The sequence below is a fragment of the Oncorhynchus kisutch genome, linkage group LG6 (genome assembly GCF_002021735.2).
Source record: "Oncorhynchus kisutch isolate 150728-3 linkage group LG6, Okis_V2, whole genome shotgun sequence".
Lineage (NCBI taxonomy): Eukaryota > Metazoa > Chordata > Actinopteri > Salmoniformes > Salmonidae > Oncorhynchus > Oncorhynchus kisutch.
The window spans coordinates 73655937-73777832 of NC_034179.2; the positions used below are offsets into that span (position 1 = coordinate 73655937).

The 121896-nt window shown below is 44.1% G+C and overlaps 5 protein-coding genes across 46 annotated transcripts; 2 read left to right on the forward strand and 3 right to left on the reverse strand.

Moving 5' to 3' along the window:
• Window positions 1-2798: 2798 nt before the first annotated feature.
• On the reverse strand, window positions 2799-46830 carry LOC109897308 (dedicator of cytokinesis protein 7-like). 9 transcript variants are annotated; one of them, XM_031827434.1, is made up of 46 exons: window positions 46658-46830; window positions 43827-43911; window positions 42741-42916; window positions 42335-42403; window positions 41843-42182; window positions 35651-35736; window positions 35382-35448; window positions 35020-35169; window positions 31782-31868; window positions 31375-31531; window positions 31012-31142; window positions 29820-29913; window positions 29513-29675; window positions 25424-25541; window positions 24392-24462; window positions 24064-24202; window positions 23747-23848; window positions 23575-23661; window positions 23211-23442; window positions 22796-22960; window positions 22396-22571; window positions 20818-20919; window positions 20117-20203; window positions 19470-19565; window positions 19080-19220; window positions 18754-18867; window positions 18097-18267; window positions 17802-17941; window positions 17534-17703; window positions 16923-17071; window positions 16318-16500; window positions 15474-15600; window positions 15295-15376; window positions 14899-15130; window positions 14567-14719; window positions 13931-14190; window positions 13297-13489; window positions 13062-13205; window positions 12720-12866; window positions 6644-6769; window positions 6398-6487; window positions 5992-6228; window positions 5665-5808; window positions 5485-5591; window positions 5156-5335; window positions 2799-4265 (listed from the first exon to the last, which is right to left on the reverse strand). In XM_031827434.1, exons 1-46 carry the CDS (start codon window positions 46705-46707, stop codon window positions 4223-4225), a joined length of 6363 nt encoding a protein of 2120 aa, XP_031683294.1. In that variant the 5' UTR covers window positions 46708-46830; the 3' UTR covers window positions 2799-4222. The 9 variants fall into 9 exon arrangements, with proteins under 9 accessions (XP_031683294.1, XP_031683302.1, XP_031683303.1 ...); XM_031827435.1 differs by having other exon boundaries at window positions 2875-4265; window positions 31788-31868; XM_031827442.1 differs by lacking the exon at window positions 20818-20919 and having other exon boundaries at window positions 31788-31868.
• On the forward strand, window positions 27004-29047 carry LOC116374461 (uncharacterized). Its single transcript, XM_031827445.1, has 4 exons — window positions 27004-27544; window positions 28211-28360; window positions 28470-28580; window positions 28691-29047. The coding sequence occupies exons 1-4, from the start codon at window positions 27239-27241 to the stop codon at window positions 28730-28732; spliced, it is 609 nt and encodes a 202-aa protein (XP_031683305.1). The 5' UTR covers window positions 27004-27238; the 3' UTR covers window positions 28733-29047.
• Window positions 46831-59367: 12537 nt separating the features above from the next.
• LOC109891980 (ELAV-like protein 3) lies at window positions 59368-79748 on the forward strand. Of its 33 annotated transcripts, none has more exons than XM_031827456.1 (8): window positions 59371-59849; window positions 67148-67385; window positions 67539-67642; window positions 69975-70128; window positions 72305-72530; window positions 72684-72737; window positions 73142-73180; window positions 74067-79748. In XM_031827456.1, exons 1-8 carry the CDS (start codon window positions 59832-59834, stop codon window positions 74392-74394), a joined length of 1161 nt encoding a protein of 386 aa, XP_031683316.1. In that variant the 5' UTR covers window positions 59371-59831; the 3' UTR covers window positions 74395-79748. The 33 variants fall into 33 exon arrangements, with proteins under 33 accessions (XP_031683336.1, XP_031683330.1, XP_031683316.1 ...); XM_031827450.1 differs by having other exon boundaries at window positions 59376-59849; window positions 67145-67385; XM_031827447.1 differs by having other exon boundaries at window positions 59379-59849; window positions 67145-67385; window positions 74046-79748.
• On the reverse strand, window positions 78221-87377 carry LOC109891979 (glucosidase 2 subunit beta). The gene is made up of 18 exons (XM_031827446.1): window positions 87289-87377; window positions 86767-86916; window positions 86448-86564; window positions 86226-86321; window positions 86058-86115; window positions 85800-85917; window positions 85471-85600; window positions 85060-85144; window positions 84881-84959; window positions 82975-83058; window positions 82630-82791; window positions 82433-82523; window positions 82158-82227; window positions 81863-81952; window positions 81645-81719; window positions 81433-81532; window positions 81022-81184; window positions 78221-80177 (listed from the first exon to the last, which is right to left on the reverse strand). Exons 2-17 carry the CDS (start codon window positions 86864-86866, stop codon window positions 81038-81040), a joined length of 1602 nt encoding a protein of 533 aa, XP_031683306.1. The 5' UTR covers window positions 86867-86916; window positions 87289-87377; the 3' UTR covers window positions 78221-80177; window positions 81022-81037.
• Window positions 87378-87469: 92 nt separating this feature from the next.
• Window positions 87470-118743, reverse strand: LOC109891978 (cAMP-specific 3',5'-cyclic phosphodiesterase 4C). Of its 2 annotated transcripts, XM_031827484.1 has the most exons (14): window positions 118527-118743; window positions 117895-117931; window positions 117638-117708; window positions 115306-115355; window positions 114775-114887; window positions 97573-97666; window positions 95969-96141; window positions 94212-94310; window positions 93911-94075; window positions 93653-93752; window positions 93240-93394; window positions 92970-93092; window positions 92659-92841; window positions 90131-92448 (listed from the first exon to the last, which is right to left on the reverse strand). In XM_031827484.1, the coding sequence occupies exons 1-14, from the start codon at window positions 118688-118690 to the stop codon at window positions 91918-91920; spliced, it is 2058 nt and encodes a 685-aa protein (XP_031683344.1). In that variant the 5' UTR covers window positions 118691-118743; the 3' UTR covers window positions 90131-91917. The 2 variants fall into 2 exon arrangements, with proteins under 2 accessions (XP_031683345.1, XP_031683344.1); XM_031827485.1 differs by lacking the exons at window positions 114775-114887; window positions 115306-115355; window positions 117638-117708; window positions 117895-117931; window positions 118527-118743 and adding an exon at window positions 106036-107835 and having other exon boundaries at window positions 87470-92448.
• Between the last annotated feature and the right edge of the window lie 3153 nt (window positions 118744-121896).

Sequence of the window (121896 nt, forward strand, 5' to 3'; positions counted from 1 at the left end):
TGAAGTGGTACTGTATAGCGTGTTACACATCAATAACTACATCCATACGATTGGCGTTTACTTTGGCAGATAAACATCATGGCTACAATGTCAGGCACACCGGCACAGGATATTAATTGCACGATGAAAAATAACAGAAAAGGGGGCATAGTCCGGCTTGAGCCAACATCAGGTTCAAATTGAGATCTGAGGGGTCTGCTCGGCATCGTCTGGCCAAGAATAAGGTTGGTTCATGTCTGCAAAGATGCGTCCTGAGAGCCAGATGACAATACCCGTTCAGTTGCTCCAGGATAATCCATCCACAGCCTATTCATAATCCATTCGAAATGGACCGTTACATCTCTTCTCAAAGTGTTTTAATAAAGCAATAATATGCCATATGTCGATACACATAAACATGAGATACCCATCTGCATTAATAACACAATATACTACAGGCCTATAGCCTATCAATTAATAAACGAAGGTGTTTACATCATTTAGTTGGTTAAATATTTCCCCTGCTGGCTGAATCCAGTCCAGGGACTCATATTCCCAGGGCAGTGAAACCATGTGTCTGAATGATTAACCCTCTCAAGGGTATATACAGTACAGTGCATTCGGAAAGTACTCAAACCCCTTGACAGCCTTATTCTAAAATGGATCAAATCAAATTCCTAATTAATCAACACTCAATAACAAAGCAAAAACAGGATTAGAAATGTTTGCAAATGTATTTCAAATAAAAAACTGAAAAACCTTATTTACATTGATATTCAGACCCTTTGCTATGAGCTCAGCTGCATCCTGTTTCCATTGATCATCCTTGAGATGTTTCTACAACTTGGAGTCCACCTGTGGTAAATTCAATTGATTGGACATTATTTGGAAAGGCACACACACTCTGTCTATTTACAGTTGAAGTCGGAAGTTTACATACATCTTATGCAAATACATTTAAACTCAGTTTCACAATTCCTGACATTTAATACTAGTAAAGATTCCCTGTTTTAGGTCAGTTAGGATCACCACTTTATTTTAAGAATGTGAAATGTCAGAATAATAGTAAAGAGAATGATTTATTTCAGCTTTTACTTCTTTCATCACATTCCCAGTGGGTCAGAAGTTTACATGCACTCAATTCGTATTTGGTAGCATTGCTTTTAAATGGTTTTACTTGGGTCAAATGTTTCGGGTAGCCTTCCACAAGCTTCCCACAATAAGTTTGGAAAATTTTGGCCCATTCCTCCTGACAGACCTGGTGTAACCGAGTCAGGTTTGTCGGCCTCCTTTCTTCGCACACGCTCTTTTAGTTTTGCCCACACATTTTCTATAGGATTGAGGTCAGGGCTTTGTGACGGCCTCTCCAATACTTTGATGTCCTTAAGTCATTTTGCCACAACTTTGGAAGTATGCTTGGGGTCATTGTCCATTTGGAAGACTGATGTCTTGAGATTTGCTTCAATATATCCACATAATGTTCCATCCTCATGATGCCTTCTATTTTGTGAAGTGCACCCCCACAACATGATGATGCCAGCCCGTGCTTCAAAGTTGGGATGGTGTTCTTCGGCTTGCAAGCCTCCCCCTTTCTCCTCCAAACATAACGATGGTCATTATGACCAAACTGATCTATTTTTGTTTCATCAGACCAGAGGACATTTCTACAAAAAGTACAATCTTTGTCCCCATGTGCAGTTGTAAACCGTAGTCTGGCGCTTCTTCCTTGCTTTGGGGCCTTTCAGATTATGTCGATATTGGACTATAGTGGATATAGATACTTTTGTACCGGTTTCCACCGGCATCTTCACAAGATCCTTTGCTGTTGTTCTGGGATTGATTAGCCCTTTTCGCACCAAAGTACGTTCATCTCTAGGAGACAGAATTACGGCTGCGTGGTCCCATGGTGTTTATACCTGCGTACTATTGTTTGTACAGATGAACGTGGTACCTTCAGGCATTTGGAAATGCCTGAAGGTACCAAGGATAAGGATAAACCAGACTTGTGGAGGTCTACATTTTCCCCCCCTGAGGTATTGTCTGATTTCTTTTGATTTTCCCATGATGTCAAGCAAAGAGGCACTGGGTTTGAAGGTAGGCATTGAAATACACCCACAGGTACACCTCCAATTGACTTAAATGATGACAATTAGTCCACCAGAAGCATCTAAAGCCATGACATACATTTCTGGAATTTTCCAAGTTGTTTAAGGGCACAGTCAACTTAGTGTATGTCAACTTCTGACCCACTGGAATTGTGATTACTTGTGTCATGCACAAAGTAGATGTCCTAACCGACTTGCCAAAACTTTGTTAACAAGAAAAGTAAAGGTCCCACAGTTGACAGTACTTGTCAGAGCAAAATCCAAGTCATGAGGTCAAAGGAATTGTCCGTAGAGCTCCGAGAGAGGATTGTGTCGAGGCACAGATCTGCGGAAGGGTACAAAAATGTCCGCAGCATTGAAGGTCCCCAAGAACACAGTGATCTCCATCATTCTTAAATGGAAGAAGTTTGTAACCACCAAGGCAAAACTGAGCAATCGGGGGAGAAGGGCCTTGGTCGGGGAGGTTATCAAGAACCCAATGGTCACTCTGACAGAGCTCCAGAGTTACCCTGTGGAGATGGAAGAACCTTCCAGAAGGACAACCATCTCTGCAGCAACGCTCCCCATCCAAATTGACAGAGCTTGATAGGATCTGCATAGAAGAATGGGAGAAACTCCCCAAATACAGGTGTGCCAAGCTTATACCGTCATACCCAAGAAGACTCAAGACTGTGATTGCTGTTGTATATTAATCAGCACTGAAAAAGCATACTGTTAATATTGAAATAACATTTTAATACAGAGCAGTACAAAAAAAAAGTGAATAAATAAAAAAGGAGTAGTTCTTTTCCTGACCGATAAAAATGCAGTTTTAGACAAGCCTCGTGAAAATACAATAAACAGAGGAAATACAGTAGTTACAGACGTTGGTACGTAGGTGCGGCAGTGTGAATACAGTATAGTGCAATACAATAAAGGAGACACAGTCCAATACAGTAGTTAAAAAAAACTACATTACATGTTTCCACCAACCACAGGGTTGAAGATTCATTCCAGAACATGTGAAGTGTTTGTCAGCACAGAGTGAGAGAGGGAGAGGGGGGGAGAGAGTGAATGTCACTGCCTGTCTGGCAGTGCTTACCATGTGAACATCAGTGATGCGACAGTGTTTTTGGTCAGTGCAGGAAAAATAACATTTCACAGTGTCAGAGACCATTTGTAAGGCTCCCTCTCTTCCCAAAGCCACATCTCTCCAACCTACAATGTGTCCATTGTATGTTCATCTAGAGCAGATGGGCCTCTAATGATCAAAATGTCATACTTCTTCATAATGAATTCCTGTCCTGATACAGGGTGTATGAAAGAGAGAAGTCAGGAGTGAAAGAATGTCAGTTATTTGGTATGAGGATCGTTGGTTACAGAACGACTTCCCTGGGAACATTTAATGACTACGTCTGGCAGCAACTGGTCCCCCACCAAAATAATCACACACAAATTCACTAAGGCCACGAAACACAGGGAACAGGCCTGCTCAACCACATAGTGTAACCACCCAGGCCCGTCCACAGCAAACATGACACATACACAAGCAAATGGAAAGAAGCCTATATCCTGTGCAGTCGGGGCAAGACACACACTCAAACACAAACGCCCAAGTGCACACATTCAAACGCGGCCCAAAACAAACACACAATTAGGGAAGCGCCCAGGAGCGGTTTTGGATTCTCCAGTTCAGGAAAAGCTACAATTAAACGGAGATGAACAGTGAGGGAGTGGCATCATTCTGGCTCCTCCTCAATGCAGAGAGACTCCTCCTGAAAGCTGGTCTATGTAAATGCCCAGGAGAAAGAGAGAGATGGTCCAAATGACTGTTTACAGTGCAGATAAACTTCCAGTATAAACAGAGGGAGCTTTTCCTATAAGAGTGTGAGAGACAGAGAGAATGGGGGGAGGTAGAGCAGAGCAGGAGAGGACGACAAGAAATGAGTGAGTGAGGCGGGAGAGAGATGGTATGGCCTGACACTGGGGGGGGGGGGGGGGGGGGTTGGAATAACAAGCTAGAGAGATGGAGAAGGATGGTGTGAGTGTTGAGGATAGACTGTTGGTGTGTGAAGGGGGTGGGGGAGACAGACCAGTTGAAATCAAAAGTATGTCTCAAGCTCTCGGTTTCTTCTCTGTTGACGAGGTCTGCTGTGCTTTCAACAGTCCCCCCTGCGGAGACTGGACCTACTGAAGGAATTTCTTTGAAGACATAAAAAGATCAAAAGACAGATTAAAATGCTGCTATCTGGATGAGGGTTTTGCAATGTGTGGATGAAGGAGCCTCTTAATTGCTGGTTTGGTGTCTGTCATTTTGTGTTCTGGCAGGTGTGGCTGTGCTGTATCTGGCTGTGATTAGAAATCCTCCAGCCCTCCCATAAGACACGCAGCTGGCTCCAAAAACACCCAGTCAGAAACCAAACAACAATGGTTTACAAAACAGATCTGCTGAGATGATTGAAGCAGCAGCTGCATTGTGTGTGGATGAAGGGGTCCTACTAGTGGCACTCAGTGGGGCGTGATGCATGTTTGTGTGACTACGCGTATGTAAAGTATCGAGTTTCTACGGTGTTTTTCAAAGCAGAGGCTGGCAGTGGGGTGTTCAAATGGATTAGCTCACAGCGTGTGTGTTTGCATCTGTGTGTGTGTTAGACGGTGTCCAGTTACTATTGTGTAGGCTGTAGATGTCAGTGCTCTGTAGAGTTGGATGCGCTCATATTGTGTCTGTGTGTGTGTGTGTGGTATGTCTGTGTATTATGAGTGTGTGTGTCCATGCATGTTCATAAGTGTGGGAATACAGTTTCTTGTACATAGACATGGAATCACTGGTCACTTTAATAATGTTAACATAATGCTTTACTCATTTCATATGTATATACTGGATTCTATTCTACTGGGTTTTAGTCAATGCCACTCTGACATTGCTCGTCCTAATATTTACATATGTATTAATTCCATTCTATTACTTTTAGATTTGTATGTATTGTTAAGATACTACTGCACTGTTGGAGCTAGAAACACAAGCATTTCGCTACACCAGCAATAACATCTACGAAATATGTGCACGTGACCAATAAGATTTGATTTGTAACCTTTGTGTAGCAGACTGAAGTCCTGCAGCCGGCAGTGTCCTGTAGAGCTGGGGGATCTTGCGGGTGATGAGAGGTCCCAGAGACTCTTTCAGCTTATTGTAGTTCCTCTCCATTTCCTTGTGGTACTCTTTCTGGTCTGGACCAATCAGAGTCTTGTTCTTCCTCAGGGCATCCTCACACCTGCAGGTGAGGAATGCACACACAGACACACACGCGCGCACGCACACGCACGGGGAGTCAAAGTCTGTTCACTGGGTTATTGAAATGTGTGTGTGTGCATGCGTGTCAGACTGTAGAGTCCATGTACAGACTTTGTAAGGTGTCATCACCTCTTAGTGAAGTCTTTAAAGCAGAGGCGTAGTTTGTTGTGATGACGGTACAGCTTGGGGTCATCAGGAATATCAGAGAGAAAGACCTGGGCCACCTCCAGAGGGCCCTGAGCGCGAGAGACAGTTACGTACACGATCCAGCATGTCAAACACACAAAGGGATATTAAACAACACAGTACCTGGTTGACAGTGGTGCCCACGGAGCCCTGCAGCACCATCTGCAGCATCTTGGCGTCGGCAGGCTCCTGGTGGGTAGCGAAGGCCAGCTCCTGGGTCTTCTTCTGCATGTCCTCTATAGCCACCTCCATGGGCACCAGGATGATCTGGAGAGAAGAGGGGACAGCGACATGATCATGAGCACTGCCTCACTGCTAGTGGATTAAGCTACTGTTATGGACTGTAAAGCTCTATGAGCACCTGGAAAAACACTGCTAAATATAAATCATTTCACTGTTCACAGTGCTCACCATGTTTCACACTAGTCATACATGGATACAGTGACCCACCTCCTCTTTGTGGATGACGTTGATGCGTGTCTTGATGTAGGGGAAAGCGTGGGATGTGGTGAGGATGGACTTGCGTTTGTACTGCTCGTGCAGGTCCCCATGGGCGCGCCCATCCAGTGTGAAGGGGGTGCAGTACATGAAGGTGCGCAGGTTGTAGTTCTTGTCGAAGTAGGTGATCCTCTCCTTCAGCTCGTAGGTGTCGAAGAAGGGCTCCACATAGGTGATCTGGAGGTAGGCCTGACAGACATAGATATAAAACACATATATAAGCACTGGAGGTAGGACTGAGAGCCACGCAGATATACGACACATAGATCAGTACTAAGGGTCATTCCTCACATCCCCAAGTAAAAACTAAAACACAAACCTTCAGTAATTTCTCGTTCTGAGACTTTGGGCCTTTTACCTTATTGGGGTCCAGCTTGTTCTTGTCCACATGGTTGGAGTCCTTGATAATCTCCACCACATCATCTCCAAACCGCTCAGCATAGAACTCCTGAACCAGATGAGAGAGTCATTCAAAAAGACTGGTATCAGCTTATAACACACAACTCTGCAATGATCCAGTGAGTTTCAGAAAGGATCACTGATGTCTTTGGATGCTATATAAATGATTATTAACATCCTCCTCGTTATTCTCCTCTGACCGTACCTCTAGTCTGTATGAGATCTCAGCCAGCTTGGTGATAGAGGGCTCCTTGTACACAAACTCCTGCTCATCCAGGTCCCCAAAGCGACAGCCGTAGAAGCCCACCCGGAAGTAGGTCCCAAACATCCTCTACACACTATAGGAGGGGGGCATGAAAGACAGAGAGAGGGGGGAGAGGGAAGAACAGGAAAACAGAATACAGAGATTACTTTCAGAGTCACTTAGTCGAAGTTGTCCTAAATGTACATGTTACGTTGGTCTAAGTTGTCCTAAATTTACATGTTACTTTGGTCTAAGTTGTCCTAAATTGACATGTTACGTTGGTCTAAGTTGTCCTAAATTGACATGTTACAACCAGGGCTCTAAAGTGCCACCACACGCAACAACATATTTTGCAGTGCGACTTGGCATTTTAATTTGGGACTGTCTTCGTAAAGTATTCAGACCGCTTGACTTTTTCCACATTTTGTTACATTACAGCCTTATTCTATAATGTATATTACATTTTCTTGTTCCCTTCATAAATCTACATACAATACCCCATAATGACAAAGCAAAAAAGGGTTTTAGAAATTGTTGCTAAATTATTAAAAGTAAAAATTTGGAAATATGATATTTACATAAGTATTCAGACCCTTTACTCAGTACTTTGTTGAAGCACGTTTGGCAGTGTTTACAGCCTTGAGACTTGTTGTGTATGACGGTACAAGCTTGGCACAGCTGTATTAGGGGAGTTTCTCCCATTCTTCTCTGCAGATCCTCTCAAGCTCTGTCAGTTTGGATGGGGAGTGTCGCAGCACAGTTATTTTCAGGTCTCTCCAGAGATGTTCGATCAGGATCAAGTCTGGGCTCTGGCTGGGCCACTCAAGGACATTGAGACTTGTCCCAAAGCCACTCCTGCATTGTCTTGGTTGTGTGGTTATGGTCGTGGCCTGTTTAACGGTGAACCTTCACCCCAGTCTAAGAGAATCTTGTTTCTCATGGTCTGAGAGTCTTCAGGTGCCCTTCTGCAAACTCCAAGCAGGCGGTCATATGGATTTTTACTGAGGAGTGGCTTCCATCTGGCCACTCTACAATAAAGTGGCGTGCTGCAGAGATGGGAGGACCATCCAGAAGGTCAACCATCTCCACAGAGGAACTCTGGAGCTCTGTTAGAGTGACCATCGGGTTCTAGGTCGCCTCCCTGACCAAGGCCCTTCTCCCCCTAATGCTCAGTTTGGCAGGGCAGCCAGCTCTAAGAAGAGTATTGGTGGTTCCAAACTTCTTCTATTTAAGAATGATGGAGGCCACAGTGTTCTTGGGGACCTTCAATGCTGCAGAACTGTTTTGGTACCCTTCCCCAGATCTGTGCCTCGACACAATCCTCTCTCGGAGCTCTACAGAAAATTCCTTCGACCTCTTGGCTTGATTTTTGTTCTGACATGCACTGTCAACTGTGGGACCTTATATAGACAGGTGTGTGCCTTTCCAAATCATGTCCAATCAATTGAATTTACCAGAGGTGGACTCCAATCAAGTTGTAGAAACATCAAGGATGATCAATAGAAACAGGATGCATCTGAGCTCAATTTCAAGTCTCATAGCAAAGGGTTTGAATACTTATGTGAATAAGGCATCTGTTTTGGATTTTGTATAAATTAGCAAACATAAAAAATAACTGTTTTTGCTTTGTCATTATGGGGTATTGTGTGTAGATTTCAGGGGGGGGGGGGGGTATTTATTTAATCCATTTTAGAATAAGGCTGTAACTTAACAAAATGTGGAAAACGTGAAGGGGTCTGAATACTTTCTGAAGGAAGTGTATTATTATTATTTTTTAAATCAGATCATTTTTTAAATAATAATTTTTGTAATGACAAGGCTTTGCTGTACCATTGTTCCCAAGCACATATTCATTAGCATCATGCTTGCACCACTAATACAGCGACAACTGCTTGTTTCTAACCCATATCACTGAGATGTCTTGCATGTTCTCATCAAACTTGATACTCTTACAGAGACAGTGTACAATTTTCAATGCAATGCATCTCAGTCGGAAAAGTGCTTTTACACAATGTAGAAACCTAATATTCCACAAATGACTTTTTAAATTCAATGAGAAGTATTTGTATGAAAAAAACTATAATAATTATAATAATAAACACATATTTAAAGGGTTACATATTCATTTCTAGGGCACAACATGTGCTTCAGAAGTAGACAGAATTCATATAGTCTCTCAATACATTTTTTTTAATTAAAAAATAAATAATTTTAAAATCATATTTTCTGCTGCTCCTACATTTTTTTAAGTTGGGAACATCAGTGCTACCAATGACATGTTTTAAACGTAGAGCCCTAGTTAAAACATTGAAACCATATGCTACCACAGCAACCAGTAAATACGCCCCAGAGAGTTGGAACCAGTCAATCTTGTGCAACTGTTTTACACAACTATGTATTGGTTAAGTGTGTGAAAGTGTGAATGCAATACTGTGGTTTGAATAAGTGTCGGGGAGAGTTTTATAACATTTCACTTACCAGTTAGGAAACATCATCCAGAAAGGACAGGAAAGGCAGGGAATCCACGGGAAAGAGAAATAAAATATTCTTTAAATGCATTTATAAATTGGCTGGTTTGAGCCCTGAATGCTGATTGGCTGACAGCCGTGGTATATCAGACCGAATACCATGGGTATGAAAAAACATTTATCTTTACTGCTTTAATTACGTTGGTAACTTGATTATAATAGCAATAAGGCATCTCCGAGTTTGTGGTATATGGCCAATATACCACGGCTAAGGGCTGTACCAAGGCACTCTGCTTTGCATTGCGCATAAGAACAGCCCTTAGCCATGGTACAGTTGAAGTCGGAAGTTTACATACACTTAGGTTGGAGTCATGAAAACTCATTTTTCAACCACTCCACAAATTTTTTGTTAACAAATTATAGTTTTGGCAAGTCGGTTAGGACATCTACTTTGTGCATGACACAACAATTGTTTACAAACCGATTATTTCACTTACAATTCACTGTATCACAATTCCAGTGGGTTAAAAGTTTGCATACAGTCGTGGCCAAAAGTTTTGAGAATGACAAATATTAATTTCCACAAAGTTTGCTGCTTCAGTGTCTTTAGATATTTTTGTCAGATGTTACTATGGAATACTGAACTATAATTACAAGCATTTCATAAGTGGCTTTTATTTATTTCATTCAGCAGGCTTTTATTGACAATTACATGAAGTTGATGCAAAGAGTCAATATTTGCAGTGTTGATGCTTCTTTTTCAAGACCTCTGCAATCCACCCTGGCATGCTGTCAATTAACTTCTGGGCCACATCCTGACTGATGACAGCCCATTCTTGCATAATCAATGCTTGGAGTCTGTCACAATTTGTGGGTTATTGTTTGTCCACCCGCCTCCTGACGATTGACCACAGGTTCTCAATGGGATTAAAGTCTGGGGAGTTTCCTGGCCATGGACCCAAAATATCGATGTTTTGTTCCCTGAGCCTCTTAGTTATCACTTTTGCCTTATGGCAAGGTGCTCCATCATGCTGGAAAAGGCGTTGTTCGTCACCAAACTGTTCCTGGATGGTTGGGAGAAGTTGCTCACGGAGGATGTGTTGGTACCATTCTTAATTCATGGCTGTGTTCTTCGGCAAAATTGTGAGTGAGCCCACACCCTTGGCTGAGAAGCAACCCCACACATGAATGGTCTCAGGATGCTTTACTGTTGGCATGACACAGGACTGATGGTAGCGCTCCCCTTGTCTTCCCCCGGACAAGCTTTTTTCCAGATGCCCCAAACAATCGGAAAGGTGATTCATCAGAGAAAATGACTTTACCCCAGTCCTCAGCAGTCCAATTCCTGTACCTTTTGCAGAATATCAGTCTGTCCCTGATGTTTTTCCTGGAGAGAAGTGGCTTCTTTGCTGCCCTTCTTGACACCAGGCCATTCTCCAAAAGTCTTCGCCTCACTGTGCGTGCAGATGCACTCACACCTGCATGCTGCCATTCCTGAGCAAGCTCTGTACTGGTGGTGCCCCGATCCCGCAGCTGAATCAACTTTAGGAGACGGTCCTGCCGCTTGCTGGACTTCCTTGGGTGCCCTGAAGCCTTCTTTACAACAATTAAACCACTCTCCTTGAAGTTCTTGATGATCCGATAAATGGTTGATTTAGGTGCAATCTTACTGGCAGCAATATCCTTGCCTGTGAAGCCCTTTTTGTGCAAAGCAATGACGACGGCACGTGTTTCCTTGCAGGTAACCATGGTTGACAGCACCACCCTCCTTTTGAAGCTTCCAGTCTGTTATTCAAACTCAATCAGCATGACAGAGTGATCTCCAGCCTTGTCCTAGTCAACACTCACACCCGTGTTAACGAGAGAATCACTGACATGATGTCAGCTGGTCCTTTTGTGGCAGGGCTGAATGCAGTATAAATGTTTTTGGGGGGATTCAGTTAATTTGCATGGAAAAGAGGGACTTTGCAATGAATTGCAATTAATCTGATCACTCTTCATAACATATTGGAGTATATGCAAATTGCCATCATACAAACTGAGGCAGCAGACTTTGTGAAAATTAATACTTTATGTCATTCTCAAAACTTTTGGCCACGACTGTACACTAAGTTGACTGTGCCTTTAAACAGCTTGGAAAATTCCAGAAAATTCCATCATGGCTTTAGAAGCTTCTGATATGCTAATTTACATAATTTGAGTCAATAGGAGGTCTACCTGACGATATATTTCAAGGCCTACCTTCAACATAAGTGCCTCTTTGCTTGACATTATGGGAAAATCAGCCAAGACCTCAGATATTTAGACCTCCACAAGTCTGGTTCATCCTGGGAGAAATTTCCAAACGCCTGAAGGTACCACGTTCATCTGTACAAACAATAGTACGCAAGTATAAACACCATGGGACCACGCATCCGTCATACCGCTCAGGAAGGAGATGCTTTCTGTCTCCTAGAGATTAAAGTACATTGGAGCGAAAAGTGCTAATCAATCCGAGAACAACAACAAAGGACCGTGGGAAGATTCTGGAGGAAACAGGTGCAAAAGTATCTATATCCACAGTAAAACATGTCCTATATCGACATAACCTGAAAGGCCACTCAGCAAGGAAGAAACCACTGCTCCAAAACCGCCATAAAAAAGCCAGACTACAGTTTGCAACTGCACATGAGGACAAAGATCGTACTTTTTGGAGAAATGTCCTTTGGTCTGATGAAACAAAAACAGAACTGTTTGGCCATAATGACCATTGTTATGTTTGGAGGAAAAAGGGGGAGGCTTGCAAGCTGAAGAACACCATCCCAACCGTGAAGCACGGGGGTGGCAGCATCATGTTGTGGGGGTGCTTTGCTGCAGGAGGGACTGGTGCACTTCACAAAATAGAAGACATCATGAGGAGGGAACATTATGTGGATATATTGAAGCAACATCTCAAGACATCAGTGAGGAAGTTAAAGCTTGGTCGCAAATGGGTCTTCCAAATGGACAATGACCCCAAGCATACTTCCAACGTTGTGGCAAAATGGCTTAAGGACAACAAAGTCAAGGTATTGGAGTGGCCATCACAAAGCCCTGACCTCAATCCCATAGAACATTTGTTGGATGAACTGAAGAAGTGTGTGTGAGCAAGGAGTCCTAGGAAACCTGACTCAGTTGCACCAGCTCTGTCAGGAGGAATGGGCCGAAATTCACCCAACTTATTGTGGGAAGCTTGTGGAAGTTAAAGGCAAAGCTCCCAAATAATAATTGAATGTATGTAAACTTATGACTCACTGAGAATGTGATGAAATAAATAAAAGCTGAAATGAATCACTCGCTCTACTTCTGACATTTCACATTCTTAAAATAAAGTGGTGATCCTAACTGACTGAAAACAGGGAATGTTTACTCGGATTACATGTCAGGAATTGTGAAAAACTGAGTTAAAATGTATTTGACTAAGGTGTCTGTAAACTTCCCACTTCAACTGTACATCGACCATATTCCACACCCCTGCGTGCCTTATTGCTTAAATAAACTCAATGTCCGTTAAGTTACACAAACAAACAGCATATTTAAATTGACTTTACCTCCCATCCAGAACTCTGGTTGTAGATTTTGTTAAAGGTGTCCTGCAACTTTCCATGGACAGTAGCCAGCTTCTTGAAGTCTCTGTTGGCCTCGTGGACCGGGAGTAGGATCTTATACACCTCGTTGATGGCCTCATACATGGAAGCCTGCCGGGGAGATACAGTATGAAACAGTGAGAAGTCTACCTACAGCATACTACAATTCATATATACATGACCAAAACCTGGTTCTCTCAATGTGAACATATAGCGCTGACTATTTACTAGGTGGTAAGGCAAGATTCAAAAGTTATTCATCACGTATTTAAGGACATCTCAATGTAAAGAAAATCTGAGTAATACCATGTGGAAGGAGGTTGCAGCTTGCTCCAGCAACCCCACCAGCCCCAACTCGCTGAAGTACTTCCCCGCACAGATACCCTCCTCCTCCGGGGACAGGATGTCATCAGACACCGCTGACTCCTCCAGAACATTAGACGAGATGTGCTACAGCAGGTAAGGGACATAGCAGTCAGGAAAAGACTCAGCTAAGGTTTTGAGGTATACTATAATGGACAGGAAAACACACACTCCTGACCTGGAAGGTGACACAGCCAATGGGCAGGTAGCGGCAGTCCTCCAGCATGTTGAGGTACTCTGCCACCAGGGCAGCGCTGTGCACCAGGCAGTGGGCTGCCTCCGCGTGGTTCCCTCTCTCCGAGTGCTTCCCCGCCATGTTCTGCAGCCACGTCAGGCGCAGGTCAGGGGAGTTCTGGTAGCCCTTAGCAATCCTGGGGGGGGGGGGGGGGGGGGGAGAAAGGAGGTGGGGAGGGAGAAAGGAGGTGGGGAGGGAGAAAGACAGAAAAATCAAGGCGGTACATAGCTAATGCAATCCAAGCCGAGGCGGCAGGTAGCCTAGTGGTTAGAGCGCTGGGCCAGTAACCCGAAAGGTTGCTGGATCAAATCCCTGAGCTGACAAGGTAAAAATCTGTCGTTCTGCCCCTGAGCAAGGCAGTTAACCCACTGTTCCCTGGGCGACGTAGATGTCGATTAAGGCAGCCCCCCCGCACCTCTCTGATTCAGAGGGATTGGGTTAAATGCGGAAGACACATTTCAGTTGAAGGCATTGGTATCCCCCTTTCACAATGGATTTCTCTTACTCAGTTTGTGGATGTGAATGTGTTTGAGAGAAAGTGGTTGTGCCGATGAGACAGCTGTTGTATGTGTAATACCTGTACATGAGATCAATGAGCATCTCAGGGTCCTGCTGGTGCTCCTTCATCTTGACTGTGTCAGTCAGAATCATGTGCAGATTGAAGACCAGATCCTGGACCTGTTCTGGGAACGGGGAGTCCCGTAGCTCCAAGTCCTCCTCTGCGTAGGTCAGGATGGTTTTTAGGGAACGTCGGAGGTGCTCCTCGTTGAAGTTCTGAGATGTCCCCACCAGGGAGGACAGGGACATGGTGACCTGCATCTTCACCCGGGCAAAGTTCTACACCAGAGAGAAGATGAGTCAATACTCAAGACTACAGAAGGGATGTGACCAATACAGAATTCCACAACATGTCAGTTGATGGTGTTGAGACTGAACTGGAACCATCTTTATTTCTATTCTTATTGTTGTTGCATTGTTGACAGGTGAACCTGCAAGTAAGCATTTCATTATAACGTAATACACCACGAGTATCCTGTGCACAGGACAAATACACTGGATTTGATTTGTATTATTGTGGTTAGATCTTAGCCTGGAAATCTAAACTGAATTCACGCTTCATTTCACTATTGTTTCACTTCAAAACAGGTAAACGGAGTGTGAATGCAGTTTGTCTTTCCAGGCTATGACGAGCTTCTGTATGAGTGAGACTCACGTTGCCAATCTCAAAGTTCTGCCTCATCAGCAGGTAGAGGGAGGCGGAGGCTTGACTCCGGACAGAGCCCACACTGCTGCTGCAGTGGCGGAGCAGACGCAGACACAGGTCAGCACACAGCTCTGTGTCCTCCTCAAACAGCATCTCTGGGAACTACACACACAGGACACACACTTAATCCACACACACACAAAGACATGTAACACACACACAGACACACACACACACACAGACACACACACACACACACACACACACACACACACACGCACACACACACACACACACACACACACACACACACACACACACACACACACACACACACACACCTTGAAGACCAGTCCCCTCTGTGTAGTGAAACAGTGCTGCAGGAAGAGGGCACTCTGACTCCCTGCCATGCTGTGGAGGAGGACTCTCAACACCCCGCCCAAAACACTCTCCTTCAGCTCTGACACCAGCACCGTCTTCACTATGATCTCCAGCGTGTCCAGGACGACCAGAGAGGCTTCAGTGGCCAGGTTTCCATCCACCACGGACTCCTGCTCCGTCTCCGCCTTAGTTCTGCAACGAAACAGGGTTTACAATCACTCAAGACACACACAAATCCGTACAAACTTCACTATACAATGTGCCTACACAAATACTGAACACAGACCGTTGATGACAAGTTCTATCGAGTCATTGGTCTACCTCGGCATTAATCTGTGCATATGGCGGGGACCTACTTGTCGACTCGGTCGGTGTTCTGTCTCCAGTGAGTGACGTTCTTCCTCCATCTGACATTCTCATTACCATATGGACTCCGCTCTGAACAAAAACAAAGCATACGGACACTTGTAACAACCACAAAGGAATATTGCATGTAGAAAATCTCAAACCATGATGCCCCATCTGGTGCTGGTACCTCTGCAGCGACGGACCATCTCCTGTCGGGCTCCGATGGTTCCCAGTATGGCCTCCTCTAGACGAGCCTTCATGTCCTGAGACTTCTTAAATGTCAGGCTGTTGATACGCTCCAGAGCCTTCTTCCCCTGGGACAACCAATCAGAGATGGAACAGTCAGAACAGTTATAATAGGAGGTATTCAGGTCTCAGAGTCCAACAGGGGTAACATGTGAAGGATGAGAGGTGCAGCAGGTCTGATCAGCGAGGGGGGACAGAAGTGGTGCCTACCTTGTACTCGAAGCAGGACACCGAGAGGTGCAGCAGGTCTGATCAGCGAGGGGGGACAGAAGTGGTGCCTACCTTGTACTCGAAGCAGGACACCGAGAGGTGCAGCAGGTCTGATCAGTGAGGGGGGACAGAAGTGGTGCCTACCTTGTACTCGAAGCAGGACACCGAGAGGTGCAGCAGGTCTGATCAGCGAGGGGGGACAGAAGTGGTGCCTACCTTGTACTCGAAGCAGGACACCGAGAGGTGCAGCAGGTCTGATCAGTGAGGGGGGACAGAAGTGGTGCCTACCTTGTACTCGAAGCAGGACACCGAGAGGTGCAGCAGGTCTGATCAGTGAGGGGGGACAGAAGTGGTGCCTACCTTGTACTCGAAGCAGGACACTGAGAGGTGCAGCAGGTCTGATCAGTGAGGGGGGACAGAAGTGGTGCCTACCTTGTACTCGAAGCAGGACACCGAGAGGTGCAGCAGGTCTGATCAGTGAGAGGGGACAGAAGTGGTGCCTACCTTGTACTGGAAGCAGGACACCGAGAGGTACAGCGGTCTGATCAGTGAGAGGGGACAGAAGTGGTGCCTACCTTGTACTCGAAGCAGGACACCGAGAGGTGCAGCAGGTCTAGCAGCTTGTTGATCTGCAGCACAGAGAGGTCTGACACCCAGCTCTCCAGCAGCGCAGCGTCTGCGTTCTTCAGGACCCACAGGAAAGACACCAGCAGAGTCCTACTGCACTCTGCCGACAGAGAGCTGCACTGACGACCAGCCTGGGAGAGATTAACACCTACATTAGGGCTAGGAGTTTTCCCCGATGTCACGTTCCAAACTGTGTCACGTGCCAAACTGTGTCACGTGCCAAACTGTGTCACATTCCAAACTGTGTGGATGAGAAAGAGTGTCAGAGGAGCTCATGAGCAGTAAGCCATCTACAGGTAGTGAGGGGTAGTTCAGTATGGAGGCTGTCATTAGAAGGCATGCTGTACCCCCTCTGGTGTTGTGGATTTGCCCCATGCTGGTACTGTACCTTAGTGTGGAAGTGTACTACAAAGGATCTCAATAACAGAGGGAGGGGGATAATAAGTTCAATCGTTACCAGGGTTACTGGATTAATAAAAATGCCTGAGATATGAAAGCCTGAGGCAGTAAGCTCCACACAGCAGAGGGGGGCTGATGGGTTCTCATTACTCACCACCGTGGGCATGGTGAAGTTGGGGGATTTGGCATGCGGCAGCGGGGAGCCAGCGATCGCCATGGCGACAGACTGACTGATGGTTCCGTTGTCTGGGTCCCCATCGTCTTGCATAGCGGGGGCGTGGCGGCCCCGGGCTTGAGAAGCGTCTGACAAGCACAGGAACAAAGCATACTGCTGATTCTATCAACCTACGCCGGAATAACTAGCTAGCATGAAATCTCCCACCTCCAATCAGGGTTTAAACACAACGCCACATGGTCAGAGAAGAGGAAGATGATACTGGTTAACCTACAGCAGGGGTAGGCAACTAGATTAGGCCGTAGGACGATTTTTGTCGGAGCGCATGGTTGGGGGGCCAGAACATAATTATAATAATTTGTACACTGCAAATTGACCATAACTAAGCCCCAAAACAGATTGTTTTTGAGAATAACAATAATTTCATTGAGACATCTCTCTTTTTATTTGTGGGAATACTTGGGAACAGACTTCCTAAACGAATTCCTGGTGATTTAACAGTCTTTCAGTACAACCCCAAAAGACTTGCTGGCTGTTTTTGGCACGTGGTCAATCTGTTGCTGACCCCTGACCTACAGTGTCCTCCTCACCTGTGAAGTCATGAAGCTGGGGCAGGGTGTCCATGACGATGGGGATGAGGGGCAGGTAGAGCTGGGCGATGTGGGCTCGCACCTGGGGGTCCGTGTAGCGAGGGTCCGCGTCGTGACTGCACATCAGAGAGTGGACTGCACTGATGGCCTTCTTATGCAGGAAAAACACCCTGGGGGAGACTGAATGAGTCAGTACATGCCGTGTGTGTCTAGTTGTGTGTGTGTGTGTGTGTGTGTGTGTGAGCTTGTGTGTGTGAAGCCTCCTCACCCCTCCCCATCAGGCTCCAGGATAAGGGATAGTTCAGTCAGCAGCAGGCCAGACAGGAAGTGTTGCTGTCTGAAGGGGACGGAGAGCTCAAACATACTAGCCACACCCTGGTCCTGGTGCATACTGGAGAACGCTGAACCCTGAGAGAAGGAGGGAGATGGATGGATGGTGGGAGGAGAGAGGAAGGACTTTCTAGCAAGAGTATTACTACAGATTGTCAGCAGATGACAAAGTTGGCCCTTGGTCAAGATCATTGTGTTGCCTAGAAATTAATTGAGCCTCCAGGTGGAGTTACCTGGGAGGTGGTGGAGGAGGTGGAGGGGGAGGGCGAGGCGGGTGGGCTGAGGGTGGAGCAGGGTAGGTTGAGGGTGACATAGTGCTCATGGCTGCACACGATGCGGGTGAAGTCCATTCTCAGAGCAGTCAGAGAGCTGGGGTTCTGGGCTGTGTGGAACTTGTTGGCAATCTGACACACAGAGAGAGAGAGAGAGAGAGAGAGAGAGAGCGAGAGCGAGAGACAGAGAGAGAGAGCGAGAGCGAGAGACAGAGCGAGAGAGAGAGACAGAGAGAGAGAGAGAGAGACAGAGAGAGAGAGAGAGAGAGACAGAGAGAGAGAGAGAGAGACAGAGACAGAGACAGAGACAGAGAGAGAGAGAGAGAGAGAGAGAGAGATATTGTTCAGATGTGTAAGACAACGTATTCAGAGACTGGTTGCTGTAAAAGCAAATGATGTCATGTGTGTTTGTCATTTGTGATGACTCCGTTGATGACTGACAGTGGGTGTAAATACTGGCTTTAGCGGCAGAATAGTGACACTGTCTGTATGCATGTTCGTACGTGCCTGTTTGTAGTAGAACCAGACACTCAGTGTCTGAGAGTGGGTGAGTGGGTGTCTGTGTTTATCGTTGGAGCAGATGACAGAACCTGTGTGTGTGTGTGTGTGTGTGTGTACCTGTTTGTAGTAGGAGCGGATGAGGTTGAAGACGAAGCCACGGTCCATGAGAGACAGCAGGTCATTCAGGAAGAAGGCCAGACTGCTGTTCAACCTCTCCACAAGCTCCAAATCCTGAGAGAGAGACAGGGAAGGAGGGAGAGAAAGGGAGGGAGGAGAACAAGAGGGAGCAAGAGAGAGAGGAGGGAGAGAAAGTCAGTGATTAGAGAATATGGGAAGGGTTAAGAGGACACAGAAGGTATACTATGTATTCCCTAAAAAAAGGAAACGTGACTCCTATGTTCTGCAATTCCGTTCTAATGGCCCTTGGGTTGTGGCCACTGTACCTTGTGGTATCGCCCTGCTACATCAGCACTGATAGCCCCCACTAGAGCAGCGATGTCATCCACAAAGCGGTCTGGGAAGCGCTGGCGTCTGGGAAGGTCTATCCGGGAGGACAGGAACAGGTGGTGGGACATACTCTTCGTCTGGGAGAGGAGGAGAGGGAGGGAGGAAAAGAGGGATCACGGATTGGATCTAATTCTTCAAATGAACACTGGCTATAAAACATCATATTCCTTCACGCTTTTCCCTAAATGAGAAATTTGACCAACTGTCTCTTGATTTTGGGAAATCCATTAACGGCCTGTGTGATGAGGACGGGTGAGTAAGATCAAGATCTCATGAACGATGCCATGCAAGACAACAGTCATCATCCTCATCATTCAGATACGTACCATGAGCTGGAAGAAGAACCAGGCCTGTTGCAGTGCTGCCTCCCTCACTGTGCTGGTGCTCACCACCCACTGTAGTGCCAGCTCCTCATGGAGCAGCTACACCAGGAAGTGAACAGGGTCAGAGAGAAACACCCAGGCAGAGTGCAGTACACCACGGTTAGCAACACGGAGGCTAACGCAGGAAAAGCTAGCTAAAATACCCAGGTAAAAATACTGAGCTAACACTAGTACCATACAATCGCTCATAAAAAGGTAGGGCTGCCTGTCTGCTAACAAACACACAGTGAGAAAAGCTACTACTGCGCTAACAACAGGATTATTGTAGAACACTAACGTGATGAATCCTGTAGGTAGCATTAGAGGAACATGAGACTCTAGACAAGTCTTATAATGTAGGCTTATTCTGGGAGATCCCAGATAACGAACTTCAGTCATACATGGCTTTGATGACTGTGTCAAGATTCAAAAGCTAATGCATTAAACAATTACTTATCTCTCACACACACACACACACACACACACACACACTTACAGTATGAACTGATAAGCATCTGTGTGTGTGTGCTACACATACTGACAAACACAGAATGGATGAGGATGGACAAGGATGTTAATATCGTGTTTTAGACAATGTATGACAACGGTACCTTCTTGGCAATCTGTCTTGTTGGAGCTGAACAGAAGGTGGCGCTGTCTACAAAGGCAGACATGCGATTGCAGCCACGATCACTTGCCTGACAGAGTAGTGGAGCGATGGAAACACAGTGATGAAGACAAAGAGCAGGAGTCAGCAAGGTGGAAAAAGATGAATGAAAAATACAAGAAATGTGATGGATGGCTAGAGGACTTCCTGGACTCAACTGACTGCTTGGATAGAACTGACGTTAGTGCCAGTGACGTTCAGATGTTCCATGCGGTTGATAGGATGAAATGTGATCCTAGTGAAAAGCATCATTGTGAATAACGAGGCTGAGTCGAGCTTAGCCAAGGAGGGCGAAAAGGAATAGACCAATGACAGACAGACAGCTGACAGAACGGGCCGTAGACAAACACACAGCGCAGCAGCCACATAGGAGTGGAGGAGGGAAGGGCAAGCGAGGAGGGTGTTGTTGGGTACGGGGTGAACATGGGGTTGGTTCTGGAGGACAAAACATGACAGAATGTTCAGATAGAAATGTATCGGGTAGAACAGACGTCATTGGCTCGTGTAGAATAGGGAATCACGTCCGCTCTAGTCGATATACTTCTCTCTGCAACGTTCTGAACAATTCTCGTTACTGAATGAACCGGCACCCATGGTGGAGGGGTAGGTAGGTAGTTGAAGGTAGGGAAGGAGGGTTGTTGGCACCTGCTTGAGCTCACAGGTGAAGTTGGGGTTCCGGCGTAGCACAGCTCTGGAGCCCCCGGGGGCATAAGCAGAGTTTACCCAGGAGTGGGAGCGGTCTATCCCCTAGAACATCATATCACATCAGCCACCACACCGACACACAGGCAGCCACAGGGCATGGGGGAGAGAGGGAGCGAAGGAAGGTTAGGGAGGGGTGGAGACAAGGGTCAAATTAGAGGGAGGAGAAGGAAGGAAGGAAGAGAGGGAGAGAGAGAGGAGGGGAATAGCGAGGGATAGAACACAGAGTGACAGACAGACATAGGCACACAAGATTGCATAATTGACAACAGCGGTGGAATCAACCAACCATTGGCACAGACAGGCAGGAATCACAGGCATGCACATCAAGATACGACACTGGAGGGTCACGACAGCAGGACGAGGGGAGTCTGATTGTTTAGTCACAGGAAACACGTCGGACAGACATTCAGCGTACATTTAAACAGCCAGAATGCCATTTAACCCCAATTTGAGAAAGTGTCTGTTTAGACTGGAAGAGGCAGCAACACTATCATAAGCACACAGATAACATATTCAGGAGTTCGTCACATAGTGCCTTTACTTCCCCAACTAGAGGAGAAACAGAACAGGTTGTATTTACAATGGCTAGACAGGACAGAGCAGGTTGTATTTACAATACCTAGACAGGACAGAGCAGGTTGTATTTACAGTACCTAGACAGGACAGAGCAGGTTGTATTTACAGTACCTAGACAGGACAGAGCAGGTTGTATTTACAGTACCTAGACAGGACAGGTTGTATTTAGAGTACCTAGACAGGACAGGGGACAGAACAAGTTGTATTTACAGTACCTAGACAGGATAGGTTATATTTACAGTACCTAGACAGGACAGAACAGGTTGTATTTACAGTACCTAGACAGGACAGGTTGTATTTAGAGTGCCTAGACAGGACAGGGGACAGAACAAGTTGTATTTACAGTACCTAGACAGGATAGGTTATATTTACAGAACCTAGACAGGACAGAACAGGTTGTATTTACAGTACCTAGACAGGACAGAGGACAGATCAGGTTGTATTTACAGTACCTAGACAGGACAGAGAACAGAACAGGTTGTATTTACAGTACCTAGACAAGACAGAGAACAGAACAGGTTGCATTTACAGTACCTAGACAGGACAGAGAACAGGTTGTATTTACAGTACCTAGACAGGACAGAGAACAGGTTATATTTACAGTACCTAGACAGGACAGAGAACAGAACAGGTTGTATTTACAGTACCTAGACAGGAAAGAGAACAGGTTATATTTACAGTACCTAGACAGGACAGAGAACAGGTTCTATTTACAGTACCTAGACAGGACAGAGAACAGAACAGGTTGTATTTACAGTACCTAGACAGGACAGAGAACAGGTTGTATTTACAGTACCTAGACAGGACAGAGAACAGAACAGGTTGTATTTACAGTACCTAGACAGGAAAGAGGCCATGTCTAAGATAGCTGTATTACCGGAGAGGAGCCAACGAGAGAACTCAATTCAATACCATTTGATTTGTATTGGAGGTAGAACTGACCTTGCTGGCAATGATCCTCTGCACCTCCTCGTCAGGTGAAGTGGGGGTGCTGGCCAGGTCAGGGTTGGAGTTACTGATGCTCTTGGAGCGGGCCAGGTGAAGGGTGCTGGGGCGGGCCGTTGCCCTGGACAATGTGGCATACTGGATGGGCAGCTCGTAGGCCGGGGTGGCACCCCCTGGGTCAGGGAGAAGAGGAGGGCACTGATACCAAAAGACACACTTATGTTCATTTTAGTAGTTGAGTGAGAATTCTCCAACCACAAGGTTAAATTAATGACACCCAAGCACATCAGAGACATGGATAGATTAAAATACCCTTCCTTGAAAGCATTGGGATTACATCATTACAGCTGGTGTGGAGATATAGTGAATCTTCAGTGCCTGCTGTTCCATTCCTCACCAGTAGGGGGCATGGCAGGCTCAGCAGTGGGCAGGTGGAAGCAGTAGTGGATGTAGGAGGCCAGCAGGTTGTTCCTGCCATGCTGGTCCTGGTTCCCCTCCAGGTTCTTATGGATCTGGTTGACCAGCAGGGACATGGCCTCGAACGCTGCACGGCCCAGGTTCACTGAGAGATGGGAATGGAGAAAAAGAGGCAGAGATCACACCTGGGTTTGCACTTTTGGGACTGTTCCATTTATTCCATTGTACAAGGCAAGCTCAATCGAGCGTAGACGTAAATGATTTGAAAATATATCCTAGATCCTAGAATATTTGACCAGGAGTGTTTCTGCGGGAGAGATGAGGATCATGAAAGGGCCATGAGGGATGAGTCAATCTAAGATGGCCACCCTCTGTAAAGTCGCCAAGCCACTCACCGATCTGTCCTGCGATGACGGGCGGGTGGACGATGAGCAGGATGAGTTTGGAGAGCAGCTGGTGGAGGAAGCGGACGCAGGTGTCGAGTAGCGCCCCCCGCAGGCCGGTCATGCTGTCCTTCAGCTCACCCTCCACATTGGCCTCACTGATGATACAGTCCTTCAGACGGAACGGGAACGAGTACTCCTCCAGGACGTAACACAGGGTGAAAAACTTATCCAGGTGGGGGTCCTAAGAGACAAAGTCACATTGGGGGGACGGGACGGGGGTATTCATTTAATTTACAATCCCATTGACTAGAGGATTAGAGAAAGTGAGGTAAAGAGAGAAGTGAGAGAGAAAGAGAGAGAGAAAGAGAGTTACCTGAGTGTGAACTGAGGAGGCAGCTGTCACCTCCACATTGAACACCTGCTTGTGATTATCCACCCACTTCATGCCTGGAAGCTGCACCTGCAATACACACACATTACCTACATCAAAACTCAGCCACACACAGACCAAGCATACAAAAGCATGCATGTGCTCACACACTTACGTCAGGGGTGAGGACGGAGTAGCTGGGTGGTGGTTTCTCCACAGAGACGGGCAGACTGAAGGAACCGGTCCGTAGGCGGCCATGTTGCATCAGAGGAATCCACTGTGGACACAGACAGTTTAATGCCCATTATTACATCACTCATAAATAAAAGACACAGCCAAACACTGATGACACTCCCAGTGTTTCAAAGGCATAAATATTAGTAGCTTGTAACTGAGGTATGTAATGGGTAGGGAGGCACCCTAACTTGGGTCCATAGTTTTCCCTGGCCAGGTAAGTGGAAAAACCTCCGGGTCCTCGAGAAGTGTACTCACGGTGTATCCCACAGGGGTCTCCAGGGGTGTGTTCTGTTTGGGCTGACAGCTGATGTGGTAGAAGGTGAACAGGAGGTGGTGGTTGTCTGTCAGGTTGGCTGGAATCTTCATCTTCACCTCCTCATAGAACTCTGGGGACCTGAGGGGAGAGAGAGAGAGATAGGTGAGAGAGGGAAGGGGAGGAGGAGGGAAGGGGAGGAGGAAAGAGACAGAATGAGAGGATGAGTGTGGAAGAGAGAGAGATAGGTGAGAGAGGGAAGGGGAGGAGGAAAGAGAGAAAGAGAGGATGAGTGTAACAGGAAAGGTGTGGAAGGGAACGGGCTCTTACTTGTCATGGTAGATGACGGGTGAATAAGTCTCTGTGAAGAACTCAGCACAGCTGGATTTCCCAAAGATCACCTATTATGATGAGAGGAGACAGTTTTTATTGGATCTATGCCCATGTACAAAACATCCCCCCGTACCACCTTTTGCCCTCAGAGCATTCTTGATACACAAGGGAAACTGTAGAGTGTAAAACAAAAAACAGCAGCGTTGCAGTTCTTAACACACTCAAACCGGTGCCTGGCACCTACTACCTACCTCTGACTGGCACATATACACAATCCATGTCTCAAGGCCTAAAAATCCTTCTTTAAACCTGTCTCCTCCCCTCCATCAACACTGTGGATTTCACAATTGACATCAATAAGGGATCATAGCTTTCACCTGGTCAGTCTGTCATGGCCTAATGTTTTGTAACTCTGTATGTCCATATTTATCAGAATCCTTTCAGAACTGTTATGTAAATAACATGTCATACTAAATTAGATGTAACCTACGGTTCTTTAGCATTACAGTTGGAAGTCTTTAAAATTAGGTAATTTATAATTAGCTGGTTTCTAAACATCATTAATTGAATTTGACCGTTTTTTATTTTTTTACATCTTATGGACTGGGAATATGTCCAATAGTTGTTTAGAAGTCTCCACAGGGCTCCTTCAATGGATTAGGACATTGTTGCCAGGGTCCCAGATTAGATTAGGGTGTGTCCTAAAGGCTCCAATCGGATTAAGAATCCACTGCACTGAGACTGAACAACACCACAGCTTTCAGACAGGAAGTTAATTATGTAGTAAAATCCCTCCTTCAGTTTGTTTTAACCATTTAAAAAAAACAGGAACTAGGGTTACCTACCCCCAATTCAGTTAAACACACTGGACATTCTTGTAGAGTGACCTACTCGTGGGGCACATCATATTTCACAGCATCAGGCTTTTCTGTGTGAGGGACACCATTGTCCTGAGAGCACGGTGTTACAAATCTGAAGAGGTTTCCTGTTTAGCGATTGGTGGACTGGTGAAGCAGGCCAATCACTCACCGGCATGGCCAGACTGGGGTCCTCTCCTGCCATGAACTGCACCTTGACAGCAATGTTCCTGACTGAGCCCTGCCGACTGCTGAAGTTCAGGCTCTGGGGGTAGATATACAGCAGGTTCCTAGAAGTGGAGAGGAGGAGGACAAGATGAGGGAGAAGAAAGAAATGGCAGTGAATTTGAATTCCATAATACAACCCGGAAGGTATAGAGGGGTCATTACACTCTAGATTCAGCTCAGCTAACCTACACGCTGCGGCTACCTGCCAACATATCCTCCCTACTAACTAACGCACGGACCACAGGGAGCATGCATGGTCAAATCAATTATATCTGGCATGTGACTACTTACCACATTTCTGGAACAAAAACAGAATTTCTAACAAAAATTAGAGGATAGTATTAGGTAATCGCCGCAGATTTATAACAAATCAAAGATAAATCTTAACAAATACGCCTATAAAAAGTGATAAGGATTGGGAAAGAGAAACCATGTGAGACCTAGCAGGGTGTGAGTGACCTTCAACTCCTGTCCAAGTCAAACATGTGAAAGAACATCCGAGCATACCAGTATATTCCAATCCAAAATATAATTTGTTTATCAAGAACATTGCTAATCTATCTAGTATCCACACACTCACAAACAACACAGAGCAGTGGGACATATTGCCATGGTCTGATGGTCAGCCCAATATAATACTGTGCCCGGTTGCATAAAACATCTTAAGTGTTTCTCTTAAGGATTTACGTTACGGAATAATGTTCCCTTAGCTAAGATAATTGCTGAACGGTGTTGCAAAGCCCCTCAAACGTTTCCCATAGGTAAGGGCATACTTAAGGGTACTTAAGGGGTTTTACGGTAGTTTGAAGGCATGTGTGGAAGAAAAATTCTGGTTACCATGGAGACGACCTGATTTACTGACTGAAGGTCTTGTCAAAGAGCATTTATTTAGGGAGATTGCAAAATATAACTTATACATTCAAGACAGGAGAAACAAATGAAACACATTTATTTTAGTTACCTTTTTCTCAACTTGTTTCTATTACTTTCTAAAACATCAAGCTAACTTAAAGAGTAGGTAGCTAACTAGCCAGCTGGCTTTGTAGCCATTGATTGTGCACCTTCCATTGTTTAGCTAAGTAGCTAGCTAGCTGGTTGAGGTTTTCCTTTTGCAACCAGAGCAGAGGAAAACATTCACCTTCACAAATGCTGTTTACATTGATATCCATACTGAATGAAGCACTTGAGGGACCTCATGGGCACCATTAACTTTTTCACTTAATTTAAGAGAGAAATTCACCTTAAAATGTTTTGTGAATCGGACTTAAAAGTTAAACTTCAGATGTTTTATGCAACCAGGCCCTGGTCCATATCTACCAGGACAAACAGAGACTCAGTTGATGTTAATGTAGGTCATGTGTATTTGACACCTGGAGGCCTGACAGAGTTACTCCAGAGGTTGGGATGAATGCCAAGGTCAGCCTGACTAAGGCCACAGAGCTGATCTCTGATTGGACCATGACTGAGCTAATGTTTCACAGTCATTTTGAACACCCAATATAAAAGAGCCGGATCATTACTGATATCCGATGTGAGACTAAAAAGATACTACAGACCTGAGGCACTTATACATACAGCTGAGAAAATGAACCCAGGGAAACGTTTTGACAACTGAGGATCAACAACAGCCTTAACAAAGCTTTAAGACAAACAGGCATAGGAAGGGGCACTGGGCGATTCTCACGAGATATCAAGTCGATGGTCTCTCTGAAGAGATAAATAAATAATCTCTCTATATAGCCTCTTTCCTCAGGTCAGGATGAGGGCCACACTACTCTGCCTGCTGTGTATGGCCATGTGTTTAACAGGGATCCCAGCCAGCCCCGTCCGGAAGGCCCAGAAGAACAACCAGGCTGCCCCCATTGATGACATGAACGTGCTGATGTACGGCGTGCTGCAGTTCAGCGAGACCCTGCACCACGTCTACGAGAGCACCGATGCCAAGTTCGCTCGGATCGAGAGGTCGCTGAGGAGACATGAGGAGAGGCTGGAGAGGCTGGGCCAGGAGGCAGGCCAGGCCGCAGAGAAGGACAGACAGATGAGACAGGTGCTAGGACAGATACAGGTGAGGAAACATACTCGTCCTGCTCTGACGAAGGTCTACTGTGAACGGAAACCTGCCAATTAAATGACTGAAATGTGCATAGATCTAAGTGTGCAGAGGCTTTTTATTCAGTAGAATTTGGATCTTGCACCTTAGCTACTCTGTCAGGTGTACAGTAGATGTATCTATTTACTGGAGAAAACATACCCAGTCAGATACGTCAAACTAACTCTGACAGTGTCATCAATTGGTAGAGGCGTTTTGAGAGGGTTAAGCATCTAAAATTATGATCAATTTGTGGATTTCACTCCACAGAGCGACAGGTCAGACAGAGATAACCCTGCTTTGCCAACAATCTGAAATCCCAGTCAGTCAGATAAGCTCTATTCCTCTGGGCTCCAACAGGGAGAGAGAACAGCTGAACAGACACCATTGGCTATTTGGCTGAATGGGCCAATAACTGCCATGAACCTGAGCACTCAACTATCTGGCTAGCTATTCAACATAAACACAGAGCCATGTACATATTCATTTTGTTTACTCAATATAGATCCTAATGTTCTGAGAACAGAAGGAGGGTGAGAATGGCATTGGCCAGCCAGTGTATATTGAGGCCAAGGCAGTTTGAGCAGCTGGTCTAAGATCAGTGGGAGGGAGAGGATTTAAAGCCAGATGCTCTTTTCCAAGGGCCAGATGGCTGGGCTGCAGTCAAAGGCTGAGGAGGCCAAAGGCAAGGTTGCCCGAGTGGAGCAGGAAGAGGGAGAGCTTAGGACCACGGTGATCAACCTGGAGACATACCTTCAGAACTACCCCGCCAACAGCATACAGGAATTAAAGGTAAGGTACACTTCTCAATCACTCACAGATTATGCCAAACAATCCAATGCCAACACACTCAATATGTTCTATTCCATTCATAAATTCAGATGTGCGTGTGTGTTTTCAGGATAGGGCATTAAAACACTCCAGTGTTCTGGAGGGCCTGCTAACATGGACACAGTTCCAAAAACAGAGCATTGAGAGTCAGAACCAACAGTTGACCAAGCTACAGAAACTGGTGGGTATAATAGCTGAACATAGTTTGACATTTTTTAAATAGAATCTGCCCATGATTGATGTAGTGATGGACGCCGTGTTTGACGAAGTTTGCTTTGCTTTTTATTTCAGAGTGAAGCCAGGAGACAGCCAGTCCTTCGTCACATCACCTGATGGTTCCACTGAATCTCAACACCAGCTACTGTAGCTACTGAAACTACACTCCATGACTTTACCCTGGTGCTTAAGTACCCTGTCTACTCATACAAGCATAATTCACACAGAACAAATACTCCCACCCAATAAACTGAATTACAATAACATTACATATTTATACCACTGTATTATACTTCTGAATACTTTTAATTGTGTTCAACACATGCCCTTTTTTATATGTACATGTTCTTTATTTTAATTCTAATTCATTCTTTACTGCTGTCATTTTGTATATTTTGTGTGCAAATAAAAATCTGAAAATATCATTTCTGAGCTGTGGTATGTGTGATCTATGACAGTGTATAAGAGTCTACTGATCTGCAGGTGGTGTGAGGGGTGTAGACTGACCTGTAGGTGATATAAGCAGTGTAGACTGACCTGTAGATTATATAAGTGGTGTAGACTGACCTGTAGGTGGCGTGAGGGGTGTAGACTGACCTGTAGGTGGTGTGAGGGGTATAGACTGACCTGTAGGTGGTGTGAGGGGTATAGACTGACCTGTAGGTTGTGTGAGGCGTGCAGACTAACCTGTAGGTGGTGTGAGGGGTGTAGACTGACCTGTAGGTGGTGTGAGGGGTATAGACTGACCTGTAGGTGGTGTGAGGGGTATAGACTGACCTGTAGGTGGTGTGAGGGGTATAGACTGACCTGTAGGTGGTGTGAGGCATGTAGACTGACCTGTAGGTGGTGTGAGGGGTGTAGACTGACCTGTCGGTGATTTAAGTGGTATAGACTGACCTATAGGTGGTGTGAGGGGAGTAGACGTAGCGGGCAGGGAACTCCAGCACCTCCTTGGTGGGGCGCACCCTCAGGTCAGGGTAGGGCTTGACATGGAGCAGCTCAGGAGACAGGCAGTAGTGAGGAGAGTCTGGGGCAGGAGAGATGTCTATCTTCAGCTGGGCTAGGGACAGAAGGAGCAAGAAGAGAGAAAAACAAGGTTACACTAGTAAACCTAAAATATATTCTCTATTCAGCCTATAGAATTTGTGCAGGTGACTATATATAAACATATATGTGTGTGCTGAGGAGGTACTGTAGTAGGTACCTGTGACAGGTCTCAGTCTGCGTAGGACAGAGGACGGTCTGCGCATGTCTGCCAGAAACTTGTAGAGGTCTTCATCACTCAGCCTGTCCCCCTCCTACAGATACAAAGATCATAGTATATTGGCACACAGACACAAACCACACAGACAGGTTACAGTGCCTATAACAAGTATTCAAACCCCTTGGATTTCTTCATATTTTTCTTGTTACAAAGTGGGATTTTTTATTTATATTCTATTATGTCAGAGATCTACAGAAATACTCTGCAATGTCAAAGTGGAAGATAAAATCGTATAAAATATAAATTATGAAAAATATATGTTGATTAAAATCAGTATTCACCTTTCTGAGTCAATACATTCAAAACACCTTTGGCAGCCATTACAGATATGAGACTTACCCATGAAGACTCACAAGAGCTTTGCCCATCTGGATTGTGCAATATTTGCACATGATTCTTTTCCAATTTCTTCAAACTCAAAAATTCAAAACTTCAAATGTTGATCTTTGTGATAGCACTTTTTTCACATCTTGCCATACACATTCTAGGAGATTTAAAGGGACAGTGCAACATTTTGGCAAGCAAGCCATTAAACTCTGCTTTAAAATCACAATTGGCCTCATGGTGCAAACCCTGAGTGGTTTCCTTCATCTCCAGCAACTCAGTTAGGAAGGATGCCTGTATCTTTGTAGTAACTGGGTGTATTGATACACCATCCAAAGTGTAATTAACAACTTCACCATGCTCAAAGGGATATTCAGTGTCCGGTTTAGTTTTTTTACCCATCTTTCTTTGCGAGGTATTGGAAATGCTCCTTGGTCTTTGTGGTTGAATCTGTGCTTGAAATTCACTACGTGACTAAGGGACCTTACATATCATTGTATGTGTGGGGTACAGAGATGAGGTAGTCAGTCAAAAATCATGATAACCCCTATTACTGCACACAGAGTGAGTCCATGCTACTTATTATGTGATTTATTAAGCACATTTGTACTCCTGAAGTTGTTTAGGCTTGCCATAACGAAAGGGTGAATACTTACATAACCAAGACATTTTATTCATTTGTATTACTTTGTAAACATTTCAATACCACTTTGTAAAGCAACTAAATGTTTTAAGAAATCCAGGAGGGGTGAATACTTATGATAGGCACTGTACACCTGGGTAGCAAACACACAACATTCTGACTGACCTGTTTGAAGAAGTTGGTGACTGTGAGAGTGGCTGGACGGAAGGTGGCAAAGTTACACATGTCCTCTCCCACACTCATCCGCTCAAACCCTTTCTTCTTTCTCTCGTTCCATGTTCCATGGCCTTTCCGCTCTGACAAAAAGACAAGTCATCCGTTTAGACATTCAATAACAATTATTATTATGAAATTATTGTTACATCCACAATTCAACAAGTGTCTGAGTGTGACTGATGTAAGGAATTCCAACGTGTATTTCCATGTGTATATGAAGAGAGAATCTGTGTGTGTGTGTGTCTGTGTGCCTGACATCCTAACTGTGATTAAACCAGGGGGTGTTTGGTAGAGGTCAGAGGTCATAAGTACCAGAGTCAGAGTCGGGGTCGGAGCGCTCCAGCCCCCCCACACTGCTGACGATGTTGACCAGGTGGATGGCCGTCCAGGCGAAGGGCATCCTGTACCTCCCCAGCCTGCTACACGACGTCTCCGCCTGAAGACGCAGCTTCTCCAGCTTCTCCTTGTGCTAAACAGAGAGAGACTTGAGAAAGGCCTTGAGAAAAGGCCTCTGCAAGGTGATACTGTAGTAACGTTTTAGAGTTTGTTGGACATTGATCTACAGAATAGCGAATTGCAAATATTGCAGTTGTCGGACTAAGCCGAATTGAGAAATGCTGATGGCTACCCAGCTGGACAGAGTCCCATGTGCATGACCCCATACAGGCATGTACACAGGCAAAGAAAAGACCAATAGAATATAGATACTATCAACTTACTGTTACCTTTGATGAGTCCGACTCTTTCATGACCATGTAGGGTTCACAGGATTCCCCTATGTCTCCCTGCTGAAGGACTTTCTCCAGCTGAAACACACACACACACACACACACACACACACACACACACACACGTGTGTAACGGTGTACATTGCTGACCTGACCATTATTTGCACTTGGTGCACACATGGTGCATGCACACACATTTCTAAAGCAATATATGAACTGCAAATATTGGATGCATCTTCAGAATAACTCATGTCACATTCACTAGGTAAAGACAAATAGGTCGTTGCACTTCACTGTCACCTGTGGCAAAGCTTACAGAACTTTATCTAAAGTAAATAAGTGATATAATGCAGCCATGATAAGGTATTGCAAAGTCACTTGGCATGAATCTTCCTGGTGGCTGAAGGATATTCCACTGATTTGTCTGGGATGGTCTGCTCAAATACAGTTTACACAGCAAACTGGCCAGTGTTACCTTGTATTGATTGTCCTGTGTTACATAAGAACCCCAGTGTTGGTGTTAATAGCCAGTGTTGGTGTTAATAGCCAGTGTTGGTGTTAATAGCCAGTGTTGGTGTTAATAGCCAGTGTTGGTGTTAATAGCCAGTGTTGGTGTTAATAGCCAGTGTTGGTGTTAATAGCCAGTGTTGGTGTTAATAGCCAGTGTTGGTGTTAATAGCCAGTGTTGGTGTTAATAGCCAGTGTTGGTGTTAATAGCCAGTGTTGGTGTTAATAGCCAGTGTTCTATTTCAGGTAGATTTAAAAAATAAATAATAATAAATAAATAAATATTTGATTAATTATTCTTATGCTACACAAAGATAACATACATTTTTCTAAACTAATCCAATCTGTTAGTTGGACTTATTGCACCCGTTACTGAAATGATTGTTCCAGTTTAGATGGTTTAGGTAGTCTCGCATCTTAGTCCTCCTGACCATGGCAGTCATTCTGAATGCAGGTTGTGGGTGAAAATATTTCAACATTTTGGATATCTCCACTCTAGCTTGATTCCAATGGAAATGACACCAGTTTGCAAGCCAGCATAATTAGAATTAGCAAATAAAACTCAAAGAATAAAAAGGAAAGTTTTCCATCTTTCTAAGTCTGAGGGGGGTTTAAACCTTCCAGACTTGGAATTGCGTCAACTCACCACACAAGTCTTCTTATTGCGACATAGAGTTAAATGCACTACAGAGGAACAATGGGTACATATTGAAGATGTGCATGCTTATCCCCAGAATCTTTTTACATGTCTATTTTCAAAGGATAAAACTGAGAACATTAAAAAGCAGCAATACATAGATTTTTGGGCAACCCGACCTAATTCACGTGGATATGTCATTCTCATTGAAAGCAACTCTAAGAAGCGGTAGATCTGTTCTATGTGCGCTATTTCTATGCTGACTCTTCTTAAGTTTTATTTTTGTGTCTTTTTTACTTTCGGTTTTGTCCACCAGCTTCAAACAGCTGAAAATACAATACATTTCACAGTGGTTTAGATGGTACAATGACTCGCTACACTACACTTGTTTGTTTTGCCATATTTGAGTCAGAAACTGATATTAATATGATAGGTAAGATATAGAAACCTTAAAGAGAGCCTATCTAAAATATAACTGATATTGGCACAAGACGGAGGTAATGTTGGAACATAACTAAATTACAGTTCATGAAAATGTATGCTTAATCCAGTATAAACTAATGTCTAGAATGTCTTATACAAGAGATAAAATTCACTCATTTTACAGTATAACGGCAGAGAAATTTCTTAATTTTACAACGGGTAGGTCTAATCCTGAATGCTGATTGGTTAAAACCGCATTCCAGCTGGTGTCTATTCCACAAGTTGCCTCCGGCTAAATCTATGACATTGAAATACCTTTATACTCTGTTCTATCTGACTGCGCAATCCACTGTCTCCTCAGCCCAGCCAGGCAACTTATAAACTTGACCTCCAATATAAAAATCATCTAGACATGATCTCATTTATCTTTTAGACCGACATTTAGATTTCAACTGCAGAGATTTGTATAAACCTTGCTGTCTGTGTCTCCGACATTTGCAACATTGTTTTAATATTCAAATTCAATCTCCTGCTGTCCCATAGTAATAAACGAGTAGGGACGAGACAGGCAGCGTTTCTATGCAAGTCAAAATCATGAATCAGCTGGCATCATTTTATTTCTAACAATTTTTTGTTGTTGAAAAAAGGTCAAATGGAAGGACAGCTAATTTGCAGTCTTTCCAACTTCAGTTTGAAGTGATTGTGTTACTGTAGCTGTGTTGTTGGCTATCTCCTCTGAACAACAGTGTCCTGACGAGTGAGCGCATGTTCTATGCCAGGCGAATTCACACATCATCAGCTCATTGTTATGGATGCATCTAAATAAATGGCCACTAGACAGCTTAAACAAATGCAGCCACTTTGCTGTTATTCTGGCTGCTCCTTGATGACATGACTGCAAGTTAGCCACAGTTGGCTAGCAAGCAAGAACATTTATAACAAACGACTGGGTCGCGTTCAAAGATACGGTGTCATTGATGTTTGTGTGCTGTCTTTGGATGTGTATGTTTTGTAAAAACAAAATATATATCGTACCCCAAAAATATTTGACTTGCACACCTGATGTGGCCTGTAAATCATGAGTTGCAGGCCACTGTATTAGGGTAAAGTAGGCCCTCAAAATAAGGCTTATAAAATATGGATTGTGTTGTCTTAAAGAATGTCATTTTAATGATAACATATTCGCCTGGGATCTCACTTAGTGAAGGCTACAGGACTGAAAATGAATGAATGCAACAGTCATGTCTCTGTCACTAACAAATACAGTCATGGGTGGTAACTCTACAAATCACACGAAAGATAAGGCACACAGGGAAATATGCAAATAAGGCTTTACACGAAGCAAAGTGTTAATTTCACACTGAAAAGTGCGGAAACGTATTGACACTGGAACAGAGTTACATTTAACACTCAGTGTTTATTTAACAGCATAGAATTTGCTGTGTAATTCAGATCACACCTAAAAAAACATTGTGGTAGGTGGATAGAATATACAAAATCTTTTATCTTTAACAGTTCATATGGACAGGACTAGGGGTTTTCTCCTGAACATGTGACCAGACCAAGAAACAGTCCTACAGAGAGTCAGTAGTTTGTAATGTGACATAGAGCCTTCTCTGGGCTCTATGTATGTGCCCCCCCTAGTGGCCCTATGTCCAGTACCTTGATGACCAGGAAGATGTCTGCAGAGGGGTACGTGATGGAGAAGATGGCTGAGCGGGCCAGGGTGGAGATGGCTGTGTGGGGCGTGTGGAGGCGCAGCAAGCCCTTCATCTGATCGGAGTTCAGGTCAAAGTGGAAGTCCTCTGAGATCTGGGAGAGGGAGGAGATGAATGTCAAGGGATATTAATTCCATATTGACTCTTGAGATTTAAAGCACAAGACCTTTGAGGCATAGTAAGAGTTAGAATAATGCAAACAGTCAAAGCTTGAGCTCAGCATGACATAAGCATAATATGATCATTCAAAAATAAACATGCTCTATATGTACACAGTCTAAACATTTCTAGAAAACTCATGGGTACCTTTTTCTTTTCCTTGACATCATAGAGAGCGAGGGTCCCAAATATTGGCTCAATTTCTATTTCAAATCTGTAGGGGGTACAAAAAGCACATGTGTTTGGATGAGAAGGAAATATGATCGATCAATTAATAAAATGCCAAATTGTATTTACTATTGTGCTGACCTGAACTGTGACTCAGCACTTTACATTAGTGTGGAAAGGGTATAAGTGAAAGAGTGACCGACAAAGATCATTTTAGGAACGATAAGGACAGACAGATGGTCACTCACTTGAGGGACAGACACTTGACCATGATCCTCTGACCACAGTGTTCTTTGGGGACCTCTGGGACAGAACATCTCTCCACAGCCTCATCCTGTCAGACAACACACACATAGCCGTGAGAACATAAACACGACGGCAACATTTACACAGCCAGACGCCATGGCAACGTTGACACAGACACCACAGTAGTGTGTACACAGACATAACGAAGGAGGGAGAGAGCGTGAGAAGGAGACAGAGGCAAGTAGGGCTGGGCGGTAAACGGTATACCGGTATTGATGCACGGACCGGTTTGGGCGTTTACTTTACCTTCTATAACGGTATTTTAATGTTTTGGTTTGTTTTGTTTGTTAAATGTGTGTAACGTCCATTTTTATAGTTTACTCCGCTCCTCGAGTTCTCTCTCCATGCCGCGTTCCACACAGACCTAGCCCCTCCCCGTCACTCATGGAGCGCATTTGTTGTTCTTCGACCACAAGACACTTATGTTCCGTCTGCATGGTCAATGCAGCACATGCAAAAGATGTTTTGAGCACATATACACATATTTTTTTACTTCACCTTCATTTAACCAGGTAGTTGAGAACAAGTTCTCATTTACAACTGCGACCTGGCCAAGATAAAGCAAACCAGTGCGACACATACAACACAGAGTTACACATTGAATAAACAAACATACAGTCAATAATACAGTAGAAAAAGTCTATATACAGTGTGTGAAAATGAGGTAAGATAAGGGATGTAAGGCAATAAATAGGCCATAGTGGCAAAGTAATTACAATATAGCAATTGAACACTGGAGAGATAGATGTGCAGAAGATGAATGTGCAAGTGGAGATACTGGGGTGCAAAGGAGCTAAATAAATAAATAAATAAATACAGTATGGGGATGAGGTAGTGGGATGGGCTATGTACAGGTGCAGTGATCTGTGAACTGCTCTGACAGCTGGTGCTTAAAGCTAGGGATATATGAGTTTCCAGCTTCAGTGATTTTTGCAGTTCGTTCCAGTCATTGGCAGCAGAGAACTGGAAAGGCAGCCAAAGGAGGAATTGGCTTTGGGGGTAACCAGTGAAATATACCTGCTGGAGGGCGTGCTACATGTGGGTGCTGCTATGGTGACCTGAGATAAGGTGGGGCTTTACCCAGCAAAGACTTGTAGATGACCTGGAGCCAGTGGGTTTGGCGATGAGTATGAAGCGAGGGCCAGCCAATGAGAGCGTACAGGTCTGACTGCATCCAATTTGTTGAGTAGAGTGTTGGAGGCTATTTTGTAAATGACATCGCCGAAGGCAAGGATCGGTAGGATAGTCCGTTTTACGAGGGTATGTTTGGCAGCATGAGGGAACGATGCTTTGTTGCGAAATAGGAAGCAGATTCTAGATTGAATTTTGGATTGGAGATGCTTAATGTGAGTCTGGAAGGAGAGTTTACCGTCTAACAAGACACCTAGGTATTTGTAGTTGTCCACATATTCTAAGTCAGAACCGTCCAGAGTAGTGATGCTGAACGGGTGGGCAGGTGTGGGCAGCGATTGGTTGAAGAGCATGCATTTAGTTTTACTTGCATTTAAGAGCAGTTGGAGGCCACGGAAGGAGAGTTGTATGGCATAGTTAACACAGTGTCCAAAGAAGGGCCAGAAGTACACAGAATGGCACAGAATTTAGCAGATGTTATTGCGGGCGTAGTGAAATGCTCGTAATGACAATGTTGATGACAGCGATGTGTTTTTCTATTTGCTTCTTAATATAAACGAACTAATGTTCTAGAATTACACTGTTAGTTTGTGTTTCTTACATCTGCAAACATCTCGTTTGTCTTTTCTTAGCAAGTTGGGCCTAAATTACGTTAGTCGCTTACGCTAATCACTAGTTAACTGGCTAATAACTGTACTGAGTCAGAACAAACATAACTAGCTATACAGCCTGATAATACCAGGGATGGTGTAGACCTCAATCAGCATGTTGTCTGTGCAACAGTATCTTCTAAATCAAAGAGGAAAAAGCGAAGCATGAATGTTAACTACACGAAGTAGCTAAATTAAAACATTCAAAGTAGATTATAGGGTCCCCTAGGAAACACTTACCAAACAATTTGGTTCCTACTCCGTCACAATAACTCCTCCCTTGCATTTTCATTCATTGTCATGTCAAACAGCACTTTGTATTCAAAGTGCCACTATCATATTTGAACTACAGAATTTCCATGACTCCAACAGTTCCCGAGTGGCGCAGCGATCTAAGGCACTACAGTCCCTGGTCACTACAGTCCCTGGTCACTACAGTCCCTGGTTCAAATCCAGGTTGTATCACATCCGGCCGTGATTGGGAGTCCCATAGGATGGCACACAATTGGCCCAGTGTCGTCCGGGTTTGGCCGTCATTGTAAATAAGAATTTGTTCTTAACCGACTTGCTTAGTTAAAAAAATAAGAAAAATAAAAAATATTTGTAATTTTTAAAAAATGTTCACACAAGTGCAATTGTAACATTTTGTCAAACATAAGGCCTAGATCGTTTGCCCATATCATGCAGCCCTACGTGGTAGTGTGGAAATTCTCAAATGAGTGCAGAAATTGATGGAAATAATTGGTTGAAGTTGAATAGAACAGTATAAAACAATCAGAATGGAGAAAGACCCATTGAAATCACTTAGAATGTACAGTGCTTTCAGGAAAGTATCCAAACCCCTGGACTTTTTCCACATTTTGTTACATTACAGCCTTATTCTAAAATGGATTAAATTCCTCATTAATCTATATCCCATAATGAAAAAGCAAAATCAGATTTTTTTTAAAAACATTTATTTAAAAAAATGAAATATCACATATGCATAAGTATTCAGACCCTTTACCCAGTACTATGTTGAAGCAACTTTGGCAGCGATTACAGCCCGAGTGTTCTTGGGTATGACACAACAAGCTTGGCATACTTGTTTTTGGGGAGTGTCTCCCATTCTTCTCTCCAGATCCTCTCAAGCTCTGTCAGGTCTGATAGGGAGTGTCACTGCACAGCTATTTTCAGGTCTCTCCAGAGATGTTCAATTGGGTTCAAGTCCGGGCTCTGGCTGAGTCACTCAAGGTCATTCAGAGACTTGTCCCGAAGCCACTCCTGAATTGTCTTGGCTGTGTGCTTAGGGTCATTGTCCTGTTGGAAGGTGAACCTTCCCCCCCAGTCTGAGGTCCTGAGCAGATTTTCATCAAGGATCTCTCTGTACTTTGCTCTGTTCATCTTTCCCTCTTTCCTGACTAGTCTCCCAGTCCCTGCCACTGAAAAACATTCCCACAGTATGATGCTGCCACCACCATGCTTCACCGTAGGGATGGTGCCAGGTTTCCTCCAGATGTGACGCTTGCCATTCAGGCCAAAGAGTTCAATCTTGGTTTCATCAGACCAGAGAATCTTGTTTCTCATGGTCTGAGAGTCTTTAGGTGGCTTTTAGCAAACTCTAAGCGGGCTGTCATGTGCCTTTTACTGAGGAGTGGCTTTTGTCTGACCACCCTACCATAAAGGCCTGATTGGTGGAGTGATGCAGAGATGGTTGTCCTTCTGGAAGGTTCTGTGATCTCCACAGAGGAACTCTGGAGCTCTGTCAGAAGGACCATCAGGTTCTTGGTCACCTCCCTGACCAAGGCCCTTCTCCCCCGATTGCTCAGTTTGGCCGGGCGGTCAGCTCTAGGAAATGTCTTGGTGATTCCAAACTTCTTCCATTTAAGAATGATGGAGGCCACTGTGACACAATCCTGTCTCGGAGCTCTACCGACAATTCCTTCGACCTCATTGCTTGGCACTGTCAACTGTGGGACCTTATATAGACAGGTGTGTGCCTTTCCAAATCATGTCAAATCAAGTGAATTTTAAAAATGGGGACCCCAATCAAGTTGTAGAAACATCAAGGATGAATGGAAACAAGATGCACCTGAGCGACATTTCTAGTCTTATAGCAAAGGGTCTTAATAGTTATGTAAATAAGGGATTTCATTTTTTATTTTTTATAATACACTTACAAAAATGTCAAAAAACCTGTTTTGTCTTTATGGGTTATTGTGTGTAAACTGATGAGGATTTTTTATTTATTTAATCAATTTTAGAAGGCTGTAACGTAACAAAATGTAGAAAAAGTGAAGGGGTTTGAATACTTTCCCGAATGAACTGTATGTGTTGCCACCCTAGGGTCACGCACTACTCGAAGCAAATGTAGAACTTGAATTATTCAAAAACATAAATTAACGTCAAAAACCCTAAAAATATAATATATTTTTCAAATACCTTAATATTATATTTTGGCCATATCACCCAGCCCTAGAGGCAAGATACACAAACAGATGGTCACATGGCTGAGGAGAAGGCCATGGTACTGTACATCCACTTCATTGATGTGGTTCAATGTCTATGGTGGAACTGCCTGATTTTTAGCAACAGAATCTACATGTAATTAACTTTGATTTTTTATTATATTATATATATATATATATACACTGCTCAAAAAAATAAAGGGAACACTTAAACAACACAATGTAACTCCATGTCAATCACACTTCTGTGAAATCAAACTGTTCACTTAGGAAGCAACACTGATTGACAATAAATTTCACATGCTGTTGTGCAAATGGAATAGACAACAGGTGGAAATTATAGGCATTTAGCAAGACACCCCCAATAAAGGAGTGGTTCTGCAGGTGGGGACCACAGACCACTTCTCAGTTCCTATGCTTCCTGGCTGATGTTTTGGTCACTTTTGAATGCTGGCGGTGCTTTCACTCTAGTGGTAGCATGAGACGGAGTCTACAACCCACACAAGTGGCTCAGGGAGTGCAGCTCATCCAGGATGGCACATTAATGTGAGATGTGGCAAGAAGGTTTGCTGTTTCTGTCAGCGTAGTGTCCAGAGCATGGAGGCGCTACCAGGAGACAGGCCAGTACATCGGGAGACGTGGAGGAGGCCGTAGGAGGGCAACAACCCAGCAGCAGGACCGCTACCTCCGCATTTGTGCAAGGAGGAGCCCTGCAAAATGACCTCCAGCAGGCCACAAATGTGCATGTGTCTGCTCAAACGGTCAGAAACAGACTCCATGAGGGTGGTATGAGGGTCTGACGTCCACAGGTGGGGGTTGTGCTTACAGCCCAACACCGTGCAGGACGTTTGGCATTTGCCAGAGAACACCAAGATTGGCAAATTCGCCACTGGCGCCCTGTGCTCTTCACTGATTAAAGCAGGTTCACACTGAGCACATGTGACAGACGTGACAGTCTGGAGACGCCGTGGACAAAGTTCTGCTGCCTGCAACATCCTCCAGCATGACCGGTTTGGCGGTGGGTCAGTCATGGTGTGGGGTGGCATTTCTTTGGGGGGCCGCACAGCCCTCCATGTGCTCGCCAGAGGTAGCCTGACTGCCATTAGGTACCGAGATGAGATGCTCAGACCCCTTGTGAGACCATATGCTGGTGTGGTTGGCCCTGGGTTCCTCCTACTGCAAGACAATACTAGACCTCATGTGGCTGGAGTGTGTCAGCAGTTCCTGCAAGAGGAAGGCATTGATGCTATCGACTGGCCCGCCCGTTCCCCAGACCTGAATCCAATTGAGCACATCTGGGACATGATGTCTCGCTCCATCCACCAACGCCACGTTGCACCACAGACTGTCCAGGAGTTGGCGGATGCTTTAGTCCAGGTCTGGGAGGAGATCCCTCAGGAGACCATCCGCCACCTCATCAGGAGCATGCCCAGGCGTTGTAGGGAGGTCATACAGGCACGTGGAGGCCACACACACTACTGAGCCTCATTTTGACTTGTTTTAAGGACATTACATCAAAGTTGGATCAGCCTGTAGTGTGGTTTTCCACTTTGATTTTGAGTGGGACTCCAAATCCAGACCTCCATGGGTTGATACATTTGATTTCCATTGATAATTTGTGTGATTTTGTTGTCAGCACATTCAACTATGTAAAGAAAAAAGTATTGAATAAGAATATTTCATTCATTCAGATCTAGGATGTGTTATTTTAGTGTTCCCTTTATTTTTTGAGCAGTGTATATATAAATAATTACGTTTTGATATAGTTTCCGATATAGCTTTCTATGTTATAGCTATATCATTCTACACAAAGTCGGCTAGCACTTCAGCAACACGTGCTGAGCAACAACTGAGCCAAACAGAAGTGAATAGTGAATGGATGATAACATTATTATTTGGGACAGACCTCGTCGGGAGGAGGGAAGAGCCCCAGCAGGTCAGAGTGGCGCCCCTGCAGGCGGGCCTCAGCGTTGCGGCGGTCCATGTCCTCTGCAGCTGTGCGCTCTAGCACCGAGGGCAGCAGGGCGTCCGGCGATGAGTTCTTCAGGTCAAAAATACTGGAGGCCCAGCTACCCCGGGGCGTGTCATCCAGAGAGACTGACCGTCGCTTAGCATCGTCCTGGTCATCCTGGCGGTCAGTGGCCGCAGCCTCGTCCAGTTCAAAGGTCTGCTTAACCAGCCCTCGCTGCCTCTCCCTCTGGCGCTCAGAGTTGTGGGGGGTGTGGGTTGTACTATAACGCTGATACCTACAGACAAGACAAAATACATTATCCTCAACTTTAAATCACAGAGATAATGCACATCATGGGCACCATTGCAACCAAATCAATTGTAAATCAATGTGGATAAAGGAATGGAAAAGAGGGAGGCATGGAACACATGATAGAGGGACACTCACTTCCTCTGAATGATCAACCAGTCATCTGTGTAGACAGCCAAGGCATCTCTCACTCTTGGGTCAAAGGTGCTGTGGAAAAAACACATGAATTATATAGTATGACATAAATATTACAATGGCATAGGAAAGGTACAGGGTGTTCTGCCAGTCCAGTAGATTGACAATGCTGTGTAAAGTGTGTCAAGAAGTCCTAGTTATGTGTGTGAGCATGTGTGTGTCAGTCTTCCCCTCTAGATTATTTTCTAGGCGGGGCACAAAGGAATTCAACACAACATCCAGGCAACATTGAAGCCAAACTTTTTTAGGCAGGTGGAAACAGAGCTAAGCAAGGGGACATAATGCTAGAGGAAACACTGGTGTGTGTACTGTACATAATGTACATAGTATGTGTGTTAGTGTGACTCACTCCTCCTCGGGCAGAGGGGGCTCCAGTGTAGTACACTCTCTGTCCTGCAGGAGGAGCTCCAGGTCATCTGGGGGGAACTCCATCAGCTGTCTGAGGGGGCCAGGCTCCGCCCCAGGGGCGTGGCTACTCACATACTCCTCATAGTCCACAGGCTCCACCACCTCTGTCAGCGGCACCTGACAACCAATCAATCAATAACACACAACAATCAATACCTGAGGTGCATTCAGTTTGCGGAACAGTTTGTACTGAGCGACACGTTTCCTTGAACAGACTGAGATAGGTTTGCTCCGTTCGGTCGGTGTGCCTTGAAGCAATGAGTGACATATTAAAAAAGGGCAGCGGAGCATTTTGAACCTCAACTGGTCATTCAGTAGAGCACCGTTTCTGTTCACGCAGCCCCAGAGAAGCATTATATTCATACACCTGAACATTCCACCAGGAACACAAGCTACAGGCCACACCGTGATGGTGAGCAAAGAAGAGAGATGGATAATATGAGTGATTAAGCCTACTTCGCCAATGTCGCCTACTTCGCCATCGTCGCCTACGTCGCCTACTTCGCCTGCGTCGCCAACGTCGCCTACTTCGCCAACGTCGCCTATTTCGCCATCGTCGCCTACTTCGCCTGCGTCGCCATCGTCGCCTACTTCGCCTGCGTCGCCTACTTCGCCATCGTCGCCTACTTCGCCATCGTCGCCTGCGTTGCCATCGTCGCCTACGTCGCCTGCTTCGCCATCGTCGCCTACTTCGCCAACGTCGCCTACTTCGCCAACGTCGCCATCGTTGCGTACGTCGCCATTGTCGCCTACTTCGCCTACGTCACCTACTTTTGACACACCTTTTTATGTAACCTTTATTTAACTAGGCATGTCATATACATAGACACTGGCTCCACTTCAATGAGAGCACTGCGGAGCTAGCCCTTTTATACATAAATAGATGACATCCTAAGTGGTTGATGACCTCCTTAAAAGTTGTTTGTTTCCAAAGCAGTAAATTCAACTCATCCGTAGAAAGTCCATCCTAATGTTTGACCTAAGACAAGGTGATATACCTAAAAACAGAAAACACACTCCTACTTACAGGTTGGTGTGCTCCTCGTTTTTTGGACAGCTGAGGGGAGCCATACTCTCTGGATACCTGCTTCCTGACCTCTGCAGCCACCGTCCTGACAGAGACAGACAGGAAACGGTAGAGTTCAGTTACGCTCAAACAGGGGAAAAACTGTTTTTCATTCACAGCTGTATCTTCAGGAAGCCAAACAGAAACAAGTCTAGACATAATAAATACCAGAATAGCAATCATTCTGTCAGTGGATAAAGACAGTTAACTTGAGTACAACTAATTTGATGTCCAAACTTGCACGCGTTAGATTCGTATGCAAATATGCTCCATAATCTAGATACTCAGCTAAAATCTCTCCAGCGAGGTGCCAAAAATAGAATTGCATCACCATTATCATGCACATGCAAATAAGCCAATTAACATAAGCCAAACAAAACCCTTGCTGCTGATAACCCCGAGTTAAACCTATTACATTTAGCTTATTGCTGCTTTAAAACATTATGAATATGTAGGCTACTCCCAGACGTAATGCTAGATGGATGTGTTTTATACATAATTATGTGCCTGCCTTAGATTTCATAATAGCTTTCCAGTTTTGACTTCTTATCAGATGTGAGCAGCCATGTATGCTATCCATTCTCTCCCCACGACCCAGTCCCCAGCAGCTGGTACTAGAAGCAGTGCTGAATGCCAGCAGCTGTTGTGAATGGGAGTCAAGCCGGATCTGTGGGAGAAGAGAGGAGCGGTGGGCCTAGTACAGAAACCAGGCAGAGAGCCATAACTCTCTCACTGCCCCTGGCCTGGGCCTTTATGGACTAATAGCAAATGGGAGGCTTAGAGAGGGGGGACAAAGTCAAACTAGGCCCCCAATCCTCTCAGAGACACAGCATGCAGCTGCTCTTCCACAACCTTATAACGGACTGGCCATCTCATACTCTCAGACTCTCCCACACAGACATGCACAGTTGCACGCACACATAACGCTTCCAAAATTCCCTGGTCACGGTCGCTGTGGTCAAACTATGTCTTCATTCCACATGTTAAATGCCACTGCTCTCTGCTTCAAAAGGAGACCCTCAAAGTTAATTTCCCCCCATGACATACTACACCCATCCCCACCCCCCCTTCTGATACCCCAAATCACACAACCCTTTTATGCTGGAACTCTACAACAATCTTTTGAGAGAGGCGTCAGTCACAACAATATGTTTGTGATAGTGTTGTTCTACCATTAAAATGTGCTACCTTTTCCAATCCCCACGTTAGACAGGATAAAGGAAAAGCTATCGCCTCCAAGGGTAATAGACGGAACACCCTGTCACACCCTTTCCTGCATCCTGAACCGATACAATGGACTGGCTCCCACTGAGGAGAGGGAGAGAGAAAGGACTGGACGATAACAGAGTTGGGGAGAGAGGAGTAACTGTAGCAATGATTAGGCCTAAGCTGTTGAATTCAGCACTCTACTCGGTTATTACTATGTTAGGCTATAGCCTAGTAGTAGGTAAGCTGCTACAATTTGAACTAGTAGGCTGCCAGTCAACATTCAGAGGGAACAGCACCATTCACCGTTAGCTAGGCTAACTCAATATGATAATCATGTGATGGCGAGAAACATGGGTACATACCATAGTGAGTATAATAAGTCTGGTATGCGCCAGTCGGAAAGTCATAATACGAGACACAAGGTATGGGCCTGTTGAGTTGTGTTGTTAACTGTTTCGTACTGGACTGCTGACATTCCAAGATGTCATTGAGATTTCCTCCCTGTTGGTTTTGATATGACATGTTCACCTGCATGTCTCTAATAAAATATCCAGTCTGCTCTCAGGAGCCTCCAAGGGCCACACACCCATAACATGAAGGAGGTTCTCAGACGATTCTATGAAGGCTGCAAGGTGAACAGCTAGGCTAGTGCTTTTTTTCTGAAAGTGTGTGTTTGTGTGTGACGGGGCGGAACGACACCTGCTATTAGCATGTACTACCATGTATTGCCTATACCCACCCACCATGCAATCAATGGATTAGCATGCCGTTCCCTGATCAAGGCTTTGATGAACACAAGTATGAACTCAACAATGGTGGAACAGGAAAATGCATCATGTCATGCAAGGTGATATTTCGACTATAGGTCTGATCTAACTCTGTGGATAATAATAAAGATACTGTCCTCGGCTACTTGACTTTTCCACAGGAAAAGGGGAACTCCATCTTGCCTACTTCTGATTTCATTGTGTAGCAGAACTCCATAAGAACTAGACGTTTCAGTTCCATCTACAGACCTATCCCCAGGAAGAGTTCTACACAGTATGACTTGAACTAGGAGTGACAGCACAGAGGATCAAGCTGAGTTCATTTGCAGCGCAACAATATTAGAGTAACCCAACCCACGCCTTGTTATCCCACAGGTCGACGGGAAAGCGAATACAACGGCTGGTATGACTAGATAACTACTAATTATACTTTTATATCCATTTTACTTTTGGCTCCTCAAGATAATGTAAAATAAAGTAATTTAGGTAACTAGTAGCCAACATGTTTGATGGTTCGAGTGTCAGCCTACCAGCAAAAGGAGCTGTGATCTAGTTAACTGTGTGTGCAACAAAGAAACAATCGCAAGGTATGAAAAATCGTTTTAGTTTTCTAAACAATGGCAGGGTGAATGATAAATTCACATTTAATTCGAAGTCCATATGCTGAACAATAGACTGGCCTCCGTCTGTCTCAGTTCCTATTCAGTCTGCGCGGTTTACGATCAGTGATGCCCTTAAATCCTGTACTACTCGGTCTGTCCGTCATGTCACACGAACTAGCTGTCCTACAGAGTACATACAAATTATGAGTCTCACCGATTAATTTTGTGAGCAAATGCCCTCCTCTCGTTGGTTGAAGATGCCATTTCGCGTCCCCATTTAGTGTAGTCTTCGAACTATTCTCTCTCTCTCTCTCTCTCTCTCTCTCTCTCTCACACACTCCTGCACTTCGATACGTTTGTTGTCCTGCTGGAGTTCGCTTCCTTGTATCACCACGCCACGGTGCCTATCCCAGTGTTCCTCCTAGTGGTTGGGAGCAGAAATACAAGGTTGTGTTGTATGGGATCGTCCGCAGTGCATTCAAAATTCTCACCTGACCGGTTTCAGTAACGCTGTCACACGCCCGCGAATGGCCCATATCCTCAACAGTTGGGGTTTCATTAGTGTGAAAACTGAGGACGTTTGCTGAAAAGCGAGACCTACTTTAGTTCAACATGTATACCAAGTGAAAAACACAACGTCAAGGCCCGTAGGTGTGTCACCTGTTGACAGTTTTGTTGTCCTAGCTACCTGTCAAAACAAAAGCAAAACACTACAATTAATGCATAAATTCATAAATCACACTGCATATATTACAGGCCTATAATACGGATATGGATCTGCAGTAGGCCATTTTTTTGTTTCTATGCACCCATTGGGGAATTGGGAAATCTGCAGTGATGCAAGTAGGCAGGTGCAACACAGTAGGCAGGTGGCACCTGAACAAGGTCAATATTGTTTAGCTCAAGGAGGTTGAAGAGGATGGTAGGCTATCAAGCAATGCTATCAAGAGAAAAGGTTGGGTTGTGAAGTACTAGGTTAGCCGGCTAGGGATTAAATAGATTTATAGACTACTGTTCAACTGCTAGGCTTTTTTGAGCCAATAGACCTAGGCCTGTGTCAACAAGACAGATGACTGTCGTCTGATTCCTATTTTCCTCACCCGGCGGTCAACTAATCCAATTGCTGAAAAAAATAATCTGTTTTTTTACCAGGGAGGGAGCTATTTCATTCGTCATTTGGTTAAGTAGATCTAATCCTGTTAATTATGTCTGGCATGCGCATACAAGGTCTATCTAAGAGGATGTGTACTGGCCCTATAATTCAGCAGTGCTACATTGTGGTGTGCTAATTTACACCTTTTAAATCATTTATCTACCTCGATAATGTTGTGTGCATTAGAATACTCTTCACACTACACAAGGATAGTGTGTTCATATTTGGGATGAATATGTATTATGGTCATATGCCCATCCCGTAAACGGTTAGTTCCTCTAGGTGTATCTCTACAGCAGCAACATATGTTTACCTCACATTCATATTCATAACATGCTCAAGTATTTCATGTTTATTCCATTATCCCCTCTTGGAGGGAATCTATGTAATATACTGTATCACATTTCCCTCGTCAGCCAGGAGGCAAAATGCTGCCTCTCCCTTCAGCAAGGGTGCTTTACTAACTGTTGACCAGCAGAGGGAGACGTTCACCATGATTGTGGGGAAAGGGGTAGGGCCCAAGCCTCTTCTCTAAGAAGGGCGGGTCTTCAGATTCATGATTCTTTCTGATTTCTGATTTCGTGGTTCATGGTGCTCAACAGAACTAGCTAGCACTGTAGTGACAGACTCTGATTGTAGCGTTATCTTGCAGTTTCTGATTTTCTTTGTAGCCTTTCAGTAGATAGACAACAAACGTTGGTCTTAATTAAGACCCAAAGGAGATTGCCTCCTTTCAAATGGAATCAAATGGCTTACAATGAAGCAAATGAAAAGGAGGTACACCAAAGTTCAAGACACAATGTGTCCCCACGGGGTTGTCCCTGATGTCTTATAACTGGTCCATCTTTCATCTCAAATTGAAATTAGCAGGTAACACTAAATGGGAAATGAATCAATGAGAGCAGAAGCTCTTATCCAGAGCGACTTACAGTTAGTGCATTCATCTTAAGATAGCTAGGATCGGACAACCACATGGCACAGTCATAGTAAGTACATGCTTACTCAAAGTAGCTCTCAGCAAAGTCAGAGCTAGTAAGGTAAGTATTGTTTTATGTATCTCTCTCCCTCTCTCCTTCTCTTATCGATCCTTCTCCACAGGAACCACTTGTCAATTTACTGTAAAACCACTCCCTCCGCTCTGTCTGCCTTCATTCCCCACCCCCATCTCCTCCATCAGTAAAGTATTACCAAATGGAGTTGCCTGCTGCAACCCCGCCCCCACCCCTCATCACTCTCCCTCTTCCCCATGGTCCTCCAATTCAGCACCAGGGAAAGCAGCCTGCCTGGCATGCTGCTGCAGGTACTCAGCTCCCGCTCTGCTCTGTCTGCAAGATGCCAGATGAATAATGGGGTGTATGGAGGTTTATGAAAAATGAGAGACGGAGAGAGAAAGAGAGATTGGGGGGGTGAGAGGGGGGGATAAATAAACCTTGAATGACAGACAGAGGCTGGAGCTGTAGCAGAGGAAGGACAGACATCTTGGGGATTTGTGTGTGCATGGAACCAACCTCTCAGAGTAGAGCAGGGTAGCAGGCAGGCTCAGTGCTAACAGCAGGCAGGAGTCTGGGCCAGAGACCATGTTAATGAAGACAAATTAATCTCACTTTCTCTCTCTCTTCTATGTACGTCCACTGCTTCCACTACAATGCCCACACTATACCTTTATCTACCATGGTTGTCCTGAGAATGAAGAATGAAGAGTATTGCTTTAAAAGGCGACATGTGTGCATTAGACATTGTGAGAGCCTAGGTATTGTATTTGTAATGTGTTTTCTCAGGTGGTCAAGAGTCACTGAGCCAGACAATGTAGACCACTATGAGCTTCCATCATGACAACCACAATGTAAACCACAATGAGCTTCCATCGTGATAACCAGACAATGTAGACCACTATGAGCTTCCATCATGACAACCAGACAATGTAGACCACTATGAGCTTCCATCATGACAACCAGACAATGTAGACCACTATGAGCTTCTGTCATGACAACCAGACAATGAAGATCATCATGATCCTTTTCTCCATTGGTAAGTCAGAACACATTACTAATTGGACATTTAATTGGATATTACATAAAAGCATCTTGCCCACTACAATGCAGCCATCATTACCATCAAGACACTGTCCAGACAAATCTATAAATATCACGCTGATGTCATATTTGGGAATTAAATGTCAGTATCCAATCAAAGTTTATTGGTCGCGTGCACAGATTTGCAGGTGTTATAGCAGGTGCAGTGAAATGTTTATGTTACTAGCTCCAACAGTGCAGTAGAATGTCTAGCAAATACAATACAAATACACAATAATCAACAATTTAATGAAGCGCTCGAATGTTTGGCAGTGACATTGTGGTGCCCTTGCATTGTGATTGTTCACATAGCAATGATTAATACTGTCAGTGGACAGTACCTACGCCTGCTCTATTCTTCCCACCTCTCTAGCCTCCTTCTTTTCTCTCCTCCTTAGCCCTCCTCTGTTCATCGAAGGCTTTCAATTCCTAGACCGGCACTATTGTTCGAGTCGCTGCCCCTCCCCCACAGCCGAGAGAGCCCCCCACCCCTTCCATCCCTACTGCATTACCAAAGAACAAAAGAGAGCGTGTCAGACACCACCCACTGGATCTCTTTCACACAACAGCCCCCACCTCACTTCCAGATGGGCTTAGCTTTTTGTCAGGGGGTTCTCACAACCCCAAGAGTCCTTCAAAATGGATGTCACTTCCCCTCCCCCAGAATCCACTCCTCAGCTGCCCGTCATCCACCTGCTCGCCCACCACGTGCCCATGCCCAGAGCACACCCCATCTCCACCCCCTCCCCTCTACCTCTCCCTATCGGCCTGGAGAGGGGGGGGGGGGGGTCCCATTAAAATCATTAACCACTTGCTCACTGTGGCCCAGCTCCAGGACATTACTTCAGCAGCCATAAAAAGGCTTTTACGATATTAAGTGCTGAGGGGGAGAAAAGGAAGAACAAACCTCTAGTGTTTTTACATATGAAAGCTCTCACAATTTAGCAAAACCACATGTCGGGGGAGGAAAACAAACATGCAAAAATTACATGCTAAAAGGTTTATCAATGTACAGAGATTCTGTATGATTGGCTACATGTACGAAACTAAATCAAGAAACAACACATGCAAAGAAATGATACATAATAAGACAGGCTCATACGTCTATAACAAGAAATAAAGCCTTACACCTGTTGACTATAAGTCAAGTGTTACCAAGGATGACATACTGGTATCCCCTTCACAAGCTGAACACTGATGATGAAGGAATTACCCATCATGACAATAGCTATAATCAATAACGTTCAAGATAATGTGCAGTAGTATCTCTTGCTGTCCTCTACTGATGGGCAGGCAGATGCTTATTTGATTGTGTGGCTCGAAAGGCATCAACACATTGCATCTTCAGGAGAGTGTTTTCTCCGAACCTCTACCCCTGGACTGACCCCTGACCCTCCAGGGAGCTAGAGGAGAGGTGCAGCACTAGGCCTCATCTGCCACTCCCACCGGACAGCTGTTAGAACTTTAATGGAACTTGTCTTACCATTAAGAGGGTGGGGAAGCGGGGGGGGGGGGGGGGTCGGATAATCACTGCTAAAATCCTTTCAAATCTGGTTAATTACTGTAGAATGCAGAAATCTATATCCCCCAGTTGCCAGTACACATCCCTCCACTTCTGGAGATTTGGCTAATAGACAGAGAGCCATTTAACAAAGTAAATCATGAAGCTAGCTAAATTATTTCAAAATGCAGTGCACTAGTACTCAGTATACACACAGAGGGTACAGGATATGTCGGACAACCTGGAGCCGTAGCATAGCCTTCAGTGTATGTTGGATGGCGTTGAAGACGTGTGTTGGGAAATTGCGGTTGAGGCGTCACACTCAACGATCTGAGCAGCAGCAGTAGAAGCTCCACTTTCTCCTGCCTTCATTACATGCATGGCTGCTTACATCGCTGTCCCACTAACCAAGATTTATGTGGATATCCACAGTTCTACCCTCACTAATGCCTACCACAAGCCAGCCTTGTTTAAGGGTGGTTCATGGTGGAGGACATGCAGATTGTTGTACAGTATAATGCATGCGATGTGTTTACGATTCCCTCGACCGTACCCTCTATAGATTATTTATCTGACCAGCAAGAAATGACCAAACCTTCATCCCCATTACCATCATCCCCTCCCAGTCCCTAAGGGTTCAAGCACCCAAATCAATGTAAAGAAAAGAGAAGAGGGCTGTGTTCCTCCCCCTACATCTGTCATAGAGAGAGGGAGGGGTTGTACTTGTGGGCTGTACAGGGGAACAATATCACACCATCTGTCACAAACCAACTGCTTCATCTCTGATGGGATAAATACACCTCCTAAAAACATCTACCCTTAGATGATTACAGAGCATTAGTTTACTGGAGGCAACGGCTCCCCCAATCCCCTACAGTATACCCAGCAGACACTCTGTCTGCTTCTGCCTAACCACACCCTACCTCTAGTGTATCCATCCACCCAGCAAGCTGCACCTTGCACACGCACATAATAGGCTTTTCCATCATAAAAAATCTAGCCATTCTGTGCAAAAGGAACTAATTTAATTTCACAATATTAAATCAGGCAATTCAAATGGTGCCCGACACAAGGAATATATGGAGAGTGTTTCTAGGAGAGTGCACAGAATGGATGTGAAAGCTTGATGAAAAGGAGAGCACATTGTACTCAGAGGTAATGTTGAAAATGTAAGATGCAATCTGTTCATAACTGAACAGGGCTCTTTCATATTTAAATGGGGCTGCTGCCTCTGCTGCCTCTGATACTGGAGGATGGGCGGGGCTGGCGGATTCTTCTTGCTTCCTTAGCCGTCGCCTCTTTGTGACGTGTCCTTTCACTGTTCACTCTGTCCAACTACGCCAAAGCCCTTCAGTATAGAGCACTAAATGACCCTCCTAAACAATATTGGTACAAACATGTATGTCACAGATGATTAGCCTATGATGGGCTAAAGGAGATCCTAGTAAACAACAACAACATCAACAAATCACTGCACACTGCTTCTCAACCGAACAAGACAACAGACACCCCAGTAATTTCACTATGGGGCTGGCTGAGAGAATGGGTCTGTATGGCGAGAACTCAGCTAAACCCCATATCCCCTATGGGCCATATGCCTCTCTCTCACTCTCTCGCAGTAGCATGTAGCTAGAGCCGCAATCTCAGTCATTCATATTTAATTCCAGTGGAGTTTCCGGCCAGACTAATGTGCTATTGATTTCAAGTCTCCTATTACTGGAGCTGGGAGATTGGTGTGGGAGAGAGGGATGGAGAGGGACTGATGAGAGAGGGTGAGGAGAAGGAAAAGGTGGAAGATAGAGAGGAGGAAGAGAATACCGTGGGGGCGCTGTTGAGGAGCATGGACTTCGAGAATCAGGATCGTATGTCTTCTCAGATTGACTGTGGTGTCTATTTTGGAGTTCTATTTCTCTCTCTCATTAAATAATATTTTAGACCAAAGTTATGTTACGACTTCCATTAGAAACAGTGGAGGGAGAACATTTGAGACAGTGAAAACAAAAGCGTTTTCAATGATTCAACTTTTTTTAAATGCCTAATGCAGTTGTTTTTATATCAATATCCAACCATTTCTGGTTAACAATAGATTTCCATTAAAATGGGCAAAAATCATATATATATATATATATAAAATCATATATATAGATATATAATATGACAAGAGGCATCTATATATATATATATATTTTTTTTTTGTTTACTATTTCTTAAGCACGAATTTAGCTAGGACTGTCTGGGAGTAGTTTGAGTGGGGAGGGGGGAACTAAAAACTAGCTGTCATTGACAGAGGTTTGGAACTCTCTTTGTTATTTAGTGCATGGTGATGTCACCATGGAAGCCCAAACTCCCCGCCCATGCAAACCTGCTGATTAGAAGGTCCTGTGTAGATTGTATTTTCAACCCGCAACTATCAAGAAATAACATGGACTTTTTCACACTTTTACAGTGTTAGTTTCATCAGCTGTTGTACAATATCATTTAAAACAGAAATTTGACGCACTGGGCCTTTAAAGTCAGAACTGTTACACAATATGAATAACAATGAGCTGAAGAAACACCCACACTCTTGCGTTATTGCATTTAGTTTAGCGTCTTAGTGATGGTGTTTGTATGTGACAGATAGACAGAGGAAAAGAGAGTGGGAAAGGGAGAAGAAGAAAAGAGAGAGATTGTCTAAGAGCTGGGTGTATTTAAGGTTTTCTCCCTGGATACCAACGCAGACGGGTCGAGATGAAAGATTAATAACCATCTATATTTAACGAGGTTTAGAGTAAAACATGTTCCTTACCAGAAAGGGTGGTCGCACTCACACCCACCCACTCCCACATCCTCTAACCCCACACATACACACACACACACACACAAATACACAATGCACTATGACTTTTTGAACATATAATGGGTTTGCACATTCACAATTAATGTAGACTGCATACACTCCTACGCATGACAAAATATAATGCACTTACATGTTATGCACCTATGGCCCACATTAACACAGAAGGATACACTACATTAACACTCCGGTTTGAAATCAAACACACACACACACACACACTCATCCAGAAGCTTGGAAAGCAGAATATAATCAATAAGTAAAAATATGACAAGAGGCATCTAAGTTCAGAGTCTTCCTCCCACCAGCCAGTCTACTCTAATAATATCCCAGAGACAACACATTGAGAAAGATAGAGGGATAGGACTAGCCAGAGAGAGAGAGAGAGATGAAGCAAGGGAGAGAGAGAGCCCAAGAGAAATGCCAAATAATACATGCGGGGGTTGAATTAAGCCAATAGCCATTATCAACAAATGTCATTTCAAAGAGGGGCTGATTTAATTGTGGATCCATTCCTAAAAGCAGTAGCCCCCTCAGCCCTGTTACCATGAAACCCTGCATCGCCCAGAGCTCACCCCAGTAGAGAGACCACTATTGACCTGAGGCTGTCTGCTCCATCACTACCCATCCCCCAAAAACACACAGGCATGCGCAAAACACCCACAAAACAGACTCATACATGCATCCATTAATACATACTACAGCGTCATAAGGCAACCAAGGGTTGATAATTGAATCAAACGGGAGAGAAATAACTTGTCGGCCATTAAGATGTAAATAACAACCTTAATGCAATGTGACCTTCATGTATGATGTAATGTAATCTTCGTGTAATCAAGCGGTAATGTGTATTGTGATATATTGTGACGTAATACTAGTACAGGAAGTGAGCACATTATGAACTTAATGCATAATTGATTCAGACTTCTGGTTGTTCTGTCATTAATGTCATTGCCATTATCATGTGAAACTGAACACATTCCCAGTCCAGATTCCATTATTCTGTTAAAACAAAGAACGGGGATGTTTCTCAGTTAGGAGAACACCGCTAAAAGCTATTGACATTTATCAACTACAAAACATCACCAGTTTATGTTAAAAAACAAACATTTGATATCCTCATGTAGGCATCTTGCAGAGCACCTTCATCATTTCTAATTGTTGTTACTTATGATAATTTTCTCATTTGCAACTAGCAACAGTTATCATTAATGTGTTGATGCACTGTAGTGCCTGTTCTTGCCATTCCATTTATGGCTGATAGGAGTGTGATGTGGATACCGAATTAGAATGGTAATTGTTTAATCACAAGTACATCTTTTCAATGAATCTTAACACAGGCTTTTCTAATCCTCATATCATTTGGGGCCCAGCACTTGAATGTGAATATTCTGTTGAGTGCTTCACTCATTGGACATACCTGACATGAGAAGAGAAGTGTCGGACTGATTCCATTAATAGGAGTGCCATGAAATGATCCATCTAAAAAGTTCATAGCTGAACTAGCCTTCAGGTTTTCTTCTATGGAATTGATGCAAAAATAAACAGTATAGTCAATGGCAATCTCATTTTAGTATACACTGACTGTATAGGATTGTATCTCATATGAATGCAGAAAAACTACAGCATTCTATTTCCACCACCCAAGAGAGAAATGGATATATATCACATGAATATTGTATTTCAGAATCTGTGAACTTTACATACATATTAATAAGCTGCTCAAAATGTATACATTTGTCCCAGTGCCACCAAATATGCATTCTATACGGTTTCTGCAGACATCAAATCAGCACATTAAGACAGCTATATGAGTTAGAACAATAGAACGCCTGAGGGCTCCTTCAGAATCCCAACCCATGCAACAGGATTCCTAATCACCTCTACTGGCGAGAAGGGCCCCTAGAAATAAGAAAATAATCAGTAGAACAACAAAAGGTTTTCAGGCTAAAAGCAATGCTTGATCCTTTAATTCAGAGAGCTGTACAATAGGTGCTTGAGGTGCCCTCTCCTCCTACCCACAGGGAGGATTCAGCTGCAGCCTGCCCTGCTGCCAACCAGGGCCTTCTAATGAGGGACCGCAATTAAGCCTGTTTATTCACACTAAGTGTGAACTGCAAATGCCAGGGGCTGCAGTCAGTTAAAAGACCTGGGCGCCTTTGTGACACAAGAGCCGCTTTTATTCAGCAAACAAAGCAGAAAACACAACACACAAGCACCTAATGACAAAATCTGCCTCTCTAGCAGACACTCACATACAGTACATAGGTCACTCACTCACACACACACACACACACACACACACAAACAGTACATAGGTCACTCACTCACACACACACACACACACACACACACACACACACACACACACACACACACACACACACACACACACACACACACACACACACACACAGTACATAGGTCACTCACTCACACACACACACACACAAACACAAACACATACAGTACAGACTGAATAGAGTCAGTGCTTGACAGAACAGTGAACAGTGGGGGCGGGGTTAAGACAGACTGACAGCGGCGCCCATCTCTATCCTCTTATTATCGCTTAACGAGTGCTTTCCTCATGCAATATTCATCTCCGCTAATATCATCCACGCTCTGAGCTGAGCTGGCTACTTATGTAAGGCAATTATGTAAAATATCAGACAGGGCCCACATTCACAAATTGACTGGGCTGGGGGAGAGAGCTACAGGACAAGGACAGAGAGAGGAAGAGAGGTACAGGAAGAGAGAGAGAGAGAGAGAGAGAGAGAGAGAGGGTGGGAGGGAGGGAGTGGAACAAACAGAGCGGGAGGGAGAGAGAGGCAAAAGAGCAGGAAGTAACGATACAATTATGTGGTGAATTAACATCTATTTCAACTCAGTGGAGCAGCTAAGATCAGCCTAGAGCAGCCAGCTTTACACTAGTGTTCAGGCCAGAACCTGTAACCCACAAATACTATGGCCTACAACTGGAAAGTAGTATTGCTGACAACACTGTTTACATTACATTTACATTCACTTCAGTATCTAGGCTAAATGTATATAGGCATAGAAAATGTACATTACACATCTATAAGCACATCGTAAACATCCGGACATATTGTAGCTACATAAGGCATTATCACTCACACTTACACACACACACACACACACAGTCCCCTATTTTATCGCCTACACACACCATACTGTCCGCCTCTTATACAAGCATGTTTGTTTTATGTATGCAAATGTGAGAATATTGAAACACACATAGTGATACAAATGGATAGATATCCTGATATGGGCACCACTACTGTCCTCCACGGCAAAAATAGCATCCACACACTAAATGCAAATGCCTGCTACCTGCACAGTCAATGCCAATAATCATCCCATCCCCCTCCTGCTTCCCCCATCGTTTCTTCAAGGCGGCGACATCTAAGGACACATCAAGGTCAGTCTGGGAGAGGAAGGCAGGAAAACACACCATTGTTGTGGGAGAGTCACATTGTGCAACACCATGCACACACACTCTAACATCATACACAAACACTGAACACACAAGTAGCAATTTTACACAAACAAAAATATAATCACACATCAAATCAAATTGTATTAGTCACATGCGGCGAATACAACAGGTGTAGAACTTATAGTGAAATGCTTACTTACAAGACCTTAATCAACAATGCAGTTTTAAGAAAAATAAGTGTTAAGTAAAAAATGGATAAGTTAAAAATGTTAAATAAAAGTAACAAATAATGAAACAGCAGCAGTAAAATAACAATAATGAGGCTTTATACAAGGGGTACCGGTACAGAGTCAATGTGCAGGGGCACCAGATAGTCAAGGTAATGGAGGTAATATGTACATGTAGGTAGAGTTATTTATTTATTTTACCTTTATTTTACTAGGCAAGTCAGTTAAGAACAAATTCTTATTTTCAATGACGGCCTAGGAACAGTGGGTTAACTGCCTGTTCAAGGGCAGAACGACAGATTTTGTACCTTGTCAGCTCGGGGATTTGAACTTGCAACCTTTCGGTTACTAGTCCAATGCTCTAACCACTAGGCTACACTGTCTATGACTATCACTGTCTATGACTATGCATAGATAATAAACAGGGAGTAGCAGCAGCGTAAAAGAGGGGGGGGGGGACAATGCAAATAGTCTGGGTAGCTCTTTGATAAGCTGTTCAGGAGTCATAAGGCTTGGGGGTAGAAGCTGACACCGCCTGGTATATACATATTAACCCTTCAACAACAACAACTCCCTATGTATATATCCACCCCCCCCCCCCACCACCCCCCACACACACACACACACACACACACACACACACAAGCAGGCAGAACACACAAATGCAGTCACGCACACACCCTTAGGTCAAGGCCCTATGGCGGTCTGTGCAGAAATAGGTCATTTGTCACACATCATGTCCTGGGGCAGAGGATGCATTATAGATGAGACCAAACAGTCTGTCTCAGTGAGCACTGCACTCACCACACACTCACTGCTGTGGAGGAAGGAGGGAGGGATGGATGGAGAGATGACAACTCCTCAAAAGGAGGATGTTTCAGAAACATTGAGTACTATACTGTCTAACAGTACCACTGCCATGGCTAGGCTGTTTTTGTCTATACTCTATACAAAACATGCCTATCTTCATTTTCATAACATAACAGTTCATGTTTGAAGTATATATTGAATATAAACACAGATCAATTCAGGAGCCAAATCCAAATATTCGCGTCTGACTCACTACTAGTCCCCCATCTGCCCTGCACATGACTGGAACTGTAGAGGAAAACTCAGCCAATAGGAAGGGGTCCCTCATTCAACCCATTAGTCAGCTTTGGTGATTTCCTGCTTTGTTATTGGCCACATATTACGCCCTGATTTTAATGGTTGCCATTTTTGTTTGTTTGTGCTGTGATTGGCTGCATTAAAATGGCATACTCCCTGTGCGAATGTACACACACAGTCCTTTTTCACAAGGACAAAAGCTAAAACACTGATTTTGTCCAAAACAGCTTCAAGAGAGAGAAAATTAGGGATGAAGAAAAGACATGTAGAGAGAGTAGGGAAAGAGAGAGATGAGAGAGAAAGCTACTGTTTTCTGATGCACCCATCTGTTCTGATAGTGCAGGTGGAGCCTCTATTCACTCAGCTCTGCATGTGTATGTGGAGAAGGGGAGGCAGGAAGAAAGCAGAGAGAAGGAGGGAGTGGGGGGATGGAGGGAGGAAGGGGGGCAGTGAGATGGGAGGAGAAAGGGGGGAGGGGGGCTCCTGGTGATCTCTCCTGAAGGGGATAATGGGAGAGGAGCGCAGGGGCAATGGCTGCCGTGTAGTACCCTCCCTGCACAATTAGCCAATCAGGAGCGCGCTCTGCCAGCCAGAAGGACGCATAAAAGAAGAACATTGCAGCAGAGGCACAGAAGGAGACTGCAAGAGGAGCTGGGAATATTACACACAGAGCACAGCCGAACCACAACACCCTCCCCTGGACACACCCTGTTGGGGATCACTGCTTCTCTTTTTTCTGAACTGTCGCCCACGCCACTCGGAGAGAAAGCTCTCCCTCATCATCATCCTGAAGAAAACCCCTTTCTCCTCATTTTCCCCCTACAGAGGACACCTACCAATCTCCAAGGGCTGAGATTCCCCTGGTGAACATTGTCTTTTTTCCTTTTTTCTTTTTTTTCTTTTGGGATTTGGACACGGGCCTCTCCACAGTAAATACACAGGCCAGCTAATATAAAGACCACAGATCATAGTATTGACTCAACCTACGGCTTGAAGACCTGCGAAACGAAGAAGGACCTAGATCACTCTCATTGTATGTCAAGAATGGTTACTGTACGTATATGCCTCATTTTTCTCTTCTATTTGCAAGGATGGTGGATGTTGTAGCAGCAGCATGCATTGCATAGGCTACATTCTGGAGCGCAGTCCCTTTGTTTTGCACTTGATTGTATTGTACACAAACATATATACATGCATGCATATAGCCCTATGTATATATACACATATTGAATATGATATAATATGGTATATATGATAGGCTAGCTAGCTATAATACTGGTATAAACAAACACACATGTATTACACACAATATTTATAAGCTATAGTGGCCTAAATAGGCTTATACTACTGCTCTCTCGGTTATGGGATATTGTCTTGACAAGATTAACGATCGATGCTGGCAATTAGTAATGTCATGCTGAGCGATGCGCCACGGCTGCCTGCGCGAGGCTCCATCCCTGCCTGCATCTTCGACGCTGGAGAGCAAAATGCTTTATTCTGACATTTTATAGAGGACTATATATTTGCCCACTGGGCTATATCAAACTCCATGGCTGCATTATTTGTATACACATTTTTCGCAAGGGCGTAGGGGGCAGAGGGTGCTGAGGCCGCGTGCGGCTGCTGCTGCTGCTGTGCTGCGTAGAGAGTGGTGGGGGGAAGAACGTCTTTCTCCGCCTGCCCTGCCTGGCACTGCACAAGGATGCTCGAGACGGATTTCTGAGACAAAACATGATGCCTCCGTGGCTGAGGGCCCATCGAGAGCAAGGCAAAGAAAAAGGGTCGAGTCACTAAGGGGGGGGGGGGGGGGGGGGGGGGATTACGGATCCATTGGTCAGGCAAGTCAAAATTCCTAAGGGTTCTTGTTGCGATGCAACGGAGTAAATGGGATGGACATTTCAGAGGCCGCGAAAAGAGGGATGGCGACTAGCGTTTTCTTTTTTTACAATAACATTTTTTTTACCCATCCATCATAACACTTTTTTTTTTTAAAGCTAGCGCCTATTTGAATCACGCCTGTTTGTTAAAGGGTTTATGTAGCCCTAGCAGAGTTAAATTAGCCTAGCTCCTAGCCAACGGCCGAATTGGGCGTGCCTCTGCTGGACTCGAGCGCATAATGATGGCACGCGCTGGTTTTGGTCTCAAAGCTTTCATCTCCAAACATCCTCTTGACTTAATGACGCTGCCTCCAATTTATTCCTGTCAGCAGGTGGAATGATTTACCGTTGTATTGTTCTCATGGTCAAGTAAAACTGGCGTGCAAGGAGCAAGCTAAATATATAAATGATGATTAAATAACAATTTTTTATGCTCTATATTTATGCTTTATATAAAAGGCTAAATATTTATCAAGTAGAATATAGGCATAAATCATATCGTCTTAATTTACAGATTTTAATGGCAGGTGCAGGTAGAACCCCATTTTCTCTTTTAAATAATAGGCTGCTACAATATCCAAAGCGATATAATAATTTGTTGCAACCAAAAACACAAATACGGCCATTTAGAAATTTTACGCAATATAGGCCAACATAAATGATCGAATGACCATTCCATGGGACTTGGTAGCCTACTGCGATGGTCGTGTAGGCCCAAAATAAAATCTAGTAGCCTACATAATAGAGCACGAGCACGACCATGTTTATAAACTGAAGAGCAGACTTATTTTGCAAGTCCTACATCTTTGAGATCATAATATTGCAATTATTTCAATCAATAGTCCACTTGATAATTACTTAGACCTATAGCTTCAATATGTTTAAGCTGTCCTTATTGAATAGTAGCCCATTTCTATTTCATCAGTGTTTGCCTGTAGAGCTGGGCTAACAGGCAGGCCCTGAGCCCAGTCAGCGTCATGCACGTAGGCCTATAGTTCCTGTCCACATGTTCCGCAGTCCTCCGTGAGCATTGCCTGTACCGCAGTGCCAAGCAAATAAAACAGTTGAGTCAGATAACCTTCCCGAGGCGCTTCCGCGATTCAAGGACAAGGACAGCAGAGGCCACCAAGTGTAAACGAGCCTAAATAGAACTGACGCTATGAGTTTATAATATAAGATGTATCCTGTATTTATATGTATTGTCAAATGATTTCGTCTAGAAAATCAATCCACCATGGAGTATGACTGGAGGGATAAATCAGGTTTAGCCTAAATAGATTTTGATTTATTTTGAAATACTCTATATTTACTTATTCAAGATGGCCCATAGGGAACTGAAATAGACTTGTAGGCCTACATAAGAATAAGAGACCTCAATTTTTGTTGTTTTTATAGGCCGAGTTTGATTTTTTCCCCTGTAATATGTCCTAAAAATATATGTTGTACAATATTATTGTTATTATTATTATTAGGCCTATGACTGACTTACTGGAGCGAAATTATGTTGGCAATTGTGGCGTTCATTGTTCCGGGAGCGTCCTGCAGCCCCTGGCCATGACACAAAGCGCTACTGTTTACATCAATATTCATAGAGCTGCCATAGTCTCTGCGCGCGAGAAGAGGAGGAACGGGTGGCTCTTTTGTTTGGTTGTTTCAATACCTTTATTCAGCAAAAAGGCGCTCGGGGTTGTGAATTCCTACAGAGCGCACATGTCTTGTTTTCCCAAAATATGGGGAAGGGGTAGTAGATGTTCTGTCAAATAAATGCGAACAATTTTAAATTAGTGAAAAGAAGCGAATGAAGCATTTTGAAATGTTACAGAAAAGGCTCGATGGTTTGGACAATGCATTCTGGCCTCAAACGGAATCGCCTGAAAGCCACTCCCTACTTCAGCACTCTGGATAGCGCCCCTGGTTTCAACGAAAGCTACACACACAAACACATTCATAGGGAATTTGCAACATGGTTTATGTCTGTCATAAAATGTATTGACAAACCGGGAAATTATTTTAAAATATCACATTTTCCTAAAGAAAAAATATATATAACACATATATATATATAGGCCTATTAAAAATGTGTGTTAGTGCTGAGCGTTAGTTATGTAGTATGTAGGATAAGGTTGTGAGTGTTGGGCTGTGACTTGTGTTGTCCTGTTGTTTTACAGCTGCCACCATGATCCCTTTAAGCTGTAGAGAGTGTGGCTAATGCCTTTTGTTTAGGATAATCCTGTAATCTGTGTTATTTAGAAGGCCCATTTACAACCCCAGCCTAGAATCCACTTGCGATTCAGGCCTTCCAAAATAATGATTGATGTATATTTTAAAAACAAGGGTGAGAAAGAGAAAAAAAAGCCTTGAAAATCGAGGCCTTTCTCTTGAGCCAAACCGTAGTTTAGTGAATCCCCTGTCTTTGGTGGTTCCAGGAAATTCGATTTTCAAATGTTTTTCCTTGTTTTCAAGTTACTCAAATGAGACTAATGCACTACCATTTTAGGTGGGTTGTATTGTGGTACAACAGTGTCTGCAATAGTGTTTTACTGATGAGTTAGCACATGAAAAAGAGAACCCAACAACTCCTAAATAACATGAAATATTCAGAACCTAGTATTTTCTGATGGTGTTGTTGTCAACAGGAACTAACCTTTTTTAAATTCTCTCTCTTACCTTATCTCACTCAGAGATAGAGGTTATTTTCCATGACTCTCCAAGTACAGTGCGACTGCATCACCCATGAGTGACAGTGTTGTCACCAGTGGTAGCACTAACAGGAAGTGTGTGTAGCAGTAATATAGTTCCCCATATCAGTGGGTAGATAAGCAGAGGCCTCCTCCTGACCTCCCATTCTTTGCTAAGATAGAATTCGTTGATTTATTTGTTACTGCCACAACCTGATTCATTTTCTCTTGGGTTGATTTACAGATAACAATCTTCTGAGCAATGTTTTTTTATGCTAGGAATGTTCCTGAACACGAAAAGAGTCGATGCCAAGCACATTTTACATTATCATAAGAATCTAGTGACAAATCCCTTTTTAGAATGTAGAGAGCAGTCTTGACTCCAGTGTATGGACCTGTGTTTGATTCCCATTGGAAACACTTAGGAACAATAAGGCCTAGCATGAGAATCTCAGTTCCATCTGAGCCCAGTCTTCTGGCTGATACAATTACAGTGATTTCCGTAAAGGGTAATCACATCATATGCTTTGACCTTTATCGGGACATGACAAAAGCTGGCCTGAATACTGTATGTGGCAGACTGCTGCTTTTCCTCTTAGGACAGGTCTTCACCTTCCATTTGTAGGAAAGCAACAGCAGTCATGTATATAGACAAGGGGAAAGCCAATTTGAAGAAGACGACGCTGCCCGTATCTGTATTTACATTTGGGTCATGTAATGTTGCTGTGTTTTGTAATTGAGCATTGTCAAGTGTAGGTGATCTGTGTGCTGTGCTCGCTCCACTCATCAGGCAGAGAGAGGAGAGGAGGTAGGGCTCTGGGCTCTTGTTTGCGTGCGAGTCTGGGTCCATGTGTAGGCGATGCTGAGGATGCAGTCCATTAAATATTGAGGGAGATCTCTCAGGTCCTAGAAATAGAAAAAGAAAGGCACATCTAGTGCCGGGACAAGGAGAAGAAGAGCTGGCCCAACCAACAGCAGAAATCTGAAAGTGTTGGGGGTTGTGTGTTTAATGCGTTTGTGTCTGGTTACTCTCTTTGCTGTCATTCATCATGATTAGCAAAATAAATCATGAATAGAATTAGCCTATCAGAGGTGGGCTGGTTAGGCCTTTATTTATGGCCAGATATTTATGCCTACATCCTTGCCATATCAGTACTTGGATATTGTTATGGATGTAGTTGATATTTTCCACTAATTTCTTTGTAAAGGCTAACATGTTCTGATGAAAATTACAACTTGTTCTATTTGTAGCATCCTAAAAGCACTCTTCTGTTTTTGTCATCCTCCTGCTTGTTGGCATGGAGATCTCAGGGTGATGTTAGATGTTGCTTGTGTCAGCCAGTCTCTCCCTCTGTGTCTCTGTGGCCAGTCTGAGCCTGGGAATTATATAACTTTAGAACTTGTCACTGTGGATGCCTGGACTGCCACACTGAGGTCTATTTCAGTTGACAAGTCAAATTTGCTGGGATTCGGTGTCTTTCTGCAAAGGGCTGTAATATTTGGTCAGTTCTGTGACAAATTCAGAAAATATTAGTATTTCCTTTATTTTCGGACATTTGTGTGTTACATGGTTACACATATTAGATAGATGCATTTTATGAAATCCATGTGGACTATTTGTTCTTTCCCATTATGCATGAAGGATGATCTTTTAACTGGGTATTGTAGAACCTTCTGTCCATGTTCTGTTCCAGTGCAGTCCCTAGATCAGCAGATCATACCGCTCTAGTCGAGACCAAAGAAGCCCATAACATGTGTACTGTATGATGGATGGCTAGTCTACTTTTCAGTAGCTCTCATGTGCTTCTTAGATATGTGTGTTTGCAGTGTTTTATTTTTAGGCTGTCATAATTCACTCCCTTCCCCTCTCCTCCTTCCTCTCCCTCTGATGTTCTCTCCCTGTCAATGTCAATTTGACTTAAATATATTCTCTGCTTCCGCAAAGCCATCGAACATTAATACATGGAGAAAAACAATATCTGCCCAACAGAGATGGATTATGTCGTTCTCTCTGCCTCTATCTTTCTGTCCACACACACACACACACACACACACACACACACACACACACACACACACACACACACACACACACACACACACACACACACACACACACACACACACACACACACACACACACACACACACACACACACACACACACACACACACACACACACACACACACACACACACACACACACACACACACACACACACACACACACACACACACACACAAAAGTCAGCCAGCCATTAGCAACAGTCTTGAAGCCGCTGTTACCTGGGCAACATGGGGTACAGCTCAAGGCAGAAATCAGGTTAGAAGGAGGAGAGAGAGAGACAGAGACAGAGAGAGAGCGAGACAGAGAGGGGCATGAGCACGGGGGGGGGGGAACAAGATGGGGGACACTAAGAGCTACAACAGGGCTGGGGGAATATCATCAAAGCAATGAATGCTTTTAGGGTAATATGTCCATAGCAGGGGAAAAGGAACACTACTCAGTCTCCTCCATTAAGTTGAATGGATAAACATCAAAAGTAAACCCTGCCACGCAAAAGGGAAAATGACAAACATAGACTATAACCAAAACAACAGACAAACAGTAGTAAAGCTGCTGGTAATATTGTATCTCACTCAAATAATTCTAGAAGCTTAGGCCACACTGTGAGACTTCTGGAGCTTTGGCGGTAAACGTCTTATAGCACCCACCAGTCTGAGACCTGCAGTCACCATGCCAGCCAGGCTCACAGATACCAGCCTGAGTAATGGTACTTATTTAAACCACACTTCCCAGGTACACTATACCAGGAAATGGAACAAGGAGCCAAAATGAACATTTGTATTAGTTTGGGTGGAGCCCAGGAATACAGGGACAACATCTCTGTACTAGCTTGTTTACACAGTCTGTCAACAGATAATATTCTACACAGAATGGTGAAAAGAAGGAGCGGATGAATGGAATAGATGGAGCAGGGAGAGAGGGAGAGAAAAGACAAGGAGAGATAGCGGGAAGTTTAGTTTCTGACCTGCACACACAGCTGTTCCATGAAGACAATCCCCTGTGGGTCAAATGAAGCAACATGGTGTACTCCAGAGCAACACACAATGACACAAACACACCTCTAGTGGGCACAAATACTCACTCACTCCATCCACTCGCACAAACAAGTTTGAGTCGGAGTCACAAACAGACACTTACAAAAGAATGTGAGCACATTAAAAGCCAGAATGTATTTTTGGGGGGGTGAAACGTTCCATGTGGCTACATGACAGCCTTCAGAGATGTTAGGCCTGAGCAGATTAGACCATGTCACTTTCTCTTTTGTCTGCCATGTCAACCTCCCCGTCCTAACGCCCACTGCCCCACCTGCCCCACCACCACCAATACTTAGGACCCTGTAATGATGTAATGCTGTTTGACCCTGTGGCTGGATGGATAGATGGAGGCTGGGGGATGGGAGGAGGAAACAGGGAAAAAGGACTGTGACATCTGCAGGGCCCAGAGGCAGCGAGAGAGAGAAAGAGCGGGGGAGGAGAGAGGAGGGGAAACGGGGAGGGAGAGAGAGGGGTCTGTGTATAGTCTACTGCTATCCCTGCCTCGTATCCTTCCACCCCCTCAGCTGATGTCTGACCTCTTCCCTAGCTGACAATGACAGAGCGGACATTCATTCAATGAGTCTATATTAAAAGGCCTACTAACAACGCCCCACCATTACTCTACTGTGTGTTATTACTGCGGATGTAAATCATTTGTACACAGGGTTCTATATTCTTCCTTTTCCTCAGCAGATAATCAGCACCATGGAAACCCAGGTGTCCAACGGTCCGAGCGGAACCAGCCTGCCTAACGGGCCAGTCATCAGCACCAACGGTGCCACAGACGACAGCAAGACAAACCTAATCGTCAACTACCTGCCTCAGAACATGACCCAGGAAGAATTCAAGAGCCTGTTCGGTAGCATCGGAGAGATTGAATCCTGCAAACTGGTCCGAGACAAGATTACAGGTATTCATGATGCTTCAGCAGGTACAGTTGATGAATAGACAGACAAACAAAATATATTTCTAGTTGGAGGATAACAAATAATCACATACAGCATATGTACCTGTAGGTACAGTTATTTTGGTGCAAAAACAGTTTCTAAAGGACCATTATCGATATCTGTTTTCAACGATTTAGGCCAGAGTTTGGGCTATGGGTTCGTAAACTATGTGGATCCCAATGACGCAGACAAGGCCATCAACACACTCAACGGTCTCAAACTGCAGACCAAAACAATTAAGGTAAGAGCACCTCTGCTTCCTGCTTTTCAACCTGCGTCACTCTCCATCTTCTCTGCTTCAGTACGCTGTGGAAGACCAGGAGAAAGGCGGGGAGCAACTCAAAGAAAGGGAGGTGGCGAGAGAGGAAGAGAGAAGCAGCGAGAGGCAGAGAGAGGCAGAGAGAGGCAGACGTGACAAGAGGGGAAGGAGGAAAAAACAGGAGGGGTCGCTGGAACAAAGGAAGTGAGCAGAACAAGAAATGAGAGAGGGAGAGTGAAGAGAGTGGAGAGTGGAGAGAGGGAGAGTGGAGGTCAGAAAGCAAGAGGCTAGCAGCATGCAGAGGTGATTGTGATGGAAATGTAATCAGGGAGTCTCACTGTGGGGCACGGGGGTCAGTTCAGGCTCCCCCATCTGCCTCCAATCTGGCCTAATTAGGGGGCTTCTTTGTCCCCAATATGGATGGGGGGTGGGGGGGAGGTGAGGGGGGGACAGATTAAACACTACTCCATCCTTCCCTCCGCCCCCCCTCCTCCCACCTGATCAAAGTAGATCATAGATTGGGATAAAGTGCAGGCTTAGTTCAAATCAGACTTCTGAAAGACTGGGGCAGAGAGAGTCAACAGCATCAGGAGCTGGGTTGGGCTTTTGGAGTTATACAGACAGGTGGCAATCATATTGTTAATCATTATTTCTACAATATGTTTTAGTTACATTAGTGTACAAATACACATATATTGTATTTAGGGGGCAATAATTATATTATTACTACGGTTAGCAATATAATACCCAAATTATTGGGCCGATATAAATGACATAAAATGTATACATTTTGTGGTTGTTATTTATGTTGTTGTTAATGTTGTTATTGCAATTGTTAAAATAAATAAATGTTGATATTATCAGTAGGGCTATTTTGAAAATCAATTCATATTATACAGTCATAAAACAATGACCAAGCAAATGTCATATTTCCACCAAAGCATTGTAAGATGGCGGGAGGGGGCAGGAGGAGTAAAGGGTAGGGGGGGGCTTGGGGGAGCAGAATGCCAATGGCAGGATTAGGGGCCATATGGGCTGCAGGCACCATCTGTACTGTAGGAGAGACAGGGAGAGGGTTAATTATAGGGTAGCCTCCGCTACCCCCCTCCCATTCTCTAGCACCCCCAATCACTGCATCACACACCCTGTCCACACACACTCTACACAATACTGGAGTCCTGCACACTCACTGCACCATTTAGAATGAGGACAACTTTATTCTCTAAACTCAATGGGTCAAATACACCCATCGGCTATGTGTTGTGCAAGGCATGATAATACTCTAAATGTTCACTCTCAGTAGAAATGTCCCAAACACATTCATTCAAGTTATACTGTACTTGTATATGTGAGTATGTGTTTATATAATAAGGAGTGAATGTTTTAGTGAGTTGATAGTCGGGATGCTGTCTTGTGATCTATTTATATTGTTTGCTGGTTGCCAGTGGAGCTGTTCTCCCTCGAGACTGGAAACAAAGGAAAGAGGCAGGAGAGGGAGGGGAGATCAGCCTATCTCTGGCAACACTCGCTCCCTCTCCCTCCATCCGAAACAAACAGACAGACCACTCACAACAATGCACTGACTCTCACTATCTATCATACTCTCTCACTGGCTTTCATACACGCCAACGCATGAATGTGTAGACATTTTCATAATCAATCTAAGTCACACTATAGTCTCACCATAGAATACTAATGTTAACTTTGCACAACGGTGGATACAATCAGTCACAAAGCGTTCCAAAAAACAGTCACACACATTGACAAAAAAGATGAGTAAAATTAATATTCATGCATGGCTACAGAGCCAGCAGCATACCACCCTGCAACACCACCCTGGCTTGCTTCTGAAGCTAAGCAGGGTTGGTATTGGTTGTTCCCTGGATGGGAGACCAGGTGCTGCTGGAAGTGGTGTTGGAGGTCAAGTAGGATGCACTCTTTCCTCTGGTACAAAAAAAAATATTCCAATGTCCCAGGGCAGTGATTAGGGATATTGCCCTGTGTAGGGTTCTGTCTTTTGGATGGGATGCTAAACAGGTGTCCTGCCTCTCTGTGGTCACTAAAAGATCCCATGGCACTTATTCTAGGGGTGTTAACCCTGGTATCCTGGCTAAATTCCCAATCCCCATCTTATATTTTGATCATTCATCTTGCAACTATTCCCCTAGGTTGTTGCTGGAAATGAGAATGTGCTCTCAGTCAACTTACCTGGGTAAATAAAAAAATGACTAAATGGTTATATGTACAGTAAAGATATGGGAAACCTTTGATTTGATATCAGTGTTGAAATGTGTGTTTCTTTGATGTGCTGTAGGTATCGTACGCCCGCCCCAGTTCAGCATCTATCCGTGATGCCAACCTGTATGTGAGCGGTCTGCCTAAGACCATGACCCAGAAGGACATGGAGCAGCTGTTCTCCCAGTACGGACGCATCATCACCTCCCGCATCCTGGTGGACCAGGTCACAGGTACAGCCTTAACTCACTTCTGGCACAACTGACCCCTACTCTAACCTACCATTAGCCTATTCTAACGTACCCCTGACCTACTCTAACTCTACTCTAACATACCCCTGACCTACCCTAACTCTACTCTACCGTACCCCTGACCTACCCTAACTCTACTCTGACATACCCCTGACCTATCCTAACTCTACTCTGACGTACCCCTTCCTTACCCTAACTATATTCTAACGTACCCCTGACCTACCCTAACTCTACTCTAAACGTACCCCTGACCTACCCTAACTCTACTCTAACGTACCCCTGACCTACCCTAACTCTACTCTAACGTACCCCTGACCTACCCTAACTCTACTCAAACTTACCCCTGACCTACCCTAACTCTACTCTAAACGTACCCCTGACCTACCCTAACTCTACTCTGAAGTACCCCTGCCCTAACCCAACTATATTCTAACGTACCCATGACCTACCCTAACTCTACTCTAACGTACCCCTGACCTACCCTAACTCTACTCTAACGTCCCCTGACATACCCTAACTCTATTCTAAACGTCCCCTGACCTATCCTAACTCTACTCTGACGTACCCTTGACCTACCCTGACTCTACTCTGACGTACCCCTGTCCTACCCTAACTATATTCTAACGTACCCCTGACGTACCCTAACTCTATTCTAAACGTACCCCTGACCTACCCTAACTCTACTCTGACGTACCCCTGTCCTATCCTAACTATATTCTAACGTACCCCTGACCTACCCTAACTCTACTCTGACGTACCCCTGACGTACCCTAACTCTATTCTAAACGTACCCCTGTCCTACCCTAACTATATTCTAACGTACCCCTGACCTACCCTAACTCTACTCTAACGTACCCTAACTCTATTCTAAACGTACCCCTGACCTACCATAACTCTACTCTAACGTACCCCTAACGTACCCTAACTCTACTCTAACTTACCCCTGACCTACCCTAACTCTACTCTAACGTACCCCTGACCTACCATAATTATACTCTAACGTACCCCTAACGTACCCTAACTCTACTCTAACGTACCCCTGCCCTACCCTAACTCTACTCTAACGTACCCCTGACCTACCCTAACTCTACTCTAACGTACCCATGACCTATCCTAACTCTACTCTGACGTACCCTTGACCTACCCTAACTCTACTCTGACGTACCCCTGTCCTACCCTAACTATATTCTAACATACCCCTGACCTACCCTAACTCTACTCTAACGTACCCCTGACCTACCCTAACTCTACTCTAACGTACCCCTGACCTACCCTAACTCTACTCAAACTTACCCCTGACATACCCTAACTCTATTCTAAACGTCCCCTGACCTATCCTAACTCTACTCTGACGTACCCTTGACCTACCCTAACTCTACTCTGACGTACCCCTGTCCTACCCTAACTATATTCTAACGTACCCCTGACCTACCCTAACTATATTCTAACGTACCCCTGACCTACCCTAACTTTACTCTAACGTACCCCTGACGTACCCTAACTCTATTCTAAACGTACCCCTGACCTACCCTAACTCTACTCTGACGTACCCCTGACGTACCCTAACTCTATTCTAAACGTACCCCTGTCCTACCCTAACTATATTCTAACATACCCCTGACCTACCATAACTCTACTCTAACGTACCCCTAACGTACCCTAACTCTACTCTAACTTACCCCTGACCTACCCTAACTCTACTCTAACGTACCCTAACTCTATTCTAAACGTACCCCTGACCTACCATAACTCTACTCTAACGTACCCCTGACCTACCCTAATTATACTCTAACGTACCCATGACCTACCCTAACTCTACTCTAACGTACCCCTGACCTACCCTAACTCTACTCTAACGTACCCCTGACCTACCCTAACTCTACTCTAACGTACCCCTGACCTACCCTAACTCTACTCTAACGTACCCCTGACGTACCCTAACTCTACTTTAAACGTACCCCTGACCTACTCTAACTCTTCTCTAAACGTACCCCTGACCTACCAAGGACTTATCCTTATCTACTCTAACTTACCTCCCCCGAACCAACTGTAACCATACTCTAACCTTTCCCATCTCATTGGACCAAGTCAAAGTCATGACTCACCCCTCCTCACCCCTCAGGTGCTAACATTAGCTTGCTTTCTGACCCCGGAGCAGGTATATCGCGAGGAGTGGGCTTCATCCGGTTTGACAAGCGGAACGAGGCAGAAGAGGCCATCAAGGGCCTGAACGGCCAGAAGCCCCTGGGCGCAGCCGAACCCATCACGGTGAAGTTCGCCAACAACCCCAGCCAGAAGACGGGCCAGGCCCTGCTCACCCAGCTGTACCAGACCGCTGCACGCCGCTACACTGGCCCTCTGCACCATCAGACTCAGCGCTTCAGGTACTGCCCCCACCACCACCCAATCTCCGCTCTGACCTGTCTGTCATCTGACCCGACACACCTGCCCTGCTGGAACGAGCACTACGGCGCTCGCTCATCCTATCTTCCTCTCTTTCTCTCCCTCTTTTTTCTTGACTTTCTTTTAAACTGCAGCCTCATCCCTCCATTTGGAAAGGGACCAGATCCAAATAACAGCACAAAACCAATGTAAGAGACCCCCAATGTATCAAAGCACAAATCAAATGAAAACAAAGCAAAGTGCTCCAAACCAGTCAACATAGTATCTACTAAACAACATGAATAAATTACATTTAAATGAATCAGACAATGCAGATCTCCAACACACACACACACACACACACACACTTATCTGCACATTAACAAACTGATTTGCATAGTGCGTTGTTGTGGTTCAAAGGCTAGGCCGTGCGCTTTGTGATGGGTTGCTGTTGGGATAGACAGACGGCTCCTCTACAGTACAATGAAGGGGAAGGGCGCCCTCTGGAGGCCAGCTGGCAGAGGAGCAGAAGCTGCATGTTAAAAGGCCTTCCTCCTCTCAGTCCTCACCACTAACGTCTCCACCCCCTTCATTTCTCCCTCTTGCGTTGCAGACTCGACAATTTACTAAACGCCAGCTACGGAGTCAAGAGGTAAATGCCAAAGGTGTACTTTGTAAAAAAAAATACAAAAAATACAAAAAGATTTTAAAAAAAAATACATCCATGCCTAAGAACAAACCTCAAACAAAGTGACTGGAATACCACCTGCTGCCTTCACCTTGAAATGACAGATTATGAAAATATTCCCTAATTCCCTATTCACACTGCCCATTAAACTGAGAAGTTATGTAACAACCAGTCCAGACAGTATAACACATCTAAATATGCAGTGTCTAGGGTTGTCTAACAGCAGGGTATTCTGGCATGGCTTTGTTTATAATCTTTTGGTTCTTTCTTTTGGTTTGATTACGTAATGGATCTGATGTGTGTGTATTTCTTTATGAACTAACATTATCAGTTTCGGTTTTGCTTTCATGTCCCCTTTATTCCGCCAGCATGGACATACCAGATTGCGTTTGCGTCTTCTTCTTTTTGCTCCAATTTTCCTATGATTTGATTCGAATTTGCTTTCATCCCTCTCTAGGTTTCTGTGTTTTGTTCAATATTGTGATTTCCGTTAAACATTGGGATTTCTGTGTCAAATTTTTTGCAGAGGCTTTGGTCAGCAGAGACTATGACTAAAATATGCAGAGTGTGGGTGTTTGTGTGTCATAGAAGCACAGTGTGCTGTTTTGTGTGAAAGCAGGTAGTCTGGAACCACTGTGGTGCCCTGCCCACACGTATATTTATCTATCTACTCACTGCAGAAAAAGTGAGGATGGAGATCGATTGGGTCACCAGACAGACTCCATGCCCTTCCGACTATCAAGCCTTCAGCACATATCATAGCTAGAAACATGGCCAGTATATAGAGAGATGATTGCTGTGTGGAACTTCAGAATGACACCCAATGTAGTTCTCCCTCTCTTCTTCCTAGGTTCTCCCCCATCACCATCGACAGTATGACCAGCCTGGCGGGAGTCAACCTGACCGGGCCCACCGGAGCCGGCTGGTGCATCTTCGTCTACAACCTGTCGCCCGAGGCTGACGAAAGCGTCCTGTGGCAGCTGTTTGGGCCCTTCGGCGCCGTCACAAACGTCAAGGTCATCCGTGACTTCACCACCAACAAATGTAAGGGCTTCGGCTTCGTCACCATGACCAACTACGATGAGGCAGCCATGGCCATCGCTAGTCTCAACGGCTACCGCTTGGGAGACCGCGTGCTGCAGGTCTCCTTCAAGACCAGCAAGCAACACAAGGCCTGAGAGAGAGAGAGAGAGCTGCTAGCTGACGCCAGCTCCTTCAGCCAGCAGGGAGTGCCACTGAGCTCCCTGTTATGATCACTCTACATGGGCCTGGACTGAGTCTCTCTCTCTCTGATGCACACTCACCCATACACATACATGCACACACTATCAGACATACACACACTATTAGACATATTTACACATACAAACATACACAAAGTCTGAGTTTCAAACAAATACACTAGTAGAGTTTTTATTTTCTCTTTACACAACATGCTAGTCCTTCCCTACGTTTGCCTGGATTGAATTAGTGGGGGTGCGTTGTGTAGTTGGTCTCTGGGGGTGGGGGGTAAGAGGCCTCGATGAGGGAGACAGTCTAATGAATGTGACAGAGAATGTGTGCTGAGTGCTTTGATTGAATTCAGGCAAATAATGACAAAAACTGCTGAAACAAAATTATCAAAAATCTAAAATGAACTACAAATATGTGCAATTTAAACCCCAAACTCTTACCCCATGAACTATCCCATTATCTTGCTGGAGAGAGTGTAGTCACTTTTTTTTATTACACTTGGGCATTTTGAATCAGTGATTTTTTTTAGATCAAAGAAAATTCATTAAAAACAGTGTTCTCTTATCTACCTATATTAAAATATAACTATATATTCAATATTTAAGGTGGTTATAATAGCCGAGTATGTAAGCATTTTCTAGAAACTTTTACTACTGTTCCTGGCTCAACATTAGGTAGGCTGTGACTAGCTTTAGGGCAGTTGCTCTACCCTATAAAGGACAGATCCAATATGATTTAGGTTATCAAACTGAACAGCTACTGGTCACAAAGACAAGCAGCCTGAAGGCCACCAGAATTACACCCTCGCTACACAACACAACACAGTCACACATCAGCCCTGTTAGGGGGGAAACAACACTAGAATACTGAACATCACTGACATCTAAGAATCTCCCTGTATTTTTTCACTCTGGTTCTTCTATTCAGAGTAGAATGGATGGATTCCACCACAAGCAGAGCTGTCTTTGTGAAGAACGTAGAACATTGTCCCAGCTAGTGTTCCCATGGAGACAGTGTTCATGTACAATTCTCTGAGAGACTAGGGACTGTGAGTTTAGAGCAAATCACAGAGCCAAATCACAGAGCCACTTTACCAAAACACCCAACCAGATATAACACCCCTCCAAGGGAATGAGAAGGTTTTTACAATTCAGTGGAAATTATTGGCCTGGCTAGGTAGACTCAACATCACCATTACGCACAGATCAGATCGAGAGGACGGTAGTTTTGACTTAGGTTGAGATTCCGTCATGACACTGAGCAGTGATATCTCCTCACTGAGTCCTAGAGGGTGAGACAGCTTCTTACCTATTCCTCAGTTTACTAAACACTCCTCAGTTTCATTCAGACCCCGTATATGACACTTTATAGAAGCTCATGAGAATCAGTTTCTATTCACTCTCATTGTAACCCTGCCTGCCCTGTCAAAATAGAAGAAACCAAGCCTGCAGAAACCAACAGAGACAAGTTTTTTTTATCTCACATTGGAAACTCAAAAAGTTATTTTTGTTGATTTGCAACATCTGATCGGCACTATCACCTAGCTGGAATTTTTTTTTAAATAAACAAACCCATGGAAATAATTTATGACACCCCTTGATGAAAATGTAACGACAAAATAGTCTTGGTTGGTTAGTCTGTTAGAAACATCTGATAAGACGTTTCATGGGGAGAGATATGATTACAATATAAAGACATCTGCATATAATAGATTAAATAAGGTAAAGTGTGTTCAAGACATTTTTGCTTTTCTAAATAACGCTGTGTTAGCCAAAGAGGACAACCATCTCTTTGAAAGGATTACTTTAGAGATACATCTATTTTTATACATACAAAAGAACAAGACCTTGTGCTGAATTTTTACAGATTCTTAAAACTCTGAAAGACTGGGACACCGCATGGCTGTATTTTAAGCCCTTTGATCTTTGAGAGAGGGAGGAGCGTGTGCATGCCGTGTATAGGTGGGGGTCGAGGGAAGGGGGCGAAGAAGAAAAGTTTTATCTCACACAACCTTACTTTTTCAACCACAACCTATAAACAAACTTGAAATAGCAACAAAAAAAAAGAACATAAACAAAGACATCAGAATAGAACAAATACACATCAACACAAACCAATTCACTGATTAGGAATCAAACGTTACAGAGACAAATCTGCATTACTAATACTGCCATCTTTGAGTGTAAACTAGACAAACACATATCACTTCCTCTGAAGTTGTGTACAGTTAGTGTTGCTTCAATGATTGTACAGTGAAGTGTTATCGCTTTCACAGGAGACACTTAAATCAGGCTGCAGTAAAGACAGTCAGTCGCCCAATGATTTGTCCTCACAGACACCTTGGGCTGGTTCGAAACAGAAAGGCTTGAAGTAGATTCTCAATGCAAAGATGATTAGGTTTATTTGAATGACGATTTAGCCAAAGAATTTGGAATATGAGTGTCAATAAGAAATAATTCAGTCTGTACTAATTACTAACTGCTCCCCTGATAATTATTCTATAAACCATTATCATTTATTGCATGAAGATCCCATATCATTTTAAATCCCCATAGCGCTTGCAGAAATATCTGTTGTTCATATCAAATTATATCAGAATGAACTAATATCTTTTGGTTAACATATCTGTTGAGTAACTATAATTTAGCCCATTTGCACAGGTGCTTACCACAAACCTACAACAATGTATACAAAGAATTCACCTTTCAGCAAAAATAACAACAGTTCCACACAAGTGTCTCTTGAACCTCAATACTGTAATACTCACACCATCCGCTCATAATAGGAATCCAATACATCAGAGTATGACAGCATTGTTTCAGTTTAACCCTATGCTCTTCCACTGTTACACCCTCAGCCTCTAACTCTGACCATTTCATTTCTTATTGTGCCCCAGTAGTATATTGGTGGTGTGCCAACCAAAACAAACATGAAATGTCATACATTAACACCCTGTCATAACCTAACTCCACACCTCCCTTCCCCATTCAATTAGTTGTGCCCATACTCAAGAGAAGGTAGCACAGTAGGACTGATACAGCATCACTTTAAGAGACCAGATGTGAATCTTGGGAACAGAACAGCAAATAGGCCATGTTGTTGAGCTGCAGTTGAAGTAGTCCGTCCCACTGGTGATATGGGGTAGAGTCCCAGCCCAGTTCCCCCACACCCTAGACCAACAACAGGCCCTAGGCCACACCCTTAGACCAACAACAGGCCCTAGTCCACTCCCTAGACCAACAACAGGCCCTAGTCCACTCCCTAGACCAACAACAGGCCCTAGGCCACTCCCTAGACCAACAACAGGCCCTAGGCCACTCCCTAGACCAACAACAGGCCCTAGGCCACTCCCTAGACCAACAACAGGCCCTAGGCCACTCCCTAGACCAACAACAGGCCCTAGGCCACTCCCTAGACCAACAACAGGCCCTAGGCCACTCCCTAGACTAGAGCAACAACAAACTGTCCCATCTTACACAGCCAATACAGAGACCCTCTTCTCTTCCCACACCTACGTATGGTAGAGAGCCAAGGACAATGGCAGGAGACAAATGTACTGCACCGCTTGAGCAACAAATAATCTAAAAAGACAAAAAAACTTTCCTATGGAACAGTAAGTGCAATGTGCTTTGTTTTTATATTGACTGAGAACAAAAAGATATATATATTTTTTAAAAGAAAAATAAATTAAACATCACACTGAAATGGTTTGCGGAAAAGGTGGAAGGATCAAATGTAAAGAAATCAGTGTTAATTCACCGATTCATTAAAGAGAATCAAACAAGCACCGATGGAGAGCTCTGGAAATGTCCACAATCCCAGCCCCGGATTAGTGCTCTGAACATGCAAGCTAAAACTAACCGCATATTATTATTGGGTGAATAAAAAGAGCAATTTAATTGAAAAGACCTTGAAAGGGATACTGTCTAATATATCATCAGTTTTAGCCCACGTCGATTTTAGAATATAATTTTCCTGTAATTTGATTTTCTTTTACATATCAAGACTCACATGTTAACTTTGCGTATTTGTGTTGTTGACGTTACCATATGGGACACATGGGTCCAAGATATTATTTGGTTGCTTTGATTGGGTAATTTATTTTTTCATTCCATTATTTAATTAGTTGCAGTTCTTAGTGTATGCAGATTTTAGACTTAGTTAGAATTTTATTTCAATCAAAATGTGTTCAATTGTGTTTGTAAAAGTCTGTGGTAGCTTTTGTTGCGACATAAATAATTTAAACAAAAAATTCAAGATAGCGCCAACAAACTTGTATTATTTGGGCGACTTTAAGCTTGTAGTTTTAACTTATTGTTAACTTAAACTATTTATTATTGCCTCGTATAAAGTATGTTTTGTGTATATTTATGGTTTATTTCATTACATTTGCAAGTTTAAAAGATTAAGTTTGCCAAAATTGTGGTTACATTTTCTTTCTTAAAAAGGGAACAAATAGATTTAAAAAAAACAGCTTTAGAAGTACGATTTGGAAATGTTCTCCATAGTCAAAGAATGCACTGCTATATTTAACTCATTGAAGTGTATAAACATACATGCTGTGTGCTAGATGTTATGCCTTTACTGCCTGTGTTCTGTTTGTCTTGTTAAATGAAAACCTTTTGGTTATTTAATCTAATCACAGTCTTGTTTTTCCAGCCACTGAGAACCCTAGGGAGTGTCAGTCAGGACATGTGCTGGGCCTGGGATGTGGCCTATTGTTGGCTCCAGGGCAGAGCCTGGACCTTAGGCAGTGCTTGAGGCTCCATGTGCACTCAGCATGCTTTCCCTCCTACTGCTGGTGAACTACTGTAGTTATTAGAAGGACCATAGTACAGAACTACAACATGACATCTGAGTTCTATGTACAGTAGTTCCAACAGCAGCCAGGAGGAAAGCATCGTTGGGGGGGGGGGTTACTCGTATTGGAAAGGGGTCAGTGGTTCTTCTGTTTCTCGACCAACTGTATTTTGTGTCTATTTATTTAGAAGAGGGGGGGACACAGAGTAACTTAGACGTTCTTCTTACAACATTTTCCTGGAATGGTAGAACAAATCAAAAGGAAATGATCAAAACAGATCTACTGGCATCAATGTATCAATGTCAGTAGGAAGATATCAAAATCTCATACTTCCAAACATGACCAAATGAACAATGACAAAATGTAACAAAGAAAATAAACCTTTCAGTTTAGGATATTTATTACTGGGATTTCAGCTGAAGACGCTTGAAGACTTTTTCATGGAATTGTTTAATTATTTGTACTTTACATGCCAGAAAAAATAAAAGGTTACATATCTGAGTGGCCCATGTCGTTTTTACAAGATGACATTGAGTGTTGTTTCCAGAGGGTAAAAATGCAAAACCATTGATGTAAGGAAAACTGCCCACCATCATAATGCACATCATTGGCATAATCTACTGTAGTATTGGAGCACAGTTAACAATATACTGACTATCCTGCTTAAAGTACAACTCATTGATTGGCAAAGTAGACCATAGGAGAAAACAATTCAGCACTCAAATGTGTTTAAAAAATAAATAAAGGGAATGACAACTTTTTTAAATTAATTGAAACACTAACCCTAGACAAACAAGTTAAAGAAACAGACAAGTAGGAGTAAAGAACAAGCAACCATTTTGAATCTTCAGTTTGTGAAGCCAGAGTGAAGCAGCTGGTTGTTGCAGAGAAGGGTGGGGGGCTAGCATGTAGTCCATTAAGAGAAACCTGAGAGAGAAATTACTGTTATTTTCAAGCAGAATTGATAAGAAATCCTCTCAGAAATAAATGGTTCTGATCGATTGGAAATGTAGCACAGTGCCTTACTTCTCATAAATTGTTTGCTTTCGCCGTTGTGAAATTACCAACTTGCCCCTTTTTATGTAAAAATGATCAAATACATGTGCAAGGATGTCCTACTAAAAAAAGACTGGATCCTTGCACAATGCATGTCTTCCTCTGTCCCTCTGGCCTGTTAACATCTTCTGTTTCAATGTCTTCTCATTTTCCCCTTGCTTGTGCCTCCTTGCCTTGTGTACAGTTGCTAGCTAGTTAGCACTTAATTTTGTATTTTAAATGTAACCTTTAACTAGGTAAGTCAAAAAGAGAAATTCTTATTAAACAATGACAGCCCGACACTTATTTGCACTGTTTTAATTAAGCTACTCGACCCGATGAGGGACATAAGCATTATCTAGATTGGCTCGTCCTACTAGGTGGACTTGAATGCCATATATGTCAGATCTTTTTGAAGATCCTGAACAAATACAACTATGTGGGCTGGAGCCAACAGTTGATATAATGATTAAGTTAGCTAGTGAGAGCCAAGCTCAAATCAGACATGCAGAGTAGACTGATGATTGAAAGACAACATTAAATTACATTTTTAACATTAAAACAATGAAGGTAACTTCTCCCCCCAGGGGTTGTTCATAATTATAGGGTACATGATTAAACAATTACCGTGCTAGCCCTAACATGTTGAGTATTTATAAAAAGCTGATATCCACATGTACTTATAAAGTACTCCACTGCTTTATAAGTTCAATGGGCCTGGCTTGTAGCTAGCTACCTGTTGGTGGGGAGCACTACAGCTCTGTGTGTCCGTGCAGTACTTCGTCCAGGCTGGCTGGCTCCTGGCACACGGCGGGGGTGGTGAACTCCATGAGGTACTCACAGCGACTGGGCTCTGATGTGGACGTCACCACCGTCTCCTTCCCACAAGTCAGCTTCACCTGACCCACACAGAGTAACATTAACCCTTCACTGCATTCACAGGACATGTCGTGGGTCAGCAGTACCTCAAGAGTAGGGGCCTGTACACTTAGCGTGCACAGATTGTGTGAATTATCATAAACGTTCCCCCACCCAGCACCGCATGAAACGTGATTTGACTTAATCCACTTCATATGCTCAGCATATAAGAGTGTCATAAAGGTACAACTTTGGGCTGGGAGGGAAGTGGACTGGAGAAGAGACTTACTGTGGTGGACCTGTTGGGGCCCTGCCAGCAACCCTGCCCATGGTCATACTTCATCACAGAGTATAAATTCTCTTCAGGACCAGCCCATTGTCCCCACAAGCTACAACAGGGAGAGACCGAGACCATGACCACTAACATTACTAACAATTTTAGAAGCACCAGTCATTTGAACAGTTAAAGGCTACAGTAAAATGAAGTGAAGATTCTCTTACCCAAGGTTAGTCTCTGATCCCCCAAACTTAGGTTTCTGGGAGACCCTATTGAATGGACACAGCCTGTAGATGTACCTGATGAAAAAGAAGAAGGGCAGAGTCTTAGATTTAATCTTTGGGAGACTCAAACAGTTTCACATTCATATAAACAGATTATTTCTCTCACGAAGGCATAGACACACTATGGGTATTTACAAAGAGAGATGAAGTATACGTACTCGCTTGTGGATAATTCGTAGCACTGGCTGTAGAGGTATGCAAATTCTGCACTTGGCCCAAAGTCAAAGCCAATCTCCTTCTCAAGGTTCCTGCAGATCCAAATAAATTCAGGACCACAGATTAATGATTGACTTGCAGACACAGGGTACATTCATTTGCGTTTTCAAACCTAATAATACAAGCTGCACTTGTATGCCTGTCGAGCATCATCATGAGATGTTTTTGTGTTGCAAGGACTAACATACAGTGGTTGCCAAAGCCAGCAGATATTAAGCATTGTGGTTGCAATCTCACTTCATTTGATCGTCCACTTCCCGGAGAGCCCTTTCAGCTTCATCAAAATCATCCCTGGCTTTCTGGGCAGCTGAGGAACAAAGACAACAAAGCACAACCTCAAAAAGGACAGACCAATGAGACATACAATTCCACATCACAGAAAAATCACAATTCAGATATTTACACTTCAAATTCTAAACCCCTTACTTTGTATATTCAGACAAACACAAATTGTGTCCCTGTTTAAGATAGTGGGACTAAGCTCAGATTGTAAAACAGATGAATGTATGCACCATCAATAAGGCTCTGGGTCTCTGTGTCGTACGGTGGCATGGACAACTCATCGTCCTCTCTTTTCTCTGGGGTCTGCACGGTGGGAGGGACCTGATAATTAAACACGCGTTATGTTACTGGGACAACTGACCACCCAAGCCCTCCAATACTAGCCTAGCTCAGGCCCTTCCCCTCCAATGTGAGGATTGCCAACTACCTTCTCTTCCTCTTCCTCCTCCTCGTGATCATCATCTTCCTCATCATCCTCCTGCTCTCCAGCGTAATCCTCTGGGTAGTGGTCAGAGTCATGGTCAGAGACAAAGTCCCTGGACTCCTCCTCCTGGGGGGTCTCCACTGGGGCAGGGGGGTCCAACAGGCCCTGAGACACCCACACGGTCACATATACCAAATCACACAAACTTATATATTCCACTTCTCACAACGTGCTTGACAGAAACCCAGCCTAGACACCCAAGCTGAGGCTCCAGGATAGACCATTGAACATTCAACTAGGATATGGAAATGACTGTATAACATAAGTCTTCATAACATATGTACTGACCTCTGACAGGTACTTGTCTTTGATGCCGCTCCACACAGTTTCAAATGTTGACGTGTCCACTTTGCCTTCTCCTCCCAGCAATCCCTGTAGGAATGGATTAGGAAACCAGAAAAACGCTAAGACGTCTATCTTGAAATAATACATTTAAAAAAACAAAACCTTAAAAAGACATCTTACCAAGATAAAACTAACTGCACTGGCAGATCATGTGCTCATTTTAACCTACAAAGGCTCGATACAAAGCAGAATATCTTGATACAAGACAAATGATCTTGATGTATTTTCTGGGCAACTCAACAAGTAAATGCAAATGCTTTGAGTAAGCAAGATCATTTTGACTATTAATATGTCAACATCTGTGTGTAAAATAAAAATGAATTAATGTGAACCTAACTCACAGCAAAAAAAGATAAAGAAAGCAATCAAATGTTATTTGTTGCCTAGACTTTACTGCAAATGACACTCAAGTCTTGAGAAAAAAACAATACACTAATATTGCAGTTAGCCATGACAGCCTTTATAATAGGATGCTTGTGACCACACACATCTAAATATTGAACTTGGGGAAAAAAAATCTTAAAGTAGAAATAGAAAGAAACAACCTGGCATTCTATTATAGTGGCCACTATTGTAGACATTGATCAAGTGCACAAGGCTAAATGTGTGCAAATATAATGTTCACCAAGTAAAAAAAAATAAAAAATAATCCCCCCTCACTCAGACGTGTTACTGTCAAGTTCAACACAAGAAAAGCAATCTCTTTGGGCTACACTGCACATTACTACATTGTACACTTTCTGCCTGTGGACATCTGTTCTACAATGTGCCAGCGCAGCATGAGACCCTTTGTTGGCATAATTGATCTTTCAGGCAGAGAGTACACCTGCCATAGCCCTTTTTATCCACCATATTGAAAAAGTGAGAAAGTGTGTGGTGCTCCTTCCACCTCTATAGTGGCATCCAGCTTAAGCCAGGCCCAGCTCCACTTGATTAACAAGCAACGCCTCATTTTCACCTAATTATCTTATTCTGAAAATTAACCACATAGTTACTGAAGAGGAAAAACTTTAGTTCACCGATAGTAGTTAGTTACATTTCACAGATTGCTAGGGTCCAGTAAGCAACTAACGCGTTATAACTTTAGGAACGGCAAGGAGACGTATAACGTTACCAGTTAATACTATAGTGAATTGGTCAGGTTACTAACGTTAGCTCATCTGATGTTGTAACGCTAGCTAACGTTAGCTGTTGGACATTATTAGCCAGCTAATTTTCACACAATAAACTCAATAATTTGATCAGGTAAGTTGGCTAATGTTGCTCAACATTTCTCTGGGTAGCTAACGGAGAATTCCATCCAGCTAGCAAGATCCTTAACAATGCTAACAATACTTGTTCCACCACACTTTCTCCCTCACCTCAAACTTTCCAAATGCCAGTTTTTTTCAGTTACAGCTCATGAAGTACGCTTCGTCACCTTCTCACCCCCATCTCCGTGGTCAGGCTTCTCTCCTACCTCTACGATATTGTTCAGGGGACACGCTGCTGTAAGTTAACTGGCCAACTCCCTTTCCATTCTCTTTCCAGCACTGATGCTGTAACTAGCAAGTTGCCTTTTCTCTCTTCAGTGGCGTGCTGCATTCTGTTATGTGAACGAGTGGCTGAACCTTGGATACAGACAGTATTTCTCCAAACGCGCATCACTCGTTCGCATACAGCCAGTAGTTATCCAAAGCCCCCAGCCGCCCAAACTTCTCATTGGATCTACACAAATCACATTGGTCACCTATTTTGGATTCAAAACAGCAAATTTAGCCAAAATGACACTAGTTTACATCCCTGTAATTTACTAGTGTGATAGAACATCTTCTCTTGACTTGAGGGGGAGGAAGAGGAGACATCTTACCTGAGTCTCTGTTTCTGTCAGAGAGCCATCTGAATCTGGATCCAGCTCTAGGTGGGACTGCAGCTCAGCCACAGAAACACTGGGAATAACAAAAACACCCGTATTAGTCACTCACTGAATCACACGGAAATATCTCTGAATATATCCAACACTGACAGTTACACACACTACACACTCACTAGCCATCTGAGTCATCATCCAGCTCCAGAAAAGCCTCAGCCATTCTAGTTTTGTCCTTCTCCATACGGATGAGTTCTTTTTGTTCTGAAACAGACAAAATCAAATCACATACAACTTAGAAAGAGAAAGCAACAACTTAGAAAGAGAAAGCAACAGGACCTTTGTAATTGACTTCCAAATCAAAGATGTTGAAAAACATCTGACTGGAAAGACAATTAGCACTGGGCATTTCACAACATTTAACAATCTGTTTTTTAACTATAAGAATATACTTAAATATCTTGGTTTTACCGAACAGCACAAAAGTACCTTTTTTGTGTGTGAAGAAAACAAATACATTGAGAATTTATGATGTGCATAGGTTAAAAGCAGAGAGATAATGGCTTCCAGTGTAATACCAGAGTACTTACCCTCCCAAGACTTCAGGTGGCGCTCTTTAGCCTCTTTCTCTGGATCCTCCGCTGTTTCTTTAACGGTCCTCAGAGCCTCCACCTTCCCCTCCAGACCCTTCTTACTACCCTGCAGCTCAGTCAACTTGCCCTGCACAAACACACGGATGGAAGTATTTACAAAAACCGTTAAACAAACATAAGTCTTGTCATTTCATGAACACGTTCAACGGCAAGGATTTATACCAATTGCTCTATATAGGAAATGGTCTCTGTATAGGCCCTAGCCATTTCCTCTGCCTAACCAACCCCAAATAAATCTACTACCCTTTGGTTGGTTAGTCGCTCACCTGTTTGTCCTCCTGTGCCCTTTTAGCTTCATGTATCAGTTGTTGTTTGAGCAGAAAGCCTTCCTTGGTGATCTCAGCCATTATCTGCAGACTCTCCCTCTCCTTGCGTCCCATCTCCCTAGGGGGTCACACAGCCAACACAATCAGTCTTCACACACACACACATACTGGAGGAATCGTTCACCAACAAAGGCCAATGTTAGTGTTGTAGTCAATATTAAATGTTTGCAGAATGCTGTACGTTTTACGACTGCTCACCTGCAGGTGTTTTGACAAGTGGCACCACTGTTGTACTCGTCTGTCGTGTCACAGCAGTCTGAGGAGAGAACACACTTCATCAGCACACAGCAATTACACACACAACCACAAAAAACTGAGAGAAAGGGACGACTGATCCATGGAAAAATACTGTGACAATGTCCTTACCACAGATGCCGTCGTTGATCCGGGAGGAAGGGATGAAGGCGGGTCTGAAGCCAGCGTTGGTACAGTGAAAGCTGCCATTGGGGCAGGCAGCAGTACCTGTGAAAAAAATGCAAAGACATTCATTACAGTCAAGACCTTAGTGATAACTGTGCACAGTAGTGTGTAGTGTCTTGATAGTGGGTTCAGTCTGGCTTTACTGATGAGAAGTGAGCGATACTGTACCTGGTTCATCTGAGCCATCCCTGCAGTCGCAGTAGTCATCGTTGACCCGGTCAAAGGGGATGGTGCTGGAGCCGTCCAAACAGGTAAAGGGCTTGTTCTCCTCATAGAACTGTCTCTCTGTCGGGATCGATGGGGACAGGTAAGGGTTGGGTACATAAGAGCTCATCTGAGAGACAATGCACACCTACCAGGTTAAAATCCATGCTCACAATGGGATTCTGACAGCTAGAATAGCATAGACTAGGCCTACCTCACTGGCTGTGATAAGAACCATAACGTTATTTGTATTAATTCGGGTTAGAATCAGATGCCAACTCACTTGATTGTGGTACTCCGCGTGGACGTTGGATCTCCACCGCTGTGCCAGTGCCCATGGCCAAAGCCAAGCTCGTCAACAACAGTAGAAGCGCACAAGACATGATGCAGTATCAACTGGGACCAACTACACTTTCAGGAATTCGCGGCGCTCCTGCAAACATAACTCAAGGTAATAGACAAAGTACTTGAACCCAATACAGCTAGTCCTCAGACGCGCCACCATTCACAACATTGAGACAGTCGGCCCCATATGAAACCTGATACAACGACATTTTCAGAATCATTTAGTCATAATGCAATACAAGTAACGTTAACTTAGCAAGTAACTGTTAAGTTAGCTGATGAATGTCTACAGTAGTAGCAACTAGCTATCAGCGGTCTTGATTTAAGGCGGGAAAACTTCCTTTTGAACAATATTTATGAATGTTGTATATGCAATAAAGTATCATGATCACAATAAAATGGTAAAAACACTTCCACAAATTGTTTTTTCGATGTAAAAATATGACTAATCATTCATTACCTCTCTTCCGCAATGCTTCAGGAAACGTCTCTCTCGTGCGCTCATGCACTGTAGTTTTTCTTCTGATTGGACTAGCTTTTGTATCCGACCTGTGATTGGAGAAAACTTGTTGCGCGGTGCATGATGGGTAATGCGTTGGAAGCAGCCATGTCAGTGAGGGTGGAAAACCTCTTTTGGCAATGTTATGTGGATTTGAGGTTGCAGACGTGTCTGTCAAAATACTTAGTATTTTACTTAGTGGTATAAAGTACACTTTTCTTTTTTTTTTTGCCTAAAATGACATACCCAAATCTAACTGGCTGTAGCTCAGGACCTGAAGCAAGGATATGCATGTTCTTGGTACCATTTGAAAGGAAACACTTTGAAGTTTGTGGAAATGTGAAATTAATGTAGGAGAATATAACACGGCTTGGTTGGGTTGTGTATCGGAGGTCGCATGACTTTCAACCTTCGTCTCTCCCGAGCCCGTACGGTAGTTGTAGCGATGAGACAAGATAGTAGCTACTAAACAATTGGATACCACGAAATTGGGGAGAAAAAGAGGTAAAATTAAAATAACCAAATACTACCATAGTACTCTTTTACTGGATGACTTTCACTTGAATCATTTTCTATTAAGGAATCTTTAGTTTTACTCAAGTAAGATAATACGGTACTTTTTCCACCACTGAAAATACTTCATAATTATAAGAGAGGTAGCTATGATCAAGGCAAGCCAAATAATTAGATAGCATAGCCTGAAACTGTCAGGCTGAAATGAGTCCATCAATTCCTGCAATGGGGCTTATCATATGTATTGAGAATCCTCATGGTGTGCAATGGAAGTCTTTGTAGCCCATTCTTACTAATCGCTTAGATCGTCTTTGATAAACATGTAGGTCTACTCATACATTGATTCTCTCAAAATAAAAATATGGTGTGGAAGCACAGTATTCACATTCACTTTATAAACCACAATAAACCAGACTATTGAAGACCTTGACCTTTTAGTCTACTCCTTTTTTAAAATCTCTGATACAATTACTAAGCACACACAGTAGCCTACACAGACAACAAATACAAGCCAGTAGGCCATTTCTCTTTGCTTATATTATAAAAAATCTTCCTTTATTTGTAATTTTAACACACTTTACAGTACCGAACAGTGAAATAAAATAAAAATATACTGATATATAATTGTATTATATAGCTGTTTGCTTATTAAATGCATTTTATTCACAAAATAACACCTCAGTTCTCTCAGAAGAAAACCTTTCATAAAAATAATATAATAAAAAATAACTTGGACACATTTTACACATTACAGCAATATAATTTACAAATATTACAATCATTTCATGGTGTTTTTTCCATTTATATAATTTTCCTAACTTATGAACAAGTAACACATGGATTAAAGCCCAGATAATTGTTATTGGAGGGAGTCTAATATGACAAAACTGACCAAGAAGTGGAGGTGGAGCTAATTTCAAAATGGCTACGCAATGTCTCTCTCAGAACCTTCTTGTTTTTTACCTCTCGCTTCACCCATGCACATCTGTCAATTACTCACAACCACTCCTACATGGCATATTGATAATGAATAGTTTTCATTGATTATGACTTGAGCAGTATGGAATGGGCAAACATGGAATAGCACAATAGAAAAAAACTAAGGTTTAAACCAGGTCCAACGGAACTAGTGAGAGACATAACTACCAAATCTTCCAACAAACACATACTGTACCCACATATTACTTTAACCACACTGTCTACCCTACAACCTCCCTTGAAATAAAGTTCTGGTACAAAATATTTTCATTTTTCTGATGATTAATCTAATCCTGATTCATCCAATCCATCTAATTAATCTAATAATGAAATTTACACACTTCTGTGTGTGAGAAAAATGATAGCACAAAAGAGAAAGACAGAGGAAAGATGAGGACAGAAAAAGAGAAGGAAAGCGTGATGGTGTGGCCAGTAGTGTTTTACTGATTAAGTTATTTTCTTGTAACTAAAACATGGTTAATTATCAATGATAATGACCTGAATCAATTTCTAATTTACAATCCAACATTACAAAATATACAAAACAAGCTGTGATAATGCTAATAGTTATATAATCAATATGTCCTTATAGTTTCGTTTCTTGACCATCCATCCACCAGAATGATACAAAAATAAAAACTGTACACAAACTTGTGGTATTTTCCATGGTTTTCTGTTCAATATTTAAAAAGAATGGCAGCAATTCATCGAATGAATAATTTCTTAATAAGAAATGATCGCTACAGTATTGTGTTAAAATGGCAATAAAATATTTATTTGTTTTTATAGCTCATGAAAAAACAAAAAGCCAGATAAACAAAGCCGTATATCTTCAAAGACAGAGGGAAGCTTCATGGGAATCTCCTACTCCAGGTACTGAGACAGTAACGTTGGATTCCCATTCCAACAATAAAGGCCTGTGCAGTGACACCGCAATGCTGCTCCAGCCAATCACAGAGCTGGACTGGACGGATCTCAGGCCTCTGTTCCATCAGGCACAGGCTGTTCTTTAGACGAGCTACGTTACCGACCAGCAGAAACCAGCTATACTTATGTTGTTGTTTTTTTACCCTGTGAACAACTCCAAGTCAAACTGAGACCTATTCAAGCTGTGTGCTGATCAATCCCGTGACCATGTCCTCATACAGCCAGGATGGTGACTCTAGTGCGTGATGACACACAAGAAGAGAAATCTCTCTCTCTCTCTCTCTCTCTCTCTCTCTCTCTCTCTCTCTCTCTCTCTCTCTCTCTCTCTCTCTCTCTCTCTCTCTCTCTCTCTCTCTCTCTCTCTCTCTCTCTCTCTCTCTCTCTCTCTCTCTCTCTCTCTCTCTCTCTCTCTCTCTCTCTCTCTCTCTCTCTCTCTCTCTCGACACAACACATTCTTAATATGGGTACTGGGTACATTGTGTATAGACACACAGACACTCACATACAGAGGCATACAGACATGGTATAAATATACTAGGATATTTAGAATTTATCTTATAAATCTACATAGTTGCAGGTATGTATCCTGCATTTGACATTAAGGCAGAAAAGCTTAAAACATAACAAGAATGGCTGTGTGTGACTGTCTGAACAGCCTCCTTTCTGGTCAAGCTCGTTCTTTCGATTCCCTCCAATCCTAAAATCACCCTGACAAAATCCTCTCAGTCTGCCCCGTCAAAGCATCTCTCCTCATCAGTTTCCAATCTGTTGCTTTGGTGACAACTGATGCAGTAAGTGAGAAGAGACTGGTGAATAAATACAGTGTGAGTGGGTAAGAGATGGAATGTGAATTTGTGCTGCTGATGATATTATCCTAATCCTTCAAACATATTTAGCAAAAACAATAAAAAATAGAAAACAGGCAGAACATATACTGTAAAGTATCACATGGCTTATCCTCAGAAAGTAAAAAATAAAAATAATTTTCATATGTAAAAACTGGAGAGTCCACAAGCAGCAGGTGTGGTGGTGTAGTGGTAGTGACTGCTCCTTATCTACGAGTTCTGAAACGTCTCATCAACTTGAAAAGCAACAAAGGAAGACTTACAGCTGAAAACCTGTCACCACAGAAACATACTGAGCATGTGACACACACACACACACACACACACACACACACACACACACACACACACACACACACACACACACACACACACACACACACACACACACACACACACACACACACACACACAATCATTAACAGTTACAATAGATATTTGAACAAGAGACAATCTAAAATGAAGACAAAAGCCGACACTCCTGTCCCACGATGCACTGCTTCACGACAGCTCCATGTTTCAGGAGCTGGTGTTTCCAGAAAGGCACACAGCCATCTTGTACCGGTAGCACTTCTTCATAAAGGGAAAATGGGAAAATGGAGGCGGGACCCTCAGGTCCCCTCATCACAGCATCTTCCTTTCTTTATTAAACTTAATCCTCTCTTCTTTTCTCGCTCCATTCCTCCTCTATAGATAGATATCTGTAGTTTTCTTTCCGACAGAAATGGAAAATAAGTCACTCAGAAAAAAACAGAGTTCTTGTTGAATTCTAACAAACATGAACTAGTAATACTGACTGACGCTAGTTAATACTCCATATAGAGATGGCTTTTTCCAAAGAGATTCGTTACCAATCAGATTCCTCTAAACATACACGCACACATAGGCACGCGCAAACACACAAACACACACATTCTCGTGTGTAGACTTCAGAGTTTTTTTTCTTCCATGAATCAAAGTGTGTGAGTGAGGTGTGTTTGTGTGTGGAGGTGAGTTTGTGCATGTTTATGTGTGTGTGTTTCAGTTCCAGTGCTACACTGTCTTCAATGGCCCATTATTAATGCTTCTCTATGTTCCTCTTTGTCCTCATAGCAGTTCCTCAAGCATCAGCTGGAAGAAACACCTCCAGCTCCAAATCTACAGTTGCTGTGTAAATAGCTTTTCTTTAAGCAATATTATTTTAGTTCCCTTTTTGAAAAATAGATTTAAAGGTCTATTGTCTATGTAGTCTTATTTGATATTGGGTTTTGGCCATCGGAAATAAAGGATGGACAACAGGGGCGTGGTGTGTGCATGTGGGGTGTGGCCAGGGAGAGAGGAGCGAAACTCATGTGTCATCAGCTGGTGAGGAGGAGTCTTCCTCCTCCTCGTCCTCCACGGGGCTTGTGTCAGAGTGTATCTCCACCCCTGACTGAGCTCGCTGAAGAACTCCCCTCTTCTCCTCCTCCTCCTCCATCCCTAATTCCCCTTCCTCCTCGATGATGTCTCCTTCCCTTTCATCCTTTACCACATCCTCTCCTTCCCCCTCTTCTTTCTTGTCTTCCTCCTCTCCCTGACTGCGGTCCAGCACCATGTGATTGGGGGTGGTTTTCCCCTCCTCCTCCTCTTCTTCGTCCTCCTGTCCTCCCTCCGTGTCGTCATCCAAGGTGAGCTTGAACTGGAACTTGTCGATGCAGGCGTTGAGCCTCTTGTCTGGGCCGAGGGGGATTGGGGGTGGGGAGATGGGGCTCTGGGGGATGGTGCTCTGGTACCAGTCCCTGTTGTCCTCCAGAGTGTCCAGGATGTCCTGGGCGTCAGGGTGCACCAGGTCCCCCCACGTCTCCCACAAAGGGTGCACAATGTAGTCAATGAAGCCCACCTACAGCACACAACACCAGGAGAATCAAACACAATAACGAACATCACACTAATAACAAGCACATTATACACGGCTAAGGAATTTGTGTCAGCAACATGAGATGACATTTATAAACATCAATAATTATTAAGAAAGCATATATAAGCATTAAGCTTTTAGAATTACTTTGAAAGTCATCCCAAAATGTGTGTTGTGTGTATGTTTCCTAACCTGACTCTTTTCCACAGAAGCAGTGTGTTTGTCACACATAGGGCTGATCTCCATGCCTCTCTCCCTCTCCTTGTCCCCCTGTCTAAAGAACTCCTCCATGATGCGCTCAGTCCACTCTCTGTACACGATCAGGGGCTTGGTGGGGTTACTTAGGTCCGCACAGTGCACCATGTTCCTCAGTACCTGCAGACACACACATAAGGTCAGGTATCACCAGTGCACGTTGTGAATTTTCTCCAGCTTCAATTTGAGTTTGGAGTACCATTTTTTTCTGCAGGGGATATGTTTAGAGGTCAGAAGGGAAAGCTCACCTGGATGCGATCAGTGTAGTGGTCGAGCAGGAGCACTCCTGAACTGGTCACCTTCTTCGTCTCCACCATGGTCTTCAGATCAGCCAGCAAACTCATGTGCTTGGACATATCTGTCGCCAACACCTTGAGAGGTCAATTAAAGGACGAGGTCAAACAAAAACATGAAACAATATCAGTAAATAACATTTAAATAACTCCTATAAGCCCCGCCCCTTACTGAGCCAGCAGAGCAGCCCATTAGTGGGTGAGTGTGAGTGGCAGGAGCCTCACCATATCGATAACGAGCTTGCGCAGGCTCTGTCTCTGCCTCTTGCTGAGGTTCTGGAAGATGTCACAGTTGTCCTCGTGGAGCAGCTTGAAGCCCACGGCCAGGTGGTGGTTCTCCAGGACTGACTCATCGTTGTACATCAGAGCCAGCTCCGAGTCTGGGGGAAGAGGACAGACAGAACACACCGGGTCAGTACAGAACACATGCTAGGTCAGAGCACCTGTAGACACACCCCACCAGTAACCTTTTCACATTACAGTGCTGACTCTGACATTTTCTTTTTACGTTATCAGCTGTGCTACACTGACTAGTAAGCTGAGCTAAACTGAGATGTGGTTCAGGGAGCTTTATTCAGTTAAAATGCAGTGTACTGTACAGCGTCCTGTCTCCTCCTTTCTCCATTGTAAGGACTCACTGGTGTTGATGAGGAACTGGTTGGACACGCCAGGATGATCCACATCATGGATGGCAGCAGCAAATAACGCAGCCAGGATCTCCAGATCAGTGAACACAGCCTGACAGAGAGAGAGAGAGATAGAACACAGTGTAACCAATCACGTTTTAGAACAGCCTACAGGACATGAATGTGCGATGCCAGTTAGAGTGCAGCTGTGTGCTTCAAGTTAGCTGTTGTTAGACATAGGCTCAGTGTGTGGTGATATTTGGTTCTTACGTCCAGAGCCGGTGTGGACAGCAGGACGTGGGTGGACTGTGTGACGTCAGCGGCGTGGAGGCTGTTGTGGTAGGCCACGTTGGCATGGTAGTGGTCCTCCAGGGTCATAACGTAGGTCACGAAGGTGTCGACAGGGATTTGAAACGTCTTCAACAGATCCCTCTCCTACAGGGAAGGAAAACACAGTGTCACGCAAACACTCAGGATCCTATACACGTATATGAACAGCAAAGTCTACATTAAGTCTATATGACCACTCTTACCGAAAATCTAATGGATAAAACCACTGCTTCTCACCCACCTGGAAGATGGCGAACATGATGCAGCTGAGAGGCCTATTATTGGAGAACTCAGCCAGACGAAAGATATTAAGGCCCCACTTATTCAAGTCATCCAGCTCCTGGTCAACAGACATCAGAATCAGAAACAGAATCACCTTTCTTTGCCAAGAAAATGTACACATACCCAGAATTTGACTTGACATATGACTCCATTTAATCCCTTCAGAGACCCATCAATAAATGAAATCAATTCATTTTTGTCCACTCTAATGGAGATAGATTTTTTGGGCCGTATCTCTGAGGCCATACATGCCACTGTGTTAAGTCCTGTTGTACCTTTGAGAGGACATTCTGGGGTATTCAATGATATCATGTGGGGCGTGTGACTGTACTTTCTCATCCTGTATTTTTTTTTTAATGGCTGCCATCTCAATTTAGCACATTTTATTTAAAGAAGAATGTACATGCATGTAGTTGTATAATCTTAATTTTTGTGAGTTTGATATTCAAATTGTTTCCAGTAAATAAATACAGTACATGACCAAAAGTATGTGGACACCTGCTCTTGTCGAACATCTCATTCCGAAATCATGTGCATTGATATGGAGTTGGTCCCCTCTTTGCTGCTATAACAGCCTCCACTATTCTAGGAAGGTTTTCCACTAGCTGTTGGAACATTGCTGTGGGGACTTGCCTCCATTCAGCCACAAGAGCATTATTAAGGTCGGTCACTGATGTTGGGCGATTAGACCTGGATCGCAGTCGGCGTTCCAATTCATCCCAAAGGTGTTCACTGGGGTTGATGTTATGGCTCTGTGCAGGCCAGTCAAGTTCTTCCACACCGATCTCAACAAACCATTTCGGTATGGACCTCACTTTGTGCACGGAGGCAATTGTCATGCTGAAACAGGAAAGGGCCTTCCCCCAACTGTTGCCACAAAGTTGGAAGCACAGAATCGTCTTGAATGTCATTGTATGGTGTAGTGTTAAGATTTCCTTTCACTGGAACTAAGGGGCCTAGCCCCAACCAAGAAAAACAGCTCCAGATCATCATTCCTCCTCCACCAAACTTTACAGTTGGCACTATGCATTGGGGCAGTTAGCGTTCCCCTGACAGCTTGTGTGGCCTACCTCTTTGTGGCTGAGCCATTGTTGCTCCTAGATGTTTCCATTTCACAATATCAGCACTTTCAGTTGACCAGGGCAGCTCTAGCAGGGCAGAAATGGTTGAAAAGGCATCCAAAGACGGTGCCACATTGAAAGTTACTGAGCTCTTCAGTAAGGCAAGTCTACTGCCAATGTTTGTCTACGGAGATTACATGGCGGTGTGCTCGATTTTACACACCTGTCAGCAACTGGTGTGGCTGAAATAGCCAAATCCACGAATTTGAAGGAGTGTCCACATACACTATATATATTAAAGTATTTGTGGAATAGTTTGGTGAGTTTTCAGAGCAGTGTAATATATTTTTTCTCACATTAAATAAGAGCTAAATAAGAGCTTGTGTATAAATATCCTGTATTTTTCACCTACTGTACACATATTTACTGTAATGTCAAATTTTACAAATATAATATTCACAGCATCATAATATCCACTACAGTGCACATACAATAAAATAATAAATAAATGTTGTCAAATGTTTATTTCACTCACAAAAAAGTCATAATTCATAAAGCTTTTTTCATTTTAAATCATCTTCGAGGTGACTGAGTGTTCATGTGTGACTATGTGTAAGGGTCCACAGATCCCAGATCCAGTACAGGTATACCGTACCCTGGCCAGTGCATCCTCCTGTTCAGTCTTGACTCCGAAGCGTGGCATGGTGGTGTTGATGGACAGGCTGGAGCTGTGTGTCAGCTTCTTCACTCCACTGATATGACACATGGGCTTGTCCCGGTCGCGCTCCCGCAGGGTCGGAGACGGGATCTCTACCTCATTCTGCTTATCTGGAGGAGACATGGAGGTCAGAGGTTAATTACAATACTTTTGAATGCTTGTTATAAGCACTTTGAGATATCAACTGATGTAAGAAGGGCTATATAAATACATTTGATTTGATTTGATGCATTTATAACTTCTTATTATAAAGGCTATAGTGTGCTATATCTCTATAGTATGCATCATTACAGGGCTCACTTGTAAAGAGACCTGAGTCTAAATGACTGCCTACACTGTAAACCACAAGGACTTTTTAACTCAAATACTTCTAGTAAATTGAATTGACGAAATCACATTAACTCAATTTAATAAAGATATGACAAACAAATGAACTTTTCTCCCAGCATGCTCTACTGCAGGTTGATTTTTGGGAATTGTTTTTAATATCTGTGTTTTTGCATGTACATTGAGTGATTGATTGATTAATCTTATGTTGCACACAGTTAAATAACATACATTTTTCTAAACTAATCCAATCATTTAATTAGATTTTTTTGCACCCGTTACAGAAATGTAATGTTGTTCCAATTGAAATGGCTTAGGTAGTCTCCTCACACTGTTCTTAACCCTGGCAGTCATTATGAATGCAGGTTGTGAGTGAATACACAGTTCTACTGTTGGATCGCCTAACTCTGGCTGAATTCCAACAGGAATTACATGTCACTTTACAAGACAGCATAAAGTGTCTTGCAGGTAGGGTTGCAAAAGTCTGGTATGTTTTCCAGAAATCCGGTTTAGAAGATACCTGGAAATTCTTCAACTTCGATTTTGTTTTGAAAATATGGGATTTTGCAACCTTATTTGCAGGTCTGATGTGGCCTGTCAACCATGAGTTTCAGGCCACTGTATTAGAGTAAATCTAGGCCTCAAAATAAGTCCTTATAAGATATGTAATGTTTAATTATAATGATAACATTCACCTAGGAATTCACTTGGGAAAGGCCATAGGACTGAAAATGAACGAATTCCACAACCATGTCACTAACAAATACAGCCATGGGTGATGATTCCACAATTCACTCAAAAAGGCAAGGTACACTGGGAAATTATATTGGGGCCGTTGCTTAAAGTGGGCGTTACTCTGATACAACTCAAATCAGGACCCCCCTACAAGCTCACAGTAACTCTATCAGTTTGATTAATAACTACAAAATCACTTTAAGTAACTGTACTCAGATATATTAAGTTCAACGCGTTTCCTCAAAACTTTTGAATAATGACAGCACATTGGGGTTAACAGTGTGGATAAAGGTTAAATAACAATAAATGCATTATACTGGTCAGTATTAACTAAAATATAACCCTCTTTCTAAATAGCAGCCGTATAGTGCACTACTTTTGACCAGAGCCAGAGGATAGAGGACTGAGGTGTATAAGGGATAGAAGACAAACAGAGACCCAGTCAGGAGTGCAGGTGAAAGGGGAGGTGTGTGACTCACCCAGGAAGGTAGTGGAGATGTATTCAGACACCTGGTTACCTGAACGACTCATCTCTGACAGGTGAGATAGCTCCCGGTTCAACATCCTCTTAAACTGGGGGAGGAAACAGAGAGAGGGATGGCGCAGAGCATGATATTATTACCAAGAACAGGAGAAGACAGAAGTTAGAGGTAATTGCTTGAATAGTGTCCCTGAAATAATGTTAAAACTAGAAAGTCTTGGACACAAAGCTACACTTGGCCTCAGAGAAGTACTGTTGAAAAAACACAAATATGGAGAGAAAGCTGCTACTTTACATATTTTTAAATAAATATAAAACAATATCAAACAAGCAACTTCTGCACAATAAAGGCAAAATGAGACCCCACTCTTTTTATATGTACACAGTAGGCCCATGTTCACACTGGATTCCATGCCAAAAATAGCACATCATAGTCCATAAGAAAGGAAATCTGTACAAATCCCTTTTTAGCTAAATACATCTAACACATTGTTTTGAAAAACAAAACCATGGGCAGCAGGTAGCCTGGTGGTTAGAGCAAAGACATTTATAACTAACCCAAGATAGTTAATCTGTGTCATTTTCAATGGGAGCAGATGAAGCATAGAGGGGCAGAACAAGCAAGGTGGTTGGCAGAGCCAAGCACGAGCTAACAACATCCCACTGGCGCGTTCTAGCATGTGCTTATGCAACAACACAATTCACCCTTGCACTCCTTGTAAACAATGTCATTTAAAAAAACTTGGTCAAAGGATCACATCTACAAAACTTAGTGCACTCTGTTCAGTCTACAAAACTTAGTGCACTCTGTTCAGTCTACAAAACTTAGTGCACTCTGTTCAGTCTACAAAACTTAGTGCACTCTGTTCAGTCTACAAAACTTAGTGCACTCTGTTCAGTCTACAAAACTTAGTGCACTCTGTTCAGTCTACAAAACTTAGTGCACTCTGTTGAGTCTACAAAACTTAGTGCACTCTGTTCAGTCTACAAAACTTAGTGCACTCTGTTCAGTCTACAAAACTTAGTGCACTCTGTTCAGTCTATAAAACTTAGTGCACTCTGTTCAGTCTACAAAACTTAGTGCACTCTGTTCAGTCTACAAAACTTAGTGCACTCTGTTCAGTCTACAAAACTTAGTGCACTCTGTTCAGTCTACAAAACTTAGTGCACTCTGTTCAGTCTACAAAACTTAGTGCACTCTGTTCAGTCTACAAAACTTAGTGCACTCTGTTCAGTCTACAAAACTTAGTGCACTCTGTTCAGTCTACAAAACTTAGTGCACTCTGTTCAGTCTACAAAACTTAATGCACTCTGTTCAGTCTACAAAACTTAGTGCACTCTGTTCAGTCTACAAACTTAGTGCACTCTGTTCAGTCTACAAAACTTAGTGCACTCTGTTCAGTCTACAAAACTTAGTGCACTCTGTTCGGTCTACAAAACTTAGTGCACTCTGTTCAGTCTACAAAACTTAGTGCACTCTGTTCAGTCTACAAAACTTAGTGCACTCTGTTCAGTCTACAAAACTTAGTGCACTCTGTTCAGTCTACAAAACTTAGTGCACTCTGTTCAGTCTACAAAACTTAGTGCACTCTGTTCGGTCTACAAAACTTAGTGTACTCTGTTCGGTCTACAAAACTTAGTGCACTCTGTTCGATCTACAAAACTTAGTGCACTCTGTTCGGTCTACAAAACTTAGTGCACTCTGTTCAGTCTACAAAACTTAGTGCACTCTGTTCGGTCTACAAAACTTAGTGCACTCTGTTCAGTCTACAAAACTTAGTGCACTCTGTTCGGTCTACAAAACTTAGTGCACTCTGTTCAGTCTACAAAACTTAGTGCACTCTGTTCGGTCTACAAAACTTAGTGCACTCTGTTCAGTCTACAAAACTTAGTGCACTCTGTTCAGTCTACAAAACTTAGTGCACTCTGTTCAGTCTACAAAACTTAGTGCACTCTGTTCAGTCTACAAAACTTAGTGCACTCTGTTCAGTCTACAAAACTTAGTGCACTCTGTTCAGTCTACAAAACTTAGTGCACTCTGTTCAGTCTACAAAACTTAGTGCACTCTGTTCAGTCTACAAAACTTAGTGCACTCTGTTCAGTCTACAAAACTTAATGCACTCTGTTCAGTCTACAAAACTTAGTGCACTCTGTTCAGTCTACAAAACTTAGTGCACTCTGTTCAGTCTACAAAACTTAGTGCACTCTGTTCAGTCTACAAAACTTAGTGCACTCTGTTCGGTCTACAAAACTTAGTGCACTCTGTTCAGTCTACAAAACTTAGTGCACTCTGTTCAATCTACAAAACTTAGTGCACTCTGTTCAGTCTACAAAACTTAGTGCACTCTGTTCAGTCTACAAAACTTAGTGCACTCTGTTCAGTCTACAAAACTTAGTGCACTCTGTTCGGTCTACAAAACTTTGTGTACTCTGTTCGGTCTACAAAACTTAGTGCACTCTGTTCGATCTACAAAACTTAGTGCACTCTGTTCGGTCTACAAAACTTAGTGCACTCTGTTCAGTCTACAAAACTTAGTGCACTCTGTTCGGTCTACAAAACTTAGTGCACTCTGTTCAGTCTACAAAACTTAGTGCACTCTGTTCGGTCTACAAAACTTAGTGCACTCTGTTCAGTCTACAAAACTTAGTGCACTCTGTTCAGTCTACAAAACTTGGTGCACTCTGTTCAGTCTACAAAACTTAGTGCACTCTGTTCAGTCTACAAAACTTAGTGCACTCTGTTCAGTCTACAAAACTTAGTGCACTCTGTTCAGTCTACAAAACTTAGTGCACTCTGTTCGGTCTACAAAACTTAGTGTACTCTGTTCGGTCTACAAAACTTAGTGCACTCTGTTCGATCTACAAAACTTAGTGCACTCTGTTCGGTCTACAAAACTTAGTGCACTCTGTTTGGTCTACAAAACTTAATGCACTCTGTTTGGTCGACAAAACTTAGTGCACTCTGTTCGGTCTACAAAACTTAGTGCACTCTGTTCGATCTACAAAACTTAGTGCACTCTGTTCGGTCTACAAAACTTAGTGCACTCTGTTCGGTCTACAAAACTTAGTGCACTCTGTTTGGTCTACAAAACTTAGTGCACTCTGTTTGGTCTACAAAACTTAGTGCACTCTGTTCGGTCTACAAAACTTTGTGCACTCTGTTCAGGCTACAAAACTTAGTGCACTCTGTTCGGTCTAAAAAACTTATTGGTGGGGAGTGGAAATTCCAAAAGGCTTCAGATTTATACATCTGGTGAAACATCTGGCTCTATCTGTGGTTAGAGCATTGGGACAGTAACCGGAAAGTATCTAGTTCGTATCCCGAGCCGACAAGATGAAAAAAAAAGATCGTTGTACCCTTGAGCAAGGCACTTAACCCTAATTGCTCCCTGGGTGTCTCAGGGGAAGTTGAGATATACAAAACACACATTTCCAATTCACAAATACGCATTCAAGTTTTTTTTTCAATCACTGGCACATTGTTTCAGGTATAAGTCATTTATTTTCAAAACTCTAAGTACAAACCTCTAACCCGATAACACTTGTAATGCCCCCTATCTTATGTTCAGAACCTTTCATTGTGCATTCATTGGAGTTGAACACATCTTTCACCCTCGAGTCACTCATGCAAAATCTGTTTTTCCGTGAAATACCATGAGAACATTTAGTTTAGTCATCAATACATCAGGCTCAACATTAAGTCATTTTAACTACAATTTTTAACTAACTAAGATACTTTCTTTTTGAAGTGCTGAATAAAAATAATAGTAATTGTATTGTTAACAAATCATATCAAAAGTACAGTGAATATTGCATTTTGAAAAGCAGATACTCAGATTGAATACGCTTCCAATTTGAAGGAGTGATTTGGTGCAGTGAACAAGTGACTGTGAATTTGTTTGTTGTACTACTCAGTCAATTGAAAATGTACTTAGAGTTTAGATTTTTGTGCTTAGACTGTTGAAAATGTACCACATACTTGTGAAAATTGCACCAAAGTGACTGACAAAAACTGTAATACGCACTTGAGTATGTGTGAAACAGAACAAATTATTATTATTAATATGAACCACTATCTATACCTCATTCACGATACAGGTCATACCACTAAACAAAGACTAATACTGTACAGTACATCGGCTCAAACCTCAATCAAAAATGTCAACAATGTAGCAAAATATGAATTGTGTTTATACTGACGTATCACACATCTACTGTAAAATAGTGAAATAGAATTCCTAAAGAACACCTGGGTTTACTATACAACATTCATACAGTACAGTGTGACCTTGTCAACAGACAACCACTGCAGGAGCCTGACAAAGCAACAGCATGTTGGAGCAATGGTGGAAGAGCTGCTGTTTTTATACATCACGTTCTGTGTCTTTTGGTGATGATGTCACACACCCTGCACACAATGTCTGCTGGAATGCAGGTGAGAAAAAGATACGACGCATGAATAGGACACATATGTTCCATATGGCTAAACAGAAAATGTAATGTGGCGATATCTCAACCAAACATGAGCGGATCTTGAAGACTGGTAGTGGAATGTGTTTGGTTACTAACAGAGGCAGTCACGTGCAAGCAGGCGCAGTGCGATTCGGACAAGTCCCCTCAGTCTGTGTCCCACTGACTGATCCTTCACACATAATAATCTCCATGGCAACCATAGAGGTTGCCCTAGCAACTGCCTCCTCACAGTCAGTCCTGCAGCATGATGGGAGCGAGGGAGGGAGGCGGCTGCTGCTTGGGTGACAATCTCAGAGAGTAGGCAGGTGTCTCTGACCTTTCTCAAGGTCAATTGTCTCCTCTCCATTCCTCTCCTCTCATCTCATCTGCTCTACTCTCCTCTCCCTTGTTCTCCTCTCCCCTCCCTGGTGTTCTCCTCTCTTCTTCCGTCCACTCTTCTCTGCTTCTCTCTCCATCTCCTTATTTCTCTTACTCCTCTTCTCTGCTCTACTCCCCTTTCCTCTCCATTTTCTGCTCTCTTACTCACCTATTTCACTACCTTCCCTTCCACTCTCTCAACCTTCCCCCTTTCACTCATACCTTCCTACTTCTATTTTTAATTACTCTCTCATCCCTTATTCCAGTCCAACCATGTATTAGTGACAGTTCGACATGGTTAGAACAGTCAGGTCCCTTTCCCTCCGTCAAAAGCCACTACAACAGATAGATAAATAGATAGTCGTGATAATGCACCAGGTAGGTACTGTAGACTAGTTAGCCAGTCAAACCCTGTGATACAGTTATGCTGTAGTCTCCATCTCTTTACTATATTGTGTCATAATCTGCCAACCAACACAACCCCAGTGCCAGGACACACAGACAGACGCCACACCACGCTACCGTGCTTCCTCATGGGGCCCCCTGACTGATGGAACACAAGATGACGGGGTGAAGGTGTGAGAGACGCAAAGGGGCATCATCAACCCTCTGATAACTGACTAACATATGGACACCCAGGGAAATGTGACATGCATTGTAACAGGCAGGCTCTTCCTGCACTTCCTGTTTTTCACATTACAATAGCAGTTTACAGTAATGCTCTTTGATGATATCATGGTGAGTCAGCTCTCACAACCAACCAACCATTCAATTTCACTTTGTTTATCAAAGTACTGTGTATGCATTTTTACATTTTCTTTTGCTAATGGTAATGGTAAGGCTGTTGTTGGACTCTATCTTGTATCAAAACAAGAGTTGTCATATTGCAGCAGATCGCTAAAAACACCGTATGCAGAGAGATGGGGGGAGTGGATACAGCTAGCACATTTGGTTCCTTGGAAGTTGAGGGAGCGTAATATTTTGGTTTCCCATTGGTTCTGGGAACGAAGAATATAAATGATAGGTTATTTGAATGGTAATTTAATAACGTTCTGAGAACATGTTTCAGTAAGACTTTTAATTACACTGCTAGCTTAGTTTGGGTTAACTGTTTTGAACTGTTTAGAAACAGTCCAAAATTGCAAACACATTTCTTTTTTATTGTGGCACGGTGTCAGTGAAATTCTAACCTGGAAGCAGGTCTTCACAGCAATGTTCCAACATCTAGTGGAAAGCCTTCCCATAAGAGTGGAGGCTGTTATAGCAGCAAAGAGGGGACCAACTCCATATTAATGCCAATTATTTTGGAATGAGATGTTCGACGAGCAAGTGTCAACATACTCTTGGTCATGTAGTGTATGTTCTCTATCCATTGAATAAGTCCACTGCGCCACCAGGATGGTCTATTTCAGTCGATTCAAATAGACCCCATTTCAAAGGAAACAAGCACTCATTAGGATCTGGTGTGGCCAATTACTGGGCGTGGCCAACACACCTGAACACACTTTTTATTTTATTTATTTAACCTTTATTTAACTAGGCAAGTCAGTTAAGAACAAATTCTTATTTTCAATGACGGCCTAGGAACAGTGGGTTAACTGCCTGTTCAGGGGCAGAACGACAGATTTGTACCTTGTCAGCTCGGGGGTTTGAACTTGCAACCATTGAACAGAATGTATGTATTTTTAAATAACATTCGCAGAACATTCTTTGAACATTACTAATGTTTTCTTGCGTTTTTTATGGAAAGTGTTCTTAATGTTCTGAGAACATGATTTTAAATTGAACCATGAGGAAACCTGTAGAAAACGTTATGCTGAAGTACTGTAATTCCCACAGAAGAACGTTGTTTCTTAACATTCTCAACCATTCTGAGAATATGATTTTAAATTGAACCATGAGGAAACCTGTAGAAAACGTTATGCTGAAGTACTCTAATTCCCACAGAAGAACGTTGTTTCTTAACATTCTCAAACCGTTCTGAGAATATGATTTTAAATAGAACCATGAGGAAACCTGTAGGAAACGTGATGCTGAAGTACATACATTCCCATGTTGTTTCTTAACGTTCTCTGAACTATTTGAGAATATTCCCCATGTTAAACCAGTTGGAGAACGTTCCTACAACATTACCAACATTTTTATTAAATCTAACCATGTTTGAACTTTTAGGTCATTTTTGTGGCTGAGAATGTTCTAAAGCCAAGCAACTGTTCTGCAACATTCCTACAAAGTTGTGGGTAGGTTGTGTGCAAAACAACCATAAGACAACCACGCTCTCACCAAGCTCTAAGAAACATACGGTTCTGAGAACGTTATGTGCTAGCTGGGTAAGATGTTGTATGTATCTCAGTAAAGCACAGACAAGACAATGGTTCAAGAGGGCACAGTCACTGCCATGGACAAGAGAGCTCGGTCAAAATAACAGGGTCAGTAGATGGTTTGATAGAGACTGATCTGCCATCAACTACACACTGCAACATTAACAATATGTCAGTAAGTCCTATCATGTCTCAGCCTCTCAAATAAAAATACAAAACTATTCTAACATTGACTAAGATCACAGGAAAACAATGAGATAAACACACACAGCATTTAGCTAAGATATCCTTCACTGACACTAACACTAACACTGAACCTGTGTGTGTGTGTGTGTCACATGCTCAGTCCGTTTATGTGGTGACAGGTTTTCAGCTAAGATATCCTTCACTGACACTAACACTGAACCTGTGTGTGGTGTGTGTGTGTGTGTGTGTGTGTGTGTGTGTGTGTGTGTGTGTCGAGGATGGAGATGGACATATTGTGATAAAGTAGACTACCTGCAGCATTTCATACCTTGCCTCACAACCACTTCCAAATGATTCCCTTATGCAGCTTTAATTGTATCTGCATTGATATATGAGTATTCCTGTTGAGCTGTTCTGGATACATCTGTATGTTTATTAAACTGCTAACAACAGGACAATAAAGATTCTCTTAATAGGAATTTATGTACGATTTTAAGGGAATATCGTCTGTGGTGTAAATGGAGGAAATTAGTCCCTAAGGTGAACAGTTTTGAGTTTCTATCTTCAGGTTGAACTGTACTGCAGCTGAGGTTTAGTGCGCCCAGCACCACAGGCAGCATGACGACACATTACAGGGGGAGTTCAGGGTTAATAAACTCTGAAAACTCAATGCCTTTTCCCCTTCAGTGCCCACATGCATAAATAATGCATAGAATATTAAAACAGAGTTGATGAGGGACAATATAAACACACAGTCACTCAACATACACCCTGTTATGCACTCAACATACACCCTGTTATGCACTCAACATACACCCTGTTATGCCTGTCATCTACAAGGACATAGGCTGCTTTAAGACATCTTTAGGTTATCTCCTCTCGAAGCCCAACTGATCCCTGCAATCCACACAACTAAAACGCACACAACTGACATGGTTCTCTTTTCAACATGAAACTTCAATGGCTTAACAAAATCGCACCTACTAAGTAGAATTGACAGATAACAGCCTATATAATGCACAGAACAGCAAGGGTGGAAAAATAGTTAATCAAAACAGATATCCAAGATGGCCGCCTGTCTGTCTGGCCCAGTTCCCTTCCCCTCCCAGCCCTTCTAGCCCTACCTGGTCCCACCATCCAATGAGCCATGGTCTCGAGCAGGTCTCACAGAACAGGTCTACCAGAGGTGTCCTGAGCTCTGCTGCCGTCCCAGACCCTTCCAGAACCCCTCCGGCAGTCGCACCTAGGTCCAGCTCCAGGTCTGGCCCTCCTCCCCTCCCCTGCAGCTGGCTGAAGCTGGTGGAAGAGCGGGGCAGCCGGTAGCCGCCTGGCACGGGCGAGGGGCAAGGGGACGGCGAGGCGGGATCAATGGCCTCTACCACACCCATGCTTAGGGTGACGGGGGGCGAGGGGCGCTTGCCCAGACAGGAGGACCGGTAGTGGAGCGGGCTGGGGGTGGGGGCGCTGCAGGTGTCCCAGCAGCATGAGGAGGGATTCGTCGTCAGCGTGTGGGCAGCGTGTAGGCCGCAGCCGGCCAGGCCGGGACACTCCAGAGCGACAGCTTCCCCCCGCCAAGGGGGGAGGAGGGGGAGAGGGACAGGGTCCACTGGTGCTCACAGTCCGTCACTACATGCAGTTCTCCTGGAAGCAGGCCACCCACCCAGTGCGTCCAGATATGGGCCCCAGTGTGAGGACGGTCCACAGATGAGGGTGCCCCGCAAACGGCAGGCCAGGAGCCCCCTGGATCTCCAAGCTCCAGAGACTACATCTCATCCCAGCTGGTGAGCAGAACTGACCCAAATCAAACAGCAGAGTGGGGAGAGGGGGGGATAGGATGGGAGAAGATGGAGAGTGAGAGGGGGACCGTCTGAAGGGCAAACAGAGGCAATGGGGGAGAGGGAAGAGAGAAAAGCCAAGATGTTGGAGAAGGTCAGAGAGACAGACAGATGGAGATAAAAGAGGACAGAGGAGCTTAGAAGGATGGAGGGATGGAAAGACAGTGACGACAGGGTGGGAAAGATGACCGTAGTATTGAGCGATGGGACAGAGGAAGAGGACAGAGAGTGACAGAGAGGGAGACGAAAGGCAATGGAGAGAGAAGAGAAGGAAGGAGAGACAGAAATAGAGAAATAGGGAGCCAGGCCTGTGATGTAGCTAGCAGACGGTCGGTCAGGCTACAAAATCACATCGGAGCGCTCGGTGTGGGGAAAAACAGGCTCTCTCCTCGTCTCCCTGCGTTGCGTCTACTCTGCAAAGTGCCCCTCCCCCACAGCGCACCGGATCCAGGGGCCGGGCCCAGTCGTCCTCCTGCTGCATCTGCCCCGTATGTGCCTCAGCGATGATCCCAACACACACACACACAGTCCACAGTCCTTCTCCCAGTAGCTTCCCCCGCAGTATCCCAGTCACTCCATCGTGTCTCCCTGGGCTGGTTAAATTATGTCTCAGGTTGAAACTAATCCAAGAGCTTCAGGCTCCCCTTATTTTCCCTTCCTCTTCCCTTCCTCTCTGCCGTAGCAAAGCCCTGCTGCCTCCTGTAGCGCCGTCTCCCTGGATGCTGTAGACAGCCCTTGCAAGCTAATCAGCCAGACAGCGTGCACTTGTGTGTGTGTTCGTGTGTGTGTGCGTGCAGCCTGAATGCGCATGTGCTGCAGACAGCATGTACGCCTGTCGGAAAAGTGTGTCTGTGAGAGAGAGAGCGTGTAAGAGCGAGAGTACAAGGGAGGGTGTTCATATATGTGCGTTCATGTTGGTGTGGTTTTGTGTGTATGTGTCTTTATGTCGCCTGTCTGCTCTTAAAGGCCACAGCATTCTCTCTGCTTCTCTGTCAGCCAGGAGCACACACACACACACAAACTGCTGTCTTCTGCATTCTGAAACAGTTGCAACATGCTACATTCCCCTCAGGGTGACAAAAAAACCAAGAATACCACACTGTCTCTTTTAGACAACACTGTTGAAGGAACCTTGACTCTTTTTCATTGGTCGCTGCCCAGACCACAAGCCTTGTGGTCAGAGTGGTGAGCCAATGAGTAAAAGGGAAGGGCAGACCCTGTTGTTCGATAGCAACCAAGGTTACAGCAGAGACATCAGCATCAGGACCCGTTCCCCCTCCTCCCTCTTCCCTCTTCCCCTGTGCTCTGTGGCCTCCCTTCCCACCCACAGACCCTCACCCTCCCCTTCTCCTTCTCTCTCCCCCCGTCTCTCTCTGTCCATCCTACATTTTAAGCGGAACATCTTGCTGCAGCTCATGCATTCATGTGCACAAATACACATCTGCTACAAACACAGACTGTACACAGCAGTATACAGTATACACACATATCACCCATACCTTTGTAAATATAGAGCATCTGACAAATCTTTTAGACATTCTGTGTACATGCACACATACATTCCCTTCGGCCTCAAAAGGACAATACACAAATCCCAAGCATCACTGGGACTAACAGCTCCTGCGAGCCACAAGACTGTGATAGCCCACTGAGCTAAAAGCTAGAAATTATCCTGGGGAGCTAACCCAAGTCGTCATATGTCAGACAAGGTTACTCATCACGAGAGTGTGGCTGACCGAACCACCTCTGTTACATTAGCTTGGCCAGTCCACAGTCCACAGCCATACAGTTTAGTTCCGCCAAACGTAAACAAGCCTCTCAGACATGAATGAAACATACAGTAAGGGAGACAAGGAAACACAAATACGTTGAGGTAGAGGGTATAGGAGAGGGGCATGGACAGATGAAGAGGTGTAGTGTAGGGTTGTGGTAGTGGTGGTGTTGGGTAGGGTAGTTGTAGTGGTAGTGGTAGAGGTAGAGGTGATGTAGGGTAGTGATAGTGGTGGTGTGGGTAGACATAGTGGTGGTGTAGGGTAGTGGTAGTGTTGATGTAGGTTAGTGGTAGTGGTGGTGTAGGGTAGTGGTTGTGGTGGTGGTAGTGTTGGGTAGTGGTCGTGGTGGTGTAGGGTAGTGGTAGTGGTGGTGGTAGTGGTAGTGGTAGTTGTAGTGGTAGTGGTGGTGTAGGGTAGTGGTAGTGGTAGTGGTAGTTGTAGTGGTAGTGGCGGGTAGTGGTTTTATTTATTTATTTATCCGTTATTTTACCAGGTAAGTTGACTGAGAACATGTTCTCATTTGCAGCAACGACCTGGGGAATAGTTACAGGGGAGAGGAGGGGGATGAATGAGCCAATTGGTAGTGTAGGGTAGTGGTAGTGGTGGTGTAGGGTAGTGGTAGTGGTGGTATAGGGTAGTATCCGTGGCAGTGTGGGTAGACATAGTGGTGGTGTAGGGTAGTGTTAATGGTGGTGGTAGTGTATTTCAGTGGTAATGGGGGTGGTAGTGGTAGGGTAGTAGTAGTTGTGGTGGTAGTGTAGGGTAGTGGTAGTGGTGGTGTAGGTTAGTGGTAGTGGTGGTGTAGGGTCAGGGTGGTGGTAGTGTAGGGTAGTTGTAGTGGTAGAGGTGGTGTAGGGTAGTGGTAGTGATGGTGCAGAGTAGTGATAGTGGCAGTGGTAGTCTAGGGTAGGGTAGTGGTAGTGGTGGTGGTGGTGGTTTAGGGTAGTGGTAGTGGTGGTGTAGGTAGTGTAGTGCTAGTGGTGGTGGTGTAGGGTTGTAATTGTGGTAGTGGTAGGGTAGTGGTAGTGGTAGTGTGGGGTAGTGGGGGTGGTAGTGGTAGGAGAGTGGTAGTGTAGGGTAGTAGTAGTGGTACTGGTGGTGGAGTGTAGTGGTGGTGTAGGGTAGTGGTAGTGGTGGTGGTAGTGGTGATGTAGGGTAGTGGTAGTTGTGGTAGTGTAGTGTAGTGGTTGTGGTGGTATAGGGTATTGAGAGTGGTGGTGTAGGTAGGGTAGTGGTGGTGGTGTAGGGTAGTGGTAGGGCAGTGGCAGTGTGGGGTAGTGTAGGGTAGTGGGGGTGGCAGTGGTAGGAGACTGGTAGTGTAGGGTAGTGGTAGTGGTGGTGTAGTGTATAGGTGGTGTAAGGTATTGGTGGTGTAGGGTAGTGGTAGTGTAGGGTAGTGGTAGTGTATGGTAGTGGTGGTGGTGGTGTAGGGTAGTGGTAGGGCAGTGGCAGTGTGGGGTAGTGTAGGGTAGTGGGGTGGGGTGGCAGTGGCAGGAGACTGGTAGTGTAGGGTAGTAGTAGTGGTAGTGGTGGTGTAGTGTAGAGGTGGTGTAGGGTAGTGGTGGTGTAGGGTAGTGGTGGTGGAAGTGTAGGGTAGTGGTCGTGGTGGTGTGGGTAGACATAGTGGTGGTGTAGGGTAGTTGTAGTGTTGGTGTAGGTTAGTGGTAGTGGTAGTGGTGGTGTAGGGTAGTGATCGTGTTGGTGGTGTAGGGTAGTGGTAGTGGTGGTGTAGGGTAGTGGTAGAGGTGGTGTAGGGTAGTGGTAGTGATGGTGCAGAGTAGTGATAGTGGCAGTGGTAGTCTAGGGTAGGGTAGTGGTAGTGGTGGTGGTGGTTTAGGGTAGTGGTAGTGGTGGTGTAGGTAGTGTAGTGCTAGTGGTGGTGGTGTAGGGTTGTAATTGTGGTAGTGGTAGGGTAGTGGTAGTGGTAGTGTGGGGTAGTGGGGGTGGTAGTGGTAGGAGAGTGGTAGTGTAGGGTAGTAGTAGTGGTAGTGGTGGTGTAGGGTAGTGGTAGTGTAGGGTAGTGGTAGTGGTAGTGGTGGTGGTAGCGGTGATGTAGGGTAGTGGTAGTTGTGGTAGTGTAGGGTAGTGGGGGTGGCAGTGGTAGGAGACTGGTAGTGTAGGGTAGTGGTAGTGGTGGTGTAGTGTATAGGTGGTGTAAGGTATTGGTGGTGTAGGGTGGTGGTAGTGTAGGGTAGTGGTAGTGTATGGTAGTGGTGGTGGTGGTATAGGGTAGTGGTAGGGCAGTGGCAGTGTGGGGTAGTGTAGGGTAGTGGGGTGGCAGTGGCAGGAGACTGGTAGTGTAGGGTAGTAGTAGTGGTAGTGGTGGTGTAGTGTAGAGGTGGTGTAGGGTAGTGGTGGTGGAAGTGTAGGGTAGTGGTCGTGGTGGTGTGGGTAGACATAGTGGTGGTGTAGGTGTAGTTGTAGTGTTGGTGTAGGCTAGTGGTAGTGGTAGTGGTGGTGTAGGGTAGTGATCGTGGTGGTGGTGTAGGGTAGTGGTAGTGGTCGTGGTGGTTTAGGGTAGTGGTAGTGGTGGTGGTAGTTGTAGTGGTGGTGTAGGGTAGTGGTAGTGTAGGGTAGTGGTAGTGGTGGTGTAGGGTAGTGGTCGTGGCAGTGTGGGTAGGCATAGTGGTGGTGTAGGGTAGTGTTAATGGTGGTGGTAGTGGTGGTGGTGGTGTAGGGTAGTGGTAGGGCAGTGGCAGTGTGGGGTAGTGTAGGGTAGTGGGGTGGCAGTGGCAGGAGACTGGTAGTGTAGGGTAGTAGTAGTGGTAGTGGTGGTGTAGTGTAGAGGTGGTGTAGGGTAGTGGTGGTGTAGGGTAGTGGTGGTGGAAGTGTAGGGTAGTGGTCGTGGTGGTGTGGGTAGACATAGTGGTGGTGTAGGGTAGTTGCAGTGTTGGTGTAGGTTAGTGGTAGTGGTGGTGGTGGTGTAGGGTAGTGATCGTGGTGGTGGTGTAGGGTAGTGGTAGTGGTGGTGTAGGGTAGTTGTAGTTGTAGTGGTAGAGGTGGTGTAGGGTACTGGTAGTGATGGTGCAGAGTAGTGAAAGTGGCAGTGGTAGTCTAGGGTAGGGTAGTGGTAGTGGTGGTGGTGGTTTAGGGTAGTGGTAGCGTAGGTAGTGTAGTGCTAGTGGTGGTGGTGTAGGGTTGTAATTGTGGTAGTGGTAGGGTAGTGGTAGTGGTAGTGTGGGGTAGTGGGGGTGGTAGTGGTAGGAGAGTGGTAGTGTAGGGTAGTAGTAGTGGTAGTGGTGGTGGAGTGTAGTGGTAGTGTAGGGTAGTGGTAGTGGTGGTGGTAGTGGTGATGTAGGGTAGTGGTAGTTGTGGTAGTGTAGGGTAGTTGTGGTGGTGTAGTGTAGTGGTTGTGGTGGTATAGGGTATTGGGAGTGGTGGTGTAGGTAGGGTAGTGGTGGTGGTGTAGGGTAGTGGTAGGGCAGTGGCAGTGTGGGGTAGTGTAGGGTAGTGGGGGTGGCAGTGGTAGGAGACTGGTAGTGTAGGGTAGTGGTAGTGGTGGTGTAGTGTATAGGTGGTGTAAGGTATTGGTGGTGTAGGGTAGTGGTAGTGTAGGGTAGTGGTAGTGTATGGTAGTGATGGTGGTGGTGTAGGGTAGTGGTAGGGCAGTGGCAGTGTGGGGTAGTGTAGGGTAGTGGGGTGGCAGTGGCAGGAGACTGGTAGTGTAGGGTAGTAGTAGTGGTGGTAGTGGTGGTGTAGTGTAGAGGTGGTGTAGGGTAGTGGTGGTGGAAGTGTAGGGTAGTGGTCGTGGTGGTGTGGGTAGACATAGTGGTGGTGTAGGGTAGTTGTAGTGTTGGTGTAGGTTAGTGGTAGTGGTGGTATAGGGTAGTGTTAATGGTGGTGGTAGTGGTGGTGGTGGTGTAGGGTAGTGGTAGGGCAGTGGCAGTGTGGGGTAGTGTAGGGTGGCAGTGGCAGTGTGGGGTAGTGTAGGGTGGCAGTGGCAGGAGACTGGTAGTGTAGGGTAGTAGTAGTGGTAGTGGTGGTGTAGTGTAGAGGTGGTGTAGGGTAGTGGTGGTGGTAGTTACGGGTAGTTAAATTGGTAGTGTAGGGTAGTGGTGGTTTTGGTGATATAGGGTAGTGGTAGTGGTGGTGTAGGGTAGTGGTCGTGGTGGTTGTAGTGTCGGGTAGTTATAGTGGTAGTGGTTGAGGTGGTGTAGGGTAGTGGTAGTGCAGAGTTGTCATAGTGGTGGTGTAGGGTAGTGGTAGTGGTGGTGTAGGGTGGTGTAGGGTAGTGGTAGTGGTGGTATAGTGGTGATGTAGGGTAGTGGTAGTGGTAGGGATGGTGTAGGGTAGTGGTGGTGTAGTGGTGGTGTAGTGGTGGTGTAGGTTAGTGGTAGTGGTAAGGGTGGTGTAGGGTAGTGGTGGTGGTAGTGTAGGGTAGTTGTAGTGGTAGTGGTAGAGGTGGTGTAGGGTAGTGGTAGTGATGGTCCAGAGTAGTGATAGTGGTGGTGCAGAGTAGCGATAGTGGTGGTGTGGGAGGTCATAGTGGTGGTGTAGGGTAGTGGTAGTGATGTGGTAGTGGTGGTGTAGGGTAGTGTAGGGTAGTGGTAGTGTTGGTGGTAGTGGTGGTTTAGGGTAGTGGGGGTGTAGGGTAGTGGTCGTGGTAGTGTAGGGTGGTGGTTGTGGTAGTGGCTGTGGTAGTGTAGGGTGGTGGTTGTGGTAGTGGCTGTGGTAGTGGTAGTGGTGGTGCAGGTTAGTGGTAGTGGTACTGGTGGTTTAGGGCAGTGGTAGTGGTGATGTAGGGTAGTGGTAGTGGTAGTGTAGGGTAGTGGTAGTGGTGGTGTAGGGTAGCGGTAGTGGTGGTGTAGGGTAGTGGTGGTGGTAGTTACGGGTAGTTAAATTGGTAGTAGTGTAGGGTAGTGGTAGTGATGTGGTAGTGGTGGTGTAGGGTAGTGTAGGGTAGTGGTAGTGTTGGTGGTAGTGGTGGTTTAGGGTAGTGGTAGTGTAGGGTAGTGGTGGTTTTGGTGATGTAGGGTTGTGGTAGTGGTGATGTAGGGTAGTGGTAGTGGTGGTGTAGGGTAGTGGTGGTCGTAGTTAAATTGGTAGTGTAGGGTAGTGGTGGTTTCTGGTGATATAGGGTAGTGGTAGTGGTGGTGTAGGGTAGTGGTCGTGGTGGTTGTAGTGTTGGGTAGTTGTAGTGGTAGTGGTTGGGGTGGTGTAGGGTAGTGGTAGTGCAGAGTTGTCATAGTGGTGGTGTAGGGTGGTGTAGGGTAGTGGTAGGGTAGTGGTAGTGGTGGTGTAGTGGTGGTGTAGGGTAGTGGTAGTGGTAGGGGTGGTGTAGGGTAGTGGTAGTGGTGGTGTAGGTTAGTGGTAGTGGTAGGGGTGGTGTAGGGTAGTGTAGGGTAGTGTAGGGTAGTGGTAGTGGAGTGGTGGTGTAGGGTGGTGTAGTGGTAGTGGTGGTGGTATTGGTGGTGTAGGGTGGTGTAGGGTGGTGTAGGGTAGTGGTAGTGGTGGTGTAGTGGTGGTGTAGGTTAGTGGTAGTGGTAGGGGTGGTGTAGGGTAGTGTAGGGTAGTGGGCATGGTAGTGGTAGTGTTGGTGTAGGTTGGTGGTAGTGGTGGTGTAGGGTAGTGGTCGTGGTGGTGTAGGGTAGTGGTGGATGTAGTGGTAGTGTAGGGTAGTGGTAGTGGGGGGCAGTGGTAGTGCTGGTGTAGGGTAGTGGTAGTGTAGGGTAGTGGTGGTGGTAGTGTAGGATAGTGGTAGTGGTGGTGGTAGTGTAGGATATTGGTAGTGGTGATGTAGGGTAGTGGTGGTGGTAGTGATTGTGTAGGGTAGTGGTGGATGTAGTGGTAGTGTAGGGTAGTGGTAGTGGGGGGCAGTGGTAGTGCTGGTGTAGGATAGTGGTAGTGGTGGTGGTGGTAGTGATTGTGTAGGGTAAGGGTAGCGGTTGTGTAGGGTACAGGTAGTGGTAGTGGTAGTTGTGGTGCTGGCTAGATGTGGTGGTAGTGGTCGTGGTCGTGAAGGTGTAGGGTAGTGGTGGATGTAGTGGTAGTGTAGGGTAGTGGTAGTGGGGGGCAGTGGTAGTGCTGGTGTAGGGTAGTGGTAGTGTAGGGTAGTGGTGGTGGTAGTGTAGGATAGTGGTAGTGGTGGTGGTAGTGTAGGATATTGGTAGTGGTGGTGTAGGGTAGTGGTGGTGGTAGTGATTGTGTAGGGTAAGGGTAGCGGTTGTGTAGGGTACAGGTAGTGGTAGTGGTAGTTGTGGTGCTGGCTAGTGGTAGTGATGGTGTAGGGTTATGGTACTGGCAGAAGTGGTAGTACCTTGTTGGAGGCCATGTCACCGACGCTGCGGTGGGTCTGGATGGTCTCCAGCTGGTCCAGACACCAGTCTAACTCAGCCAGAGTCTCCCTTGCCATCTGCTGGTATGTCTCATCTACACACATACACAGGAGGGTGGCATTAATGTGCTGTATGTATTATTATAACCGGGGATTATCTCAGCATTGATATAATATAGTGTATCATAATATAATGGTCTGTGTAACGGTCATATTCTCTACATCTGTTCTCTTGAACTGTATCAGACAAATTGCTACATTTGTAATTTCTTAGAATTGTTCAGTTGAGACTCCAGATTGACACTTGTTTATTCAAATCATCTGCAGAATTAAATGCAGCCTATCAGTATCCATTATTGAAGCCACAGGCCATGGTGCTGCAAATTCTCCTATTAATATCTGTGCATTTTTATGAGTTTTTGAAAGCTTGAGTGCACACTACCAAAACACTGTGAGTTGTGTGGGAGAGTGTTCCCAATCAGTAGCGACTAAAGTTCATTTTAGCACACCTACCAGAGAGTGTTGCCTGGGGAACAGTGGGTTGGCTTGTCACTGGTGACCTCCTGTGGACAAATAGATAATTACAACATCAGAGGAAATGATAAAGAGTGCTCTCTAGTGGACTCTAAGAACATTACAGTTGTATTGGGCATAAATTGTGTAGCGTAACAACATATCACTGGAAATAGATAAGAACAAATATTTAACCTCATCTGTATTATAGACAATAAAATTTGTGAGGAATCATAAACTATTTGCATAGATCTGCATCGCAGTCTTTTGAAATATTGTTGAAGCCAACAATATTAAAAACAATGACTCCTCTAAGCGAGGCTCTCTCAGCTCCCAGCTGTCTCTTTCTCTACATGGAGGTTCAACTTGCAGTCTAGTGAGGGAGGATTCTGTTTGGAGCTGAGAGCATCATGCTCACTAATTATGGCTCTAGATAATTCCACGGTGCATTGTTACTGCTCATATTGACGTACTGCTAAAAAGCCTGCCAACTCATGCTCTGCCTGTTTCTTGCATTACAAATGAGGATATATTTAGCATTATTGACCACTTCTATCCTTGTGAATACCCAGTCAGTCAGGTAGTCAAGCAGTCAGTATGTCTGTCAGTCTGTCAGTCAGTCTGTCAGGTAGTCAGTCAGTCAGTCAGTCAGTCAGGGACTTCCACTGGGGACATGATGATCTCAGCAGAATACGATAAAGACACAACGTGAAGAGAGTATTGCCACATTATACCCTACTGATATGACACAGTTCTGACAAAATAGAAGGAAGAAATGTGATATTTACAGAAACTACATATGAAGAGTTTCATTCAAAAACACAAAATATCAATTTTCAGAAATGTTTGTATATGAACTGTTATTGTTTAATGAAATGATGAAACAGATTGGTGTTTTTTCACTATCTAATCATGGCATTTGGTTGTTCAGATTGGTGTTTTTTCACTATCTAATCATGGCATTTGGTTGTTCAGATTGGTGTTTTTTCACTATCTAATCATGGCATTTGGTTGTTCAGATTGGTGTTTTTTCACTATCTAATCATGGCATTTGGTTGTTCAGATTGGTGTTTTTTCACTATCTAATCATGGCATTTGGTTGTTCAGATTGGTGTTTTTTCACTATCTAATCATGGCATTTGGTTGTTCAGATTGGTGTTTTTCACTATCTAATCATGGCATTTGGTTGTTCAGATTGGTGTTTTTTCACTATCTAATCATGGCATTTGGTTGTTCAGATTGGTGTTTTTTCACTATCTAATCATGGCATTTGGTTGTTCAGATTGGTGTTTTTTCACTATCTAATCATGGCATTTGGTTGTTCAGATTGGTGTTTTTTCACTATCTAATCATGGCATTTGGTTGTTCAGATTGGTGTTTTTTCACTATCTAATCATGGCATTTGGTTGTTCAGATTGGTGTTTTTTCACTATCTAATCATGGCATTTGGTTGTTCAGATTGGTGTTTTTTCACTATCTAATCATGGCATTTGGTTGTTCAGATTGGTGTTTTTTCACTATCTAATCATGGCATTTGGTTGTTCAGATTGGTGTTTTTTCACTATCTAATCATGGCATTTGGTTGTTCAGATTGGTGTTTTTTCACTATCTAATCATGGCATTTGGTTGTTCAGATTGGTGTTTTTTCACTATCTAATCATGGCATTTGGTTGTTCAGATTGGTGTTTTTTCACTATCTAATCATGGCATTTGGTTGTTCAGATTGGTGTTTTTCACTATCTAATCATGGCATTTGGTTGTTCAATGACAGACATGTATTTGTTTAAATCTATCACTTGGTCGTTTCATTTCAGAGACAAATAATAATGTATTTTCTTAGCAAAATGCTGTATATCCGCCTCATTCTCAGAGAAATAAGGAGTATTTTGGCAGGTGCTCTTATCCAGAGCGATTTATATAGTAAGGCATTCATCTGAAGATACAGCAGCTACGTGATACAACCACATATCACAGTCAAATATACAGGACACAAACATTCCATTCCAGCTAAACAATGGATATATAGCATTTTGCAAAAGAAACACATTTTTATACACATCTAAAATCTGTTAAGAAAACATATTGAGAACAGTAATATTTAACACATATGAAGGTACCCATAATGAATCATTCCTGATGAAAAAAAACAAATGTGAAAAATTGGTTGGTATAGTGTTTTGGAAATAAACTCTTCATAATCCAATGAGAATAAGGACTGCACAGTCACAATATAGACACAGTGAAGATGTCTTTCATGCTGCGATAGAGAAGAGAGATGTGACCACATTAAGAGGGGTTGAAAGGGTGACGTGGCTGACGAGATGCTACTGACTTGTTAGTGGGTGTCGTGACATTGGCGAGGATGGTGAAGTTGCTTCTTACAGTTCGTAGACTGGCCAACACCTGGGGGATGGACGGACGGTGGGGGGTGGTGGGGGCGGGCGGGGAGAGGGGCAGAGAGCGGAGTGAGACAAATTCACTACATACTCATTTCAGCACCTTTCTGGTTCTTTACTGCATGTTCTATCTTTAGGTAGGCAGGGTGAAGTGTACACTACTTCATCAACAAACTGTAGAGCCGGTGCTTACCTGAGCAAAAGGGGTGACTATGAGATCTTCTGCATGCCTGTAGAAAGAGAGATAGAAAATGAACAAAGGAAGGAGATGACAGTAAAGTCAGCAGGATAGATGGAGCGTTATCGCTGAAGTGTAACCTCTATGACAGTTCACATTAACAGACACACGGATATATATGTGAACCAATGGTATCCATAGCCCTATCTGAATCTAAACCAAATATTTTTGGTTCTGACCAAAAAAGCATCTTTCTGAAATGGAAGCAGGTCAAGACAAATTACACAGCTGTGAAGCGAAACATATTTTAGTATGAACATTAGCATAATACTGCCATAATCATAATAATCATAAATGCCAAGTAGGTTGACTGTGATTGTATAGTGAGTAATGTATGGTGTTGCAGAAATCTGGAATGTCAGTGAGGCTACTTTCACTCAGAGGGGTTTAACCATGTGGATTAGCCAAGGTGGTTTTGATGGCATGTGATGAACACAGGAAGTGGAGGTTGTAAGGGGGTACATACTCACCAAACCAGGGTTCAAATAGCACAATACTTTAGCTGGACTTGATTGAGTTTGCCTGGCGCAATGGAACCAATGGAATAGTCTTATAAGTTGAAACCCCCGCCCAGGTTTGATACTCACCCCTCACTGTTGATGGAGGAGTTACGTGACATGGTCTTGGGGGACATGTCATAGTCGGAGTCTGATCGGTACAGGAAGGACTCCCTGCGCTCCCCGCGACTCCTGCACCCCTCTGTGGTAAAGGAGGGGTGCAGCCCCAGCACAGGACTCGCCTGCGAATCCATTGGGCTGCGGCCGGGCGAAGGACCATTCTCTGAGTCAAAACTGAAAGACAAAGTGAGAGAGACAAGAAAGTTGCCTGGATCAATGCTTCATTAAAGGCATTTCCCTGTGTTCTATATATATTTACACACTAAGAGGTCGGAATAAATCTGTGAATTTACAATTTTTGTGTAAAAGCTGTTTAAAAGACAGCCTGAAATTGCCTGTATGAGGAGTCTGGATTTCCTGCTCATTCTCTCCTGATTCCGTGAAGCCTCCAACAGCGATTTGGGAAAACCAGTGAATTTATTGAATGTTCCCGGAATTTTGCAACCATAGGTGGGAAGAAGTTTTGTCCTGCCTGGTGACATCACCAGACGGTACCTTAGGTAACAGACCAATAAGAAAGAGAGTTCCAAACCTCTCTGCCAATAACACCTGGTATTGCCCTTCCCACTCAGACCACAGACAGACAGTCCTAGCAAAATTCTTGCCTGAGAAATTGCTCTTTGCTAAGTAGCTATTTTTGTATGTTTTTGACCATTTTAATTTAAAATAATCTCACAAAGGTACTTATTGTTACCCAGAAATGAATTGATATTGAGATATTTAAAACAATATATATGGGGATTGGAAATTATGCAGACAATTACTTTGATGGAAGCTACAATTTATCTGCGATATGAAAGCTGATCCACCATTAAATGAAATAAATTACTTTTTGAAGGAGAGACAGACATGTATAAACAAGAGTTCAGCCCAGGACAGCTGATCTACATATATACACAAGAGCACCATAGCAATCTAGCGATACAGACAACCACATGACCCCAAACACAAGATTAGGAATAATCTCAAAGAGATCCAGTCAAACAGAAGCTTAGTGAGAGTTTAGCCAAACTGTACACAGAAACATACTTCTTAGGTTTAGAGGGTGGGTTCTCTTTTTTAAACCATGAATGTCTCTACAGCTTCATCAAAAATGAAAAGCACATCATGGAGGGAGATATTGTGAAGCCACACACACACACAGACACACACACACACACACACACACACACACACACACACACACACACACACACAGACACACACACACACACACACACACACACACACACACACACACACACACACACACACACACACACACACACACACACACACACACACACACACACACACACACACACACACACACACACGGCCTATTAGCTGTGCATGGCTACTTGAACACCATGAATACCTGAGAGGAAGGTGAGAGTGAGACGACCGTCTGCGCTCTATACTGCGGTTGAGCTTCATACGGCAGAAAAAATCATTCCTGTGTCCCCGAGTGGGGTCGTGATCAGGGGACACAGGTGAGTTAGCAGAGGTGACGTAGGGAGAGGTGGGGGTCAGGCTGGGCGTGGTAAACCCCTCGGGGGTCTCCCACAGATTCATCTGTCATGTCAGCTTCCTCTGACTCATCTCTGGAAGCTCTGGGCACGACCGAGAGGACTGACGGAAGAAACCACCATCCCTCTCTCCCCTCCCTCCCTCCCTCCCGCCAGAAAAAAAACTCTGTCTATCAAACGTTGTCTGCCACAGCCAACACTTCAACCTCTCAATCGGTCTGTCAGTCACTCTCCCTCCTACGCCCCCCCCCCCCCCCCCCCCCCCCCCCCCCCCCCCCGCGCCGCCTTGTTCCACGGTTCAGTAGCACAGCTCACGTCCCAGACAAAAAGAGTTCTCCTGTACACACCAGCACAAAATCCTGCCAGTCAGAAAGCCCTTGATAACAGACCCTAATCCTATAGTTTTATTCCTGGTCCCAGTCCTCAGAGTCCACGTTCAGTTGAAGTCTTCAAGCTTTGATCCTGAAGCCCTGGAGTACTGCTGCGTTGGCTCACTTCCTGTGTTCACCTCCACACCACTTTGTTCCCTGTTTCTCAGCAGCTTGTTTCTTCCTGTGTAGGTTTGTTTTTGTTTATTCTGTCACTGAAGGGCGGCAGTGCAGCTGTAACCCACAGCCTCTCTCTCAGCTATCAGCTATCTGAACAGGGCCACTCTCAGGGGAGGGCTTCTGATATTTCACTAGCTCAGCGCTCACTCTCTATCGGTATAATCCATATACTTTTCCTGTGTGTCCTCCTCCTGCCACGCTCTCCTTGTCCTCCCCGACCAGGCCCCTCAGGGACCCTGTGGCTGCCACTCTGCCCAGGCGTCTGACCGATGTCTCACTCACACCCACACCACCTGGAGGACACACCCACACCACCTGGAGGACACACTGACGCCGGTCGGGCCGCTGCTCCGTTTCCTAATCTTTCTCTCTCCTTTTCTTCGCTTTCTCTGCCTGTTGTTTTCTCCTTTACTTTCTTCACCTCCCCTGCTTCAAGTGTGTGCTCTCTTTCTCTCTCCTTATCTCCCTGCTCACCGTTTCTCTAGCAGCAACAGACCACCGGCAGTATCGAGAGAGAGAAAGTGGATGAGAATGAGGATGGAGAAAGGAGTCGAGGAGAAGAAGGAGGGAATGGCAGAGGAGGAGGAGTGACTCATGGCCTGTGGAAATGTTTACAAGAGCATGCATGATTTGTTTCCAAAACATTATTTTTAAACATCAACAGCCAAGCCAACAGCCAAGCTTCTTGACCTTTGCAGTACCTAGAAAGACATAGGCACACTGACCAAATATAGATCTACTACACAAACAGACCCCTACTCCAAGAAAATAATTTTGTGAAGTTTAAAATGTGTTGTATCTGCATACACATCAGAGTGTGTGTCTGTGTGTGTGTGATGTTCCTGACAAAAAGAAGAGAGACAAGAGAAGAGTTTATCTGCATGTATGCATGAACACTTGTGTATGTGCATGTGTACAACAGTGAGTCTGTGTGTACGTGTTTGTTGTTTATGCTAACGTGAATCTTGTGTCATCCGTTTCTTTGTTTTTGCAGCAGCAGCAGAGGTAACGGTGCATGAATTCTACATACCACTAGGCTGACTAGACAAGGCAGATAGCAGCACAAAGACTATCCACAGAGCAGAACACTACCGAGATGAGATGCCTTGTCAACCACCCATTTCCCCCTCCTCTCTCTCTCTCTCTCTCCTCCCACACTGTCACTGTCTGCTGTCTTTCAAGACCCTTCCTTTCCCTTTCTGTCTCTCTCTCTCTCTGTCATGTGTCTCTCCTCCAGTGACTCACCCCAGAATAATGAAGGAAAAAGAAGAAGGCACCAGCTGG

Coding starts and splice junctions, on each gene's coding strand:
- LOC116374461 (XM_031827445.1), top strand. CDS start 27,239: ATGAGGGCCACACTACTCTGCCTGCTGTGTATGGCCATGTGTTTAACA. Junction 27,545..28,210: donor AGGTGCTAGGACAGATACAG/GTGAGGAAACAT, acceptor CTCTTTTCCAAG/GGCCAGATGGCTGGGCTGCA. Junction 28,581..28,690: donor TGACCAAGCTACAGAAACTG/GTGGGTATAATA, acceptor TTTTTATTTCAG/AGTGAAGCCAGGAGACAGCC.
- LOC109897308 (XM_031827434.1), bottom strand. CDS start 46,707: ATGGCATCTTCAACCAACGAGAGGAGGGCATTTGCTCACAAAATTAAT. Junction 31,143..31,374: donor CGACCCCGACTCTGACTCTG/GTACTTATGACC, acceptor TCTTTTTGTCAG/AGCGGAAAGGCCATGGAACA. Junction 4,266..5,155: donor CTTCAGTCTGCTACACAAAG/GTTACAAATCAA, acceptor ATGTCTTCAAAG/AAATTCCTTCAGTAGGTCCA.
- LOC109891980 (XM_031827448.1), top strand. Junction 70,129..72,301: donor CCTGGTGGACCAGGTCACAG/GTACAGCCTTAA, acceptor CTGACCCCGGAG/CAGGTATATCGCGAGGAGTG. Junction 72,531..72,683: donor CATCAGACTCAGCGCTTCAG/GTACTGCCCCCA, acceptor TTTAAACTGCAG/CCTCATCCCTCCATTTGGAA.
- LOC109891979 (XM_031827446.1), bottom strand. CDS start 86,866: ATGTCTTGTGCGCTTCTACTGTTGTTGACGAGCTTGGCTTTGGCCATG. Junction 85,918..86,057: donor ACTTGTCAAAACACCTGCAG/GTGAGCAGTCGT, acceptor GTGACCCCCTAG/GGAGATGGGACGCAAGGAGA. Junction 85,145..85,470: donor CCACCTGAAGTCTTGGGAGG/GTAAGTACTCTG, acceptor TGTCTGTTTCAG/AACAAAAAGAACTCATCCGT.
- LOC109891978 (XM_031827484.1), bottom strand. CDS start 118,690: ATGGATTCGCAGGCGAGTCCTGTGCTGGGGCTGCACCCCTCCTTTACC. Junction 115,356..117,637: donor GTCACGACACCCACTAACAA/GTCAGTAGCATC, acceptor ATTTGTCCACAG/GAGGTCACCAGTGACAAGCC. Junction 93,753..93,910: donor TGTCCACACCGGCTCTGGAC/GTAAGAACCAAA, acceptor TCTCTCTGTCAG/GCTGTGTTCACTGATCTGGA.